The following is a 144,179-nucleotide window of genomic DNA, read 5'->3' on the forward strand; positions in this document are numbered from 1 at the left end:
CCTTGGAGTGCAGAGTTTTTCCATAGAGAACAGCAGGAGTTTAGCATTATATGAAAACAGGGTGCACTGAAACAAAGGAAATTCCCAAACAAAATACTTTGTTTAGTTACAATGCAGTTTGCATCGTGCAGTTCAAGAGCACACTTGTGTAAAATACCTCAAACACTGAAATCCATAGAAATCACAAGTATCAGGGGGTAGCCGTGTTAGTCTGTATCTACAAAAACAACAAGGAGTCTGGTGGCACCTTAAAGACTAACAGATTTATTTGGGCATAAGCTTTCGTGAGTAAAAACCTCACAAGCTCATGTTACATGAACAACTCTCACAATAGAAACATTCTCGATGACCATCAGCCAAACAACCTTAACTGTGCTTCTGTAACAAAGCTCACAATAACTACAAAGTGCAAACCCCCACCTTTTTCATTTGTCACATGTTTTTTTCTCAGAACCATTTGTAAATATGTAGTTATACAAAGGTTACAATAATGGAGCTCATAAAACCAAAGATACTTTAATAATTCAAACTAAGTATCACCTAGTCTCATCTGTCTCATGGTTCTCTATAGCAGTGGTTTTCAACGCCTAGGGATCCACAGACTATGTCTAAGATTTCCAAAGGGGTCTGCACCTCCATTCAAATTTTTTTAAGTGTCCACAAATGAAAACCACTGCTCTAAGGCATCCATCACTGCAGTACAGAAATACATCACGGGCAATCTTTTCTCACTGACCAAAATAATTCCAAATGATTGAAGTTAGTCTTCACTCATACATAGTAACTTTACACCTGCTCACAAAAAATATACATCACATCAAAACAGGAATTGTTCAGGTCATAATGAATTTTCAGACTTGATAAGGCAGAAAAAAAGAATATACTTACATACTCAATTATCCAAACATATAAAGGTATAAGATTCAGAGGTCCATTCCACTCCGAGTAAAGTCAAAGGGAAGACTATCATCGACTTCAATGGAAGTCTGAATCGGTCCCTAAAATATCATCACAAGTGCAGGGGTAGACCGGTGTCATAGAGAATATTTCTATTTAGTAGCCTGCTGTGTGAACTGGGGCATAAAGATTGGTGTCCGAGTTGTTCAGAGTTTGTGATTTCTATAATTTTTAATGTTTGCAGGTGACTGGGGTTTTGTTTTTTTGCGTTTAATGGTACATTTCCACATGAACTACACTTACTACCATGAACTGTAATTTAAAGGTTCGTTGTTTTGGAATTAGCAATAAATGTTGGCCGTATATTTTATCATGTCAATCTGATATAATACTGTACTAAGCTCTTATACAGTATTTTAAAATATCAAACTGCTGTGCAAGCATTGAATAATTACTCTTCCTAACAGCCCTGTGAGGTAGGTAAGAATTATTGTCCCCATTTTCTAAACTATGTATCCATATAAAGTATTTTTAAAAAGACACATTGTCTATGGTAGTTTTAGTGTCTTACAGATGGGGAAACTGAGGCATGGAGCTTGCCTAAAGCCAAATATCAAGTTAGTCATAGAGACCTGAGATTAGAACATAGGAGATCCCAATCATCAAATCAGCACAGCAGTGGTTAGAACCCAGGGCTCCTTGACCCCCATCCCTATGTACAATCCACTAGAGACAGTCTGGTCTTTCTCTGGTTATAAATGAAAGCAATGCAGGTGGGATATTTGAAGTGCATTGGCTAATTTTGTTATAAGTGTAGATATCTCCCTTTTAAGGAGAATGGCAATGAGATCGAATCATAATTGGAAGCATTTGCAGTCACCATGCTTCTGAGAGTGCTTTGTGAGAGGCAGACAGACACTCTAGCACATTCTTAACATCTCTCAAGCATCTGATACAACAGTACAATGAGTGCAACTGCTACAGGATTAAAAAGTGAAGAGAAAACAAAACAGGAGACCAGGAAAATCAGCAGACAATGACAACTAATGTTTTAGGAGTACCCTTCTTACTTGAACTCCTATCTAGGCTAAAAATCCCTTTTGAAGCAATACATGAAACCATGTGAAATTTACCTAGTTTGAACACAGAAATGAAAGTAGCCAAGCTATGTGTGAACAGATTTGGGGTCAATGAACCCTTTGTCAAAACTCAGTACAAAAGTCGAGACTGTCAGCCTTCTGACCCACATTTTTAATTTCACTTTCATTTAAAGAGTTAAACCAACCTTGTAACAGTTGATCACATGATATATCGTTGTGTCAGATGAATCCACCTGAATACATACAACATCCTCAGATCTTAACATGATCTGTTCGTTCTGAGTTCTATCAAACATGCAATGTAAAGCAATACTTACCCCATAGCTGCCACGTTTTGCACGGCTCCCTGTGTGACATTCTATCCAACCGTTCAATTAGATAATTAGCATATTTGAAAATAATGTGCATAGAATCATAAATGTCACCTTAAAAAAAGGGTGTGTGGATTTAGTATTGGCTAAGGCATCGACTTATTTGATAGCCCTTGTGAAGGAGCAGAGCAGCAGGGCAACCCACACATACAACTCCTGCCTGCATACATCCCACCTGAGTGCAAGGGCAGGGGAATATCTAAGAGCAACAAGGCTAAGTCTAAGAGACAGTGGGCCCTGCAGGTAATTTAAGGGTTTGGGGTCATTCCCCCTCCCCCTGCTGTTTCCTTTAGACCCTCCCACCCTCAGTATCTGTCTCAAGTCCTTCCTTCGTCTCTCTTCTTACAATTCTCTTCTTACAATTCTCCTATTACAGTAACTCCTCACTTAACGTTGTAGTTATGTTCCTGAAAAATGCAACTTTAAGCGAAACGATGTTAAGCAAATCCAATTTCCCCATAAGAATTAATGTAAATGAGGGGGTTAGGTTCCAGGGAAGTTTTTTTCACCAGACAAAATACTATATATATATATACACATACACATACACATACATACACACACACACACACACACAGAGTATAAGTTTTAAACAAACAATTTAATACTGGTACACAGTGATGATGATTGTGAAGCTTGGCTGAGGTGGAGGAGTCAGAGGTTGGGATATTTCCCTTACTGTTAAATGATGAACCAGCAATTGGCTGAGCCCTCAAGTGTTAACTCTCTCACTCTGCAAGGCAGCAGGAATGGAAGGAGATATGCGCATTTCCCTTAAGTACACTGCCTTGTTAGTAGATCAACTTGCTGAGACCTCAGCTGTTGCAAGCTCCCTCCGTCTTGAGCCCTGCTCTACGGAGATGGGGTAAGTGGGATGCAGGAGCAGGGGGGAGGGGGACACCCTGACATTAGCCCCCCTCTTCCTTCCCTCCCGGCACAGCAAGCGAGAGTCTCGGGGAGCAGCTCCAAGGCAGAGGGCAGGAGCTGCACATGGCGGTGGGGGGGAAGGACACAGCTGAACTGCAGGCAGCTGCTGCACAGGGAACTTAGGGGAGCGGGGAGCTGATAGTGGGAGCCGATAGGGGGCTGCCGGTCCACCCTGTTTCCAAGCCCCCACCAGCTAGATGCAACAGGCTGCTCTTCCTGCAAGCAGTGGACAAAGCAGGCGGCTGCCAAATGACATTAGAAGGGAGCATTACACAACTTTAAACGAGCATGTTCCCTAATTGATCAGCAACGTAACAACGTTAACCGGGACAACTTTAAGTGAGGAGTTACTGTATTTGCAGCTGGGGCGCAGGCTCTGCAGATGCACCATATGAAACAGCACCCTCTAATGGCTAGCAGGAGGAACTGGAACTCTGTCTTGACTACAGCCCAGCTGAAGGCATGAGAATTCAAACAGGCTGCAGGAATGTGTGACGGAGCTACCAAACACATGAGTGTCCGGTAGAGTGACCAGACAGCAATTGTGAAAAAATCGGGACAGAGGATGGGGGGGTAATAGGAGCCTATATAAGAAAGACCCAAAAATCGGGACATCTGGTCACCCTTGTGTCCGGTGAGATTCATGAAACCTGGCAGCCCTCTTATAGGGCACCACACATCATCAGCTGTAACTGGTGGAAAAGTCTGTAACCAACCTATCAGGTTTCACAGAGCTCTATCCCACTTCCAATGCTGGAGAGTAAATAAGCATGTATTTAGAGACTGATCCCTGCACAGACTGAGCACTTGAGGCCATTATCCTGCAACCTTTAATCATACATAGTTCCACTGGAATCCAAAGAACTACTTCAATGAGTAAGGTGAGCTGCATTTGGACCACAATGTTATAATTTCCATTCATTTTACATGAAAAGTATCTTTCATAAAGGGCAACTGGAAGTTTACCCTCTATTAGTTTATACTCTCAGAATATTGAGCTCACCTGCCCACTGAAACCTACTTTTCCCTTCCCATTAAGATCCAGTTTGTCTCCCACAACATATACATTAATATACAAAAAGGAGAAGTCCACAAGTCAATAGCATCTCTTTTGGTAGCATGTCCGTTTAACTAACTAAGACCTCTCTGTTGCTTTCCTTTTTTGTTTTCTGTCATATTTCACACAAATTTCACACTTTGTTTTATTAAGCAATTTTAAAAGTATTAGCAACAGCAGGTTTTTTGTGCAGAACATGTCACTACAGAAAAATTCTCTCCCTTAGCAACCGCAAGCAGGGGAAATATCTCTTAACAGCCTTTGTACAAGCTTGGTTTGTTTGTTTTGACCAATTTGCTAGCAGAAGTAAAATCATGATTATCTGTTTAGCAGCACAAATGAACATATTCGGTGCCAAATACTGGGGTGCTTACTTAGTTTTCACACAGTCCTGAGTATGTAGCTGCAGAATACTGATTCTGCCACCTTTGCTAAGCAGTACCTTACCCCACAAACAGCCCCATTGAAAACAATGGGCTATCAGTGAGTAAAATACTATTCAATGTCAGCAAGGGTGGCACGGTCTGGCTCTGAGCATGGACTTCAGAAATTAAGTTCTTCCTTAAAAAAAACACCAGATTTGTTCTGCTATCTCTACGTGTAATCTTTTTAGAGAAATAATCTCTCTAAAAGGGAGGGCAAGTCTAGCCGAAGGAGGGGGGTGGTGGAAAAAATGGATATTAGGACTACAGTCCTTCTGAACCAATTGGCCGGCTATCTGTATCTCACTCAGCAAAATCCCTGAGGCTCATAGCCCCTTCTGGAAGATCAGGGGAGATTTGGATAATTATGTCTTGCTCTAATGTGGAGGGGGTCCCAAAGAAGAGCTAAATTATGCCTTTATGCTTGATTTTCGGAGGTGCTGTGCACCCACAACTTCAATGGAAGTTGTAAGGCACTCAGCACATCTAAAAAAACTGACCTCTCTGAGAGCATAGAGCAAGGGGTGATGCATCAGATACACCAAACCAGGAGGCACCATGACTCTAAGACACCTCTGAGGCACAGTTCCTCTGGTGCTCCCGTCTTGCTCCAAAAGAGGGGATAAATCTGCAGCAGCCCTTTATAGATCACAGCATACTCTTCCTCCATCATGTCCATTCAGCTCTGCTGTCCTCTGGGTATGGCTCCACCCATCCTTGCCAGGCCTCCATCTACTCACTTGTGGCTGCAAGTATCAGCAGCCACACAGTCCCCATTCTCTCCCTACACCCAGAGACGTGCTGCATGCAGGTCTAAGGCAGCTCGGCAGGATACGGCCTTACTCCCCTATGTTGCCACATCAGATTCTGGCACAACCTAGCCTTGAAGGATACAACCAATTCCCATTATAAAGCCCCACATTTGTCCCCTGCAACTTTAGCATGGAAAACTGGCTTCGCCTGAACACTGTCAGATATAAACTGACATCAAAAGGGAATGAGTCTGTAAAGTATGACGGGACTTCAGCAAAAACGGGAATTCAGTTGGAGAGTTACGAACAGAGCTTTCAGGCAAAAGGCTTTCTAAAGTCAGAAATTTGCGTGAATGTATTTAGGCATGTACAAGGTTTTGACCCAGGTCCAACTCTAATATGCATTTGACTTGAAAGCAGAACGAGGATGACAAAAACTTTTTGTAACCTTCTAGAAAAATCATAATTTTTTTAATGTGTCTTAAACAGTAGTTATTCTAAGTTATGACTGCACTCTGAACAACTAGAAAAGGCAAGTATGTATTTGCTTCAATTTGATTGCCATTTAACATTACAATCAGGAATTTACTTTTTAATAAACACATACTTGAGCTGGTAACAGTAAAAGCATCATTCAAATATCATTTCCTGCTCTAAATTTTATCCATATTAACAGACTTAGCAAAGCATCAACCACAAACATGTTGGTGATAGAAATTTCCTAATGCAAGCAGTCTTTATAGATTTCTGCTATTTCAACGCAAGTCTCCGAGGACCATTTGAATCCATATTAATTTCCTTTCTGGCAGTTATGAGGCCGAGTATGAACTGCACTATTTCACTTTTAATCTGTCAGTAATTTAGTAATGTGTAAACTAATTATGCACAGATATTAATGTAATCGGTTTGGGGAGCTATAAAATCAATGTGTTTTTACAGACTGCATTAAGGAGAATTGCGTTATTATAATCATACGTCAATTGCTGATAATGTTATGGAATTAAAAAATGGATGTTACCCACATGTCAATACACATGTATTCATTCACCCAGCCACTCAATGATGCATTCTTAGAACTTTCTGAGTACAGCCTGTATGTCTCAGTAATATTAAAATTAATTCCTCCAAAAAGAACCATGCTGCTTCTATTTAAGGCTAACATTTAACTGACACCTCACATTTGCTATATGCAACTAGACATGAACTGGCTGGCAATAGCTTATCTGCAAATAGCCCCCAAATATGCAATAGATACAATGTATAAAAATACAAGAGTTTGACTGGACGCCCCAACTCTTTAACAACAAATTACTCATGAAATAGATCATAGCATCTCACAAACGGCCTTTTAAACTATTCCGCATTAGATTACCACCTTTGGGGGTAGTAAATATTGCCATGGACAAATCAGAGTGCATGTGGGGGCGTGCTAACTAGGGTTACCATATTTAAAAAATAAAAAAAGAGGACACTCCACGGGGCACTGGTCCCACCCCTTTCCCACCCCCAGTCCCACCCCAACTCCGCCCCTTCCCCAAAGTCCCCGCCCTAACTCCCTCTCCTCCCTCCAAGCCACGCGAAAAGGGCTGCCCGAGCGCTACCGACTTCACGGTTTGCAGGGCAGCCCCCAGACCCTGCGCCCCCGGCTGGTGCTTCCCCAGCGCAGCTGGAGCCCAGGAGGGGAAGCACCCAGCCGGGGGTGCAGGGTCTGGAGGCTGCCCGGCAAACCGTGAAGCTGGTAGCACTCGGGCTTCGGGCAGCCCCCATGCCTCCGGACCCTGCGCCCCCAGCCGGGCACTTCCCCTCCCGAGCTGCCCGAGCGCTACCAGCTTCAGGCAGCCCCCGTGCCTCTGGACCCTGCGCCACCAGAGCACGGGAGGGGAAGTGCCTGGCTGGGGGCGCAGGGTCCGGAGGCACGGGGGCTGCCCGAAGCTGGTAGCGCTCGGGCAGCTCGGCTCTTAAACAGAGCCGAAGAGTCAGGGGAGGAGCACAGCAGCCGCGGGAGGGGAAGTGCCCGGCCGGCGGTATTTTTCCTGGACATGTTCAGCTTTTTGGCAATTCCCTCCAGATGGGGGTTTGATTACCAAAAAGCCGGACATGTCCAGGAAAAAACGGACGTATGATAACCCTAGCAAAGAAAGGGCCCAGTTTTGTCCTGAGACACCTCAACTCACTGTGCAATCATTGGGAATTGCACCCATAAAATGGAGGGCAGAACTCTCCCATAAGTAGGAGCCTCCAAACACCCCTATAATCTCACCTATTTTACATTTCCAGTTATTCAGAATTGATACATTTCTCCCATGTTTTCCTCCTTAGACCCTTCCACAGTCCCAGAGACAAGTTCCTTGTAAACCTGCAGCCCCATTGGTTTAGCTAAAACAGCCCTGAGGAACCCCAGGAAATACGTGCAGTGCAGAGGCCTCTCCACCAGGCGCAGAACCAGCATAGCTGGGTTTCCAGGCACCTTCATCCCCACTCCCTCTTACCGGAGCATCTAATGGAAAGGGAACACTGAGTGAGTCCCCACACCTATAGGGCCCACGCCAGCAAAGGCTCGAGTTAGGGCAGCCCGGGACAGAGGAAGATTTGGTCCTACCACTGGGCTCTGCGCTGACAGAAGAATAAATCAGGATCTCAACATGTAACCTAAAGCTTCAAAATAAATTTTAAAAAAAGTCCTGGAAGGTTTAAAATATATATGAAGTATCTGATAAGAATTAATCCCTCCTCACCTGTGCTCCCTGACTGGGCTTAGGCAGCAGAAAGTGCTTGCCCTAGCCTCTTTTGTCAAATAGTTTATGTTGTTGATTGGAATTTATCAGGCCTTTGAAATGCAATTGCTTTTTGCTCTCACACCAATTACTTAAAACCACTCCTGAAATAATTCAGAACAACAAATACAGCCGTTGTTGCAACTTGCATTAGAAGCAATTAGAGCCATCTATCTGCATGCTTGTCAATGTCAAGAGAATTCCCCAAGATGGCCCAAGACATGCAATTTTCATGGAAGATTTAAAAAGAAAAAAAAAAAGGGGGGGGGGGCTCTAAAAAGCTCTATTTTTCCAGAACAACAATATCTGGAAAAAGAATTAACCGGCATCATCTTTGCCAAAAAGAGACGTTAGAACCTACTTAACTATAAGAAACACTGTAAGAGATCCTCTTAAAAGCGAATACATTGCAGTGATATCAGAGAATCTTGGAATACCACACAAACATTAAGTCAGACCACCATGGGTTGTTTATCATCAAGGTAAGCAGTCAGAACTGAATAAGCTGCTGCAGCAAAGGGCAGCTTTCCCTTTGCATCTGTGCTGAATCTAAGCCCCAACCTGGTTTTAGAAAGTAGGATGCTGATGGAAGTGCAGTAGTTTGCATGAGATATAAAACCAAGGTCCTGACCACTTACAGTCATTGATGACCCCACAGCACTTTTTATATACTGTTGGTGTCGTGCACAAATACTGGCTCAGGTAACTACATCTGTCTAGCTAAACTCCCCCTGCAGAGTCCAATGGATGTGCTATTCTTCTTCTTCACGTCTTACCCTATACTGTTAAGTATTACTATGCACTTCTGAACAGTTTCTATATTCCACACCAGATAGAGCTGTATTTCAACGATCAGCAAAGCAATTCCCTTATGTCCCTTACTTAATACAAAGGGATGTTGCTGTAAGACCTAATCAATTAATGCATGAACATTAGCTTTAGGATTTTAGATGAAAAAGGTGCCATATATTAGTAACTGCCAGTTTTCATAAGCCTTACAACAGCCCTCTGAGATAAGGAATGAGGCACATAACTGCTAAGAATGGCAGAGCTAGCAACAGAACCCAAGCCTCCTGGATGCCAGTCTTCTGCTCTAACCAGTAGACCACACTCATTTGTCACATTATCTATGAAAGGATTAGAAATAATATGCGTATGCAGAAATAACCAGTTTGGTTTATCTCTAGATACTTAAATATAGACTATTTGCCACCACATAGGCTTTAGGGGCTCATAATCCCTCCACCCCATTATTTATCAGTAGTTCATACTTTAACTTATGACATTGCTTAACGCTCACTTTTAGAGAAAGAGCATGCAGCAATTAAACTAGCCTGGATCTGTTCTTGCAATTAGACCCTGTTTTTGGCACTGTTTTAGGAGAGGAGTTTTAAAATGGACTCTAACCTTATGGAGTGCAATGAATCTGAACTTCGGACATTGACTACAGTAGCAGTAGAACAATGCATTGGCACTGATTTGTGGAGCAGCATTAGCACAGACTGAAAAAAACCACTCACACATTTATCCACTTTCCCAGGTAGGCACATCTGGAATGGGAAGGAAATGGTAACATATATAACATAAAATTAAGATGAGATGTTTATATACAATGCACAAAGCAAAACCCACACAATTACAGTCTAGTACTTAGTAGCCCCAAAACTTTATTATAAACTCCTATTTTGAATTTAAGTTCAATAAAAATAGATTTCTCTGCAAACTGAGCAGAGTCAGCGCATTTTCTTGACATCAACAGAATGTTCTCTCTTTTGAAAAAATATACCATACTGCCCTCAGTCCACCTTCTCATCGCCTGCCATCAGCGAGAGTTTGCATGCCAAACAAGGGCAGTATATGGCCTAGAATACAACACTAGGAAAGAGAACCCTATATAGTCACTGAGAGGCTCATTATCTTAATGCCTTCCCTGCTGCCCTGGTAGCCTGCTCTTCTAGCAAAAGTGCTCAAGCATCATAGTCAATCATAGATACAGGATGGTATTTGTGTGTCATTGTGAAAAGAGTGCTGGAGTACAGGAAGCGAGATGAAAAGAAGGCTAACAAACTCAGAGCTGTGTACTGCACAATAATAGTAAATTGTGTTCTATAAAAAGCACTGTACTCACTCATTAGGGAGAGTAGGAGCAAAACCCTGCCATCCAGCCCTGGGGAAGGCAGCAGGGAACCTCTCCCCTCCCCAAGCACTCCTGGGCAAGAGCCAGACCCTTCATGAGTGCTAGGTGGGGTTCAACCAAACACACACACCTGGGGGCATCCAATGCAGCTCACAGGGGGGCCACAGCCAGGCAGATGGCATGTGTGACCAAGCACGCCCCTCTCATGCATGCTCACTGGCATTGAGAAGCAGCTACTGGGGAAGGTTATGCTTCACCTTTCCATCACAGCAGCCCCGCATCCCCCCTGATGTGACACTGATGAGCAGCCAAAATACCTGCTTAAGAGAGGAGAAGCCAAGTACAGGGCTCTTTCCCACTATGTTGCAGAAATAGACACCTACGGCTTTTACCTTGTGGGACTGTTGCTCTTCTGATCTAAGCAAGCCAGCAGCACCAGCTTCCTCTTGGCAGGCGCCATTTTGGAATGGCAGTTCTGGGAGTGCCACTGATTTATAGCCTCCCCCAGCACCACCTGCTGGCAGAAATAGTGCACTACAGCCTCCCATTAAGATGAAGGGCAGACTGCAAATACTACTGTGTTTTTATTTCTGGTTTCCTCTCCCTTTTTGTCATGCTCACTGGGTGGTTTGTGTTGGCAACCCATTGTTCCCTTGCGTAATGTTTAAAACAAAATAAGACAAAACAGCTGTAGAATAAGTCATAATAGAGCTATGTGACTGCATCAAGCCAAAGAGCTGGCCTCATTAACACACTTAAAAAACTGATCCGCCTCCCAGAAGTCAGGTGCAGTAGGGAGAAGCCATGAAAAGGCCAGTCAGCTTTTGCCATTTAAGCATTTATTTCCTGATTACAGCAGGGAAACAATTTTAATCTTGGATACCATTGTGCATGGGGTACTGATTAGCAAATGCTCACATTTTAATAGCCGCCACTGTGACTCAGGTCAGGAGTCAGTCTAGGTCAGAGCCTTACAAGGACCAGCATACCTAGACATCAATGCAGGTCTTGGTAAGGGATGATTCAGTTCATTTTAAATGGAACTTTTAAGTAAAAACATACATATGTTTATTATATAACAACATCCTGGCTGGACTGTCTCCCTTTCTCACACTGTTCTAAGCTTCAACAACCTATATGCTTCCACAGTCCATGGTTCCAAATCTACAGCTTAAGTATGACCCTCGGGCAGGTAGAATGGCTCAGGAAACCTCTTCTTGGCCACTTCAGAACTCAGAGGGGAAAAAACTGAATTTACCCTTCAGGGAGAGATGCGTTCCACAGATCGCCAAACACAGAAACTTTATTCCTCCCTTTTACCCTATACTCTACAGGCTTGTTCAAAGAGACAACATGCACTGACATAACTGAAACCTAGACACTTCCCAAAAGAGGAAAGTTGACACAACGCATCTGCCAAAGGTCCACATAGAGAGGAACGTAACAAGGAAAGAAACTAACAGGAAGGTGCAAGCATGTGTAAATTGAAGGAGACGACTCCCTACTTCATCTTAAACATCCCCCCCCTTCTTCTGGCTCCTTATGCCAGTTTAAGCTCCCTTACACTTACATATCAGTAAATGGATGTAAGTGACCCAGTTTACACTACTTTACACATCATCTCTGAGGCTGTCCACCATCTTGAAAGAAAAGAAGAGCTTTCGTATAAACCTCTTTGCTAGCAGTTTGGTTTCATCTCCATGGAAAATGCATAATTAAAAAACTGACATGCTTGAAAAATGACGCTACTCAATAACTTATTCCAAGGAAAAACCCTCTCCCCCACCCCGACCCCCATCCCTCTAAAAACCCTGGGATGTAATGAGTGCTGAGGTTAAAACAAACTTCTTTATACCATACTTGCCGTGGTATGCATGGGCAGACCAGCTAATTAGGCAAGGATTGTGTCCCTTTATTTTTATAATTCCACTTTTAGGAGCAGAACATTTGATTTACTACATTTTTTTATAGCCTCAAGTACTAGTGCTCTTTAGGACACAGGGAACATCACAGCCCATTTAATTTACACAGGAGATGTTAGTACTATTTAATGGCATGTAAACATTTTAAAAGGTAAGCTCAAATAACAGGAGATTTTTTTTAATATACTTCAGCAAAAAGGCTCACAAATGGATTTTCGTTCTACTTTATTGGACCAATCTCTGTTAGCATCAGAAGCGAATTGAGTTTTAAAAGGTGTTAAGAGTTTTCAGTATGTTTTGTGACACTGTGCAGAATCAGAAAGTATACATAAAACAACCAAATGTGTGAATTAATTCCAGAACAAGTGTAACAACAAGCCCCAAAATCAAATGTAATTATCTGTATTTTGGGGTTATAATTACCATGGACTATATCAGAGGGGTAGCCGTGTTAGTCTGAATCTGTAAAAAGCAACAGAGGGTCCTGTGGCACCTTTAAGACTAACAGAAGTATTGGAGCATAAGCTTTCGTGGGTAAAAACCTCACTTCTTCAGAAAGCTTATGCTCCAATACTTCTGTTAGTCTTAAAGGTGCCACAGGACCCTCTGTTGCTTTTTTCATGGACTACATGTATTTCTTTCTTTTCTATGCCTTTCTGGCACCATTATTCCATACAAACATAACCAGAATCCACCCAAAGATACCTTATCAGTATTATTATTTGCATTGTAACTGCTCCTAGAAACCCTGAATGAGATTGGATCTCTATTGGGCTAGGGCAGGGGTTGACAATGTTTGGCACGCGGCTCACCAGAGTAAACACCCTAGCGGCCCGGGCCAGTTTATTTACCTGCTGACACGGCAGATTCGGCCGATCGCGGCCCCTACTGGTCGCTGTTTGCCGTCCCGGGCCAATGGGGACGGTGGGAAGCCGCAGCCAGCACATCCCTTGCCGCTTCCCACCGCCCCCATTGGCCCAGGACAGCGAACCACGGCCAGTGGGGGCCGCGATCAGCCGAACCTGCCGCATCAGCAGGTAAATAAACTGTCCCGGCCCGCCAAGGTGCTTACCCTGGTGAGCCATGTGCCAAACGTTGCCGACCCCTGGGCTAGGCACTATAGATAGGGCTCTACCAAATTCACGGCCTTGAAAAATGTATCATGGACCGTGAAATCTCGTCTCCCACCTGTGATATCTGGTCTTTTGTGTGCTTTTACCCTATACTATACAGATTTCATGGGGGAGACCAGCGTTTCTCAAACTGGGGGTCCTGACCTAAAAGGGAGTTACAGGGAGGAATCACAAGGTTATTTTGGGGAGGGACATGGTATTGCCAGGACACTTATCTATATCTCCTTGTCCTTACTGCCTAGAGGACACCTAGACTGTTGCCAATATTGAGGTAAATTTAAGGCAGGCCCAATCCCCAGACAGATTTTTACCCCAGATCCCTAAATGGCCCCCTCAAGGATTGAACTCACAACACTGGGTTGCCAACTTCTGAGCTGCTTTCAGAGTTGTGCAGCCGGAAAGCAGTGGTTGTTGGCCAGGCACCCAGCTCTGAAGGCAGTGCCCCACCATCAGCAGCAGCACAGAAGTATGTGTGGCAATACCATACCATACCATACCACCCTTACTTCTGTGCTGCTCCTGGCCGCAGCTCTGCCTTCAGAGTTGGGCTCCTGGCCAACAGCCGCCGCTCTCCGGCTACCCAACTCTGATGGCAGTGCCGCCGCCAGCAGCCGCGCAGAAGTAAGGGTAGCAGTACCGCAACCCCCCTACAATGACCCTGCGACCCCACCAAAAACTCCTTTTTTGGGTCAGGACTCCTACAATTACAACACAGTGAAATTTCAGATTTAAATATCTGAAATTATGAAATTTATTATTTTTAAAATCCTATGACCATGAAATTGACCAAAATGGACTGTAAATTAAATAGGGTCCTAACTATATGAACACAATCCCTGCCCTGGAGAGCTTACAAACTAGAAGAAGGAAGTATCGTTACCTCAGTTTTACAGAGGAGGAATTGATGCTTAGAAGACTGAAGAGATTTGCCTCAGGTGACCCAAGGAGTCTGTGGTATTTAACCTAGATCTCCTGAATCCTAGCCCAGTGCCTTAACTACAAGACTGTCCTTTCCCCTAGAAATGTGTATAAAAGAAAAAATCAGGTGTGAATTTAGTGCATATGCAGCCTGGCAGGTCCAGAGACTATATTTTCTCCCGTCCTGGCTATGCACTATAGGAGGCAGAGGTGATTAGAGTTCTAGTATCCTACCCTGACCTCTCCGGAGAAGGGAAAGAATCTCCATGTCCCTTTGCCTCCATGAAGGGTGAGAAGAAGATCCCTAGTTTTTTCAAGGAGGATGAGAGAGAAGTCCTGGCCCCAGACTCTCCCACCTAGAGAAGGGAGAAGATTGCTTGGTAGCCTTTGAAAAAGAAGTAAAAATTATGGGCATGGGAGCAGCAGGGCCTCCTTGGTGTGTGTGGTGGGCAGCAGAGGGAGTTTCAATTGTTGCCCTATTGTATTGCATGATGAGTTGTCTAATTGACTGTGGGGAAGTATTAAATAAAGAAAAATGTGATGATCCTCACGCTGACAAAAAGCAAAATAAAATAATTATGTTTAACACTTATTTGGTTTAAACAACATGCTTAAAAATCTGCTTAAGTGAAATGCTGTAACTACAATTGTTGAATATTATTTTTTTTGAGGTGATTAACTGCACTGGATTGCAGTGAATTATCTAGTTCTACTGATGCCTTGTACCATTTCAAATGAGAACTCTAAGACACTAATCTCTGTATTTCCCTCTCAATGCATTTAGTGAGCATACAAAGTCGCATTCATTTCCCAATATACAGTCAATTTAGATGAACTTTCATCATAAAAACATGGATATTTACTAATCTGAAACATATTTTTAAGAATAATTATTAGGACAATATTAGGACATTTCAGAATTGCAGGAGTAATCTGAATTTCTTCCTATCATATGTTATAAATACTAATATTAATCTCTTTTGCCCTTGGATTTAATTTTCCACAATTCATGGATTGTCTGTTCTTTCCTGCCTCTTCCATTTTTTAAGATTTGCATGTCCTGACAAACTATCTTTTCAGAGGTCTTAAGGTTGGCAGAGCAGAGCATTTAAATCTCTTTCACTCTGTATTCCCACTGAGCAATCATCACATATAAAGCATTATTCAACCAGAAAGTGCTGCATAATTGATAACTGAATATCTGCGATGTTCTCCTAGTGATAAAAAGTTGTTTAAACAGACTTAAAATGGCATCTGTCTCAGTCAGATGCACAGAATGAGGTGTTTGGGTCAACACAGAGGTGGGCCTTATATTTAAGGCAATATAATGCTGAACTGTATTTTCACACAATACGTGATTTTTGATTAGGAATGAGCAAGTGTTTTATTACTCATTTGCCCACACGCATCTCAATAATATTCTCAGACCTGCTGTGATCTTTGCTGAAATACAGTACTGCCGTGAGAAAAAATGACATTTACAGGAGCGACATTAGAGCCCTGGACAATGTATCTTATTGATGCTGTAAATTAATTCTGAAAAAAACATCTTCAGCCAGAGGTGACACTTCCAGGGTGGATGTCATTGTCCCATGGAGTTTCCTATTTATTTCATCTTCACATTCAGTAAGTACTATAAAAGGCAAGGGGTCAAACCATTAGTACATGTGACAGGTGTGGGTATATCTTGATGGTTAAGGTCCCCAAATCTCTATTGGGGTTTTATCCTACAGAACATCTGTATCTGAGTCTCAGAGAAGAAATTAAGAATTCCAGATAGCAACAGCAGGTTTAGTCCTCAGTTCAGACCTTTCAATTGCTCTGCATTATGAAGCAAATCCAGCTCCGTACTCCAAGGTGATGGGTGCACCTCAGCAGTGAAACTGCTGTTGATCCATTGCATAGAGTAGAGAGGCCAAGAGCAAGAAGAGATGCAGGCACCCTACACCCATTGTATCACGCCGAGCTTATCAGGCTCCTTCTATGAGAGTGTACAGGGGCTGGATGAGATGGAGCTGCTATGAGAATCATGCCATCTTCCACACTGCAGGCAGTACAAGACTACTTCATAAAGTGGGCAGAAGCAGCCTCTGTAGCTGTTCCATAGGCACGGGGACAAATGACTTCTCCCCATTCCCTTCACCCATGCAGAGTGCTGGTCTAGAAATTGGATTCTAGATTCCACGAACCTTACTCATGTTGAGTAAGTCATGCTTCACCATAAAAATAATCAAGGTGGAATCCAGGTTTATATGTTTTCAACGAGTCAATGACTTAAAAAGGGTCTACTCACATGCTTATGTGCTTTATTGGATGAGTGCCTTTATCTTCTCTGTTAGACCCTTATCCAACACTCACTGAAGTCAGTGGAAACACTCCCATTGTCTTCAATGGGCTTTGGATCAGGTCTTTGGTGTTTCTTGTTATTCGCCCAATTCCTGCTTTGCCAAAATTTTATAGAAAACATGGAATTTCCCCCAACTTTTTCATATTACAAAAATGTTTTGAAAGTATATAATAAAACGGTGTGATGTTCTACACTGACCACTTATATTGTGTAAAGATTATTTCTGATCTTATTCACAGTTTAAAAAAATGCTATAGTGGATAAAAAACTAACTTATCTTGAGATAAGGCATATTTAATAATTTTTAATAGATGGTATATCCACAAAATATTTGACAGCCTCACCAATGCTAACGGTTACAACGGTCACCCTTAAACCTTGTCAGCGGTCTTAGATCATGTGTTAGGTAGATAAATAAATTTACCTCAATATTGGCAACAGTCAAGGCGTCCTCTAGGCAGTAAGGACAAGGAGATACAGATAAGTGTCCTGGCCACACAGAAAAAAAAGACTAGACACAATGGATGTGATTTAATTAGGCCACAACTTTATTCACTTAAGTTATGTGGGAAATACCTGGCAATAAATACTCATAAGCCATCAATATTTCCTTCATCATTTAAGCCTATCTGGAAAAGCTGCCATCAGCACTTCCCCTTCCCAACCTGGTCCCAGCAGTCCCTTACTGGGACCTTGACACTGTCCCTTCATATGAGAGTTAAGGGGTAGGGCTGGGGGAAATGGGGGAATTTGTCTCCCTGGTGGACCAATGGTGGACCCCACCCTTCTTTCTCCAATTTCCTTAAGGAATACCTCCCCTCAGCCTCCTATCCAACTCCTTCCTCCCATTTATCCATGCACTATATCCCTTCTGTAATGTGCCCGTGTGGGCAGCTGCTAAACCTGTTACCTATTAAGTTGCAACATTTCTGACCTTACTCCTGTCCCTGTCCGCACAGGGTCCCTGACCAACTGTGGGGAAGGTGAAAAACCCACCCCACCTGGCCAATGTGATGTTGGAGAAAAAACTCCTTCCCGGCCCCAGTGGAATTGGATGACTAAGATAATGCATCCGAAGAAGTGGGCTGTAGTACACGAAAGCTTATGCTCTAATAAATGTGTTAGTCTCTAAGGTGCCACAAGTACTCCTGTTCTTTTTGTGCATACAGACTAACACGGCTGCTACTTTGAAACCTGTCATAATGAATACAGTTGATCGTAGAAACTTGCTCTACTCTGATCCCATGGATAGACGGGAGAGTGTTGCCAGCCTGATGTAGAAAGAGAGAGCTCATGGGAGGGCTTATAGGGTATAAATACCCTCTTCCCCCATCACATATTGGGCTAGCATTTCTCTATACCTGCTCCTGCCACTTGCCCCTCCCTCCGCTCTCTTCAGGTGACTTCCCGCTTCCCTCTCTTCAAAATTCCCTTAAGTGCAGCTTCTTAAAGAGCCAAGAGAGCTCCTTGTAACTAGTCAAGGACTCACTGCATCTAGATGCAGTGAGCACATTCTACAAATATTGAGGTAAGCTTATATATATTTAATCCAGGGTAACACTGGTAATTTTTTAAACATGGCCACTATACTGTATTTCAGGGGTCAGCAACCTACGGCACGCGTGCCAAAGGTGGCACACGAGCCAATTTTTAATGGCACGCTGCTGCCAGCTGAGATCCCGATTGCCGGCCCCGCTCAGCCCGCGGCCGGCCTGGGTGAAAGAAACTCTCCATCCACTGATCTAAAAGTACTTTACAAAGGAATTAAGCATCATTGGTCTGATTTTACAGACAGGGAAACTAAGGCACAGAGAGGAGCAGTGAATTCCCCAAGGTTACACAGCAAGCCAGTGGCAGAAGTGAGAATAGAATCCAGGTCTGCTTGGTCTTAGTCCAGTGCTCTAATTACTAGCCACACTGCTTCCTATGTAACATACATAATGTGTAAATATGCATGTTTACATATAGGATGTAAGCATGGGGGTGGGAATCCTTTACAATTACCAATAACTGTGCCACACTACTAAGCATGCTGGTGCTCTTGTTTTGATAATGTCTGTACTGCACAGACACACTGCTAAAGACTTGTAGTGTAAAACACATTTCATTACCAGTAGCTATGAGTGCATATCAGTTTATGGGGATGATTGTGCAGGCTGTGGTGAGTGGTATAAATATTTATGAGAGTGGAAAGGAAAACTCCCTCCTGAAGGTGTTGGAAAGGGGGTCTCTGTTTTAAAAAATGTTGAAATCCTTCCTCACCTTTTTTTACCTGACTCTAAATCATTGAACAGACTTCCAGTGTCTATATACCACATGGGATTTCTACCAGCAGCAAAAATTGAGCTTTTCAGTGTTCCCAAAGCATTCATTAAAAACTCGTTTATGCTAACCCAATGGAAAAGGGCTGATCACCTTTTTTTTAATATTTCGATGATGACTCATCATAGGCATGATGTGCAGGAAATGTTAACAACGGTTGTAGATAATGTTATCCAAATTTGCTAATTGGATACGATTGTCTTCATGCAAAATGTTCATGTAATTCACCAGAATACCATTCTGTACACTTCATATCAGATGTGAAAGTAAAAATGAGGATTTCAGTGAAAAGAGTTTTTCTGCACATCATCTTATCTGTTGGCTTGTTCTATGTTTTATATTTGTTACTAAGCTGGAAGGTTTGTAATAGTCATTCAACTCCGTCTTAACATTGAGCTGCTGTATGTGTTTACTCTGTATGTGTGTGTGTCAAAGGACATATTAAGAAGGGAAATTGTATAATTAAAGGGTGAAGCTCATGCAGGGTACCTGGGAGCAAACTCCAAAATACAGAAGTCTACTTGAGGGGTGGGGGGTTAACGTATGACGTGTCTTGCACTCGTTATATAGCATATGATGATACTCTGTATCCCACTAATAAAGGCAAAGTGCAAACAGTATGGGACAAATTCAGAAGTGATACATAAAGTGGTATAAATTAAACTCCTTAAACTCCCTGACACCTACTCGCATTGATTTTACCAACAAGTGAGCATGAGAGGGCTAACTTACATCTCCTTTCTCAAGAGATGTGTAATTTGCCCTAACTGAAATATGTATAGGATGAGATTTTCAAAAATGGGATTTAGAAGCACAAACTACCGAATTTCAGTAGGACTTGTGCTCTGAAATCAGTTTTGAAAATACCACCTTTAAAGTACTACTGCCACTCTTTTTGCAAGCGGTTTCTATTGGGTGCAGAGCAGATGTCCCATCTTTAATTCCATACACAGATGACATTCTAGCTGAGTATTTTTAAAGTAAATCAATCCTAAAAAAAAACAAAAAACGGGTTTTTTTGAGGGCCAACCCCATGTTCTTGGTAGAAGCAAAACTTTTACTAGCCTTTGGTAGGAGTTTAGCCTATAAAAAGAGCCTTTATTTGGTTCCATGCTGCACCTCAGATCCTGCAATACCAGGATAAGAAAATCATGTACCTGAAGTCAATATCGGTTAGGGGGGGATATTTGTAATTTTGGTTGATTATAACTCATTTTCAGAACACAAATTCCTTTTCTTTATGAGTGTAAATATAATGAAGGGCACATAAAAGTTTGGTTAAAGGGGCTCTATTAAAAGCAATAGTGACATTCACCATGAGAAATGAATAAAATGTATAATTTTAGAATCATAAAAACACATGGTTTCAGTATAGTGGTGTGTGGTGGTTCTCTCCTGTGTCTCAGAAGACTTGGTATTGATCTAACTATGAAGCTGTGACAATAAAACTGTACTCTATTGACTGCAGCTGCAAGGTCTCCAAATACTATTTATTGAGGCAAGCAGAACAGCAAAGCGAAAGCACTGCCCCAGTAATAAGTGGTAATTGCTGGGAAGTGAGGCATTGCACTCTCTATTGACCCTCGCATCCTGAAATTTCGATGGATTATATTTAACTCTATTAGGATTGGCATTATCAAATTACATAAACCACATTTATAGAACAACCAACCTCCACTGAGATCATTGATTTTTGATTACACTGATTGTCAGCACACTTCAGAAGTGGCTCCTGTTACTGGCGATATGATATTAGTGTTGATCAGTAGGGGAGAAGTGCAATTTCATAACAATCAGTTAATTAAATGGTACTTAAAATAAAATGTTACCACTCCTCGAACATCTTGATACAAGAACTCCTATAAGTTGGAATGTTTGTGGTTTTCAAATTATATACCTTATAAATCTGAATGTCCAGAATGTTCTGCACATAGCTTTCTGAAAGCCCTGAAATACCACCACTTTAAATTTAGCAAGGCAGATCTTCAACTGGTGTAGATCAGTGAAGCCAATGGAGCTATGCTGATTTCCAACAGGTGAGATCCTGGCCCAGAACCTTTAATTTTTCTGATCAAATATTATTATCCCTGAAGTGTCTTCTGATTAAAATGAACAGATATTCAGTGAAAGTGTAAAATAATGTCAGACAATTCTTAAAGTGTAACATTAAATATATTAATAGTCATCACAGTATCCTAATGAACAGTTCTAAAACCAGATTGTGAAATAGAAACAGCAGTTTTATCTTTAGAGATGAGAAAAGTTGCTGTTGATTGTATTCTAAAGCTACAAATAGAATAGCATTGGTGGTAACATCTCTGGATCCAAGTTTGCTTTATAGCAGGGAAGTATGTGTTCAAAACCATTTGATTCATTATAAAAAGAGTTCATTCCAGTTTATACGTCAGCCTCTGCTATAGAATTGTCCAAGATGGAGGTCCAAAAGCCTCATGCATGTTCAACCAAACTTCACTGAAAGCATCACTGCCTATACATTATCAATAAGAAATTGCATCAGGATCACCTCTGTACTGGGAGTAAGGGTCTGAAAGACCAGCTAAAATATATAGGACCATATTCTGGCTTCTTTTTATGGCTCAGGGGGTGCAAAGTGGATAGGAACTGCCCATAGCTGACCAGCTGAGAACTCTCCTCATAGTGCGGGGGAGCTCTCAGGTGTTGAGAACTAGCTCAGGTAGGAACTAGCAAGGGACAATTAAAACGTAAGAGTCCCAAAAGTATAACACATAAATGCAAGTAACTGAATAGTATCATTGAATCATAGAATATCAGGGTTGGAAGGGACCTCAGGAGGTCATCTAGTCCAACCTGCTGTTCAAGGCAGGCCCAATCCCCAGACAGATTTTTACCCCAGATCCCTAAATGGCCCCCTCAAGGATTGAACTCACAACACTGGGTTTAGCAGGCCAATGCTCAAACCACTGAACTATCTCCCTCCAAAAAAAGAAATCCTGGCAGCTTTGGTCTTGAGCTGTATCATAGAATCATATGATAGAAATGTACAATTGATTGCATACAAATGCTAGAAGTTTAAATGTTAAGATGGGTGAACTAGAGTTCCTGGAGGGAAATGAGGACATTGATATAATAGGCATCACATACATTTGGTGGAACGAGGATAATCAGTGGGACAGGGTAATACCAAGGGACAAAATATATAGGAATGACAGAGTAGGTTGCACTGGTGGAGGAGTGGCACTACGTGGAAGAAAGCACAAAGTCAAATAAAGTAAAAATCTTCAATGAGTCAAACTGTACCAGAGAATTTCTATGGATAGAAATTCCATGCTGAGTAATAAGAGTATCGGAATGGAAACATACCAGCCACCAGCTGATCAGGATGGTGACAATGACTATAAGATGCATCCGAAGAAGTGGGCTGTAGCCCATGAAAGCTTATGCTCAAATAAATTTGTTAGTCTCTAAGGTGCCACAAGTATATGCTCAAATAAATTTGTTAGTCTCTAAGGTGCCACAAGTACTCCTGTTCTTTTTGCGGATACAGACTAACACGGCTTCTACTCTGAAACCTATAAAATACTTAGGGAGATTAATGAGTCTACAAAGGAAGAAAATGCAATAGTAATGGGGGAGTTCAACTATTGCCTGGGTCTGTGTCACTTCAGGAAGGGAGGCAGAGATAAAATTTCTAGACACCGTAAATGACTGCTTCTTGGAGCAGCTTATCCTGTCCCCACAAAAGGAGAGAATAAACTCTTGATTTACGTATAAGTGGGCCACAGGATGAAGGATCTGGTCCAGGAAGTGAATGTAGCTGAACCACTTGGTAATGGCCGCCATAATATAATTAAATATATCATCATTGTAAGGGGGGAAAATGTCAAAGAAATTCACCACAGAGGCATTTAAGTCAAGTGTAACAGTATAATGAGGCAGGCCAAGGAAGAATGTGAAGAGCAACTAGCTAAAGACACAAAAACTAACAGCAATTGTTTTAAGTACATCAAAAGCAAGAAGCCTGCCAAAAAAATCAATGGGGTCACTGGACAATCAAGGTGCTAAAGGCACACTCCAGGAAGAAAAGGTTGTCACAGAGAAGCTAAATGAATTCTTTGAATTGGTCTTCACACCTGCTTCAGTTTCCCTCCTTCTGAGTCCTCAGAACCAGTCCAAAAAATCTTAGTGCAAATGCCCCCTGTGGGGATCATTTATTGTAGAAGTCCTGGGCACATAAAGCAAACAGAACATGTGCCATAGTCCAGAATTCTCCCAGCATACTCCAAACAGTACTTGCAACATACAGCCACCGCATCGCTCACTATGCCCTGGCTCCGCAGGGCAGCCCCTGTGTCAGTTCCCTTTGTCCCTCTGCCCAGACAGCCACCCCAGTCTTTTCAGCTAGAGTGAAACCCCGCTCTTCCCAACAGGAACCCCCAGATCCGCTCTGCTGGGACATCACCTTTACCAAGGGTTTACCACCTTTACTCACTTCCCTGGCCTGCTCATTCTTCCCTTGGATTCACCTCTCCAGTACAGAGACATCAGTGTATCATCCACTGTGATATTCCGCTGCCTTCAGCCTTCTCTGGCGCTTGCTTCTACCATGGGGTCAACAGGCATCTCCGTCTGCTGCAGTACCTCCTGCTGCCTTCAGACCTCTGGCCTGGGGAAGTCAGCCAGCAAACCCCTCTTGCTGCTCTCCTTGCCTTCAGACTTCTCCCAAGTCCCAAACATACAATCTCTAGCCAATTCCTCCCTACTTTCAGAGAGCCTACAGAGAGCTTTCTGCAGCTTTCCCCAGAGACGTCCCCCAGGCTCCTGACTTTTCCTGACTGACTCTCACCAAGACTGTCTCTGAGTCTCCCTGGTCCTTTTTAGCTCCCAGTTGCTGCCTCTTAACTGACCAAATGGGAGCACTGATCCTGGCACACGGCACTGGATCGACTGCATTCAGAGAGGCCAGCCACCCCATGATAGCTCACATATAAACGTTGTTTGGGTACCTGGATCACTTGGACTCTCCCAGTTTTGAGGGACAGCCCTGGTTTCCTGGCCGACTAAAGTCAGAGCTTTGATCCAGTTTTTCTAACACTGGTGGAGAGGCACCTGGCAAATGGATCACCTCTCCCTAGTTCTTCTCTGTGTTCTGGCTATCAGAGGGCCTAGCTATACCTATGACAGGGCAATATGCGCTGACTTCCTCTGTAAAGCTGTTTCCTCAGTGAACTGAACCATTTACCACACTCAGGATTATGAGCACAATCCAGGGTGGTTCACTATTCACCCTATAATTGCGAGGCCAATTCATAGAGGAAGCAGCCAGCAGAGAGTGAAGTGGCACATTCAAATCCCGCTCAGGCATATATAATAGCAAGCAGAACTTTCTGGATCATCATAAGAGTAGCAGCAAGAGAAATTTAGCCTTACCAAAGGCCTTGCCAAAAAAAGGTGGTGAGGTCTTCCAAAGTACAGGGTAGGAAACAAGTAGGGAGCATTGTGCTAGAGGGTAGCTGGCAGAGAAGAAAAAGGTAAGCTACCTTCCATGCCTGGAGAGGGAATATGGAAAAGGGGAGTCAGGTTGGGAATATGCCCGTGTGGGGAAAAAAACTCTAGGCATGTTTTAAATATTACCTGCCACCCTTCACCATCAGCAGTTAAATTCCCACTATCTAGGCTCCTCTCCACAGTGTTAGGCAGTGCATTAAAAAAATATATGGGCACTCCTCGGTACATGTGTAACCCACTGGCCAGTGTGTGTTACATATCCCCTATGTGCCTGATTCACAGAGGATATGTCAGGTATGGCACTTACCTGTAGAATTGTCTGGCTTGGCTCTAGAGATATCCGTTTCGGTCCCCAGCATGTAGGCCAGAACAGTTTTATTTTTCTTACAGTTTGTCTTCGGTAAATCAGTCCCTTTATTTCTCATGCTGAACTAGGCATCCATTTCTCACCCTATTCAGAAGATGATGGATTTGATTTCATTTTTAAACCTGTCCCTTGTTATGGCCACAGGAACAACTAATGAAAAAGCTACAAAAGGAAAAGTTAATGAAGGACTAAAAAGGTGGTGCTGAGAGAGGCTCACCACTTGTAAGAGTGAAGATTAAAAGTGCTCTCTCAAAAGCTCCTCCATTCATTTCCATTAGAGCTCAATGTGAGGATTAGTTTCCAATACTAATTATTCCAACTTGTAATCTTTCTTCCTTTTTCTTGGCATCAAATGAATGTGTTTGCGAAAATTACCAACACGTATTTTCCAGCACTCAGAAGTACCTGGCTAGGTAGGTATTTTAGTCCCAATTTACAGCTGCAGTTTATAAGTACAGTATCTGCCTAGTCAATGTTCTTCTTCCAAAATTAAAGATGTGTAAGAATGAACAGAATTAACACAGAAAGGGGCGAATATTCTGAGGTCATATTCAGAGCTCTCGGGAAGATCCTTAATACTGCAGACATTTGAGTGAAATATATTCTAAAAACCTGGATAGACTTGAATGACACTGCAATAGAGAGAACTTTTCCAATGGTCAATAAAGCGTTGGGTCATTGACATGGCAGAACATGGCCATGCTGTTAGAGGAGTGGGACAGGGACAGCCCTGAGCAAGGGCTGATTGAAAAATAGAAAACATTTCCCAAGAAATCATCATAATTTTACCAAAAAAACCACCCAACAACATTTAGAAAATTTTCACCAGCTCCGTGTCTGAACTCTGTTCATAAATCAGGCTCCCATGAGGTATTCATAACTAGCCCATTAGAAGTGGGGAAAGGCATTTTTTAAGCCATGCCATTTCTCAGTATGAACACGTCCAAGTGTCAATACCCCACCCTCTCCCAATATGAATACTAATGTCATGACATAGGCTATGATAAGAAATGTATGTAGCAGGGATAAGCAAGTTTGTCTAATGCAGTAAATTTTATGATGAATTTAACAAACCATTTAGTGATTGTGGTTTCAAAATGTGCAGTGAACAGCTGAGCAAAATGTTCAGAAAGCCATAGCATATAGAATTTCTGTTTGGTGATAAATGTCTCCCCATGTGTAGCAAATGTAGCTAGCTGGCTCTTTAATGCTGTAGTTAAAAAATAGGTTATAAGCAGTCACACTAATGACTACAGTGTTATAACAGTTATCTCCCCTCCTATATGTAGCTAATAATTAACGCTGAATGTCATACAGCAATAGGTCATAGTATGGCCTCTTGATTTTTGTTTCACTCACTCTTGACATTTCAGAACCATGATGCTCTAGCTCTAAAATGAGGCTGTTAAATTACAAGAACATTGTATATTAACAAGTGTGTGCATTTATAATTTATAACCAGAAAGACATTTGATACTGAATCTGTCTCTAAAAACCTTGGATACTTTTCAATTGCTATAACCCTATCAATCAAAAATTGAAATTAATTATGTGATGAACAGTGACAAATGGAATTATTCAAGACCTGTGTGAACCAAATATTAAGTACCATGGAACAAAAGGGATTAATTTTGTCATCAAGGCACTTGCACAAATTTCTGGCATTTTTTTAATAATCTCGCTCTCTGACAGAGAATGACTTCAACAATAAGTCAAAACTGAGGAAGTGATGACAACTCTATGGGAACAGAGTGTCTATGTGTCATTATATGACATTTTAGTATACTCTACCTGGTCTGGATTTATGTTGATTCTTTGTTTACAATAGCAGCAGCAGCCCCTATATAACCTATTTGCCTTTTCCATTTCAATACCTATTTGTCTGGGCTTTGTCATTTTAATGTGCATTAGGGTTGGTTGACATGTGGCATACGGCTCTTTTACTCAATGCAAATATCTTTCTAAAATAGGTGTAATATTCGCATTTATTCTACTCACATTACATTGACAGCCCATGTCAATAACGTTTCTGTACCAATACCAGTGGAGCTTGAGGAATAATTGCCCAGTGGTTAGGGCATTAGCCTAGTACTTAGAGGACTAGGTTCAATTCCCTGCTCCCAGAATTGGCCTTAGGGCTGTTGATGGGTGGTCAACCAGGCCACCAGCTTCTGGGACACCACATTGCACAGACATTTGGTTTTGCTCTGCTACTTGGGGGTGGGTTGGGAGCAGCCATGGTGCTGGTTTCCTGTCCAACGTGGCAGAACATGTAGGCTGGCCCTGCCTACCTTATCAGTACTGACTGGAGTCAGGACCAGGAAAAGGGCTCTCCACAGGCCAACATGTCTCCTTTTAAAACCATCTTTGTTGACCTAATGTGCAATTCACATATGGGGGAATCTGGGCTATACATGCCCTAGAAGGCTCCACATGACTGCTGGGTAGGGCCCATGATTGCAGGGTCTCTCTCTGCTGGACCTTTATTGCAGCTTTTATGTCAAGAGCCAAAAAACAGAACACTCATTAAAAGATCAGCAACTTCCTACTGCTCTTCCTCGGCGGTAAGACCAAGAATTTCCTCATCAAATGTCTCACTGCTAGGCTCAGGGTAGATCAAAGACTCCTGCCCATTGGGTGGGGCTAAGTGGTACACTGTTATTCCAGCCTGATGTGCAGAGTTTGGCCTTATCGTTCCTGTCTGTGGTTATCTTATGAGCTAGAGTTTGGGATGGTGGGGACCCAACAGAGATGTTATTTGGAGTTATCAGATATAATCAGAGAACATGACGGCCCTCTATAGGCAAAGATAATAGAGTTAGTTTGGAAACAGAAAGCACAGATTATAGTGCCCTGGACAGAGCAGCAAGCGATGGCATCTTGTGCCAACATTGCCAATTCAGCAGTGGCTGCTTGACATGCAGTGTGAGTGACTAGTGGGGAATGTGTCTCAAGGGAAAGAGAAGGGGAGGAGGAGGAGAGGGGAGATTTTCTCTTTAAAGAGACGTGGTTCACAAACAGGAAAAACGTACACTTTTACTTCTCCCCTTACCAGCTGCTCTGCGGCTTGATCCTGCTCTGTTTCTTATGTAGATACTTTATCAGGCATAAAGGAAACTGGAGGAATGCTAGGCAGTCCAGACTTCTCTGGGTGACAGGGGAACCTACACTATACCATGCCATGCCATGCAACTGACATCATAAATAAACATCCATTGGCTCTAGATAAAGCAGCCTGCACAGGAAGAGAGGAATGGCAAATTTGAACATCTTGACTGAAACAACTGCTTAGTCTAATCAGGTGATTTTATTTATATCAGAAATGGCTTCTCTAGTAAAATATTCCTACAACTTAACAACTGCACAAGAGAATGTATATGTGCAGAAATGTTTTAAAACTCTGCATTTCTTTTTGTAGGATCCTGAATGATGGCGTTGGCTATGAAATTCTATTCCAGAAAAAATCCTAACAGCTGCAGAAAAGCACACAACATATTGTACATGTCCTGAGTTGCAGTGGGAACCTCTTAATTTAAACTTATTTGCCCTATTCAAGTGATTCAGCATGTAATTAAAGTCTATCACATAATAAAAATTAGCTACAGATCACCATTTGTTACAAGGGTGACTCATCAAGGCTAAGCCTGCTTGATATTCTAGTTGGCAGCAAATGTTCAAGGGCAGAATCCAGATCAATATGAGCACAATTTTTTTCCAGCTTCCCTGTGGTAGGGTATGGTACACTTCAGCATCTTGCTCGTGCCAAGTGCAATGAAAGAAATTGTCATTCAAAATAAGAGCATTTACAAACTGATGTCTTAAAAAAATGCTGTTTTCTAAACTGCCAAATATTCCTTGCTTTTGAGGGTGAGGGTCCTCCATGTTCAGTAGACCACCGTGGCATGAATTGCCATTAATATGTCATTTCCCTTTCCTGTTATCACAATATAAAGGACCTTAGCTCTGACCTTTCTATCAAAACATCCTTTGTTTGGAATGAAAGCTATTCACTGTTAGACCCTTATCTATAGAGCTTAGCCAGCGGATCAAATCCAAAGAGCAGAATTCGTTTACTTTGTATTAAATGAGCTCAGTTAAGAAGTTTCAATTTTGGCAGAAAGGTGCATTAATCACAAGGAAAAGAACAGATCTCACTTTTCACAGCTTCTGGTTTACTTTCAATACAGTTACACAGTGAGGCTTTTGTTCCTTAAAAGTAGCACTGTATTTAAATACAGTAAATATAACAAAATTACCTTCTTAAAATTACACTACAGTTCCTACAGTACAGGATGTCCATAATGACCTCAGTGTTGCATGACTAACTTTACTGCTTCAAAAAGGTTCTAAATTAGTTTGGACAGATGGGTTTTATCCAGAGGAAATCAATGAGTTTTTGTGAGGCCTGACTTAATTTTTATGCAGCCAGCACTTTGAGATGAAATTAAAATATGTATGAAAAACATATTAAAGTTTCCCTTGGGTTCATAGTTGTTTGTACATTTACAAGGTGTTAAAGAGATGATTTAAAAACTAACTATATAAGGGATCAATGCAAGCAGACTATGATTTATGGCCCTTCATGACATTTTTGACACTTCTGGCTTCATGTCTTATGTGTTTTGAACCACTAATTATCTTTTAATTCATAAGGGTTTGGTGGTATTTTATAAGTGTAATATAATATATAGAGCTGTATCACATGGAAAGTCTTCGGGAAAAAAACACACTTTACAAGTTGTGCTGAGTAGGTAACAGTTGTAAATAAAAGATATGCCGAATCAGTTAAAAAACCACTGGAGCACAGTACCCCCCAATGGGGTGTTAGCTGCCTGCCAACTGAGCTGTTGGCAGCTAACTAACTGTTCAATAGATTGGCTTAACATCTGTGCAGTTTTTGATCAGTGCAGTTTGAACGAGTTTTTTTTTTTTTTTTTAAATAGTGAGCCAGGAAACAAAAAGTCTGGCTCTGTGGATTAGTCCTGTTTCTCTGCAGTAGTGCAGCTCAATATCTTTTTCCAGTTTCAGGCTTTAGCTGCCTGCTTGGCTATGATGAATTGGCACTACTGGAAACAGCATTTCCAGAAGAGGCCAGCAGGACACATCCGGGGAACCGGACACATCCCAGGAGCAGGGTCACAGAACAGCAGCTGTAGCCATGGCAGTTCTCAGGCTTTGATAATAGAGCACTGTGAAAAATTCTCAGCCCTTGTGAAAACTCCAAAGTTCGCTCCTCAAATTCCCTCCCCCGCTTCCTTTGTCACAAACACCCGGCAATGTTTCTCAAAGGAAAAGTGCGACAGCAAAATGGGAAAGCATTTCTTCAACAGATCTGCCGAAGAGGTGTCAAACTTAATTTGGCACAGGTTCGCAAGAGGATTTTTAAAACCTTTTTTCGAAGACCACTGCTCTGGTTAGTGGCAGAAATTCAAACATCCTTTCTTGACCAGATTTGTGGAGAACTAATAATTTCACACTGCTCTGTCGGAGGACTAGTGCATTTGGCTCTGTGTGAGTGCAAAGGTTTGCCTCCTCTGGTGCAATTTCATAATTGGGGCTAGACGGTGGGATTTTCACAAATGCCTTAGGGATTGTCTACCTAGCAAGTTAGTGTAGAGCAATCCAGCGTGCGAATCTACAGTGCACTAGTTTGCCAGGCACTAACTTGTCACACAGACAGCTCATTGAAGACTCATTGAATTGCCATGGGAGTCATGCTTCAAAATCTATTAGGTGCTTTTAAATATCCCACTTGTAGACAGGAAGGCTCAGATCCTTGCAGATATTTAGGTGCCCATCTCCCTTTGAAATCAATGGGAGTTAGACATCAGGATTTTGAGATCATGAGGGATGATGATGATGATGGGTAAGGCTTCTCTGGTTGTGTTTATTACTAAGGTGAGCGTAGTGTATCTCACAACACAGCCGGGACACCACAGAGTGCTCTCTATTGTGTATTCAGGGGACTCAGATTTTGCTTGTCCTATACCTCACCCTTCCCCGGTTGCTCTACGCTCCCTGCAATGTGTGTGATATATTATCAAAATCTAATCAAAATGAAAAGAAGAAAGAAAAACAGGTGTATGGTAAAATGACTTAGGAGCATAGCTGGGAAAAACATTTTGGACAAAACTTTTTTGGGGGCCCAAAATATGCAGATTTGGGTCAACCAAAACATATTTTATATTTGTGTCAGATTCACTGACTTGTTTTAGTTGAAAAAACAAACACACAATTAAAAATACTAGAAATGTTTGTTTTGACATTTACTAAATTAAACTTACATGTTACGTGACTCACCATTCTGGGGCCCCCTACCAACAAGACCCAGTGTTGTGGCACTTCTGCCTCCATTTCCCTACAACATCTTCAGCTAACACTTCTCAAGAGGTGATGGGACCCTCCAGCCAAGCTACTTTCAAGTGTTCAACCCCTTCTGGGTAACAGAGTTCCTTAGTACAAGTCTGAAAACAACATCAAAATGGAAGTCTTCAGCCCCAATGGGCTCAACCTTCACCACCACCACCCAGCTCCTGGGCTCCAATCAACCCAACCATTGGGTTACTCCTACTAAGGGCTCCTGGCTGGCCAGAGCCCTAAGCTAGTTCACAACCTGGTTTCCTGCTTCAACCCAGACCATCCTATCTATTTGCCTCTCCAGTCAGCCCTCAACTGCTGAGCTTTCCCCCTCCTAAATCCAACACTCAGCACAGGTATAGCAGGATGGGGATAGAGCTGACTGTCCACAGGCCTCCTGGCCCTTAATAGGGTGGCTTCCCTGTTACAGAAGCATCTTGATTTTTTAATTAATTTTTTTCCCTAAAATTATTTTCTTCCATTTTATAATAAAATCAAAAAGCCCTTAAAACTTGCAAATCAAACAAATGTTTTATTCAACCTAAAATCCCCGCCTCCCACACCCCCATTTTCTGGAATGACCATCTAACCAAAAAAATCAGTTATTCACACTGCTCTACCTAGGAACCTAAATCCTATTGGGTTTCAGTGAGATGTTGGCTTCTAGGTGAAGTAGATGCTTTTGAAAATTTTGCCCCATCTGAATTGTAATTTTGTGTGACAGTTCATTCCACGTATGTTGGTCACACCTGTGCTTTCTTCACTTTCTCACAAGCTGGTGATTCTTTCAGAACAACTAGATGTAAATTCACACAGAACAAACACAAAAGACAAGAAACTAGAGAGCAGCAGACATTGCATCACACTCTGAAACACTCAATCTGATCCCTTCTTGGGTACCCTGAAAAATGCAGGTTGGGTGTCCCTTCCGAAAACATGCACTGAAATTATTTACAGCAAAATAAAAGTATTCCCCTTTCCCCCCCTCCATAAGAATAGCAACAGACAAGCTTTCTCAGCATTCAGAGAATCTCAATCCAATGCTGTGAATGTGAGCTTTTTTTTTTTTTTTTTGTTAACTATAGGAGTCCTGAATTTAAATGTCCCCTAAAATGAGTTTGGTAATCTCATTTTAATCCCATCTAATGGAATTGTGGCAGTTGGCAGCCTCTGGTTAGTGAAAGCCTAAAAGGAAACTTGATTTGATTAAAGAACTGTTGAAAACATATGTTGAGGCACTTCTATGAACTCTGCCTTCATTGTCTAGCTGCTGATCTCCCATCCTCATTTTCCTATGCAATAAAGTTAAGATTCACCCCCTGTTTGGGGTGGAGGGTAGGGGCAATTTAGGGCCTATACACCACCTATGTCTCATTTAGGACCTATTTTGAGAAAGTGGAAGTTTTGTGATGCACAGGCCTTGAGCAGGCCCGCTTCACCGGCTTGCATTTTATCCTTGATGCACCCCATTAAAAGGTGTATTTAAATAAAAATGGAAAGATGTAAAAATAGCAAGCCCATTTTGAAAGCTAGGATGTCTCCTCTTAGCAAGCCCATTTTGAAAGCTAGGATGTCTCCTCTCTGCAAGAGTGCTGTCTCATTTTGCTAATTTGGGGCCTAATTCTGCACCATCAAAGTCATTGGGAGTAGAAGCAGACCCATACAAGTGCTCCCTGGAACTCTGTAGTTTAACATATATTTATATTTCACTCTCTTTACAGGTTCACGCTGGGTCCCTAACTCAAGGCACAGTGACAACAATGAGCAAGAGAAAAAATGCTCCAATTCTTCAGAATGGAGCGTAGTGAAGACCCTGAGTACCAGCCCACCATAGACTGCCTGCACAGGAGTGAAAGCAATACCCAAATCCCTCTGCCAGGGTGTGATGAAGATCCAGCCTACAGGCTCCAGGGCATGGGCACTGAAGAGGTAACTGAACACAGCTGAAATGAAGAGAACAGAAGTTCTAGTTTCCTCAAGTGGCCAGCACAAAGATTCTTAAAAATCAAACAAACAACTTAAAATATCCTTCTCTTTGAGGGGAAAGCATATCAAGCCGTTCAGTCAACAGAGTGATATGAATGGGTGAACATCCATAGGCACTTTCTAATTCTCTTTATGAATAAACTCCTTCATGGAATTAGAGAGGTTAGAGAGAGACCGAACCATCTGGACATGGATTTCAGCACAATACCACAACCTTCAGCACAATACCACAACCTTCAGTTCACTTCGGCCTCAGTTTGCAGGACACATGTTGTCAGGTGTTTTGTGGGTGGATGCTTGTTTGTTTTTATATAGTGTATTGGTAAACACTCTCCTACATTCTCCCTGCCCAATGCTAATGGCTACAGATCTGTGCCAATATCCCCACCCCAACCACTGTCTAATTCATATATAATATGAAAATACACACACACACAAACATTCTCTACATGGATACTAACTGAGAAAAGCCAAAAGTAAAATTACTATTATTTTTATATGCAAAATCTAACCTTCAACATACCATATGCAGCTACACTGGAAAAATCTTACCCCTACAGGGTTTTCTATTAAATAGATGAAATCTGCACTATGTATCAAGAAATCCACACACCCAACATCTTGGCAACAGTTATTTTTAGCAACATATACAGAGAGGAAAGTTCAATATCTCTAAATGAATAACATACCTGCATGTGTAATTTGGTTACCTTCTAGTAAAATGAATCATGCTACTGTTTATTAAAAAAAAAAAAATTGAGAGTAGATTTGAATTTCTATGCACAATAAGTATAATGTAAGCAACATAAAATGTTAGAAAACATTGCAATTAGATGCTAAATTACTTTACAGTACTTAAATGTATTAATCAAGCTGAGAAATAATTTACCCAAAACTCATTAATCTAAGTCAAATATAAGACATTCCTTAGTTAATACTCCCAATCCATGAAGCTTACATACAGAAGTCTTTCTTTCTTTCAGAATGTTTATACGCAGATCAAAGGGAAATAGCCACCACTTACTGCTGCCAGTATATTGGCAGTTCCAGTGAAAACATCCTGAAAACAAATTAATAATAAAAAGATTGATTATTACTAGAGGTGGATGAACCAGTTCATATAGCAAGAACTGACTTGTATCTTTCCCTGGTACTAAAACTGGCTCAAAAGAGTATCTTTTGTAAGGTTCAAAAATGGTTGGTTTTGATAAGTATTCAATCTATAGGATACTTTTAAGCAGAGCTGTGCGAAATTTTACGGGTTCACTAATAAAGGGTTATAAGAAAAAAAATTGTGTTCAATACATCTGGTAAATTCCACTCAACCCAAGTTTCATTTGGAATTTTAGGTTTAAAAAGAAAATAAAAACTGAAAGTGAAATTGAGCTGAGATCACCACATTTTGTTCAGTTTTACATCAGAGCCCTCAAAACTGTGAATTTTTCTTCCTTTCAGCATAAAACTATAAATCAACCCAGGTTTGTTCAAACATTTAATTAACCTTAAGGTCAATTCCTCAAGGTTAAATGTTATTGTCATGGGGAAAAAATGGGAATTTTGCCATTGACTTCAATGCAATCAAGCTTTAGCCCTTTGTGAATTATTTAAATGAAAATAGTTAATATAAGCTATTGGAATAATGTACGAGTATATTTGTAAATAATTATCCAGTGGAAAAAAATGCCAACATTCTCAGTCAGTATTATTTGTAATTAATTGTTCAAGCATCTCTATGGTCACAGGTTAAAAATATTTTTTTTTTTAAATCAGGCAAAATGAGAGATTTTGGCTGGGCGTGTGACCTTAACTTTGCTTATATTCTACTGAGAAGTGGTGGGGTGAAACTGCAGAAGTTCAAGTGGGGATGATCATTTATATTCCTTTGGTGTAGAAATTGGGCTGAAATACTTACATTATTTACACTTCTTGCTTTCAGTTGGGCCAGAAATTCAACAGCATATTTTGGGGGGCTATAGTTTTAACTTTTGTTATTGTTTGTTTTTCTGGCCTTTATGGCCAGATTTTCTTAGGTATTTAGATATCTAAAGATACAGATGTGCATGTACATAGCAGATAGTACAAGGGGGCATACTTTCAAAGGTATTTAAGTATTGTTGCGCTCAGTGTTGCAATGCCTAACTTATTTAGGAGCCTATATCATGTCAAAAGGGTTTTAGACACTTAGGAGCCTAAATTCAGACATCTCCTAAGCATCTAAAACTCTTTTGAACATGATATATAGGCTCCTAAATCAGTTAGATGTTGCAAAACTGATCTTTTAAATATCTTTAAAAATCTGGCCCAAGTGCCTACCTGCATATTTAGATACCTAAATACCTTTGAAAGTCCAACCCTTAATCCTTAGCAAAACCAAGAACTAACGAGGTAAATGAATACTTAAAAATCAATAAAATTTAACTCAACTTTTTCACCAGTTAATAAAGATTGCGAGAATATGTTGGTTCTGAGTACAATGGAAATAATTCAGTTGGTTCTTATTCAATTCCAAGTGGGTTGCCTGTCCATAATGCTTATCCAAACCAAATCACCATACTTTTTTGGTGTTTGTCCACAAATAGCATGTAATTACATTCACAGTCTTCAGATTTCTCCAATCCTTTGACATAAAGGGGCATAATAAATTTTATCACCAAGTGTAAGACAGTTTTTCAGCATAGTTTATAAGTATTTTATAGTTATTCTGATGCAGGGATGGAGGGTGAAGTAAAACAGTCACGAATGAGCAAAGTCTGAAGATGAGGGAATAAATGAAGAAAGCACTATCTTGAAGTAACCAAGCCAACAAGCAAATAAACACATTTTGAAAAGACATTTTGTTGTCTAGAATGGGACGTGATTAAGATGCATATGATAGTTTTTGTAGATAAGCCTATAGTGGGTGGTCTACTTAGAGTAATATATTCTTTCAAATCTCTTTGGAAGAGATTATTTGTTTGCAACCAAAAGACTTGGAAGTGATCAAGGACCCAATCCAACTCCTATTGAAATTAATTGGAGTCTTTCCATTAATATCAATGGGTGCTTGCTTTTGAGCCCTACCTGATTAAGTTTTTTTGTGACAGTCTTATCACATATTGAGTTATATTTGTCACAATATACTTTAGGTCACTTACTTAAATATCAAAAGTCACTGTGTATATTTGGGACTGATATGTTGCTTCTGGCCAGTGTTACCAACACCTACTGTCCTCCTTACCCGTCCTGGTCCCCAGCACAATCCACCGCTGTGATCTCACTATCCCCCCATCTCAAATGAGGGTTAAGGGTGGGGGCCGTGTGAATATTTGCAAAATTAGACCCTAAATACAAACATGATTGATACAATCAATAGAGTAGCCTCTGTGTTATGTATTTTGTTAATTAAATTCCTTTCCTGGGGGGGGGGGCATGGGAGGAATGGGCAAAGAACATTACATAGGCGTATCTAGGAAAATGGTCAGCAGTGAAATAGCAGTGTTGACTTTTAAACTGACATCTTTCAGTACCATTTAGCACCTGATTGAGACGAATGGCGCAGCTGTCTCCTTTCAGACTGGTTAGACTGTCACTGGACCAGAAAAATTGCACTGATTTTCACTGGCACCATGTTTTCAGTGTTATCTTTATATCCATTAGGCTAGAAACATTTTTAAAAAGTTAAGCTGAGATTCTGGAGCACAATTCTGCAGTAAAGAGTGGATTTATACATGGAGTCTTAAATATAGTTCAGCCATTCAGTTCCACCTGAACACCCCTTTGTGCTACATGACTGAGTGATATATGTATTTGGATGTTAAACTTTTAAGACTTGAATACTGGTAAAATGACCCTTTTATTGGTCAGATTCTCCCAAGACCTAGGCCAAGAAATACCTTTATATTACACAAGTCTTTTAACTGTTTAGAGACTACACTCAATGAGATTATTCAATTATCACCTCTCTCTCTCTTTAGAAGTGGCCAGGTGACTTAATTCCCCTTCCTGCCTATACTCTGAATACCTTAGGGCCTGATGCAAAGCCCACTGAATCCAATAGGAACCTGTCAATTGACTAATTGGGCATCGAGCCCCTGTCAATCCATCCACTCTCCAAATCCCATTAGAAGCATCTTCTGTGGACAGGTGGCTTTCTGCAGCAGTGGGAACAGAAAATCTTGCTGATCTTGTTGCCTTCACTACTATTGTGCCTTGTTAGGGTCAAGAAACCCCAGAGCACATTGGGATAGAAGAATAGGAGAGATAGAGCTAAAGGAGTTCTAAATACACACTCCTAGCCCTGGTCTTCTGTTGACAAAAGGATAATACTATGACTGTTTCCAACAGCTGGGAGTTCAGTGACCTGCGTTTTCTCAAATGGAACATTGCCCAAATAATGATATTTAGACTCCCCCCCCTTTCAAATAACACGAATGTTTGGTATTCCTCTTATTCAGAAAGTTTATTTTCTAATTCTCTCATACCTAGAATGAACTGCAGTTAGAAAGTGGCCAGCACCATTTTCAATGTTCATGATGAATTATGGCCACAGTTTTGAATAGAAATAGAATTTAACCTATATTGTTAACTTTTTATAAATGCCTGGCCATGGTTTACTATCTTTCTTTGTGCAAATACCTGCTGTGAGCAGGCATTTTACATGAACATTGAGAATAGAATACGTTCAGGATTTTTTTCTGTCCAATCTTACATGGGCCTCTATTTCTGTGCCTACAAATTGCATATGGAATCATTTTTCTGTCAATTATTTCTGCCTAAGTAACTGAACTGCTAAGTATCTTATTTACAAGCACAATCAAGGATTTAGATGTCCTACTCACCTAATTTTTGGAAGCAAACTACTATACACAAAAACAGAAGCGATTTTCTGATATTTGGGAAAATCTAAGGCATGAGAATATTGGTTGGTCTTTCATGCACACTTTCAGTATAAATCCACATAAATAAAATAGTTTAACTTGATTAACCAATTACCATTGAAATTCATTTTCTTTCAAAAACACTAAGGCATGTTTTTTTCAATACTATTGTAAAGCTACAGGCAAAAAGCTGGCCCGTGGGAGGGTAAATATCTTAGTAGAACCTCACTCATGGGACAAACTTATCTGATCCTGCTGATCCTGAACTCTTAATGGATCATAATTCAAAGCAATAGCTCTGATTTTTGGCATTATGGGATCCAGTTCAGATTATAAATGGTATACAAATCAACTAATACGGATGGTACCACAGTCCATAACTGCTAGATGAGGGTCATGATTTCTCTCTAGCCAATAGACTCCCATACATACTAAATTATTTCCTGGAACTCAGTACAAGCTATCTATCATAAATGTGATATTTTTATATCACTTAAAAGAAAGGTAAGTGAAAATATATATTTCCTGGCTAACACATCAACCCTTTCACCTTATAAATACATGAAAGGATGCAGCCTAGGATTCAGCAATTCCCTTGGCAGATTTCAAACTTGTATACAGAGCAAATTATACAGCGTGTGTATAACATTTTGGAATAGAGTAACATCCTCTTATTCACTTGGTAGTACATGAAAGAGTCTTGGTGGCATCTCCAGATAGCAAAGCTTGAGTGGTTTGTCATATAGCCAGACCCTTCCATTTTAACTTCAGGCTTAATCAGCTATTCTGTATCATTTTTCCTAGCCTCATATCTAATCATTCTTCACCACCTCACTTCTCTATCTACCTTCCATGAACCTTTTTGTGTCATAGGCTTGCAGGCTTGGTACATGCAACCACCTTTGCTAGCAGTTGGGATTGTCATCCTGTTTCTAATTTAATGATACAAGGGCAGCTACTTTTTGGAACCTATTTTATTTTTATTTTTTCTGAAAGAAGGGCCATGTACTGCCTTGAGTACTGGCAGTGTATATACAACACACTTAGGGCCACACATACTACACTAAATGACAGGTTAATAAAAATTAACATTGAGTATATCCCCAGTTATCCACATAAAGTGTATGCAATTCCCCAAATATTCCTTCTCTAAACTGAATTTTAAATTCACCCGCTCTTCTTACTGCTGTATTTGGTTAATCTATGTTAAATCAAACCACTGTAATGGTTCTTTGGTGAGATAAATGAAGGATACTAAAAGTTGTAATAATATGTAGGTTCTCCATAGCATGTTATAACTCCTGCACAAGACTGATGAAAAAGGGTTTGGATTCTGTTCTCCTTAACTAGAGGTTAAGCATCATTTACAAATGTTTTAAAGTTAACAATTCTGTGAGAAGATTTCAAATACCCTACTTCTCTGGCTATTTAAGTATTTTTAATGTTTTGTTACAAACAATGATATGAGACATTTAAGGACCGTTGTTGTGGCTGTCAGGGGAACCACCATGGGATGCCACCAAAGGCAGAATGAAAAGAAGGGAAGAAGTCAAATAAGGGAAAGAGGCGGTAGAGTCGTAGAAGGTGGCAAGGAGGCAGAACCATCAAAGGAGAGAGAGAAAGACAGACAGAGAGAGAGACACACACACTCCCCCCCTCCCCACACGCACCCACAGCAATACATATCCAAACTGCACATGTGAGGCTGCAATTCCATCACTGGATCCTGATAACATTTACAAAGCACTTGAACTTCACTCCTGGGATTTATGCTGTCACCAGAATCCATTGATGGAAATACAGAATTCTGTGTATTATTTGACACAATCAATAAAAAAAAATAAGAGCGAGAAAGTGAATTCATTCCATAATACCCCAGGGGTCTATTCTGTCACTGATAAGTGTGCACAGCATCCATTAACAGTGATAGAAGTTACACATGTATATCGACAGTAAAAATAGACCTCCACTATGCTTATAGGGTCACAACTCTATGGAAATGTGAGGAAGATATTTTTCTTCCAGCTGAAAGCTCAATTTTATCAGGGTAGATTGCTCCCAAATGACCTTGGTACTGAGTTAAATATTGCTCGCTGGTACTATTGAGAAAATATTTACAATGTTTAGTTGGAGGAATGTTTTCCTGTTTAGAAAAAAACATTAAAAATGAATGCTGCAGTGAACTGGTCAGAAGAGAGAGACTGCTGCTTCTATTTAGCTGTTGTAGTGTGTTGCTTGCACTGAGGCAGTCAGCAAAATCAACATCAAGTGGCAGATACAGAGAGCAGCTTGAAACCAGCCCTGGGAAAGGATGGCTTTCTTACCTGCATTATTTTTGTAAATTCTGGCACAACAAGGCTCAAGCTAGGTAGGAAGATCATAGTGTTTTTGTTTTTTAAGTAGATCAGTTATTTTGCTTCCGATGGATGTGCAGGTGTTTTGAGAAGTCAGAGGGAAAACTTCATTTTTTAAGAAACTATACATAAGTCAACTATTTGTCAACTAAATATAAGATAGATAATAGTGTGGAGTGATCATGAGGGACATAGTATCGGAGGAGATAGGATTCAGGTAGGTAGGACAATAATTTTAGAATGTCACTTTAAAATATACACTATGAGCATGCTTTAAAGTTATGGTAGGTCAAACGTAGGTTCGTGTTTTTGTTTGTTTGTTTAATATTTAGTAAAGGGAAAGGAAACCTTATCCACTAGATAGGTTCTTCCAATCCTGCAAGCTCTCGTTAAAATATTGATATAAATGTTTTGCTGCCCACTCTCCCTCCACATGCACGTGGTATGGAGGTCAACATGCAGAAGACATGCAGAGTTATTTCAGCTGCTCTGCATTACCCTACATGCTCTGCTAAGTATATCAACAATTTGGCCAGTGCAGTCATATAATCAAGAATGGGATGGGGGGGGGAGACAAAAAACAAAAACAAAAAATCAAGGATTTCTAACGTTATTTTCTCTTAACCTGTAAAACTCAAATGCCAAAGATATATAAACTTATTTTGAGTGCATCGTTTGGGTTCTTAAATATATTTAAAACTGTTCCAAGCTGCAGATGCATTTCAGCCTGGATTTTGGTGCCCACTTTATAACATACACATTAAAAAGAATGGTGAGTTTAATTTAAAAGTAGAACAATGTTCCATGTCATGTGTTTACACTGGGATTTTTATGGTGGAAGAGGGTGACAGTACAGACATCAGCAAATGACATGTAGCCTCTTTTTTTGGACTTTGACTGGATTGATTCTCTTCAAGTTTAGTAGATTTGCCACGATGATCTTTAGCTGGCCTGGATATGTTTCCCTGCTATTTTTAATATAAACGTAATATTTTTAATATAAATGTAATATTTTTAAATCCATCTCTAAACCAGATTTTGTCGTAAACAGCTGTGCTTGAATTGTAAAATCTCACCCTTGTGTCTGGTTCCACATCTGGTAACACCCAGCTAGCATTTATAAGTTACTTGGAGTAATTAAAAGAGCTTTGAAAGAACCCACAATATTATAGAGAGAATACACGATTAAAGATGTATTTTGATTTCCAACCAAATTCAGTGAGAATTTTATAAGGAGCTGGGCACTTCAGTTATTTCTAAAGGTGTTGATCAAAATAAGTACATGTTGAGGAAAGTAAAGGCAGGCTTGTAAATGGGTGGAGATTGGGTAACATTAAGCCACCATAATTACTAGTCAGCATTATGTCTCCACTTTGATGTCAACTATGTGCTTTCTTTTGTCTCTCAGAGAGGAAGAAACTTCAAAAGCTTTAATTTCAAGACAATAAAGGGCCCATATTAATGTATGTGCACACTTTAACTGCAAATGGAAAAAAGTTTTAGTCTAAGATATAAAGGGAGTTGGGTTTGTGCTAAATATGCTTTGTGTGTTATATATATTATAGACATATGTAATCTATATTATGTATATTTGTGTGTGAGATGAAATGATTAGTTCTGTCATGTTTCAACATATATATATATTCTCTATATAAAATTTCTTGACATGTTTAATACCAAATGGATTTCAAATGTGACAATATATTTAAAACATTTACATCATCAACAATTTTCTGGATGTAGAAAGTACATAAGGTCAAAGCTTGTACCAGTACAGTGAGGACTGATTGAGCCACATTATACTGTCATTCTAGCCATCATCCCTGTTGACTTTAATGTTTTGCACAGGTATAGCAAAGGGAAGAATTTGACCTGCTCTGATTTATTTCCAATTTAAAAACACATTGGCATAACAATTTGCTTTGGAATGAAAACCCTGTGGCTGAACACGAATATCAGTGCTGAGCTCCAAGGCCCCAATCCAAATCCCTTTGAAATGAATGGGAGCCCTTCCATTGACTTCAACAGCCTTTGGATTTGGCTCTAATGATTCTTTAATTCAAAAACTATATTGTATTGGTTCTTAGAGCTTCGATGTACACAGGTGCATCCAGAGAAGAAGGAATAGAAAAGGACACAACAAAGAATAATGTCAATGAGGGGGATGGGGATGGGAACTAACCTAGATCCATATACAGCCCTTGATTCACATCCACATGCAATTCCAGCAGACATCAAACTGTTGGAGCTGTGTACATGGATTAGAAGCAGTATATTGGTCCCTAGATATTATTCTGACTGGCACACTATAAATACAAGAGAGAGTTATATGTTACCAACTCTTCGGGGCTGCTCCTGCAAAGTGCTGTGTCCCCACTCACAGAAGGCTGATTGACACCTCAGACAATTTGAAAACATGCTATTTAGGATCAAGTCTTTGTATATAGTATTGTCTCTACTATAGTCTCTCTCTATTTTCCATCTTATATAGGAAAAAAAGATCTTTGCGTGTTCCTGCTGTGCACCACCACCTGAAGAAACAATCTTTTGTTTGCAATATCAGCACCACTAGTTTCTATGGGGCAGATGAACGCTTAAATTCAGAGATCCTTGTTTCATATAATTATCCGTCATACTATGAAAGAGGGAAAAGATATCAAGAGTATGCATGATAGAGCCAAACCATTTCTGAGCAGAATCCTCTTTCCAGGGTATTCGCTTCTAATCCACATTCTCAATGAAACTGTACAATGGCAATCTTGTGTTTCTTATGTCAGACTTTTCTGTTGCTCAAAGGGGTTCCATGTGCCTCTCGTTTTGTGGCAAGATAGTAATTTAGCCAACATTACTAGAAATAAGGAATAGCCTTAACATTAGAGAGATGCCATTTTATAGCAGTTATGAGAGGTCTAGGTACCCAACATGTCCTTACTTCTCCATTAACAGTATCCGTAACAGTCATATAATTCACTTTTGAGGAAAATCAAGATAAAACAGTATACTGCACACTGTAACAATGTAGAGCACAGTAAACATAGATCTTGGATATAGATAATGATAAAAATAAACCATTCAAATTATGCTCAAAAGCTAATAGTTTCAAACGTGAGTACCTAAAGTTAGGTATCCATAACCACATTAAGGTATCAAGTCAATTGGAGCTGTAGGTGTAGTCAAGTTTTTCATTTAGCTTTGTAAATATGGATTGAGGTGCCTAAGTTTGGACACAGTTTGAACATTTTGGACTGAATATTCAATTTTTGCCAGTCTAAGAATGAGCTATAAGGAAGACTTTGGAGTGTTATATTACAGGTAGTTATGTGACAATGGAACTAAGTTACGATATAAGATATTTGTGAAAATGTAGGGCTAAATCCTAATGTATCTTCTCAGGTTTGATATAGCATTCTGAGTCCTTTCTTGGACAAAACACTTATTGAATCCTGATAAAGGAATAATGGATCAGGCCCTTATTTTTTTAACTCATGGGGAGTTCTACCTGAAGGAGGACTCCTAGCAACTACAGGATTTGACCCTTAACATCTGAAGTCTAGTATGCATATTTGGGCTACAAATAGGTGCCAGGAATTACTCTTTGCCAGTGTTGCAATCATTGTAAAAGATACACTATTTTATCATCAGAACAAAATAGATCACAACTTTTTAGAAACTTTCTAATTGTGGCTCAGTTTGGTGCCAGCTGTTGTTTTAACACTATAAATGGGAGAAAACAACACTGGAATGGACATTTAATTCTGTCTCTCCAATAGCAAACATTAACCACTGGCCTGCAATTGGACCACCTGCAATGTGTTAATCATTAGAAAGGTCACTGTTACCGAACATTTTAAACTGTGAATAGCTTCAGATTAAATTAGGTGTAAAGAAAGTCATTTCCTTTCAGTGATAAACTAAAACACCTGCACCACAGCTCAAGTTTACCATGAGAGATATAAACTCCCTCTCTGAAGCTAACCATTCATGAAGGCACAAGAGCACAGTTTTGCGAGATAAGATCTTTCGAACCTCAATTATTTTGGTTTTGCCAAGTTCTGTGAGTATATACACAATTGTTTAGATGGACTGCAGGTTATTTTATGCTTTGTTAGGCACAAATTACAACCTTCATTTGTTCGTGCATTAAATATATTTCTCTCAGGTCTTGTTAATTTTCTTTTTTCTTTTCTTAAATAAAAAAGTTTGCTTACATTGCTTCATCTCCTCTCCATTATAATAAGAAACCCAGCACCTTTTACCCAAAGGGATGGTGAGCATATTGCAGATGCTTCTGCTACAGATATTTATTGGTCCACTATGAACTTAAAAACTTTTGGCATAACTTCATATTTACTTTACACTACTATGCCTTGTAGAAACACATTTTTAAGCAGAGATCTGAAATATAACCCATACAAATTCAATGTGTTGGTTTAACATAGTGATTATTTTTTAAACCTCGAAGTATTCATACGCAAAAAGTAAAATGAGTCTCATGATATAACTCAGGGATAAGTGCCTAGTATATGCATACTCATCTGGCATTTGTAATCAGGGATACTTCTTTTTTCTTCCAGATGAGTCACTCTTGAATGTGAATATCATTAGAATAGAATAGTGTCCTCCCTAACATCTCTGGGCGTTGTTGCTGCTGTATCTGGTGTCTTTCTCATCTGTTCCTACTGCGTGTTGAGACACTGAGGGAAGTATTCTTCTCCACTCTTGCAGTAGGGTTCAGAAGATTGGGGCTGCCATGAGATTATCCTTTCCCTTCTATTGGCTCAAAAAAAAAAAAAAAAAAAAGGAGATCAAGATGAAGAACCAAGGTTCTAGTTGTCCCCTATATTGGATTAGTCAGTAAAAGGTCTTTGCTCCTGCTATCCTAACCTTCAGAATGGTGAAGTGTCTTCAACCTTCCTCTGTCCTACTCCACAGAAAGTAAACAAGGCTGACAGCAAACTAGGGATAGTTTCTTCCTCTCCTCCCATCATTTAGGGAAGTGATAGCTATGTTCAAAGGAAAACTTTCTCCCAACTCAAACACCAAGAAAAGGGAAACATCAGGGGATCTCTTCCCTGTATAGAGACTGGAAGGCAGCAAAGCCACTTTTGCTGGCACGCAGACACACACACTCTCCATATTTGCACCAATGGCTGGAGAATCAGGCCCTCTTTGCATAAGGTTAAATGACCACAAAAGATGCAAGGCAGTGGAGAATCAGGGCCACACACACTAATTGTCTCCCCTAGAACTATTTTCATCTATTTAATGATGGGTAAAAGCATCTGGCTTAGTGTAAGTCACACATTGAAGAGGATGTAGGACGATTTAAGTTAGAGGAGGGGATGACTCACTTTAATATTCATATTCTTACATCCTTGTGATGGTTTCCTTTCTCATCACATACTTCTCGTCAGACCCCTCAGAGTGTGAGTTACACTAAAAGAGGCCATTATGATTAGACTCAGAGGACCAAGTTCAGAGGAAATGTGTATTTGGGGGAAGTTGAAAGTTAAATAGTTGAGAGTCCAAGTGAGTATGTCAAAGTTTAGAGTGGGTTTAAGATGGCATAACATATATATTGATATGGATGGAAGATAAAAATGACTCCAACTTAGTCTCTCTTTAGACTTGGTCACCTCTGAATTTGGCCCTCATTCCGTTCTATACTATGACTGAGGTACAAGTTTATTTTATAATGCAAAGGTCTCCAAGATTAATGGAGTATAAAATATCCAATATTAGAACACAGATCTCCTCTCCAAATTTTCCATCCCATGCCTACCTAATCCACCAATCCACAATGCTACCCAGGCAAGATCCTTAACTGTTCTGGCTCAATTTCGTCCTTGCAACAATAGCTGCACATTCAACAATGGCCTCAGTGTGTGAGCCCATGAAACCAGCGAAGAGTAGAGCAACTCAGGCAACAGTTTAACAGTGTGCCATCCTCCTGCTCTGATCCCTTTCTCCTGGTCTACATTAACACCCTTACAGCTGGCACAGTGGGTGCACTCACATTGGTGTCTGAGGTCTGACAGCTAGTCTGCACATTCATTATGAGATAAATTGTCTTCTCTGTGTACCTTCATAAAATGGCAGCAAACAGCAGGCAGAGAATTCAAGACACGTCTTCAATACCTGACTCAAAGTGTTTGCAAGTTTAAATTGTGCAGCACTCCTGACATTCAAAGTCATTTTAGACAGACATAAACAAAGTCTTAAAATCAAAGTTGACTGCATGCATCTCCCCAACACTGTATGCAGTAGATTGAGCAAAGAAACTAAAGATAAAATCCTATTTTGTACACATGAAAAACAACTTCAATGTTCATGACTTCATAATGTACAAACAAAATGTACTGAAAAAAAAAATCAGGGTGGTGGCCAGGGGTATTTTAATGGAAGTGGTATTTTGACCTTACCTACAGTATTATGGGAAACTACCACTACTGCTAAAATAAATGTAGTCGATGAAGAAAAATATACCAAAGGCTTTTAAAGACTGAATACGGCAGAGATTGGTGCTAATTAGCAAAGATAAATCTATTAGGAAAATATTCGCCATGAAGTTCTATGACTTTGGAACCTATGCCAGAATTAGCGGTGCTCTGCCAGTTTACACCAGATGAGGATCTGACTCCTAGCGTTAATTTCTTGTACGTTTTGTTTAAACCTGAAGTCAAGCTTGTTTGCTTTTTCATACTCAAACCTGTTATCATCAATCTTTTCTCTAAAGACAAATCTCAAAGTCTGCCTCCCAAGTGACTTCTTTCAATAGACTATAAAGCTGAGTATTGGCGTGCTAACAGAAATGGCTACATTAGTGTGGGAACCACCTAACCCTTTCCCAGTGTCATATCACACAGTGTGTTGGGGGTTCATGGACAGCTCTCTTTTGCTGAACTGAGCCCAGCATGTAGATAATAAATCGCTGAACCCCGATTTAGTAATACCATCCCTGTTTGTCTCTGGGCAGAGACTGTCGACATGAATGGCCACACATTTTGCAGATAATGGCCCAGGAAATATTGCACAGTGCAGCTGCTTTTGAGGAAGGCATGTTTGGAATATATTATACAGCCCAAGAACGAGAACACATGGTAACTGAATACTTAAAGGTAATCACAAATTATCATCATATATATTTGTATTTCTATTGTACACTTAATTATAAGAAAACTATTTCAATAACTTATTTTTAGAAGCAGACCAAATCCTGCAGTTGGAGGAATTTTGCCTAAGTAAGGACTCCAGGATCATCTGACCCTTGTATTTTTTAATTAAGATTTGAATTTACAAATGAAAACAAAATACAATAGTTAAAATACAAACAAATATGTAGGTACAAGGGGAAAACATTCCTAAATGCGAGAATTCCATCAAAGTAAAGTTTGTTAATTAACTGAGTTAACCCACTATTAATAGAGATGAGCTCAAATTCTGAGTCTGGCCATCCCCAAATATTGGGAAAATTTGGAACCATAATACAAATTATTTTCCATATATGAATAGTTATGGACATTATGCCTACATTCTAGTAAGCAAAGTCATAAGTGAAATCACCATTACTCAGTTAACAACTTGGAGCTAAAGCTGGATGGTAGCTAAACGAGGGAGAGTCATCGAAAATAAAAGCAAATCCTTGTGAAAGAAGGTTACAGGGGAAAGAGGAGAGTTGTTCATAGCACTTTGTGTTTAATATCTATGTAACTGACTTGGAAAATGTAGCAAGATACTTGATGTCAACATTTTGGATGACACATGAAAGTCTGAGATTCACTTCTTAGACGGCGTTGTCCCTCCTTGTTTTAGTAGTAAAATAGGCAGCTCAATACAATGGGGAGAGCACCTCTGAAAAATTAACTAGGTTAAATGGGAACAACAGCTCTTTAAGAAACATATTTAATTCTGTTTATTCAGAAGTAAGTTACAATGGCTGTGGCTTCAGTATATTACAGATTCATATTCTTTCTCCCTACATTGTTTAGGTTTTCCAAAGCCGAACTGACACACACTGTCTTCCAGAGAAGAAGTCTTCAACCACATGATGAATATGCTGACACACAGCGAGTGGAAAGGATAGAATTCCAGGGCTCCCTGTCACGCTGGAGAATACTTTAATATACTGGGGTATCAAATTATAATACATGCGCCACCCACAGTTCACAGAATCCTGGGTGTTAAAGATTTTCAGAATCAAACAGTGGAGGATTTGAAGATTGGGAGTAGGAGGTGAACTATGAAGGAATCTTATTTTCTGAAATAGTCCACAGAATTAAAAAGCTGGAGATCCATTGCTGTAATTGAATCTAGGCTGCCTGCAGAAAATCCACAACCGAGACAGTACGATAGCAGGGAAGATATGCAGAGAGTGGGTAAACAAACAATTGGAAGTATTGAATACTACTTGGACAGAAACAGTGTCTATTTGTGTCTTGTGCAATGAATCACACTGTCAGTGCTTAACATACACTCAACACAGTAAAAACAATGGGAAAGCTATGCTAATACATGTGGTGGAGCCAACAGAAAAACAATTGAATAGAAATTGTAGGAGACCTAGGTACAGTTGTGTACACCAGAGCACAGCCACTGAGGAGAAAGCTACCAGGTTTCTAGGATCTCTAAATAAATAAATGTAAAAAAAAGAAAATATTGGGTGAGGAGTGGTTGGGAAAGGGCAGGAAATGGGACAGGGGTTGTCCGCTGCACTAGGTATGCTAGTGCAGAGCATGTCCCTCCTGAAGCAAGGGGAAACTGGGAAGTAAAGCAAGAGTCTTAGGCTACATCTATACTACAGGGGGGAGTCGATTTAAGATACGCAAATTCAGCTACATGAATAGCGTAGCTGAATTCGACGTATCGCAGCCGACTTACCCCGCTGTGAGGACGGCGGCAAAATCGACCTCTGCGGCTTCCCGTCGACAACGCTTACTCCCACCTCCGCTGGTGGAGTAAGAGCGTCGATTCGGGGATCGATTGTCGCGTCCCGATGGGACGCGATAAATCAATCCCCGAGAGGTCGATTTCTACCCGCCAATTCAGGCGGGTAGTGTAGACCCAGCCTTAGTCCTTGGTCTGCTTTGCAGAAAGCACAACTATGTGCTGCTCCATGCATGGAGCTTGTTGGAAAGGCACAATTGACCACATATTGGCCAGTAGCTGTATATGTTAAAAGGGCAAAGACATACCAGCAGTACGCAGGGGTGAACTAGCATCTCTCTTCTTCTCTCTACAATTTAGTAGTTCCTATATTTTATATTTTTGGAATTTCTCCTTTATCTCTTTCAATATTTCCCATCAGGAAAAAACCTACTAATCCTTTGCATGAAAATAAAACTTCTCTCCATTTACTACAGTGTTTTCTTTCTGTTTTGTGGTTCCCGAGTCACTTTTCCACAGTTACTTTAAATATAATTTACAAAATGTAATAATGCCTTCTGTCAATACCTTCTATCAAGATTTTTCCTGGCACTAATTTAGTGCCCCCTGGAGCCCTGTTAAATCTCTTGAATGAGACGAACTCTATACTTTCACATAATGCTTTATTCTGTTTGAAACCACACTCCATGTTTTTCTTTACTTATGAGTTCTCTCACTCTCTCCATATTCTGTGTCTGGATTTTTTTTTTCTGCTAAAGAGCTTTTCACGTTTTTGGGCTTTAATGTGTAGCAGCCAATCCCAGGCATACACTAGGCCACTTCAGTTGGTGTCTGATTTTCAAAAACTAAGTATGTACACAAAGAAAACTTACTTGCAACTTATGTACAATCAGCACAACTGCATACATACAAATGTGTATTTCTAGATACATAACTGCTATTTTCTCATGCAATCGGAATGATGGCACATGCAGAGTTTGTAAAATGAGGTCCTTACTGTTAATGTGAATTCAATTTTTTTGTGTTGATGGTATGGAACCCAATCTTTATCGATATTAATCAGTGTAGCTTCATTGACTCTAATGGAACTACACCAATTTATATCCATTATTTTTTGTGATTTCCTTGAGATTCTTCCTCCTGTGTCTCCTCTTATTCTGCTGAGTGAGCTAGGAAGAGCTCCTGGATCTGACAGCTTATTGAGTGGATTGGTGAGCACACTCTACTTTGCCTGAAAGATTGCTCATTCTGCACCTTTGTATGGGTTGAGTAGTTCCTTACTCCGCATATAGCCCCACTGGACTATATGCCATTTAGGAAAAACCCAGCATTTGGCAGCTATGCAGATCTGCAGCACCACAAAGGCGCTTAAGGATGAATTCCTCCTAGATCTCCCTGGAAGTCAGGGGAAACATGTCCGCTGTTAAAGCCCCGGAGGGGTGCTGCTTATTCCCCAATACTTTATCTCCTACCTTCCATTCCTGGCCCAGAGGGAAATCTGAAAAGTGAGCAGTTCCTGCATTGCCACCTATACACAAAAGACCCAGATCTCCACCTAATGTAAATCAACATTATTCTATTGGCTTACGTGGAGCTACACCAGTTTATATTAATCAAAAACCTAATGCAGGCCCTGGGAGGTTAGGGAAGGCTCATGCCCTACTCTTCTCCAGGCATTCACTAAGTGCTAGTCACAATCTCACCCCTTCAGATCAACATGGCTACTCATGGAGTAAAGCATTACTCACTGTGAGTAAGCATGACAGCAACAGGCCCGTAGTTAGCAGTAATCAGTACAGAGTATATTTTCTGGTAAACACCAGTGCCAAGGAGTGCTTATCATGACTACACGCTCTTCAAACCAGCACCTTATGACACTAGCAGAACTAAATACACCTCTACCCCGATATAACGCTGTCCTCGGGAGCCAAAAAATCTTACCGAGTTATAGGCGAAACCGTGTTATATCAAACTTGCTTTGGCCTTCGATTGACAGACAGAGATCCCCAGCTCTCTGGTCCCCAGCTAGTTTTCAGAGCTCTCACAACCCCTACTCTAGGCTGAGAGGCCAGCATGGCGGCAGCTGTGACCACAGCAAGTCTGAGCTACACAGCGGCTACCCCTGGGTTGTTTGCTGCAATCTCGCTCTAGGCAGGGAACAGGGAAGTCCTGTTTTCCCACCCCTGGCGATCCCCCCACGCAAGAGCTCGGTCTCTGTCCTCTCTCCCCTCCCTGCTGGGTGAGGTGGCTTCTCGGTCCTGCCTTCCTGCTGAGGGCTGCGCCGCTGTCCGTAGCCTTGCTATGTGGGCAGAAGGGACCGTGCAGCCTGACTCCTCGATGGGGAGCTGGGCCCTGTGGGGTGGGGCGCAGCTCAGGCGGGGTGCTGCGCCAGCAGCTCCCACGTCTCTCCTGCTGTGCCCTTCTGCTGCACTCTGCCGCCGCCGCCCCAGATCGCCGGTAGATGCGGGAGCCAGGTGAGGCTGGCCCTGCGGGTGGCCGCTCCAGAAGCGTGTCCGACGTGGTGGCAAAATAACGAGCTCTGTGCAGGTAGAGACAGGTCTGCTCGCGTGTGCCAGCACCTTGATGCGGGGAGGCTGATGGGCTGTTACCTAGAGGACTCCACTCCCAGCCGTCTCGGGTTGGCCGGTGCATCCTGTACCTGCCTGCGCCTCTGATCGCTCACTGAGGGCGAGGAGGGTTGTTGGCTTGAGCACTGGGAGTTGTTAGCTGAACTGTGCTGCCAAGTAGCGCCGTTGAATTTCTCTTAGCTAACAGTGGTGCAGCCCTGCCCCCCACAGTGCTGCTTTACTGCGTTATATACGAATTCGTGTTATATCGGATATCATTATATCGGGGTAGAGGTGTATGTAAATTTAAAAACCTACCCAATGTGTGTAATAGCTCTATATTTATCTTAATGCTCTATGACCTTTTAAAAAAATATAGGTTGGATTAGTCACTCACTAATTCCAGCATAAATCAAGTTTCAGAGTAGCAGCTGTGTTAGTCTGTATCCGTAAAAAGAACAGGAGTACTTGTGGCACCTTAGAGACTAACAAATTTATTTGAGCATAAGATGTCTGCATAAGGGGGCTGTCTGTAAGCGAGAATTGGTCTGGTCTCAGATCTTGGGAGACAGACCAGTCCTAACCTGAAGCAAATACTCACCAGCAACCACACACCACGCAACAAAAACACTAACCCAGGAACCTATCCTTGCAACAAAGCCCAGTGCCAACTCTGTCCACATATCTATTCAAGTGACATCATCATAGGACCTAATCACATCAGCCACACCATCAAGGGCTCGTTCACCTGCACATCTACCAATGTGATATATACCATCATGTGCCAGCAATGCCTCTCTGCCACGTACATTGGCCAAACTGGACAGCCTCTAAGCAAAAGAATAAACGGACACAAATCTGACATCAGGAATCATAACACTCAAAAACCAGTAGGAGAACACTTCAACCTCTCTGGCCACTCAGACCTGAAGGTGGCAATTTTGCAACAGAAAGATTTCAAAAACAGACTTCAGCGAGAAACTGCTGAGCTTGAATTGATTTGCAAATTAGATACCATTAACTCTGGCTTGAATAGACACTGGGAATGGCTGAGTCATTACACTACTTGAATCTATTTCCTTATGATAACTATCTTTACTCCTCTTGTCAACTGTCGATAATTGACCATCTTGATTATCACTACAAAAGTTTTTTTCCTGCTGATAATAGGTCATCTTAATTAATTAGCCTCTTAGAGCTGGTATGGCATCTTCACTGTATGTTCCATTCTATGCATCCGATGAAGTGGGCTGTAGCCCACGAAAGCTTATGCTCAAATAAATTTGTTAGTCTCTAAGGTGCCACAGGCATAAATCAAGAGCAACTAGAATTAAGACAATGGAGATACATACACCAGTTTGTGCACCAGTGAGAAAGCAGAGCCAATCTCTCTCTTCTCTTAGAGCGCTAATCACTGTAAGTATTATGTGTAGGGTTAGTTGAAAATTTTTAGTAAAAAAAAAAAATATATATATATATATATAATATATTTATATTTGTATATATATAAATATTTAAATAAAAAATGCTTGTTCAAAATTACACTGAATAAAAACTGTTCAAATGACACTGGAAAATTTTGTATCATTCAAAAGATCCCTGAAATATTTCAAATTGAAAAAAAGAAAAATTCTAGTTGAACTATATAGAATATAAGTGAAAACTTTTCAGTTTAGGGGATTTATATTTTTACTTTCCAATTTCTCTCTGAGAAAACCTCCTAAAATTAGGAAACATTTTCATTTCTATAACACTTGAATTGAAAACGTTTTTTGTCTGGAATTAATTCAAAATAAAAGTTTTTGCTTTGAATCATGTGTTAAAATTCAGGGAATCCTGTGAAAAATTTCAAACAAAACAATTTCCCCTCCTCCCCATTGGAATTGTTTTGTGGAAAAGCGAGGCCAGTTTTTAACCACCCATAGCTGTGAGATCATCATAGAAGCATGGTCAGGGGACACCAGTCTGGTGATAATGAATGGACATAAACATTTTTTCAGTGGCTGAACTCTGAATACACCACAGATCCTTAGTAATAGTATATTTATTTTTCTGGACTATAAACAGGAGACATGGAATGTGAACTACTAACACTGAAACTTCTGTTAAATTAAGATTTTAATACTAGAGGTATTCAAAACACATATGCTTTGGTAATATCAGGCCATCAGTCATACCAACCACATGCCTCCTGAATATTTTCTTCAATATATACTTGGGAATAATAGTTTTAGGCTTCATCCTGCAGTCCCTACCCAAGACACTCATGATCTACTGATGCCAATAGAAATTTTGTTTGCAAGATTAGGCCAAAAATCTAGTTGAGGAGCAGCCTTAACTAAAAGATATTTATGACACCAAAAGGACAACTCACCTATGTACAAGATAGCATAGATTTAATCAATAACTCAGAATGAGTTGGGACACGAGAAGTAATATTTTTCTTATATTTGAAAATATTTTATGGAATATTTATACTAAATCACAGCCAGTAGCCTTAATATCAAGGGGTAGCTATTAGAAGAAATCGCTCAAAGTAAAAGGGGAAAAAAAAAATGTGAGTCCAGACTACAACCTACGGAGCAGACTATTTCTCTGCCATGGAGTAACTACCGTAGCTGACCCATGGAGGCCTACAGAACATTCAAGGCCAGCACCAATGTAAACTTATTTGGTTGTAAACATGGCTCTTAGTGAATCAAAAGAAGAATACAGAGTTCCAGCTTTATAGATTTCTGAAACAAACCACAGTATTCATGACATCTTTGTAAAAATACTTTTCTATTGCTGTGTTAACTGATGACCTCAAAAGGCAAAGCTCAGCTACATGGCAGGGGTAGGGGATGGAATGAGAAAAAAGTGCTGGCTTGATTGCTCAACAAAAAACCGTTTTCTAATGGCTGAATTACCATTTGGAAGCTGTGTTATTAATTTTATCGCCTTCAATATTTTTACAGCTGTAATAATTAAGAATTTCGCTAGTATTTTACATTGTAAAAACCAATCAACTCATACAGATCTAATTCTCTAAAGCAGTAAAATATATGCAAATTAGTTTTTAAGTGATTCCAAATGGGGGGGAGACAACTCTTATAGCCAAATCCATGAAATGTATATGCACAAAGTAGTAATGTACATATACAAGCAGAGAGCAAAAATTCTCAGCTTACATTACCGGAGAACTTTTTAACCAATAAATATCCAGCATGATTTATGTGATGGAGGAGAGATCTTCAAATAGACTTTGTTTCAAATTCCCGAATGTAAACAAAAATATATGGCCGGATTTGCCACTAAAAGGTGATAGAAATGCAAATGTAATATTATTATTTAAATGAACATGAATGTTCTGTATGCCCGGCGTCCTCCAATAGTATCTGCGCGAAGCCCTTGTGCCTCATGTCAGTGGGACTCTGCATGGGCACATGAACCATGCTTGTGCATCAATGGGAATTAGGTGCCTAACCTATGTAAGCACTTTTGCAATATCCCTTTAAGCACCTATCTGCAGTGTAGTTGCCTAAAGACATTTGTACATCTGATCTTCTGGGCCTGCTCCTTCAATGGGAATTGGATCAGTCAGTAGGAGTTGATAAAATGGGAGTAAAACATTTTGCTTGGTGGAGACTGCAGCCTGGAGTCCATGTTCGTGGATAGGACGACGTTGGAATGGACCATAGGACTTCCAGGCTTACATCTGACAAAAGGCTGCAAGGGATGAGGACTGTCGAATAACTGTTTAGTTATTGGTTTTAGTTAAGGTTTGCCAGGGCTCGAGTCGCATGTCTTTGCAAGCAGTGGAATGAGATTCAGACCGCCCCCCAACATCTTTGTCTTGTACCTGGGTCTGGGAACACCCAGCAGGTGCCCAAGGGCATGGGAAGAGTTTTGGCTTCACCCCAAGGGCATTAGGCAGCAGAAAGGATCTGGTGCAGGGACTGTAATTTGCTACTGGTATGGTCCAGGAACAAAATTCTAGTCCTTCTGGATCAAACTGATACATCAGCAAAAAAAAAAAATAACCTGAAACATATATTGGGGAGGGGGGAAGAAATCCAAGAGGCAATAGCGCAGAAAGAAACGTAACACACGTTAGACATCAGATTGCATTGCAGTATATAAGCAAAAAAAGGACCATGTAATTTTATGCTGCCTATTCAGAAGCACCAGACTAGAGACAGTGAGGGGTTTCTGTCAACATGCTCTGATACAACCATATGTGGAACTTTGTGTCCAGCACTGGCCACTTCCTCATCAAAAGCTAGTGATAAATTGAAGGGTATTCAGAGAAGAGCAACCAGAGATTAAGGGCTTGAGCGAGATTTATGAGAAAAGATCAAAAGAGCTAAAAATAGACTGGGGGAACAATGACTGGGCAGGGGATATGGGGCATGGTAGCAATCTATAAACATATCAACCATATAAATACAAAAATGGTGAAGAATTATCTAGTTCATGGGATACATCTAGGAGTTAGGGGATGAAATTAAGAAAAGCGGGAAATGTAGGTTGAATGTCAGTAAAAACCTCTTGACACTGAGATGCATTAAGTTGTCTCCTAAGGGAAGTGGGTCTCTAGAATAACTGCCCTAATGTTGAGCATGTTCTAAAAATAGATTAGACAAGACTTGTGAATGCATAATGAGAAAAATCCTGTATTTGCATGGAATGACCTGGATGTTCAAAGAGATCTGTTCATTTTTACCATCTACAATTCCCTTAATATAATTTTAATAGTCCTAGAACTGCTGTACTGCTGATCCAAATATACGAAGGAAAAAACTGGAATTCTTTATCCTCCTATATAAAAAGCATGGGTATATTAATTAATTTTTTTGATGGTTGAGGAAACTCCTCTTAATTATCAATATCATGGTAATCTGAGTATCTTTTGGTGACAGATTTTGTGACTGAACAGGTAAATTTTCAAAGTTAATATATAGAAGTTTTGAATTGCAACTTATAGAAGCTTTTAGAAAACTGTTTAGCCTTTTTAGTACATTCTGCTGAGTTAATCAAGTTGTATACAAGCCATGGAATTACTTCAACCTGCTCTCCAAAAAGATAAACTGATCACAATACCTACTCCTGTATTTTATTCATCAACACCATTCTGCATTTTCATTTAGGATAACGTAGTCTTACAGAAAAATGTTACTGTTTGGTAAAATAATGCCTTTTTAATGTTTTTTTACTTGGATAAACTATACGTTTTAAGCTTCTATCTCCTAATATTAATTTTTTTTAAATAAGTGGAATAAAATAACCTAGAAAGCTGTTACCTTGGATAATTTCAGCCAAAATCCATAACTTTCTCCTTATATTTGTATTACATAAATGAATTTGTATCCATTTATTTTAATAACATTGCCTATTAGTTAAAAGCTCATTCAAGCTGTCGAAACCTTCCACATTTCCCATAATTTTCTAGCCCTAAAACCACACCTGTTCTGAATTAATAATCATCCAAAAACTTCTTATATATGAGTTTTTATTGACTGAAGTCACATAGAAGCACAATGGAAAATTTTCTTAAGTTTTGCATTTTTAATTCAAATGCTTTTGTGAAGTCATTGGTGATAAAACTAAGACTACCACTGGAACACATTATCTCAAAGAATTGTGTGCTAACAGGAAATAAGATAAGCATTATCCAAGTGTGAGGAGAGGAACTACATAATGAGTTACACAGTTCTTCAACTCCACCACACCAATATCATTATGAATGAAAGTGCTATTTTCCTAATCAAACCTAGATTACTCAAAATCAGTTTGATTGAGCAGTTTAGGACTGATTGTGATTTAGTGGCATATTAAGTCACAGATTAGATATAGATATAAATATATGCAACTAGAACAGCCTGTAAGAGAAATGACTGAAAATATTTGCCAAACTGTGCTTTCCTGGGGTCCTATCCAACCCAAAAGGGCTGCTATGGCTGTTGGCCATGTGAAGCTCTGTAAACTTCCTGTGCTGTGAATTCCAAGCAAACAGGAGTCCACTTGCCAGCTGAACCTGCTCTTATGTGGCACAGGCCTATCTGGATGATTCAGGTGTTTTCATTGGGATATCCTAAGGGAATTCATTGTTGTGCAAGCACAACAACAGCCATTTTTTGGAGAAAATGCTTGGAAAGTGGGAAAACAAGCATGAGCTAAAAAAAGTCACAATTTTCTTTAGCAGGCCATGTGTTTTATTTGTGGTTCATGCTGCACATGGATGAATTTTTTGGAAAAAAACAAAAAGTCCCAATGTGTAGATTTACAGATTGCATTTAAAATGTTGCAGTCTGCCTATCAGAAATGTAAGTGGTTGATTTCTATTACTGTATTTTTTTAAAAAGAAAAATCTCTCACAATGTAGGATCAAAAAAGGCTAAAATAGGGAAAAAACAAGTTAAAAATTACTTGGACAAATTAGATGTTTTCAAGTCACCAGGGCCCAATGAAATGCATCCTAGAACACTCCAGGAGCTGACTGAGGAGATATCTGAGCCATTAGCGATTATCTTTGAAAAGTCATGGAAGACGGAAGAGATTCCAGAAGACTGGAAAAGGGCAAATATAGTGCCAATCTATAAAAAGGGGAAATAAGGACAACCCAGGGAATTACAGACCAGTCAGCTTAACTTCTGTACCCGGAAAGATAAGGGAGAAAATAATTAAGCAATCAATTTGCAAACATCTAGAAGATAAGGTGATAAATAACAGTCAGCATGGATTTGTCAAAAACTAATCATGTCAAACCAACCTGAAAACTTTCTTTGACAGGGTAAAAAGCCTTGTGGATGGCTGGGAAGCAGTAGATGTGATATATCTTCACTTTACTAAAGCTCTTTATACTATCTCGCAAGACCTTCTCATAAACAATCTAGGGAAATACAACCTAGATGAAGCTACTATAAGGTGGGAGCAAAACTGGTTGGAAAACCATTCCCAGAGTGTAGTTATCAATGGTTCACAGTCATGCTGTGAGGACATAACAAGTGGGGTCCCGCAGGGATCAGTTCTGGGTCCGGTTCTATTCAATATCTTCATAAATTATTTAGATAATGGCATACAGAGTACACTTATAAAGTTTGCGGACAATACATAGCTGGGAGGAGTTGCAAGTGCTTTGGAGGATAGGATTAAAATTCAAAATGATCTGGACAAACTGGAGAAATGGTCTGAAGTAACTAGGATGAAATTCAATAAGAACAAATGCAAAGTACTCCATTTATGAAGGAACAATCAGTTGCACACATACAAAATGGGAAATGACTACCTAGGAAAGAGTACTGCAGAAAGGGATCTGGGGGTCATAGTGGACCACAAGCTAAATATGAATCAACAGTGCAACGTTGTTGCAAAAAAAAGCAAACATCATTCTGGGATGTATTAGCAGTAGTGTTGTAAGCAAGACACGAGAAGTAATTCTTCCACTCTACTCCACTCTACTCCGCACTGATTAGGCCTCATCTGGGGTAGTGTGTCCAGTTCTGGGCACCACATTTCAGGAAGGATGTGAACAAATTCGGGAGAGTCCAGAGAAGAGCAACAAAAATGATTAAAGGTCTAGAAAACGTGACCCATGAGGGAAGATTGGGTTTGTTTAGTCTGGAAAAGAGAAGACTGAGAGGGGACACAATAACAGTTTTCAAGTATGTAAAAGGTTGTTACAAGAAGGAGGAAGAAAAATTGTTTTTCGTAACCTCTGAGGACAATACAAGAAGCAATGGGCTTAAATTGCAGCAGGGGCGGTTTAGGTTGGACATTAGGAAAAACTTCCTAACTGTCAGAGTGGTTAAGTCCTGGAATCAATTGCCTAGGGAGGTTGTGGAGTCTCCATCTTTGGAGATTTTTAAGAGCAGGTTGGACAAATCTGTCAGGGATGGTCTAGATAATACTTAGTCCTGAAATGAGTGCAGGGGACTGGACTAGATGACCTCTCGAGGTCCCTTCCAGTTCTATGATTATTTTTACATAATTTTAGAGAATCCATTAAAACAGAAACAGCCTGTATTTATTGACTTTAGTTGGTGTTTCCATACACTAATGCTTTTCTGGCTCAAATTCTTTAGTGGCATAACTTCACTGACTTCAGTGGAATCATGCAGCAGATTTTTTTTTTTTCCTGGACAAGAGTGTTTCCTGAAAACTTATGATTCTCTTACTATTCTTTTGAATTCAGTTGTTTGTGATCCTGCAAGTAATTTGAAATTAAAGTTAAAATATAGCACCATAAAACGTTCAATAAATACTTTACCACCTATGTGCTAATGACTTTGGTTCGAAAGTAGTTAATAATTTGTAATACCCTTTAGCCCAGATTTTATTTTCCCACATGGCCCTTGTTTATCTCATATAAGAGAAAGCCTGTAACCCTTCCTCAACCCCCTAGTTCACTGACTCAATAGGACTGTTTGCATGAGAAAGGACTTCTTATATAAGTAGAGTTTTCAAAAATAATGTACAGTATACATACAATAATGATAACAAGGAGTCTGGTGGCACCTTAAAGACTAACAGATTTATTTGGGCATAAGCTTTCGTGAGAAGAAGTGAGGTTTTTACTCACGAAAGCTTATGCCCAAATAAATCTGTTAGTCTTTAAGGTGCCACCAGACTCCTTGTTGTTTTTGTAGATACAGACTAACACGGCTACCCCCTGGTACTTGATACAATAATGATGCAGCTGTATTATGGGCCTGAACCTCCACCATTGTGGTCAATGGGATATTTTTAATTGACTTAAAAGGGTGTCCAATCAGGGCCTATGAATCTGAGATCAAGAATGAGCCATAGCAGAAGATAGTAAATATTGCCTATGATTTTTATAGTAACTATAAGAACTAAATTTGAAATATTTTAAAGTTAAATATTGTGGAGGCAAATAATGTTTCCTTGCAAACATATTCATCATTGCTTAACTTCTAAAACATTTTTTCTTTACATTAGTTTTACTTTACTCAAATATTGGTATTTTATAGTCTTTCAATATCACAATTACTACAGCTCAATTATGCTCTTGCATATGTCAGGTACACTACAGTCTAATTTAATCTTCATTACACATTGCCATATTGCAATTATACATGCTATCAGAGTGTTAACACATATTTAAACCTGTTATTCCTTTGTCACTGATTTACAAAGAGGTACCTGAAAAGAAGCAGATGTCATAATTACATGCTTATTCAGCTCATTTTATACTAAATCTCAAAGCAAATTGCAAATGAGCTAGGCATGTCCTGAAATTAATGTAGTGATAGTACACTAATGCTGTGATTCATTATGGTTTGTCAATGTGCTGCACTTCTGGAATGTGTGATAAAACTATATTAATACTACACAGTAATGAGATTAATGAATTTGTACATGGAGAAGAAGAATGATTCTCTTTGTTAGACTATTGAAAAAATAACAAAGGTAATTAAAAAGAATTACTCAAATCCCATACAACCTCATTTATATTAAATTAATTTGTCTGGTTTCATTTCTAATAATTGATCACTCTTTGCAAATTATAAAGCACTTCCAGGCCATATGAACTACTACTGTAGGAGTAGCGATCCAGAGTATTATAACTATCAAGGTGGTCCCTGTGGGTTCATATTAATTAAGGCTTAACAGTTTGGAAAATTGTAGCAATATTTTATGATTCATGTAATTAAACTCTAACGAAATGTCACAACTGCTAGTTATTTCTGTGCCTGTGATTAATATCTTATCCTTATTTCAAAGGAAGCATAAGTAATGAAATATTCTTAAAACTCACAGACAATCAAGGGAAAAATGTACTGGTTGTTTTTAGCATTCATAACTAATCACATTAGCATTTCAGTGCCTCTACTTCAATCACTAATGGTCAGCATCAGAGGATGCAAATCAGATTAATATTTGACACCATCTGGTTTTCAACCTAGGGTTTTGCACCTGTGTAACTCTTAACACTTATATCAGTTAAGTTCTTCCCAATTTGGACTATTAGATCAGAATCAGACTCTTACCTTCCAGCACTTATGAAATATACTTATAATAAAGGCTGTGCAAAGGCTAATACAGTGTGTGTAAAGCCATGCTGCTCCTAAAGAAAGGATTCCTGCAACCAAAATGATGAATGTTGAATTTAAGCATCTTACTGTGTCATAGTAGAAGAATGCTTTTGAAATAAATGGTTTCTCTTGAAGAGGAGGAAACTGGAAGGGTTTTTGGAACACCGTCTCATTAGATAATTAATGGCATGAAGGTGTTTTTTTTCCCCTTGGTAGGATTCTTGCTTACTAGTTACCAAAGTGGTTGGGATTTTTTTTGGTGGAGGACAGAATTTTGCTGGAAAATGCCAAATCATCTAATCCATAATGATTCATGGGAAAGGGTTGGTTTCAACAAACTTCTTGTTTCTAAAAAGATTAATAAAAAAAGTTTTGAAATAATTAAAAACATCCTATTTTGACATTTTCTAAATGAAAAATATATTTTTTTGGGGTCTAACTGGCATGTCATTTAAATTAATTTACAATAAAGCCTGAAATCAAAATGAGACATTAAAAAAATTATTGAAACAAAACATTTTGATTTACTTGATTGGATTTCTTTTCCTTTCTCCCAGATTTTTGATTTGCAAAAAAAACATATGTGATTTTTGACTTTTTCTCCTATTTGGGAAAAGAATATTTTAAAAATCTTGAAAATTCGGACAGGATGGAATAATGGTCTCCCTCCCAGCTTTACTAGTCACCAATTCAGACACACTCAGGGTTCTATAATCAGAGTATATTTTCAGGATAAATCTTAATGGACGATTACTAACCACTAAGTTTTGCTGTATGCTTTTTCTTTTGCTAATTATATTTAATAATATTTAGCAAGTATTATTTCTCAGGAGCTAAATACCTGTAGTATTTGGAGAAGTTTGCTATGCTATGTGAAGTGTACAACTGACAAAGTTGCATAGTACGTAAAAGAAAAACTGTAGGCATCAGATCGCAGAGTCAAATGAAAGCTGCCATTGCCAGTCAGGCAGTTAAACATTTACATTCTATAATTTGTGTCCACAGTTAATTGTGTTTGAAAACATAGATGCTAGTGTTCACAATAAGGTCAAAATGGGAACTACACAGGTAATCCTTGATTTTCCAAACTACATTTCTGGTTCCATATGCAAAATGCATACAGAAACTAAAATTTGATTTTATATAACTCCAGTTTTATAGCACTCTAAGGAAAAGGGCAACATTTGTGCTTTGGTCACCCAATATTGACTCCTTTTTCACTGAAATTTGCTACCATTTTGTGCTATGGTTTCTCTGTATACAGAATGCATATGGGTTGCATTTATCTGTAACTTTTGGAGATGGGTTTCCTGTGCTCGTATAATTATACACAGCCTCTTTCTTCGGTGGAAAGGGGTGTGTCTAGTCAATATCCCCTGTTCTCATGCAGTGACGGGCACCAGATAGATATATTGGTCTTGTAAAATAAGTGTCAAATAAAGTTATTTAAGGGGCTGATATAAAGCCCATTGAAGTCAATTTTAGTACCTGAACACCAGCATGTCATTTACTTACACTGGTGGAGCATAGACCACAGCGTTTACAATATCAGCACCTTCCTAGCCCTCTGCTGAGGAGAGGAGAGGGAAGAGATCTCTCCACTCAGCGATCCTTCTTGGTTTTGGCTGATAGCCTGACTCTGCCTCCAGCACTTCCTTCCTAGGCCGCCTTCTACTCTTTGTATTACTGGACTAAATAGTTCTTCAGTCCTCCCCAGACCATTCTAATCTGCTCACTAGACACAGTCATGTCTACCCCAGGGGGAATTAACTGGTGTTTGAGTGATCAGAGTGCTGGCTCAGCTGTTGGTTCCCAGCACTCTGTTACAGGCCCTGATTCAGAAAAACATTTAAGCATGTATTTATGTCCATTTATATTCAGGGAAGCAATTAAGCATTTGCTTTGTTGAATTGTGTCCATATTTTATACCAGCTAGTGTGTTTTCCCCACTGTGTTATGCTTTTATTCTTGACAGTTAAATTTAGCCTAGGGCTCAAAGGTACAGTAGATAACAATTCTAACCTAATCTAGTTATGACAGATTTAATATTAATGGGACTAAGATGAAAGTCAGTTTCCTGACAAATGATGATAAAGTGAAATCTTTAAGCAGTAATCAGAATCAACATGCCATATCACACCACCAGTCATTCAAAAACGACAAGCAGAGAGAACCTGCTGAGACCACATCCAACCACAAGCACAATCACATTTATGATTTAATTCCCATTTTCGCCTCAGAACAGATTAATAACTGCACTGAAAGAAAATGAAATCCTAAGTGTGTTTTCTCTTTAAAGTGTTATGATCTGAGAAGAAAATCCCAATTAAATCCTCAACCAGCTCTATGGTTTAGACATGTGACACCTGTAGCTTGCACAGCGGTTTGAATTGGCCCCATAAGGATTTTCATCATAAAGGAACTGACTTTGCGGCAGCTGCCACAAGCTGGATTAACATAGACCTTTCCCTTCTTGCAAAAGTTCTAGTAATGAAGATTTTCCATTACTTTAGCGACTGTACAGCCGTTTTGTCTTAGTAAAACATCATGCTGTGCCGATCAGTGATCAGAGCGCAACCCTGAGACAATGCTCCTGGCCAGTGTTTTTCCTGCTGCCGACACTACTACTGTGTTTGCTCCCCCCTCCACCCCTGAAAAAGTTTGCAGCTCATACTTCCTTCATCTGCCCAAGTTGCCCATTTAAACCGTTGGGGCACTGCAGCAATATTCTGTTTAAGCAGTGTTTAATTTGTAATGAAAGAGATACAGGGGCTCAAGTAAGTAGATGCTGGGGCTGAAGCAATTTTTTTTTTTTTTTACTTTCATAAATGACACAGGAAGCCCAGAGCTGCCAGGACTATAAACTGCCAAGCCTAGAGGTGCCAGGGCTAAGCCCTGGCACAAATTAAGCACTTGCATTTAAGGGATTTAGAAAAGTCCCTTTGGAACAAATTCCTTGGTTGTCGTTCTCAATGCCAGTGCCTAGGTATTTCAAGCACAGAAATTTTAGCAAAGTCATCCTTTGCTTTAGTTTATTATTAAAGTAATCTTTAATACAAATATATTGCAACTGAAACTGACAATGGTTGGGAAAGTTAATTACAGGAGATTTAGTAATATTATGTTGTTTCAGTTGTTCGCCCTCTATATTTCTCCTACAATTGGTTTGATCTTTTATGCCAGGCCTATGCTACCTTTTAAGCAGTCTCATTATAAACAGTGTTCCATCATGTAACATTTACAATGGCAAATTCAGGACAACTGCTCCTCTGTCTGCTACATGTGTTAAATAAATGGTTGTTTTTCCTATTTAAATAAGGCGGGTGGGGGGGATTAGAATGTTAATTAGAATGCCTGTTTGGATTACTTACTATATTCTCCTTCCAGTTCATTTGGTTGGCAACAAGATTGGGAAATCGTTGGCAGTGGATGGGTTAAATACATTATGTTAACACATGGGTTTCTGTATCCCTGTTACAAGGTTCAACAAGGGAATACAATTAGATCAAAATCTATGATCTTTTGACAAAGTCAAATAAAGGTCACAATAAGCCACCATAATATGTGATAACATCCTAAAGCTCCTCTTTATAAATCACTGTCCTATTGATGACATTAAGTTACTTTCTGCCTCTTTAAGCTTAACATGTTTTAGGATCTTATAACATGCAAGTCTGTTATTAAAGATTCTGCTGAATTATTCAGGGTTAAATCAAGATGTGAAGACACCTTTCTTGAGACAGAAAATTGGCAAAAACACTCCAAGATGCCTTACAGCAAAGAAAAAAAAAAAAAAATCTTGCTGCAGCTGTTAAATTTACCATGAAATTGATTCTATAAAAATTGTTACCTCACATGGTCACATGAGGTCCATGCCTGCTATGCATGTACCATATTTCCTGGTATCAAGCAGTTAATTTAATAGAATTATGGAAATGTACGGCTGGAAGGGACCTTGAGAAGTTATCAAGTCCAGTCCCCTGAGCTGTGGCAGGTAGGTAAACCTAGACCACCTCTGACAGATGTATGTCCAACCTGTTTTTAAAAACCTCCAATGATAGGGATTCTATAACCTTCCTTGGAGGCCTATTCCAGAGCTTAACTACTCTCAGGCTATGTCTACACTACCGCTGTAAGTCGACCCACACTATGCAACTCCAGCTACGTGAATAATGTAGCTGGAGTCAATGTACCTTAGGTCTACACCGCAGGGGGTTGACGGGAGAACCTCTCCCGTTGACTTCCCTTACTCTTCTTGTTGGGAGTAGAGTACAGGGGTAAACTGGAGAGAGATCCGCTGTCAATTTGGCAGGTCTTCAGAAGACCTGCTAAATCGACTGCGCGTGGATCGATCTCAGTGTTGATCCCAGCAGTAGTGTTGATGTAGCCTTACAGTTAGAAAGTTTTTCCTAATATCTAACATATTTCCCTTGCTGGAGATTATACCCATTACTTCTTGTCCTACCTTCAGTGGACATGGAAACTAATTGATCACTATCCTTTTTATAGCAGCCCTTAACACATTTGAAGACTGTTATCAGGTCCCCAATCACTCTTCTTTTCTCAAGATGAACATGCCCAATTCTTTTTCAACTTTCTTCATAGGTCAACCTTACTTAATTTTTGTTGCTTTCCTCTGGACTCTTTCCAGTTTGGGCATGTCTCCACTAAAGTGGATTGTCCAGAACTGGACACAGTACTACATCTGAGGCCTCACCAGTGCCAATTAGAGTGGGACAATTCCTCCCGCGTGTTACACGGGACATTCCTGTTAATACAGCCCAGAATAATATTAGTCTTTTTAACAGCTGTATCACATTGTTGACTCATTGACTTTGTGATCCACTATAACCCCCAGATTCTTTTCAACAGTATTGCCACCTAGCCAATTATTCCCCATTTTGTAGTTGTGCATCTGATTTTTTTCTTCTTAAGTGGAGTACTTTGCACTTGTCTTTATTGACTTTATTTTGTTAAATTCAGACCAATTTGTCAAGGATATTATGAATTCTAATCCTCTTTTCCAAAGTGCTTGTAACTCCTCCCAGTGTGGTGTCACCTGCATATTTAATAAGCATACTCTCCACTCCATTATCCAAGTCATTAATGAAAATACTGACTAGCACTGGACCCAAGACTGATTGCTGCAGGACTGCATTAAATATGCCCCCCCAGTTTAACAAAGAACCATTGATAACTACTCTGAGTATAGGCTTTCAACCAGTTGTGCAACCACCTTATAGTAATTTCATCTAGACGCATTTTTCCAGTTTGCTTATGGGAATGTCATGTTCCACTTAGAAGTTTCCTGAAATGTCAACGTCAGCTTCTAATGCACTTACTGACTTAGGATCAGATTGTGAGCTTCTTAGTTACATTGGTAGCAGTCACTCAACCTGGGTACTCTCATTGACTTTAGATGAATATTGGAGTGAGTAACTGCTCACCAGTATGAGTAAGTTAGTGTCAATCTAGCCTTTATTAACTTCACTGGGACTGTTCCTCAAACATGGCACAACTCAACATGAATAATGGTTTCCGACCACAATCATGCAACAGATTTTCATTAACATAGCTTTCTATCTGCAGTTTATATATATTTTTACAGCGAGTAATAGTCTGAAATAATAATACATCTCTATGTCTGGCTGGGTTTCAGAAATACCACTTCATAAGTTTACTAAAGAGGCACACATAACTGGGCAAAAATGATCAGTTGTTCACTGGAGATTTATTTATTTATTTTTGCAAGCTTAGTGGGATATTATAGACAATTCAAGACTGTAGTCTTGACAGTGGGATTGTTCACTAAGGAGTGAGAACTTAATTGAGCACAGTACTGACCAATTTATGTTGCCTGATGCATTGAAGAAGGTTAAAAAAAACCCAACACAACACAATGGGCTGTTTTCTACATCACAAACATAGTGATCATGCCCCTTAAGAGCAGATCGCACACTGACTATACTGTGCAGTGCACACACACACACACACACACACACAAAATGTTTTAAATGAAATGAATTTTAATAGGTAACACACTGGCAGTCCCGCAAACAAAAATTTTCTATTCACCTGCAGAGCTTTGTCAAGCAGATTTGCCATTGAGTTTCAGCCCTATTCATGGTGGGATACCAATAGTGCTGGACTGTTACTTAGACCAATAACCATCACCTAAGAACTTAATATAGGCCAGACGGCTGCTACTTTCAGTCATTACCAGCCATATTCAAACTTGTACCTAGGAGGTGAAAGACAACACTTTTAGATTAAAACAAAGACAATGGACTGGCAGGGAACATCAGCCAGGAGAAGAATGCTAGATTAAGCACATTTAGACAAATACCCAATTCTTTTTAACTTTATTCACTACTTCTTATTTTAAAACCCCTAGGTGAACATTGCTTGACAGGCCCTTACTGGTGTGGTATCATCCACTGCAGTAATGTTGTCCATAAACTATCATCCGTGGAACAAAGCCAAGCATAACATCTGCTTGGTAGTGTACCTGCTGAAGATGTTTCTTTATAGCTATGGGGTGAAATTCTGACTCTATTGAAGTCAATGGGAATTTTGCCATGATTTGGCCAATATTTCACTCATAGGCTGTTGCCAGTAGGACTTATATGAATGTAAATGAGAGAAGATTTTGTACTTTGTCCTTGTACTGGTCATCCTTTCTCTTATTGCAAAGAAAAACTGTGATCCAAGCATCAGAGCCAACATCCCCCCCCCCAAAAAAAAACAAAAACAAAACTCTGCTTACATCAGACTACAGTCACATGGGGAGCTTTGTAGCTGGCTAATGGTATTGGTGTGCAGGCACAGTTGAAAGCCAGGGGAAAAGAATACAATAGCCATTGTTTTGGTGGCCTGATCAGCAAAGTAACTCATGCATCATATGCCTTTTCAAATTATTTTCTTTGTTTAAAAGAGAAGGAAGCAGGACGCTCATTTATCACTTTGTCACTTTTGAGAGGCTGACAAACATGCCCCAGATTCCCCAGTCTTGATATATGCTATTCAATAACCTAGCAAACTCATCTGCACTAAGGTAGCTATCACAGGTTCACCATAATTCACAGTTTGGAATTGCCTCATGAGATAGTATTTACCTGTTTCTGAAATTTCGATACAGACACCATAATAAACTGACTGCCCACAGAGTGCAGTTATAGAAGATTAGATAAAACCAGAACTAAACAAATAAACGGCACTAGTGAACAATCCAGAGTTGTTCTCCTGAGACCTGTGCTGTGTATTACATGCTTTTCAGTCACTTTTTTTGAAACCATTTTGCTTGTTTCTAACTAATATTAATATTGAGACCATGGAGGTATGTGTGGTGATGCATCAATGCAACAGCACCCCTTGTGGCCAAGTGTGGTGCAGCCCCTGGGCTCACATAGCCTAGTGGGGCTATCCATCTATTCCTGATGGCCAGGCATCTGAAAAACCTTTCTTCACTCAAGTCCATCAAGGGATTGGTAGGGGAACCCACGACCGCCTTCTCTACTGGGTTCCAGCTCAGGGCCCTCAAGCTACATAAGCAAGACTCTGACAGTGCCTTGAGCTCCTTCCTACCTTCTCCGGGTCTCTGCAGGATCTCCAGCCTGTCGGTCAGTTCGTCCCTTTCTGAGCTGTTGTCTCTGGGCAGCTCTTTAGTAGTTTGCTGGCAGGAGTTCCTTTCTCCAGTCTGCTCACTTCTCTGGTAGCCACCCCACCCTTCTGCTTCCCAGCGCTTTTATCCTCCCAGCTGCTGTGAGGCCGCCAATCAGCAGTGAACAGCCATGCCTGTGTTAACCCTTTGGTTGCTGGGCCAGTGTGTAGTACATATACCCCATGACAAGGTGTTTCATTACCATACCTTCTCTGAGTCCTTTCATAACTTATGTTGTGACCCTTTCACTAGTCAGTTTGTTGTGTGTAAACGAATACATTTTGCTTACCTTTGCATTATTCAAATTATCTATCTTGGCCTTTGATATGTTTAGATTTTTTTTTAAACTATCTACATTTCAAGTGTTTGTACAATAAAGTAAATAAAACAAAATAAACCAACGGGAAAAAAAAATAGAAAATATCCTTCAGTTATGTAATCAGCCCACAAAGAAGCTATTAACAACCTCCTCTAGTCTTTCCCATCCCCCTTTATATAGTCATTTTCTTTTCAAAGCACACTGGCCTTATTTGGGAAAGACGACCTACTTGCCATATGCTGTTAGAGCGACAGTATGCTTTATTCTAACTGTGTCTGTGTAGTGATGTGCCCATTCTATCTCAACTCCTTCACTTTGCTGTGCCACTTGGTCTTTCTCTGCTTGCTTACAAAAAGAATCCAAAACACCAAAAAGTTGTGCATGAGACACGCAACATCTGAACCAGTTCAGTGAGTGGCTGACACTGTGTACATCAGCCTTACATCACGGCTGGAAGCTGAAGCTTCTCAGGTGCTTTGAACTACTGCAGGATACACCAGCATACTACCTTTCCCATACTGCTAAATAGGAGGGATTCCTGGCTAGATGAAAAGAGAATCTCATGGGGGCCAATTATGGGAAAGATTGAGCTCCACTAAACCAAAGCACACTTCATAAGGTTCTTTTCCCCCTTGGCTTTCATTCAGCTGACCAAAATGTTGTGGCTCATCCATTGTTTCATTGGGCACTCTGATTTCAGAATTGTGAATCGAGAATGCTATGGCTCAGATCCTCAGCTAGTGTACAGCAGCATAGCTATACAAAAGGCAATGGAGTTATGCTGAATTATGCCAGCTAAGGTTCTGGTCCTATGAGTATAAGTGTTCTTATAGAGTCATAGATTAGGGTTGGAAGAGATCTCAAGAGGTCACCTAGTCCAATCCCCTGCTCAACGCAGGACCAACACCAACTAAATTATCCCAGCCAAGGCTTTGTCAAGCCAGGCCTTAAAAACCTCTAAGGATGGAGATTCCACCACCTCCCTAGGTAACCCATTCCAGTGCTTCACCACCCTCCTAGTGAAATAGTGTTTCCTAATATCCAACCTAGACCTCCCCCACTGCAACTTGAGACCATTGCTCCTTGTTCTGTCATCTGCCACCACTGAAAACAGCCTAGCTCCATCCTCTTTGGAACCCTCCTTCAGGTAGTTGAAGGCTGCTATCAAATCCCCCCTCACTCTTCTCTTCTGCAGACTAAATAACCCCAGTTCCCTCAGCCTCTCCTCGGAAGTCATGTGCCCCAGCCCCCTAATCATTTTCATTGCTCTCCGCTGGACTATCTCCAATTTGTCCACATCGTTCTGAAGTGGGGGGACCAAAACTGGTCACAATACTCCATGGCCTGACTAATGCCAAATAGAGAGGAATAATCACTTCCCTTGATCTGCTAGCAATGCTCCTACTAATTCAGCCCAATATGCTGTTGGCCTTCTTGGCAACAAGGGCACACTGCTGACTCATATCCAGCTTCTCATCCACTGTAATCCCCAGGTCCTTATCTAACTTATATCTCGCCACTGCAGGGCTTCAGCATTTGGCCTCAATTTTCAAGGCTTTTTTTAAAAAACGTATTAAGGCAAAGTTACAATAAAACGTTAACATACTACATTGTACGTTGAATATTAACCTGATCATGAATAAGTAAAGAATCTGGCTAACGATGGCCTCTTTTTTCATGAGTAGACCCCTAGCGTGGACACTGACATCTCTTCTACATTCCACCCTGCAGCAAAAGAGGAAGGAAATGAGGCCTCTATACTAAAGATGCACCCTGTGGTCTCATAAGGAAAGGACTTATTCTTTTTACTAGGGTGACATTGATCTCCCCAGCTGTATACCTGTAGTCATAGCATTAGCTCATTACAATAACCATATGACAAAATGTCCTGGGGGAGATCTTGAAAGGCTCTACTGGTAGTTAGATGCCCAAACCCCATTGACTTTCAATATTTTTTTTCTCCTGGCTCCAGAAATTATACTTGCAAAATGGACCATGAGCAGAGTGAAAGAATGTCATCCTCACCCGAATGACCCTGCTTTATAGACATGTGGAGACAGGACAAATTGACTGGAGAAAACTTTTAATCCAGCCTTTCATAAATAAATCTGAGAGAAAATTATTGCACTAAAATTTGGAAAATAATTCTTATTTAAACACAAGCCTAATTACAAATGAACATCGGCTATAGGCTATCAGCTAATGCTGTTTATTACATTCAGTATAACAGGGAATCCCTGGGGTTAGTTTCTGAAATAAAGATTTAATTTGAGGGTAAAGCACAACAACAAAAATGTAGCTAATTGTAAACAATAGTATTCCAAGCCCAGCTGACTCCATCAATATAAAAACAGAAATTAACCTCATCCTTCCATTACTGTAAACATATTAAATGCTATTTATTGTGATTACTTGTGTGTGGCCTGTTACAGCCTAAATAGGAACATTTTCGTGACTAAAAGATATAAACATCAGATAACGCTAACATCATTATTCCAGTCTGAAAGATATAAAACCTAAATATTAATTTTAATAGAAAGGTTAGCAAATTAGGAAACCACACACACTAAAATCATTGCAATAACAACCAACGCTGGTAAAATGCACATATTCCAAGAAGATTAAAAAATACAGGTGGGATCCAGCAGTAGTTTATATGATATCCTGACACATGTCATAAACAGAGGTTTTATACAGAAAAAAAATGCAGATTTTTAACCAAAAGCAGAACAAGGAAGAAGCAATGAAAATGAAGAAATAGGAAGAAAACAGCGTTTATAATGAAGGGGTGGGAATGGGAATGAAGCCTGTAAAATTGTGTCTGCGGGCATCATTCCCAAGGATACCGCATGGCATTGGGAGCAACCCAAGGGCAGCACACTGCTCTTCAGAAGAAATATTGAGAGTAACGGATCTTCACAATGATGTTTTGATAGTATCCAGAAAGGTAAAAAGAGTGAGAAGAGATAAAAAGGGAGTCAGTGGATGCAAAATCCTGGCTTTGTTTATACCTCTAATAGCTGGACAAAAGTTGACCTCTAATAGCTGGACAAAAGAAAGGATAAGGGATCTGTACTAGTGGCTAAGAAAAGACTGGCCTTGGCTCAAAGAGGTGCAGGACTATGCGTTGGAGCTATAAATGGATTCTAGTCCTACAGGCACCTATTATTTTACTTAGGTTGTAAACTGTTCAGGACAGGGCTATTTTTTTATAATGTATTAGTAAAGTGCCAACACAGCAAACCCCTGGTCTGTGATTGGGGCACTGTGACACTAGCACACTACAAATAAAAATAGCCTGTTGCTCTTAACACATGGATTTGTTGTAAGTGGGAGAAGGAAGAACTCAGCAGGTAAATGAAAAAGAGAGAAACCTTCACAGCAGCCAGGGACCTCCCAACATGGAGGCTTCCCTTGGGGATGTCCCATGGGACACCCACAGCAATGGCTGTCATGTGAGAAGTCCTCTACAGAAGGGAAGTCACCAGGGAACTAGACTGACTAACTTTATGATTGATTTGCTGGATGGACTGACTTGTATCACAAGAGCCGGGCCCAGTTTCAGATGATAATCACCAAGGGGACATTTGCTTTTTCATAGAGATAACTTTACTGTTTTGTAGTTCAATTTAAGGAAAAACCTTGATTTGCTAGACTGCTTGTTCCACCCTGCTCTGTATCCATACTGTGCCTAATTTCTGTCCTACTTTCATTTTAATTCCTCTCAGTGATGATTCTGAACATACAGTGATATTAAATGTCCATGATCAGACACTATTGGTCACCTTCAAGGTGCAGTCCCCTTTCTTCTTCACTGTTTCATTTGAACTTGGTATTATTATACTGAGCATTGCTTTGAATAATCAGCTGGTGGCCTACAGAGACTGGGAAGAGAAAGGTCAGATATTTTATGTGACAGCCTGCAAAGGGAAGTGAGTCATCTACACAATATAAACAATGATAACTCAGTTAAATATGACTGAGATGTTAAAGATAAGGTGTGTTTATAAATGAATAAACTTCCTGATCACAGTGATACATTACAGTAAAATGAGAAAAGGAAAGTTAAATGGATTTTTACAGTCTGCAATAGCCATTCAATTAGGTATAATACTGGATCACTCTACAGATGTACCATCTGCATACATAACATGATTCCTCCTTTCCCCGTGGACATTTTTTTTTAAAAATAGAAAAGCATCAGTGGCCTATGGCAAGCAACAGAACCCACTGTGAGCAGCAGAATTATTCTGCATGCAATATTTGAGTTGCACATATGTAAGTATAATTACATAACGACTGCAGTAAGAAGTGGACATTCCTTAGGGAGGGTTACCATAAAGGTATGTAACGTATGCTTAAAAATTGTTTCTCATGGTCACATCTGACTTTCATTTTAGAGCCAGGCAGGGATACAAATCTTTACTTACTATTTCTAGCTGCCCTATCTCTATTTGTCAGAGAACAGATCTTGCAGGTAAAGAATTCTCCCCTGTCAAGCCGCATAAGAGAAATTGTGGAATCAAATCTTCTCCTTTTCTCATTAAATGCAGAAGACAAATCCCTGGTTTCCCTCTACTCTAGCACATAAAACCCATTTGGAAGAAGGGCTGATGGATAGTAGTTCTTGTGGAGGTGGAGGACCCATGGGGACAGGAGATCTGAGTTGCCATAGCAGTGGTAGCGTGCCAATCTGCCCCATCATTGCCTGGCTCTCCTCCAGCCAGAACTGCTCCCTTGCTGTTGCTGAGTGGGGATCTCAAACACAAAGAACAGCTCTTTTCCTCCAGACTATTCTCTCCTTTGGCTAACTATACCCTGCAAGATCTAGCAGAACCCACAACAGCACAACTATTCTTGCTGAGGATCTTCAAAGGCTTGGGGGAAAACATATGAGCACTGTAACGGTCTTTCTTCCTGATCTCTTCGGTGATCTCATTGGTTCGTTTCCACACTGCACAGCAGTGAAGAATATTTGATCAATGGTTAGGACACCTCCCAGTGTTCCCTGTATGAAAGCTTCAACTCGACTAGGTGATTAGGAATGTTGGACTCTGGTATGAAAGCACCGCAGGATAACGAGCTCAGATAATAATCAGAAATATTCAGAATACTACAGCTCAGAGGACTGGAGTTGAAATTAAATATCAGAGTCAGCGCAATGCAAAAAATTCACAACCAGCCAGTATGTATCTTGCATAGTAGTTTAAACACATGTGTTCTTAATATTCAGGATAGGGAGTCAGATATGAACTGGATAAATCCACTGTAATTTGAACCAAAATCTTTGTTGTGCACCTTCAACTTCATAATCTAGACAGCCAAAGGTTTCAGCTGCAGTCAATTGAATCTCAACAGCAAACATTTCAATTTACTTCACTAGTTATTTACAAGTGACTGGTAATTATTTGTGTTATCACTGGAGCTGAAAAGTATTTTATCAGTAGTCCCATTTTGCAGCATTTTGTATGGTGCTTTTAACTGTCATAAACCAGTACAACAGTCTGCCAACATGGAATAATTAATAATTATTATGCGAGTGATTGATTTACTTTGAAAAACATGAAAGGCCACTAAACCTGGAGTTTCCTGCCTCACATAATGTGCATAAAGAAAATGAGCATCAGTAATCACTGTCAACAATTCCTTGTAACTAAGAATTGAGTCATTTATCTGTCTGCATGTATAAATTATCATCATTTCCCATTTCACAGTAAGACCTAATGACAATTTATGTTGGAAAAAATAATAAGATATGGGGATTTCATAGAATTTACTACTTTATCTGTTTTTGAGAATTATACCTGAGAACACATGCAGACCTTGACTGAGCAACCAACTTAAGCATGTGCAATACTTAAGCACATGTCCAACTTAAGTACCTGAATAGGGCAATTTACTTCAAAAGAACTAACCATATGCTTAAAATTAAGGTCAAGTTTAAGTACCTTGACAAACTGGAGGCCTAGATACAATTAAAAAAAGAACAGGAGTACTTGTGGCACCTTAGAGACTAACAAATTTAGATACAATTAACCATATTTGGCTTTTAGTTATACCCATGTGAATTCAGGTTCAAACTGCCATAACAGAGAGCAGAATTTGACCCGGTGCATTTGTTTCTTAATAAGAAGCTCTTTTAGCTGCATATTTTTCATCCTATTCCTTCATTTTCTATCCACTGCCATCTTGTCCAATTTTAATAGTCGAGAGTTGTTTAGTCAAAAAAGTTCCCAATCTTTTTTGCATGCAGTGTTCGTATACCCGTGTTGGTGCCAGGATATTAGAGAGACAAGCTGGGTGAGGTAATATCTTTTATTGGACCAACTTCTCTCACCAACAGAAGTTGGTCCAATAAAAGATGTTACCCTCACCTTGTCTTTCGACTTTTTTTGGTCAGAAAATGCCAATTTGTCAAAATCAAACCATTTGAACAAATTTTTCCACTCAACATTTTTGGGAAAATGATTTGGAAATTGTTGAAATGAAATGTTTCAACATTTTCTAAACAAAAATTCAGTTTTCCAGTTCAAAACAACTTCTCTTTTAGAAATTTATGTTAATTATAGTAAAAGAATACTAAAGAAAAAATAAAAAAGGGTCAAAAATGAAACAAAATTTTTAAAAATTAACAAAAAACATTTAAATTGACCTAGACTGATTTCCTCACTCCTTCCCCACACTTTTCAGTTTGCAAACATTGTGAATTTTCCTCGGGATAGGAAAACATTTTTGATCTCAAAAATTTTCATGGAATGGGGAAGCCATTTCCAGCCATCTCTTGTTAATAGCAATTAGCTGCAAGTAAAGAAAGACCTATTTGTCAGATTCAAGGACACTTACTGTTTGTGGACACACAAAATGGTATCTTTAGCACCTATGATCCTTAATTACATATGATCTACTTTCCACATCATGTCCTAGTATCGCATGTGATGGCTGTGCCAGGATATTGTACCAGTGTGTGTCATGAGGCTGCAACTCCAAAGCAAATCAGGATGTTAGAGCATTATTCTTTCATGGCTCTGTTTCACATCAGATGAACAAAGCTGAGTGCCTCTGACCTAAGAACATTATTAATAAGGCTAAAGAGTGAGATCAACAGATAGGGAGCCAGCCTCCAGGACACAGTCTTAGGCCAAGAATGGAGGGGGAAGGGCCTGGAACAGATGGTCTTTATGGAAGAGTTCTTCAGAATTTTGAGATTAAAATAAGAGTCCTATAGAAATTACTCTAAAAATCAATTAGAGACCCAAGGTGGGTGAGGTAATACCTTTTATTGGTCCAACTTCTGTTCGTGAGTGAGACAAGCTTTCAAGTTTATACAGAGCTCTTCATGCTTGAAAAAGCTTGTCTCTTTCACCAACGGAAGTTGCTCCAATAAAAGATATTACCTCACTCACCTTATCTCTCTAATATCATGGGACTGACATGGCTACAAACACCACTGCATATATCTAAAAATCTATAGGATTTAATACAGATTATGATGCGTTCTGTATTTTTTAAGACATCCTATTGTATTCTACAGTAGGGATTCCTTCCTCTATTAAATTGTGTTGGATAACGTGCAAAGACATGCAAAATAATTATCTCCTTACTTTCCACTTGCACTGGCCAGCATATAAGGTAGTGGATTGTCCCACTTCCTGCCCCCTCCCCACTTGCTTGTATAGTGAAAATTATCAGGGTGCAGCCCATATGTTCCCACTGATACCCACCATCTGGGCAAGGCAAATGCAGCCATGGAGGGGAGTGCAGTGGGGGAGAGGGGCTTTATCCCCTTATTGCCTTATGCAGCTGCATAGGGACAGCCACATTCTAGGCCATTCTAGAAACTATTTGAATAGCTCCGAAGCTTTAACTAATTTCCATCCTCTTTTGATTTCTCCAACCCCTTCACTATGCTGAGCTTGGACTAAAGGTATATTTGTCAATTATTTTTTAAATATAATTTATAAGTGTTTAATCAAGAACAACAATTTTAAAACTATTCCAAAGGACTGGGGGGAATGGGAAAGAACACACACAGACAAGCTTTGTCCCAGACTGTTCACTGGAAGTACATCCAACAAAATGTTAATAATTATGTTAAAAAGCTAATTTAAGAAATCCAATTGTTTGAAATGGGTTTTGAAAGGGCACACAACCGAGAAAGCTCTGATTTCACCATTAGAAGAAGGATGGGGGAAATCCAATCTTAACCTATTTTTGTTCTCCTGAAAAGATGATTTATAGAAGTTACATTGAAAATCACAATTTCAAAGCAGACATTAGTGCAAAGCATGTTCTAAGTTATGAAACACTATTAAACTGTTCTGATAATTCAGTCTAAAAAACTTGGCAGTATTACTGGGAAGGCTGGTTGTTTTTCAACATGTCCATGGCAGAAAAGCCTCTGTCCTAGGTTGGTATTGATTGTGAAACAATCTTACACATGATAAATGGGAGCACATTTAGGAGAGGATTCAGTCATAAGAGCTCACAAATCAATCAGCTTGTCAACAGGCAGGCTAAATTCAATTTTTATTTTTAGTAAACTCTTATTTGGTGGTAGAGCATTGTTTCCTCTGAAATTGCTTTGCAAAGGGGAAAAACACGGCAAAGATAATCTTTCATAAACATGTTAGAAGCTGAGGTTTTTCATATAGGACTGAGATGAAGAAAATCAGATTGCACTCAGTATAGTGCAAACTCTTCTATCTCCTAGTAGTTGATCAAAAGCATTAGGTCAGGTAGTGCCCTCTATTTGCAGCAGAGCTCCTATGGATATCAGTGTTATAAGTCTCTTAGGATGAGTCATGACAATGCTAATTTGTAACAGAGCCTGGTCTAATTGGCACATCATATTCCAAAGCAGGCATGTGACATGTACAAGAGATGCTATAACGGTCTCCTACACATTTCATAGTTTTGATGAGCACGTTCCATTCGGTTGTGCTTGTTCACATGTGGAGTTGCAGTAAAAAGATGAAGTCAGAAAAAAAGCTCACACATTTTAACCCAATTGGAGCTAGATTCACAAAGAAACTGAGATTCAGAAAACCTGAGTTCAGTGCTGAAGCTCCCTGTAAAATGAATGGGGAGAGAGAGGTGCCGCAGAATGGAATCCACAAAGGCTAGCATGCCTCTGGTAGTCTATGGAAGATACCAAACCATACCCATTTCTTGGAGATAGGTACCTAAATCTGGGCTGCAAGGAGGCCCCTCCCTATGCTTGGGAGTCTCAGCTGAAAACCCTCTTTTGGCATTAGGCACCTCCATTCTTTTAGTAAGAAGCTGAGGAGAAAGTGGGTGGAAATGGTGCTAGTGCCGATGCCCAACTTATAGCTTTTAGCCCAGTGTTTAGAGCACTCAGCTGGCGAGATAGAACATCCCTGTTCAAATCCCTTCTCCCCCACAGGTAATGGGGGGGATTTCCATTGGTGATCTTCGAGATCTCAGGTGGAGGGCTATAACCACTGGGATAAAAGTTATAAGGTGGGAATCACCACCTCCTCAGGTTTTGTATAAGCTTGCCTATTGGGGCCCAGTAGGCAAAGTCTGAACCCTGTTACCAGATTGGCCCAGCAGGAGTTCGGTAGAGGAATGCCCATCTTCCCCCCCATTTGTGCATCACATGGGGCTCAGATATCTAGATGCCTGGCACAAGGTGGCACTGCACATGCTCAGGGGCAGAAACAAGCACCCAGGGTACTTTTACTGCAAAAATGTGGGTGCTGAGCAAATTTAGGAGCCTACAGGTTTCAGGGGCTGCCGAGTGTGAGCTTTGTGTATCCCAGTGGGGCCCGATTGTGAGATTTAGGCACCTAAAATGACAGTTAGGCACCTAAGGCCTTTTGTGGATCTAGCCCTTGGAATTCTGAAGTTTCAAGATAAAACCAAATTAACGTAAGAGACTTATAGTCAGGGCCGGCTCTGGCTTTTTTGCCGCCCTAGGCAAAAAAGCCACCCGCCATGCCCACCCACCCCCCGCATCAGCGCGGCAGGGGAGGGCAGAGAGCCCGTCAAGAGCGCCGGGAAGAGGGTGGCGAGCCCGGCCGGGGCCGCTCTCCCCAACTGGCCAGAGCACTGGGGGGCAGGTGGCGAGCCTGGCTGGGGCCCCACTTCGCCGCCCCCCTCCAGGCGCTGCCCCAAGCACATGCTTGGTGGGCTGGTGCCTGGAGCCGGCCCTGCTTATAGTATATATATTTTAGTGATTAATGCTAAGAGATTTGTTAACATTCAAAATGGCAACATGCTGGTCCTGGGGAAATGGAGAGCTTTCCTTTAAATAACAAACGATACTAAAGCAGAACTAGTGTCAAGCCACCCGGTCTCTCCTCACTCATCAAGCTGCTACTGAATGATTGATTTTGCTGTGATGTAGGCAGAGTTGGATATAGCCAGTGGCTGCATCCTTTATACCAGATTCTTCTTCTTAAGTCCCTGATCCAACTCTCATTAAAGTCAATGGGAGTCTTTCCTTTGACTTTTATGCAAGTTGGATTGGCCTTTAACCTTGGTGAGTAGCAGCTGTGATGAGGGAAAACATTCCTCTTCAATGGTGAAGTAAGGTAATTCAGAGCCTAGATTATAGTAAGGGGGCTCCTCTAGGATGAGTTTCAAGTGGGGATTGGGGTGGGTGGGATTCATGCCACACATCCTGCCTATGCCCCCTATATGTGCTTCAGTCAGGGGGAACTTGTGGAGCAAGAGCTTTCTATGTCCGGTAGCAAGATATTTTAGCTGTGCTTATCTCTGGGAGACAATTCTTCAATTTATAATAAAAAGAAGAACAGGAGTACTTGTGGCACCTTAGAGACTAACAAATTTATTAGAGCATAAGCTTTCGTGGACTACAGCCCACTTCTTCGGATGCATATAGAATGGAACATATTGAGGAGATATATATACACAATTAATTGGCCTCTCAGAGTTGGTAAGACAATTCCCACCTGTTTATGCTCTCTGTATGTGTGTATATATATCTCCTCAATACATGTTCCATTCTATATGCATCCGAAGAAGTGGGCTGTAGTCCACGAAAGCTTATGCTCTAACAAATTTGTTAGTCTCTAAGGTGCCACAAGTACTCCTGTTCTTCTTTTTGCGGATACAGACTAACACGGCTGCTACTCTGAAACCTGTCAATCTATAATGTGTGTGAACTGTCATGTGTTTCTCCCAAGCAGTGCCTCCTATATTTTTAGATGTATGTGATAGCCTGAACTGTACCACATTTGGATAGTTCTGTTTTTCCTCCCATCTTGTATTTTTCCTACCCCTACTTGTAAGCTATTGCTAGCTCACGATAACCATTACTTTCCACATTCAGTGACAAGAATAGATTTGGAGCAGATGTCCCCTGTAAGCTGCAAGTGGAGTAAATGTCTCACATTAAGCCCTAAATTTCGGGTGTGGGGTGGGCAGGATTGAAAGAAGGATTATTTGATTGTGGTAGTAGAAGAGGGCACAGGCAAGCTAATGCTCCCAGAAGAAAAGATGGATAATAGAAACAAATAATTAAAAAACTGTTATGATGGCTAACTTCACCTCATATAATCTGTTTTTATGTCTACCCTCGTTCCACATCCTTTGTCTGTTTTGTCTATGTAAACAGAGGCTAGGCCTCGTCTTCTATGTCTGTAGATACATGACATTTTTTCAGTGATGCTGTAATATAAATCAATTATAATCTGTGTGGGTTCTTATGATGGCCCCCCATTACCATACTATCTCAGTGCTAACCTAATCACAGAAGCCTGGTTTTCTGCACATATTCTGTACATTATCTGTGTCTTCCTAAACAGGATGTGGCTATATCTAACAGATAAAAGTGCCGTGACCAGCCTGTTTTACAGCATATACTCTAATAGCTCTATTTTAATTATTCATATCAAAGTATAGTTCACATATTGACTGAAGGAACGCAAATCTACCAAGTTATTTCCCAAACTCATATGTTCCTGAATGGGAGATTTGTATCTGATTTAGTTAACAGTTGTGTGATAACACTTGCATTGTAGATCACTCCTTGCTTACTATACTGCTAAGAAAGCTAAAAAACAAACAGACAGAGTCCCTTTGTGGACCAGCCGTACTCTGACACAGATGTGGTCCAAATCAACATTAGGAGCGTAGGATCACTCAATGGACCTTTTTTTCAGCGAAACTAGAACTAATAATCATTTATCTTACGTATTGCACATCAGGAACAAGGATGATGTGCAATGATTTCAGTTTTATTGTGTGGAGAGCTGGATTCAGAATGACAATATGAATCATCTTTGTCCTTGAATGTCCATCACAACTCCTCAGTTATTGTTATTTTATTATGCTAGTCACGAGCCTAGACCAAAAACTCAGCTCTGAATATCCTCCATCGCTGCAGTCAGAATCTCAAACTGGATTTAGGATTTTATGGCTGGGTTTAGAGTTGTAATGGAATGTACCAGAACTCTAGCTCCAAAAATCCCTGATCTATGGGTATTTCAAATTCTGATCTAATTTATGCCTTGTCTACCTCAGCATTATAAGGGATATAGGTTAGGAGAGGACAGATAAGTTGGAACCCACTCTTTCACATAACCCTTGTTTAGAAGAAATAGCAATGAGCAAATGCTGTTTCTTTTATTGTAGGTCAGTTCTTTTCTGTTCTATGCTGCACCTATCACCATGGTATCTGAGCTTCAGTTGTTCCCGAGTCTTAAAAGTCATTCTCTCAGTCAGCCTGGGGAAATTTAACCTCTTGAAGAAATCTCCAAGGTAAACAAATAATGTCATTAAATGTCTTCCAGACAGTCCAAACCCCTCCCTATTTCTCTTCTCTCTTAAAACAAGCTTACAGGAACCTCCCAACAAACAAAGCACTCAGGGGAAATATTGTGTTCTTTTACTTGTGCAGTATAGGAAGGAGACAGGAGTATCTCATTTCACTGTTGTGTTTTAATGAGAAAAACTACCCCTTTGGTTTTTATCCTTCAAACTCAGAGCACATGAGCAGCATATTGGAACCCAATAATACTTCACTGAATGGCCAGTAAAAACCTGCTAGTTCCATTTATTTTAAAATAATAAAAATTACCAGACCCATGTGTCAAGCTGAGCAATCTGCTACGTGTCGACACTGGTAAATGACATTACTTGAACAATCATTAATTCTTATATGACTTGGAAATATATATTAAAACTAATATCAATCAGTAAGTTATTTGTTGTATTTTATTGGATTTTAAACACAGGTCATTTGTTTTCATTTCCTTTTTTATCATTTATATGATATATATAGAGCGAGCGCTTTCCCCTTTTTACTGTACGAGACTGAAGTATCATATTCTCTGTTGAAAGCACTATTAAATTACTTTTAGGAAACAAAGAATATTATATGTTTCTACTGATCTTTTTTAACCAGAAAAAAGCTACACATCTGGTATATTTTAGTTGTGGGATATGGAATCTCTCTGTCCTTCCCAAACATTGTCTACTGTAAAGCAAACTGAACTATAAGAACAATTCTTTTCTCACAGAAACATGAACCCTATGGAGAATGCTTGGCACATGTATTAAAATGGAAGTGAAAAAAGTCATTATTGGAACAAAGGGATGTTTTTTAGACAGCAGGAACTGGTGTTAGATTGAAAGTGCAATACATCGACAGCTTCATTGAGTGGGATATTCAGTTCAGCATTATGATGGAAATCAGTACTGGACCCCAAATCAGGAGTGATATGCAACAAAGTTTAGATAACACATTGTAAGTGGTAATGAATCAGTAAGTGGATGTAAGTGCTTCTAATAGATCCTAAATGCAGTATAAGGGAATCCAAATTTCAAATTTAAATGATACATTTCACATTATAAAGAAAGCTTAGATGTACCTCTATAGATTTTCTACACTGAAAACAACATAGTCTTCTTGGTGACAAATACAAATTCAGACAAAGGGCAACATTATTTTCATAACTAGTGTTAAAACAAAATCAACCAGACTTGCTGTACAGGTGAGCAGGCATTGCCAAATTGTAGCCTCTGACTACAGCATTACTTATAGAGCATCTAAGCCATGTCTGCAGGCGGAGCCCTTGATTCCATTATTGAGTCAGACTCAAGGTTTTGGATCTCATCTTCAAAGTCCTCCTTGGATTGGCCCAAGTTACCCAAGGGATTGCCCATTCTCCACAATCATGATGTATTTATCTATCTCTGTGTTTTATACTGCCATCCACCAGGTAGCATCTGAGCACTTGCCACATAAAATCAGTAGCAATAGCAACATCCCTCCCACAACAGCTACGTTCCATCTTAATGGAGCATTCAGTCCATGAGTGCAGGACACAAAACTTGATAAGTTTTTGGCATGGGCAATAGGAAACAGTCTAGCCAACTGTGCAGTTGTGCACTTCACATACAGCCCTCACTGATTCAAGGAGAATCCAGTTATTTATCTCAAAGACAAAAAACTCAGACTTCGTGTTACAGTTTACAAAACAGAGCCTGCCCAACTGAAACAGAAAGCTGTGACAAATAAAGTACAACCAGGAAATTGTACAATAAATACAACCATAGAAACGATACTAGGTGTTAACAATCAACAGTGCCATACAATATAGAGGGAAACTTAAAAAAATACCACAAGATAAGCCAAAGCCCTAACCTATTCCCTATGGGCTGGAAGGGGGTGAATGAGTGAGGAAGAAAGGGTATGGTTTGAATAGGGGTAGGAAAAGAGCTTTGAGTTGTATCATGGGCCCTCTTAAACCATCACCAGAGTGATGGATGACAAGCATAGCCCCCTTTTATGCACTGCAAGACTATGATTGGCCTAGTAGACGAACAAAGTGAAAAAAATGTATTAGAGAACTGGAGCAAGAAAACAAATCTTCTATTTCTATTGGACAGTTTGTGCCCTTCCTCCCCACTCATTTTATGATGCATGCCTCCAATTGCAAAGTACTATAAAAAGCTTCCTGAAATTCTTGGCACTGCCACAAATTTGATTCCACAGTGGCTTCCAATGATTAACAAAATGCGAGGGAGTGCAAGACAAACAAAGGTGAACAGGGAAAAGAAACTAGAGTATCGTAAAAAAGTGCACATAAACTACATTCCATTTACCAATAGAGCTAAATGCTCATTAAAAAGAAAAAAGAGCATACTGTTTGAAAATGAATCCATCCAATTGTGTGCCAAAACCAGATGAATCGGTGTGGATTGTTTTGAGATAGTACTTTATATTTATGAATAAATTTGAACTGCACAATTATATCCTAAGTTGCAGAGACAGAAACACAAAATTTCAAATCCAAGTGTTTCACTTACATCTCACTGCATTTCTGGTTGACCAACAGTAAATTTGATCTTCTGCAGACAGTATTGTAAGAATGTAACTAAAAGGCTGAACATTACGTAACTTGACTACATTATAATTTTTGTTCCTCCAAGCAATTCTTTAAAATGTATATTTAACTAATTTATCCTACACTTTGTGCCCCTGTGGCCCTGGAAGGTGAAGCAACATCACTCATAAGAAAAAGTAACATTAACTGTTTATCAAAGCATCCATGAAACAGAAAAGCAATAAGAGCGTTCCGGCATACACTCAATTACTATTGAAATGAACATCACAAAAATTATTCAGTGTCAAAAATCTAATTTTGTATGATATTTCTATATATTTTGGCTGTTAATTTTTTTCAGTCTTAGTGAATTAATATTCTTTGAATACCCCTCTAGCTACCGCGGAAAAATGGAGCAACACACTTATTTAGTGCTGCTACCGAAAGCCATTAGACAAATTTCCTTTACAGCAAACCATTGATGAATGAAATGTCCCATGCTAATGTAAGAATAATCAATTTAGAATGCTTATGACAATTAACAAAGCTGGAGATAAGCCTTGAAAGCACCATGCTTTGTCAGCCTTGATTTGGATTAAACTTGCACTAATGGGATCATTTTTCTTCCAAAAGGTATTCTTTTTAGGCAGATCTATCAATTAATATGAATTATACATGGATAAAAGGACTAATGTCATTAATTAGACAAATTAATTTTTATGATGCAGTGAATAGACTAACACTAGATTGTATGAGATACCATCCACACGGTTCACATGTATTTGAAATAAATGAATAGTTTACATTTGCATGGGTATTACAGATTCAATCATTATTAATCAGTGACACCATGTTAGACAGCTTCATATAATCTGTTTAAGTTTCTTATGGTTACTAGGTATATCCAGTTCACACTTTTGGGAGCAAAAGTTTTAGATTGACATGCATTTTAACTAGTCATAATACTATAAAAGCTGGAGAGGTGCAAGGAGAAGGTTCTATATCCTTTATAGTTCAGTGCATTAGGAGTGAGGATAAAGGGGAAAAAATAGTAACACTTATAGCTCTAGTTCTTCACACATCAGTTTCAGTTCCAGAATTGCATGCGCACAGTAACTTAGAGTTGACTTGTATGAATATTGATCCAACATTTTATGTATTTTATACCACCTGTAAACCATCTTCTACTGTCAGTCTCTGCCCTTAAAGCCAAACACACATGTTTCAGAAGACATTAAAAACCTTGACAAGTTACTAATACAAATTTAAAGTCCTTTGAGTCTCTCAGAATCTCTGAAAGTACACTAATTTTTGAACAAAGTGTTTATATGGCAAATACAGTACCTCAGCTATTATTTAAAATCACTTAAACAACATTTAAAATCATTGCTTAATGGTATCTCATACATAGCAGAAATAATTAAAATAATAATAATAATAAAGCCATTTCCACTGAAACGTGTTAAGGATTATTAACCACTTTTTAAAGCTATTTTAAAACTTCTCTTGCTTTAGTTTTAATTGATTGAGCCAACGATTTAAAGAAAATATACTTTTTAGGCACATTCAGTTCTTGAAAATTGCTTTTTGCTACGTAACTTTTTACCCACAAGTTAAATGTTAGCCATAGCCCAACAGGGGAAAAGAAATTGTTCCCTATCACCATATTTGGCTTTCAGAGAAACAGAATATCAACCCACAGAGAAGAAGATTTTCAAACAACCAATCCACTTATGATAAGATGCCAATCTTGAGAGAACATGTCCTCTAGATGAGCTACAGGGAAATTCGGAACAAAACACACAATCTGAGAGCCTAGCTCAAAAGACTAAACATTAATATTAAAGGCATCTCCTTGGGCCTAACAGCCAGTAAAGAGCATGTTGCATGCTTTCTACGAAGTTTAAAACCACAGTGTGAGCAGTTGATAGGGATTTTGCTCACTACAACTTTCTGTAGTGGTTCTATAAAGTTCCATAACCATATGCTATGTACACATTATACAAATGCAAAAATACATTTGAATATTTTAAACATCACACTTTTGGTTTGATACAAAGCCCTTTGAAGTCAATGGGCTTTGGATCAGGTCCTTTACCTTTCAGTCCAGGACCTCAGCTAATGAACATTGACACTGCTCAATTGAATCAATGGAGCTCTCTTTCCCTCTCTTTGAGTGCGCATACTGACAAATGCCATTTATTACATTAGGAAGAATGTGTACATATGTGTATGGTAATCCCAAATGTATAGAGAAACACAAGCAGTCATTTGAAATGAATACCTGATGATGCAATAAACCATCTATTCAAAGCAAGGATGTATAAGGTTTTCTAGTGTCTACCAAAACCTCAGTATATAGGGTTCTGTCCACCAATACTCTTGTGACTTTTTTTTTTAATTTATCTGACAAACAGCAAAACCTACCAAATGTCCAGGTTTTAGAGTCTGCTTTTACTTGCATAGAAGGGGACAAATATTTCTCACCTGACTCTCGTGTGTACTATCATATTAATTTAGATAGAATATATGGACCAAAAGGTGTTAACATAACCCAGTCACTGTGCAACATTAAACAGTGTTATACTTGGTCCAGAGTTGGTATACAGAAACTTCAGCCTGATTAGTATCCTGGGAAACACATTGTTAAATATACGTTTAACCTTTTATTAAAGATAAAAAAGAAGGAAAAATAGTTAAAACATTTGAAATGTAAGGTATTAAGTAAGGCTTTCATTTTAACAAACATCCCTTGTTCCCTTTCCCTTCAGCTGCAGAGTGTTTTTAGAAGAAAACTCTCCTCTTCTGGCCATATCTTAGATTGTATCAATGATGGTAATAACAGCCCTTTTATGGAGAAGAGAAAAAGTAAGGTTGAGATGAACTGGAGCTGTTGGTGTTGCTGTAGTTGTTACAGTTTGATCCCATTTCATCCCAAGTGTTGTTCACCTGTAACCAATAGAGGTGCCAATGTTATCTGAGTCCCTGTCTCTGGCCCTGTCTGGTCAGCACATCTCTCAGGATTAGAATGCAGAAGGCCTGGAGTCCCATGAGATGATGGGGATGGCAGCCATGATGGTGAAGCTCACTTCAGTAGCCTCTGTGTCCCTATTTTCCTCTCAAAGACTCTTTCTTTAATGACCCAAAAAGGGAGTGGTGGGTGGAATAACCCATCTCATCATTATTTTGTCCACCAATTAGGCCTAATTTTGGTTCATTAATCTCCAGACCCAAATTTCCTTGTTTACCAACCATCATCTCAACACGGTTTTTCAGTTATATCAGTAGGCTTTTGTGTTTGAAGTAATTCAGTTTTTCCATCTGGTTGTCCTGCACCTGTTAGTGTGGCATCTTATGAACTGAACTTCAACTGTAAAAATGAGTCACCTCAAAATTAGAATACACTTGTAGGCCCAACTATCACAATAGTACTCCCATTGACTTCAAGAGAACTGTATATCTGAATAAGAGGAGCAGGATTTGCACAGTATGCTGTTTTACCAAAACTCCAAGTCTCGGCAATTCTGTACCCTACATTCACTTGTGATTATGTACTAGGAAATATTAATTTAGATAACTTCCCCTCGAGGGATTGCCTAGGAGAAAGTAGGCCTCATGCCAGTCATTCTTAAGCTTTGCTATACTGTGCCCCACATTACAACAGAAAAACGTTGAGTCCCATAGTTTTGGGACATGCTCACTATCTAATCATAAAGAAAGAGAGGATGAGGTGGACACAATCTTCCTAGGCCTGGACATGGCTCCCAGATAGAGAACTCAGTCACTATAGCCCAGATTTTTAAAGGTATTTAGACATTGCTGTACTCAGCATTGCAACACCTAACTGATTTAGGAGCCAAAATCTCATTGACAGTTGTTGGGATTTAAGCTCCAAAGTATGAGATTTAAGCTCCTAAATCAGTTAGGTGTTGCAATACTAAGCACAGCAATGCCTAAATACCTTTAAAAATCTGGGCTATAGTGACTGAACAAAGAAATATAATGGTAATGGCCTACATATCTTTAAAAATCCGGGCCCATAACTGAATCTACCAAAACCCAAATTTGGGACTAAGACCCAAAATGAGGGACACAAAAGAGTTATGCAGATTGGAAATTTCAGTGTTGTGGGATTGATTCCTTTTGTATCATTAACATCCATTTAATCATACCTTATTTCTCACATAAACAGTTTTCAACAACAAGAGTTAAAGAACAACAAATTTGCACAGAAAGTAACTAACTTTGTGACTAAACTGAGTGACACCCGTCATTATGAGTTACAGCAAGAGGTGTGGCATCTCCCACATACTCATTATACTCATCTAAATATCTGATTCTTGATAATAGCAGAACTTATCAATGCCTATTTGGGGTTTGCTTTGTACAAGGTGTAAGGGTTGGACTTACATTTGGATTTGCTTTATTGAACTAAGGAACCATACAGATAACTTCTACATGATTTTTACAGAAATGTGTGCTCTCAGTCACTATATACTGTACATCATGATTTCTAATTTAAGTCATTTTATTATGTATTTATATTACAGTTGCACAAAGAGGTCCAAAACTAGATGGGATACCCTCAGTGCTTGACCCTATACACAAAAGAGACAGTTTCTTCCCTGAAGATCTTATCTTCAAAATTATGTTACTGTAAAATATACCTAGATGACTATCTAGCAACATATCATTAAATACACCCTGGCCAAAAAAAATAAAAAAAATAAAAAACATGCAAGAATGGAGTACAAGCATATTAAATCTCCAGCAAGTTACTGGAGACATACTGCAAAGGGCTATATACTGTAACTCAGGGGTTCTCAACCTTTTTCTTTCTAAGGCCCCCTCCAACATGGTATAGAAGTTCCACGGCCCCACACACAGGCTTCACCTTCAGCCCCGGGTGGTGGAGCTTGGGGCCCCGTGTTGCAGTTCCACGGGGTGGGGCTTTGGCTTTCTGCCCTGGGCCATAGCGAATCTAATGCCAGCCATGTTTGGTGGACCCCCTGAATCCTGCTCACGATGCCCCAGGGGCCACCGGACAGTTGGTTGAGAACCGCTGCTATAACTACCCCCCCCCACACACACACAGACAGTGAGACAATGTTCTGAAATTGTAGTCTACCTTTGAACTCTTATTCTAATATTTATTGTCCTGGTTAATATTTGTTGAAGTTAATACAATATTTGTTTGTTCAAAACTATTGTTTTCACATCAGACCCTGAGAAATCTTATATGTATACACAGAAACATAAAAGTCTATATTAATTAGCAACTATAGAATGGAATTTTCTCTCTACAAAACACACAATAAGCACATTATAACAACTTACTTATTAGGTGAACCCTCATAAACATACAAAATGCTCCAGTATATGATTAATTATAACTAATATATGGGAGGTATGGACAGGTCTGAACAGATGTTGAAAACAAATGAGGATACACAGAACACCACAGCATGGCATAAAAATCTAAGTTTATATGGTACAGCTGGCTATATATAATGCCTTTTTAATTTATAAAGCTACAGCATCTGGTCCTCTACTCTCATGCTTTGAGTTTTCAGAGAGCAATGATTTTAATTTTCATTTTTTTTAGTTATAAAGAAGCTGCCAAGTTCACAGATATTTTTGCAGAAAACTCCTAATAAGAAAGAATCTGGTAAAAATCAAGAAAGTGCTCAAAAACGTTAAATTAAACACTGAAGGGTGTCACTGTTGCTTTTTTCCCAGCCAGTGCCGGCTGCACAAAGTTCTTTGAAAGAATGTTTAGAGTAAAATTCCTCAGATCTTGATCTTTTATGGCAAAGGTTGTAAAATAAGTTAAGTTACACTTGGAGTAGCAAGGTGTATAAAGAAACCAACTGTTATTAGGGATAGAAAGTGATTAGTAATATGACCTTGTTTCTTAATATCTGCCCCCTTTGTCATCCAGAACCCATAATCAGAGCCGGCTCCAGGCACCAGCTCAGCAAGCAGGTGCTTGGGGCGACCAAGAAGAAGGGGCGGCACGTCCAGCTCTTTGGTGGCAATTCGGCGGCGGGTCCCAGGGTCCCTCTCGGAGGGAAGGATCTGCTGCCGAATTGCCTCCGAAGAAGAAAGCGGCACGGTGGAGCTGCTGCTGATTGCGATCGCGGCTTCCCCCCGCCACTTGGGGCGGCAAAAACCCTGGAGCCGGCCCTGCCCATAATCACCAAAATACTGCATTTTAACATTGTTAGCATCATTTGAAAATTACAGGGCGATCACTTAGTGCAATTGATCAGAAATACCCAGGGTTTTCAATACCGCAATGTTGAGTACCCCATAAAAGAATATTTAGATGCATTTCAAGGATGGACTGAGGACAATCATCTTTCTGGAAGTGCTATTCCCACTCTGAAACTTTTAACAGTTAAACATGGGAAAAGATGGGGTCCACCTAACAAAGAATGGGAAGAGCATCTTCACACACAACCTAGTGAGGAGGGCTTTAAGTTAGGTTCAAAGGGGGCAGGTTACAAAAAAGGAGTAGATATAAAAAAAGCAGACATTAAAAGAGGACATCATGCTGGTTAGGAGGGTTAAATAATTACAATAGGATCATAGAAGCTATTTAGAAGTTATATGAGGGATAACTGTGGGGGAATCTGCTCAGCCTCTTAGATATCTCTACACAAATGCAAAGAGTATAGGGAATAAACAGGACGAACTAGAAATATTAGAACAAAAGCTAAATTATTACTTCATTCACATCACAGAGACTTTGTGGGATAAATTTCATGACTGGAATACTGGTATAGAGGGCTACAGCTTGTCCAGGAAGGACGGAAAGGCTGAGGAGGCATTGCTGGATACATCAAAAACATATGCACTTGTTATAAGGTTCAGAAGGAGGTGAGAGGCAGACCAACTTAAGGCGGGGGGACCAGGGTCAATGTCATGGAAGGGGTCTACAACAGACCACCAAATCAGGAGGTGGTGGTGGATGAGGCTTTTTTAGAAGAAATAGCAGAAATATCAAAAACACATGGCTTGATACTAATGGGGGATTTAAACTGCTCAGACATCTGTTGGAAAAGTAATACTTCAACACTCAAAATTTCCCGTAAGTTCTTGGAATGCACTGGAGACAGCTTTTTGTTTCAGAAGGTGGAGAAAGTAAGCAGGGGGACAGCCATTTTAGACGTGACTGACCAAAAGGGAGAAATTGGTTGTGAATCTGTAGGTGGAAGGCAATGTGAGTGACAGTTTTCATGATTCTAGAGAAAGGTAGGAGTGAGAGCAGCAAAATAAGGACAGTGGACTTCCAAAAAGTAGACTTGAACAAACTCAGAGAACTGGTAGGTAAGGTCCCATGGGAAAAAAATAAGGGATATAGGAATTCAGGAGAGCTGGCAGCTTCTCAAAGAGACAATATTTAAATGTACCATGGCAAATGATCCAGATGCAGAGAAAAGACTGGGAAAAATTAATAGGCCAATATAGCTGCATCAGAAGTTCTTTAATGACTTGAAAAGGAAAAAGAAATCCTATAAAAAGTGGAAACATGGGCTAAATACTAAATATAAAAGAATAGCACAAGCATGTACAGACAAAATCGGAAGGGCTAAAGCACAAAGTGAGTTACACGGAGCAGGGGACATAAAAGGCACTAAGAGAGGTTGTATAAATATATTAGGAGCAAAGGAAAGTGTAGCTCCTCTACTTAGCAGAACAGGGAGCTAATTACTGATGATATGAAGAAGCTGAGGTATTTAATGCCTATTTTGCTTCAGTCTTTACAAAAAGATTGATGGTCAGCAGATATTTACACAATCAATATTAATAATAAGGCAGAAGGAATGGAAGGCAAAATAGGAAAAGAACAGGTTAAAGAATATTTAGATAAGATAGATGTATTCAAATCATCCGGGCCTGATGAAATTCATCCTTGGGTACTTAAGGAACTAGCTGAGGCAATCTTGGAACCATTAGCAATTACCTTTGGGAACTTGTGGAGGATGGATGAGATCCCAGAGGACAGGAGAAGCACCTATCTTTTAAAAAGGGAACAAAGAGGACTTGGGGAATTATATTTCAGCCTAACTTGATACCTGGGAAGATACTGGAATAAAATTATTAAGCAATCAATCTGTAAGCACCTAAGCAATAATAGGGTTGTAAGTAACAGCCAGCATGGATTTGTCAGAAACAAATAAGGCCCAACCAACCTAATTTTCTTCTTTGAACACAGTTACTGGTCTAGTGGATGGGGAAAAGCTGTAGACATGATATGCCTTGATTTTATTTAGACTTTTGACACAGTCTCACATGAAATTCTCATAAGCAAACTAGGGATACATGGTCTCAATGAAATTATTTGTTGCAAAACTGGATGAAAGACCATAATCAAAGAATAGTTATCAATGGTTCACTGTTAAACAGGAGAATTTATTCAGTGGAATCCTGCAGGGGTCTGTCCTGAGTCCACTACTATTCAATATTTTCATTAATGACTTGGAAAATGGAGTGGAGAGTATGCTTGTAACATTTTGCAGATGACACCAAGGTGGAAGGGATTGCTAGCATTTGGAGGACAGGATTAGCATTCAGACAAACTATACATATTGGAAAATTGTTCTGAATTCAACAAGATTAAATTCAATAAAGACAAGTACTTCACAAAAGGAAAAAATCAAATGCACAAATACAAAATAGGAAATAATTGGCTAGACAGTAGCACTGCTGAAAAGATCTGGAAGTTATAACGGATCATAATGAGTCAACAACGTGATGCAATTGCTAAAGAGACTAATATTCTGGGGCGTATTAACAGGAGTGTCATATGTAAGATACAGAAGGTTATTGTTCTTCTCTATTCGGCATTGTGAGACCTCAGCTGGAGTATAATGTCCAATTCTGGGTGCCACCACACTAAGGCTACGTCCTCACTACGGGGCGGGGGGATCGATTTAAGATACGCAAATTCAGCTACGCAAATACCGTAGCTGAATTCGACGTATCGGAGCCGACTTACCCCGCTGTGAGGACGGCGGCAAATCGACCTCTGCAGCTCCCCAGTGGATGGTGCTTACTCCTACCTCCGCTGGTGGAGTACAAGAATCGATTCGGGGATCAATTGTCGCGTCCCGACGAGACGCGATAATTCGATCCCCAAGAGATCGATTTCTACCTGCCGATTCAGGCGGGTAGTGTAGACGTAGCCTAAGAAAGATATGGACAAACTGAAGCGAATCCAGAGGAGAGCAACACAAATGATGAAAGGTTCAGAAAATCTGACCTAAGAACAACGGTTAAAAAAACTGGCCATGTTTAGCCTTGAAAAAGACAACTGAGGGGGGACCTGATAACAATCTTCAGATATGTTAAGAGATACTATGATCACCTGTCCTACCTTCAGTTGACATGGCGAACAAGCAGTAATGGGCTTTATCTGTAGCAAAGGAATTTTAGGTTAGATATTAGCAAAAAAAATCCAACTATATGGATAGTTAACACTGAAATAAGCTTCCAAGGGTGGTTGTAAAATCCCCATTATTGGAGTGTTTTAATAACAAGTTAAACCAACACCTATCTAGATATATTTAGTCCTGCCTCTCAAGGTCCTTTCCAGTCCTACCTTTCTATAATTCTATGATATAGCAATTGTGTTTCATATCCACCTTCCACAACCATTCATACTGCATAAATCAAATGAATGAATATTTAGAATGCAAACACAAAAGGCATATTTTTGGTTTGTTTTTTTCTGAAGAGTCAGGAAAAAATACAGGTACGTGTAGCAATGAATAGAATCTAAAGAAAGTTGTGCTGTGGCACAGATGTTCCCAGGTCCCAGCTGACAAGCTACCCCTGGCCTAATTTGGGGCTAACTTAGCATGTGGGGCGTGCAAACAATCATATTGAGCAAGGCAGATAACTGTTTTTCACCATATATCAATTTTTCAAAAATGCGCTTATACCTGCTGTGCAATCATAGAATAGGTTTCAGAGTAGCAGCCGTGTTAGTCTGTATCCGCAAAAAGAACAGAAGTACTTGTGGCACCTTAGAGACTAACAAATTTATTTGAGCATAAGCTTTCGTGGGCTACAGCCCACTTCTTCAGATGCACAGAATGGAACATATATTGAGGAGATATATATACACACATACAGAGAGCATGAAAAGGTGGGAGTTGTCTTACCAACTCTGAGAGGCCAATTAAGAAAGAGAAAAAAAAACTTTTGAAGTGATAATCAAGATAGCCCAGTACAGACAGTTTGATGAGAAGTGTGAGAATACTTACAAGGGGAGATAGATTCAATGTTTGTAATGGCTCACCCATTCCCAGTCCCTATTCAAGCCTAAGTTGATGATATGCAAACTAGATACAAATTCCAGCTCAGCAGTTTATCGTTGGAGTCCATTTCTGAAGGTTTTCTGTTGCAAAATTGCCACCCGCAGATCTGTCATTGAATGACCAGACAGGTTAAAGTGTTCTCCTACTGGTTTTTGAATGTTATGATTCTTGATGTCAGATTTGTGTCCATTAATTCCAGGGTGGACCGACGGCACTCCCTCAGCTCCCCACTCCCCTAAATCCCATGTGCAGCAGCTGCCCAGCAGACTATCAATTGCCAGTACTGATAGTTCAGCTGTCCCTCCTCCCACTGCCATGTGCTGCTCCTGCCTTCGAGCTGCTCCTGGGAACCTCCTGCTTGCTGTGCAGGGGAGGGAGGAAGAGAAGGGCTAATTTCAGGGTGTCCCCCTCCCCCCTACTCCTGCCCCCCATGTATCCCTTCTCCATATAGACCAGGGTGGGGACAGGACAGGACTCAGGACAGAGAGAGCTTGCTGGCCACAACTGCTGTCTCAACTTTCTGATCTTTTTAAAGCAATGTACTTAGAGTGGGGTCAGAGTACTTAAAGGGGCAATGCGCATCTCTCTCTCCTCCACACACAGTGTGTCTCTCTGTCTGCCACGGCGTCCCCTCTCCCTCCATTTGTGCTGCCTTGTAGAGTGTGAGGCTACATTAACAACGCGTTAACCCTTGAGGGCTCAGCCGAGTGCTTGTTCATCATTTAGCAGTAAGGCATTCCCTAGGAAATATCCAACCCTCTTCCACCCTCTGACTTCACCACCTCAACCAAGTTTCACAATCATCATTGCTGTGCACAGTATTAAATTGTTTGTTTAAAACTTATACTGTGTGTATGTATATTTTATACACACACACAATATAAGTTTTATAACTATATATAAATAGTTTTTTGTCTGGTGAAAAAAATTTCCCTTGAATCTACCCCTGCCCCATTTATATTAATTCTTATGGGGAAACTGGATTCGCTTACCATAGTTTTGCTTAAAGTCACATTTTTCAGGAAAAATAACTACAATGTTAAGAGAGGAGTTACTGTTTGCGATGACTCTGTAACATCTGCACTTCACAAATCTTACTGGCTGAATTTGGTATAATATGTTTGAAATCACAGTGAAACCAAAATCCGGGTCCCTCTGGAGTCTTTCCATTAACTTCAATCAGTGATGGCCCTCAAATGGAAGAAATCCCATTACCTTCAGGGGACCAGGTTGTGTTAAACATTCTGCTATCCTACAAGGCCCAAATAAAGCACTAGCCTTTTGGTTCACCACTCCCAATCCAGCAGAAGCATATTCCCTTATACACATAAGACACAGTGAACAGGTCAATCTTGACTTCAGGAGAAAAAAGTATCATACAAATACTTGACTAAGTCAACATGAACAGTCCAGATAATCTGACAGATGAACAGTGCTTGCTTGCTATCCACTGCTCTACAGATATGAAGTCATGATTTGGACAAAAAGACTCAAGTGAAAGACTTAATGCATGTGGCATTGTGTGCCAAGTCTTTTCATGCATTTCAGATATTGACTTTTTAAAGCACTTTTTGAAGCTAAGAATATTTGCTAAATTGTAATCTTTGTACGGTGGATTTTAAAAGCATTCCCTGTAACAGATGTGGTCCAAAGGCAGAACATTAACTAAGATTTGGTGGGTCAGGTAAAAATGGAACCTGGACCTAACCCTGACCATGTCATTTATCTTCTCATTAATTTATGGATGTTATTTAAATTCTCATGCTTTCATTTTTTAAATAAAATACCCAATATACAAAAATTCCTGAAGTTTTAAGAAAAATTTGGGATGAAATCCTGGTCCTATTGAAGTCAATGGGAGTTTTGTCACTGACTCCCAGGTTGCCATGGATTCCTGGATGGTGTCAAAATATGGCCTAGAAGTATGTTCATTTGAGAACAGAGCTTCTCCCCTAGTTTTAATGTTGGGAATACTGTAACATTATTAAATCTAGATCTACTATTGTTTAAAAAAAAGTAACTTGAATATAGTGGGATTAAAAATGGGAAATTCACCCAATTATGATTGGCATGTTAGGATAAAATCTGCAAAGACTGTATCCACAAAGACTTTATGCCTCTCTGCTCCAAGGACAACTCCAAGTAGGATACTGAGCAATTATAAGGTATGTTTTCAATACAATCTGATACTGTATACAGTCTGACAGTCCAGTCCTGCACTATTGATCAGGCAACTCAAGCTTAAAATAGTACTAACTACTCCTAATATTACACCTGCTTCCTCTCATTGGGTTTATGTTGTCTGGACAGGGATCTGCTTTTAATGGATTATGAAGTATGATTTGAGAATGGAGTGTTATTAATTTCTAACCAAATGCCATGATATATTGTTCTTGTATCTCTTTTGTAAAGTTGACAAGTATGGAGTGTTTATATATGTATAATTTTTATATGCTAACTCATAATTTAAGAATCTATTTTCCAACCAAATTAAAATATCGTGTTACTTTCAGTATTCTAAAGAATACACCTCTACCCTGATATAATGCTGTCCTCGGGAGCCAAAAAAATTCTTACTGCGTTATAGGTGAAACCGCATTATAATCGAACTTGCTTTGATCTGCCGGAGTGCGCAGCCCCGCCCACTCGGAGCTCTGTTTTACTGTGTTATATCCAAATTCATGTTATATTGGGTCACGTTATATTGGGGTAGAGGTGTATTTACAATTTTTTTCAGTTTATTGTACTGCTATATTACAGAAAATGTCATACCATCCAACAAAATAAGCATACACACTTTTTTCAGAATTCCTTGGGTTTTATTATAGTTCAGTCAAATATTTCATTTTTTACTGAGAAACTAAAACCACAATCTGCTGTTACATTTTATTACCACTTTATTATCTTGAACAGTTCTACCACAGTGTCAAATCAGCAAGTTTCAGCAAATGAAGTACACAATATTTTAGTATAATTTGATATGATTGACAGAATCTTTAATACAAAAATTTTATTTAACAATGAGTTACAAAGAGTAATATATTCATAAACAACCTAGAGTGTAATGTGTATCTGCCGTATAAATTATTTATAAAGTCTTTACGATGCAATACATAAACTATCATTGAACATGCATTTACTTGTACCCTGGAGAGATAGTGGTTGCACTTTTAAGGCAAATCCAGAATTTCATAGTGTATGTGACCCTCTGAATTCCTAGCATCCTACAGAACACACCCACACTTTTCTAGGAAACACAGCTAACTCTGCTAAGACTTTATCCAGGGCCTTGTAAACATAGTAGGTTAAGACTTAAGGTAGTGTCATAAATATAATCCAATATAACTCAAAAATACTGGAAAATGTGTATATTAGAAAGTATGCAGTGAAACGTAATACAATCAGTTACATAAAAAACTAATGTATGGCCCTGACATAAGTTTATAATTTATTGTTGGTCCGCTTCTATCAATGTACAGTTGCTTTAAAGCACTAATATTTCTCCACGGTCCCCTGCTTCTGTATGTATTGCTGTTGATGTATCTTTACTATTAGAGGATGCTTTTTCCCCCTTCACAATTTAAGTGGGATTTTCACACTTGTATTTTACAGCACGGTTTTCAGCCAAGTTGTTTATTTTAGTAAAAATGTCATTCTCTTGCTTTATTCCCTCAGTACTGAGAAGGGCTTCTTACATTGTTTCTGGGCACTGTTTTAGGAAATTAAGAATTTGTTACACCATGAATCAGACCAGTAAGAAGGCACAAAAAGGGCACTGTTTCTCAGTAAAAGTAAGTTTGTTTCTGGTCAATATTTCTTCAGTTGCAGATTTACAGTATGTTACCCGCTTGTATTTACATAATATACAGTAATTGCTGAGAGGCATGTGAAAAATATACTATTAGTATTATTTACATCCAGAAATCCAACTTAAACCAAAATATATCATCAATTTTTCATAAAATAACCTTATTGCTTCAGTTTCAAATATGGGAAAGAGTAGGGCATTGAGCTGAAATGGTTCTAGCATGCAGTAAAAGCTTAATCCAACGGTCTTTCCACATGTAAGAATCCCACTGACATATTAAAGTCAGCACTTTTCATACAGCAGGGCTACAAGTTCAGGCACTAATTAGGCCTCTGGACAAAACCTAGGAAACACTGGTAGATGAATATTGTGCAATCTAAAGATTTTAGCTATAGCAATAGCAAAGCTAAATACCACCAAACCTAAGCACACAGTCTTGGACTTTTTCCACAAAAGTAGTTCCACTGCCGTACTCATATATTTAAGAAAAAGTTACATGTATGATTGAGGGTTAGTAAGGTGGGACATGATTTTGAATTAACATAGGTTAGGCTTTTGAATTTGGTGCCCATATAGGGTTGAACTCTCTCTGATGGGACAGATCCCTCCCCACTTATTTAAAAAAAAAAAAAAAAAAGTGTCTAAAATAATTTCTTGGCAATTTCCATTTGAATTAATGTTGGTGCTTATGTATTAATCGGTCACCACCACACACAAATTGTTGTGCAGTCTTTTGCTTTTTTGATTTCCTTTTCATCTTGTGTATTTTAATTCTATGTGCAGCACTTTGGCAAGATGAGAATTTTTTCTTTAAAAAAACAACACTCCTCCACTCCTGCCTGTTTCTGGCAAGTCTGTCAACGGTTCACCAGCTGTGCCCCAGGTTTTTCAGCTCAGCTTCCACAGCTCTCCTCCATCTTGTTTTCAGGCGGCCTCGTCTTATTGCTACTCTGGTGATGGACTCAGTTTCCATCCGAAGCACGTGGCCAGTCCATCTCCACCACCTCCTGGCAATGATGGTGCTCATATCCTCTTGGCTGCACTGTGTCAATAGATCTTGGTTTGAGCACCTAGTCAAGACTGAGATGACACTCAAAGGAAGAGCACTTCCAAAGAACTCCATGATATTCTCTACTACCAAGGCCATCTGTCTATGTGGTGTGGCAACATGCACTATAGAAGTGAAAGTTCTTACATTAATGTATTACATAATTGGCCCATGTAGACACTGCTGGTGCACACTAAAGGTGCCCAACTGTGCTTTAATGTTAAATCTAGATAGATAACTCAAGCTTTTTGTGAGGCACCACCACAAAAAAGAATTTTTTTAATTATACCCTGCCAAAGTTATAGTAATAAAGGTTATTAGCATGCCTAATTTTGAGCCAAATGTTTGTTATCCTAGTTAATGGCACTGGATGAATTTAAGTGTTCAGAGCAGGCTGAAAGAAAGTTAGTTTAAGTCTTCCTAAAAAGAAAATCAATTAAGGATGACATGCTTCATGCAGTACATTTTGTAATTTGAAGTTACTTTGTGCAATTATTTCTATTTTTTTTATATAGAAGTAAGTTTCTCAGCCCTCATATTTACAAAAGATCATATTAGCTTATGGGTATTTAAGTTTGTTTTTCCAGGAGAATTGAGCTTAATTGTTCCAGACACTGTCACATGCAAGAAAACTTAAATATAACATCTTCAAATTTTAACTTAAAAATGTTACTTTCTGTAATATAAAGGGTAAATTTTTCAAAAGGGACTTCTGAAACATGTCTGCAATATTTACAGGTGTACCTGTTTCTGCAAACAAAACTGCAAACGAAGAGCAGAAAATGTTTTTGCACGGCCAATACAGGGTTTCGGGGAGGGGAACAGGCTTACATTGATTTTTGAATTCATCCATGTTATTTCAGTGCCATAGACATGGCAGAAGAGGATCCTGCACAGATGGTTTTCCGGGAGAAAAACGAACAGGACATGACTTCAGTATCTGTTAATGCTTGTGGACATGCGATTCTTACAATGGCATTGGAGGGGTTCTCTGCCCTATCCTGGGAATACAAGATCATAACCCGGCTCACATGAATACGTTGACTAAAAGGCCAACAAAAGGATAACAATTATTTGTGGCCTAAATCTCACTATGGGCCATTGCTGTCTACAAGAAAATCCTTGCTTTCCAATAGCAGCGGGATTGTGAAGTGGCAAATTCTGCCCTATTTATTTAATCCACTTGGCAAGCACTGGATGGTGTAGCCAAATTGCATCACCCACTTGAATCTAGAGAGGATAGCCAAAAAAAACAAACAACAAACAAACAAACAAACAAAAAACACCACACCACACCCTTAGATTTAGCACATTCGAGCTGAAAAGCAGTGTATTGGAGTAGGCAAGTCTCAGAACTGCCATTTTTGAAAGTTAGGTTTTAATCCTAAAGTTGAGTGATCTGTGAAGCTGCTGTGCTTGGATAAGGTGTGGTGTGGAGGGGAGGGGTTTATGTGGTATTACCTTCAAAGGCTGGGGTATGGGGCCTTAATAAAAATGAAGTCAGCCAGGCAGCATATGAGTGGCATTGGGCCTCACACTCACATTTAGAAATTCATGAAAGCCTGAAAGGCAGCAGAGAACATGGACAACTCATTTGGTATGGGTCATTGTGCACAGAATAAACCTTTGGTGTCCACTGCCCCTGTGGAGGTGAGGAGGGAAAAGATATTCAGTTAAGGGAGAACCAGTGGTTGCTGTGTTCCTCTTGTCTGGAGAGCTTCAGCTTGGTGCCAAGGGACACATTTCAGGGAGCTCCCTGACCAGGAAAGTGTTCTGTCACTACTTGCACTGTAACCTTGGGTGCCTTTATGCTGTGCAGCTATGGCTCAGAACCCTGACAACACCACATGATCTCACCCTGGCTCCTAACAGCTTAGTTACTCCTTGCAGTGGGACACCAGCAGCTCTTCCAGCCCCAACTCTCCCCACATCAGTCCTTCAGAATTTTTAGCCACCAGGCACTTGGACCATTCCCCTCTGCTTCATCAACCCTGAAGACACAAAATCAGCCCCCTCCACTCCTGACACCAACTTACTTCGGCACATACCCACCACACAGTTTTTACCTCCAAGCAGCTCTCTGTTGTGCAAACAAAAAGTTTATTTATAGAAAAAACAAAAAAAGGTTCAGAGATGAAATTGTAGGGGAGAGTAAACCTGTACAAGTTACACTGTAAATGAACAAAGATGCAACCTCAGGCTTTACACTTTTATAGGAGATAAAAATCTCTTTTCTAATACAAGTTACCTGTCGCCTTTTAACAGTTTCCTGGGACACCCTGTAGCCGAAAGGGGAAATCCAGAGTGTCAGACTGCTTCCTGCATAGAAGCTGACCTTCAGTTTCTGGATTAAGAAGCCTACTTTTAAAGTGCTTTACCTTCCCCACTTATTCAGAGTGCAGAAATCTCCTCTTAGCTTGAGAGCTGGAATCTCCCAGTCTCTTTCCATTAGCTTTAGTGGTCTGCCATTGTCTCTTCCTAGCTAGCAGATGGGTTGTTACTTGGAGCTGGTTTTATGTAAATACTTGGCTTGGTAGATGCCCTTCCCTCCTGTTGGGTGTAGTTGAAATTATAGTACAGGTTATGAGCAAAGTTTTCTATATACATATGTGTAGACTAGAGTTGTGAATTGATGCATCTCATCGTGACCACCCAGTTCAGAACATTACAAGTTTTCATAAGAGACCATACCTGATACACTTGTATAGTACAATACAGTATGCCATCAGTTGAAGCAACTGCTCATTTGGAGGGTGGAGGGTGTTAAACCTTCTGTTCTCTGCTGGGATGGTGGTACCTGAACCCGACTGTCAGAGGGTTTAGAGACTGCTAGAAGAGCTCTGGCAGAGTCATAGCCTCAGCAGCATGCCATATGGAGAGGGCAAATTTGCGGGTGTCATAACTGGAGCTCATTGCAGGCTGACTAGGAGGGATTATGAATGTTTACAGTCTTGCCAAGTGGCTCCAGTTTCATAAGCAGGTAAGTCCAGGAGCAGCAGAGTAAACAACAGCATTGCCACAGTGACTAGTCATTGCCATTTTTATTACCACGAGGGTGCCTTGCCAAACATTAATGATAGTATTTCTGCAACTCATCTCTACCCCCACAGGCCAGGAGCAAACATAGCATGAGCAAACAGTCCCTTTGTCCTCTTCCTGCCTACCTGGTCCAATCCTGCCAAGGTACCAGGTGTGGCCAAATTCTTTAAGATCATGCACATGTTTAATTCAAGTTTCTTGTACATGTTACAAGATGATTAATACAGCCATGTAGTGTTATTAATAAGAGCTTACAACATGGTTAACACATTTCCCCCTCTTGCTATCTAACGTTAACTGAACATATTGGAGGTTAACGATGTGTCAAAAAAAAAAAAAAAAAAAAGCTATGTTCAGTTTTCTTGTCAGCATTTTGTAGACATACTGTAGAATATGAATTTCTACACCTCTGAAGAAGTGTAGAAGTATTCAGTGCAAGAGTGGAATGGTGGCAACATTTTCATCATATGTTGCAAATATTCAGTCTAGAATGACTCTACTGTGTGAATAGTTAAGTGATTTACAAGACTTCGTTAGATTAAGTTGTGTTCTTACCATATAGTTAGCTTTAAACGTGTATGGCAATCACACCAGAGTGCTATTACATCTAATGGTGCAGACAAGAGCAAGGGAGAATCACATGAATAGTTTCAAATGATGGGGCTGTGACCCTTTTAGGTGTGTCACACTGACTCATAGTAGCAACCTACTGCAATATTCAGGGCATTGCATGGGTCAGGTTTTACATTTTATTTTTTTCCCTCTGCATCACAATGCTGTGGTTCTACAGTCTTTCTTCCTTAGGGTGAACAATAAATTGAAGATGGCACAATTGAAAGTATTTCAATCATTAGCATTGGCATCTTTGTATAATCAAGGTAAAGAGTAAGAGAACGTATTCAGTGACGTGAGTGATTGACAGGAATAATCTTATTCCATATATGAAAAAATATTTTAGTTTACAAATGGAAATGCCAACAAATTCCATCCTTCCCTTAAAAACACCAGTTTCCAGATGATACAGTACCTCATCTTATTATCAGTGTCAATAATTCCATTTGGCAGTAGACAGCTAATTCTTTTCATGTGCTAATGATTAATCAGACAAGCCTATTTACTAATGTATCAGAATGCATTAGAAACATATGCTAATGGGGGACAGAACATCAATTCAAATATAAATGAACTACACTTACATTGGTTACCTATTGACTCGTGTCAGAATGAAGTAGAGAATGTAATATACTTGTAAACCATTACAATGAATGAAAATAGAATTTCAAACTGTTAATTTTATTGACTTCTCTGTAAGCCTAAAGCCATGGTATATTAGACTTTTATAATACAGATGTTATAAGAGGCCCATCATAATACCCATAGGACTCATATTTACTGTGTTAAACTCCTGTAATAATGTTTGATTGAAACTATTTTGAAATGGAAAGAGGTAACAACATTATCAATTGCCCATAAAAGAACATATTTGTTTGTATTGCAGGATTCTAGGTCCCAATCCTGCAAAGTCCTTAAATATGTGCTTATTTAACAATTTAAACATATGAGTAAACAGAAGTGCATTGCTGGATTAGGGCCGCTGGTCACGGACATTCACAGGAGCGTAGCCATAAGACAGTACTTCAGGAATCACTCAACGGCTGAAAAGCTGATTGGCTGGTACTTTACTACCATCTAGATATGGTATTTATAGAACGGATATCAACTTCCAAAGTAATAGATTGTACCTAAGTACTAGTAAGGTACTGTTTTGGGAGTATATAGTTAAATGCAGACAAGCGATTCAAAGTAGAAACATGAAAAGGTACTACACTTAACCTGGCATTTCAGGCTAGTGTCATGACATTTAGGACAAATTATTAGGGTTGTTGATTAATCACAGTTAACTCACGCAATTATTTAAAAAACTTAATCGTGATTAATAGCAGTTTTAATTGCTGTGTCAAACAATAGACTACCAATCCAAAAATATTTAATTTTAATGTTTTCTGAATTTTCATATATTGATTTCAATTACAACACAGAATACAAAGTGTATATTATTTTTTATGACATATTTGCACTGTAAAAACAACAAAAATACTAGGTTTTCAAATCACCTCATACAAGCACTGTAGTGCAATCTTTGTCATAAAAAAAGTACAGTTGTAAGTTTCACTGTTACATAACTGCACTCAAAAACAATATAAAACTTCAGAGCCTACAAGTTCACTCAGTCCTACTTCTTGTTTAGCCAATCACTCATACACGTTTGTTTACATTTACAGGAGATAATGCTGCCTGCTTCTTGTTTATAATCTCACCTGAAAGGGAGAACAGGCATTTGCAAGGCACCTTGCAATGCCGGCTACAAAAGTATTTATGTGCCAGATATGCTAAACATTCGTATGCCCCTTCGTTCTTTGGCCATCATTCCAGAGGACATGCTTTCATGCTGATGATGCTCATTAAAAAAATAATGTGTTAATTAACCTTGGGACTGAATTCCTTGGGGGAGAATTGTATATCCCCAGCTCTGTTTTACCTGCAATTCTACCATATATTTCATGTTATAGCAGTCTTGGATGATGACCCAGCACATGTTCATTTTAAGAACACTTTCACTGCAGATTTGACAAAACACAAAGAAAGTAGAATCTTAAATTGGTAAAGATAGCTACAGCACTCCACCCAAGGTTTAAGAATCTGAAGTGCCATCCAAAATCAGAGGGATGAGGCATGGAGCATGTGTTCAGAAGTCTTAAGAGAGCAACACACCGATGCAGAAACTACCGAACCCGAACCAAAAAAAAGAAAATCATGGTGTCATCTGACTCAGATGACCATGTCCCCTGGAATGGTGGTTGGAGCATGAAGGAACATATGAATCTTTAACACATCTGGCATGAAAATATCTCGGGACATCGGCTACAACAGTGCCATGAAAACACCTGTTCTCACTTTCAGGTGACATTGTAAACAAGAAGCTGGCAGCATTATCTCCTCCAAATGTAAACAAACTTGTTTGTTTAAGTGATTGGCTGAACAAGAAGTAGGACTGAGTGGTTTTGAGTGCAGGTTTTTTGCACATAATTCTACATTTGTAAGTTCAACTTTCACGATAAAGAGATTGCATTACAGTACTCATATTAGGTAATTGAAAAATACTATTTCTTTTGTTTTTTTACAGTACAAATACTTGTAATCAAAAATATAAAGTGAGCACTGTACACTTTGTATTCTGTATTGTAATTGAAATCAATATATCTGAAAATGTAGAAAACATCAAAAATATTTAAATAAATGGTATTCTATTATTAACAGTGCAATTAAATCACAATTATTGTTGTTGCTTGACAGACAGTCCCACAAAATAAATATTTATTCTGACTATTCTGTAGTCATATTACAATATACAGAAATAAATTGCACTTTAAGATGCAAACACTCCCATGTTATGTCAACCTACTATGGCACAACGAAAGAGAACAAACAGATACTTATTTCATGACTGACACAGTAACACTTCTCCTGCAGTTAGTAGCCTTTACTACTACTATATTCTTACACTCCACTATGTTGTATAGATCACTATTGAAGTTTCCATGTGAGAATGGAAAGAAGTAGGAAAGTTAGTACTTCAACTTGGGACTAGTTGGGAAAAAAAAAAATCAAAAAGCTCAAGGTGGTGTCCTGGGACCATCTAAACAGCTTCAGAACAGCTTCAGGATTTTAAGATACAGTGTCAGGACAAGCCTCTCTGTATAGTATATTAACTCAGATTCACATGTAAAAATTCTAGATCTACACGTAAAATTCCTCCACTATTACATGTTTAGCACCAAGACTGAATATACATCAATATTCATGTGTGCACACACAGATTGATCCTTTCCCCACTTACCCCAATTTACACATACAATTGTAAGTGGGCTTTTGCAGACCTTGTATGGGGACCTAAGCTACTGTTTAAAAATGAAGGGACTCTTCTAAAAGGCAGTTATTGAAATGTTCCATTGTTACCCAGTGTGTTGATATCATCTTATTAACCCATATATTGTCATCGTGATATGTTTTAGCCAGTCAAATATGACAACTGAAATATCAATAGCAGAAGTAATGGTCTGCAGGCTTGGGACACATAAAACCTGTTTTGGAAGGTAGAAACACTGAAAATACAACACGAATGCAAGAGCAAAAAAAAAAAAAAGGGGGCGGGGGAAGAGGATGATATTCACTGTTCACTCAAAGCAAGTACAGGTTTGAAACGCTGAATGAACATTGCCTGAGTTTCCAGTTTGTAATAAGATAGGAAGAAAGACTATTTTTGTCTGGTTTGTTTCATTGCATACTGTTTGCACAGGTTTAGTCACAACAATTATATGAGCAGATTTAAACAGCAAAATACAGAAGACTTTTCTCCCTCATTGTGTAAAGCACTGACTCTGAATATTAGCCATCTGGAACTTGCTTTCCTGGGCCAACCAGTAAAAGGTTTCAAAGGTTAGCATATCAAGACCAGAAGTATGACTTTTACAGGGCAGTAAATCAGTGCAACAACATAGAAATTTTGCTATCCAAGAAGGGGGTAACAGCAGTAATAAAATGGATTTTTCAGTCAGAGTTAGGGCTAGTCTACACGTGAAAGATAACTCAAATTAAGGGAGAGTGTAAACTTAAAGCACAATAGCTATTCCTAAATAACTACATGTGCAGACACTTATTCAAAATTGATTAATCTAAACTGGAAAAAGGCATCCTACAGAAGAGTGAACTCACCGCTGGAGTAACAGGCTCTTTCCTCTCAAGTGCTTCTGCCAACATGCACTCTCATCCTGCAGTGGTCTCTTCTCACAGTTCAGCCCTCCAGTCTGATCACATTTTAGTCCCACTCCTTCTGCGGTAACAGAGAGTCCAACAAATAGGTCTTCAGCACTGACTTGGGACTCTAGGGTCCTTGCACCCTCTTGGCTCAGGACTTCAAGTGTCCTCACCCCCTTATGTCAGGGAGTTTCACATCCCCTGGTAGGGGAACACAGGCCCTCCCAGTCCTGTAGGTCCCAGCCCATGATCCTGTAGGGAGCAAACAAGGTCTCTTGGCTCTTTCTAGTGTGGCCTTTTCTCAGGCCTTTTTCCTCACAAACATCTCTAGGCTTACCCTTCTCTCAGAACAGGACTTACAGGGCTGCCCCCCTGAAATCCCCCAATAGATCCCAAACCAAACACACACTTAAAACCCACCTTCTGCCTTCCTGACACTTGAAGTTTTTTCCTCTTAATTGGATACCTCTCTGGAAACCCAGTCTTGCCTTATTATGAGGGCTCATCATTGAAGCCTACAGCTCCACACTGGCTGCTCCCTGTCTCTCCTCCCCTCTTGCCAGACACTTTTCTACTGAGGAGAGGATTCCAGGACCAACCCACCCATGAGCTTCCTCCTTGGCTCTTCCCATCTTTGTATGCGCTAATCCCATCCTGTGATTGCAGAGTATCTCCCTGCAGGCTCTTTGCAAACTGTGCTTCCCCTCTGTATAGTCACCACCTAGCTCCTTCCCCTCAGCTGAGCTTCATGACTAATTAAGCCTGGAATACCTCAGGTGCAGCCAGATGCATTAATTGGCCTCAGACCCACATAACCTATTCCTTGCCTGGGTGGGGTACACCCCCCATCACATACCCTGATTCTGGTATAAGGGTGTCCATACATGGATTTATTCAGGAAAACTATTCCTGAAAACTATTCCAGAATAACAGTACAGGTGTTTTTAGTTTTATTTTGGTTGAGGAAGACTCATGAGGAATTTTGTTGAGTAAAATTATGAAGTGTGCCCACTGTTGTTAAATACATGCATAACACTCTGAAATTATCCTCTTCAACTTCTGTGAAAACTGAACTTGTATGCACATAAACACACCAATACACATACATATATACAGAGGGATATGTGGAAGTACCTAAACACTTCTAATCCAACCTGACTCCTTCTCAGACACTTTCAATATATTTCCAGATGCCCTCAAATTCTGTTTAATTTATGTGGACGAAACCATAAACCCAAAAAACCCTTGAGTTCTCCATTTCCTACCCCACTTTATATACTTGAAATAGTATCTGCAATGACAGGATGGTGATTAAAAAAAGAGAGAATTAAAATCCGCTTTATTCATGGGCACAGATAAACATGGAAACTGCTCCACTTTATTCCCCATACATAATCTGTTGGATACTGTTCAAAGATACACGGAGGATAAGCTGACCTTTGTTAATAATGTAACAATTTCTAAAGGGCAGTTTTAATCATGGGTAAAAATTTCAGAATTTGACAATCTTTTCCAGTCCCACTGGTAAAGGCTCTTCTTCAAGAATGTCTAATGCTGTTGCTTAGTTAGTGTTCAATAAAAAACAGTCTATAATGCAATGCACTCTCTTTATGTGATGTTTAGATATGAGATTGATCTCAGAGGACACCCTGGAGTTCTGAAAGTAGGATTATTGGATTTTGTGGCTTTCTCAGATGTCAAAGATCTTTAAACAGTGTCTTGCAAAGTTGCTACATCCCACCTGTCTGTGAACTGCTTATGAACTCATCAGAGAGGGTAGTCTCCATGTTAATTAGGCTTTAAGGGGGAGATACAGCTTCCCACACCATCAAATTAAATGCAGGAACTAAATTCACTTTCATAAGGTGCAAAATTATTTGGTTTTTGATCAGTAGGCCTTTTAAAAAGAAATGGTTAACATGAGATAGAATTCAGAGCAGCACAATTAGAGTTGTTAGCACAGATTGTGAAACTGTACATTTCTACCTGTCTCCTGGAACTGCTTTGGACACTTGTTGAGTTAAAGAAAACAAAAAAAATATTGGTACGTGTACATTTAAGATGAATACACAAGTTTGATGCATATAGCATGCCGATAAGGGGATATACAGTGTCCCACATATGTGCCCTGCACTGTCATGTAAATTATTAGAAATGCACAACCATTCTAAGTGTGAAATTTTGATCTTATGGAAGACGTCAGATCCTTAGGAGTAGAGACTGATACACTCTATTCAACCACATGATTCCCCAAGCTGAGCAGAGAATGGCAATTCTATTTCATGGAGGATTTCAAAATCTGGTTTAGTTCCTATTTGGAACAAAAACCAACATTTCAAAATTCTCAGTAAAACAGAATTAACTATTCTCTAACGTGAGCCCTTAGGTCATGGTGGGCTATATCCCGGAGGCCCTGGAGCCTGGTTGGCCAAGAAGCCATGGAGCCTGGAATCCAGGACTGCCAGGGCTTCCAGGCTCTCAGCTCCCTGTCAGCCTGCCAGGTGGGCTGCTGAGGAGCTGGGCGAGTAAGCTGGCAGGAGACCTACGTGGTTTCTGGAGGAACTTTATCAAATTTGACATGTTCCCTCAGAACATGTGAGCTTCTGCCTTCCAGCTGGAGTAGTATCCTTTAACTCACTCTTCATCGCACTCTTCCATTAGTGTCCCAGCATCTGGGGTGTGTGCATGTGTTTCTTTCATTCCCTACCCCACTTACATACCGCCATAAGGATTTAAATGGCGTGGAGTGGCCTTGTAGGGGACTATCTGCATTGTGACAAATTTTCATTTTAAAAGCCTCAATCTGATCTACTTTCATAATGGGGCTTGTATTCCTTTGTTTCCCTTCGGATTGTCTGTGTCACAATTCCACAGGTATCCATAGTATTCATCTGAGCTTGAATGCTGGGTATGTATTAGATATATATTACTGGCATCTAGACAGACTTTGCTTAACTCTGTATTTTACCACATATTTTGCCCATATTTTACTACTTAAGGGAAGGCACCTGTTGTCACATGACATGGTCAGTGGACATAGTCAAGTGCTTGATCCAAAGCCCTTTGAAGCCAGTGAGGGTCTTTTCATTGACCTCAGTGAGCTTTGGATCAAGTTCCAAATTCATAACTGACATTGCTTTTTATTTTGCAGCCTACAAATATGCACAGGAATGTATTGCCCTTCCCTCTGAAAAACCCACACAATAGCTACAGGGATAGTTATCAAAATACAAATGCTGCTGCTGAAAAATGAAACGTAATACACATAACCTGTAATTATTTTACCATAATTAATGTCAATTCTCTTCCAAAGCAATTACAATTTCATAGAAATAAGTACACACTGGGCTAATAACACTAGTTTTACTGACCATGTATATAAACTAGACTAATACTTTTTATTCATTTATTGATACATCTAAGTAAAGTATGTAAATTTAAAAAAGGATTATAAACTATTTAACGGAAGAAATTTTTATTTTATTTTAAAATGTTGACTGAAGAAACAAGATTATATCATGATTTTATATTATACATTTTGTTGGTAGTTACGTGGAAAATGTATACTTTTCTCACTTTAGCTACTTTATACCTTTTCATTAGTTTTCCCTCCCTTTATAGGTTGTCTCCCCCCCTCTGTGCAGCATTGGGAAAGTCTGCAAGATGTCATGAAGCCAAGTTTCCATAAGAAACCTGAAGTATGTACGATTTGGGCTTTGTGAATATTAGAATTTGGTTATTCAAGCACCTGTTTGGTCCTGATGTAACATGCATAAGTTCTGGTAGTAGTGGGCCCTAAAGAGACACCCTGCAACTTTTCTTGAGACAGGCCCTCTGCTAGTGTAAATCAATGTAGTTGCATTGAAGTCAATGAACCCAGTGGAGGAAGACTGGTCCCATGGGTAGGGAGCTATCCTGTGACTTAGGCGGCTGATGTTCAAGTCACAGCTCCTTCATAGGCTTCCTGTGTGACTTTGGGTACGTCACGTAGGGCAACGTTTTAAAAGTGCCTCTAGGAGCATATCCCCATCTTTAGATGCCTGAATATCTTTACAAATCTGACTCTAAGTGCCTATGGACCAGATTTTCAAGGTATGTAGGCACTGTGCTACTCAACATTGCAACAGCTAGCTAACCTAGGCGCCTAATGCTCATTTTACTTAGGAACTTGGTAGCCTAAGTCCCATTGACTTTCAATGAGGCTTAGTCTTCTAAGTCAGTTAGGAGTTGCAATGCTGAATAATGCAATGCCTAAATACCTTTAAAAATCTGGGCTTTAGGCCTTTATTTTCCTTTATTTTAAATGTGCCTCAGTTTCCCATTTGTAAAATGAGGTCTATAATTCTTAGCACAGGGATGTTGTGTGAGGATAAATAAATGAAAGGCTATGAGGTACTGAGACATTTTACTAATGGGGCCACCTTAATTAGACGTGGTCTAGTGAGAGTTTGCCATTTGCTTCAATGGGAGCAGATCTGGCCCTTTAATTTGCATACTACAGCCAATATACTACCTCTCATTTCCTCTATTATTAAGGGACATGTGATAATTTAGTGTCCAGCATTATCCCCCATTGTATAGCCTAAACAATCTTAAAACTGTGCTTTATTTGTTCACGTTGCACCATGTAACCATTAGTCAATATTCTAACAGAGGAATAAAGACAGCATTGTCAAAAGGATATCTAAATAAGTCGAATAACTATTATTACTTTGTGCCATTTGCTAAATGCTTTGCTCTCTTATTAGAGTTAAGGATACTGAAAATGGTAGGAGACAGAATACTCTTAGAAACTATGAAGAAGGTACAACAGGCAACGTTTGGAGTTCTATATGTCTAAGAACATCCCATATTGGGTAATGGACTGATTCATCAATTGTATGTGCCAGGCTTCCAGTTAGAGTCAGGGTGAAAAGGAAAGTTGTTATGTAGTGTTGATACGTCAGCATTAATGGTCAGAATACCATACCACAAAAGCAAATTGCAGTTCAGCACGACTGGCAACCATCCATCAAACAGGTCGAAAATTGAATGAATTTGCAACAAAATTATTCCCTGGTCAAAAGAGGGTAGCATTCCTATGGGTTGTGGTAAGACGCTTCAGCAGAGTGCCTGCTTGCAGTATACCAGAGCTGAGGCCTTCAGTTCCTGCTTCTACCACTCCCTGAGCTTTCATAAACACTTAACATTTCATAAAAGTTACAGTTTTACACATGATTTCTAAGCTGCCAAAAATGTACAGGGTGCATCGCCCCTCCTGTTCTAACATGTTTTATAAACATAACAAGCAGTAACAGCCAACCCAGATGTTTTCACAACTTATTTTTTCTCATAATTTAAAATCTGTTCAACCTGATGTTTTGTGCTCCATGCAAGTTTCAGCTGTAAAAAAGGAAACTGAAATATTATGTATGTGGTGCTATACTGTTACACCTAATTTCTTCTCAAGTTCACACTAAACTGAAATTTCTCTTGGAAGCTTAAAAAAAGGCAGCAGAGAAAGTGAGGAAAAATGTCAAGACTTGTAAATAAACAGCTGGCTTGCAACATATGTATTTTCCTCTATATTTTTCAGGTGCCACAATCTATAATCTGCCAGCCCTGTAGCATGCAGCATAATTTAACTGTAATTGATAATGTAAGGGCAGATGGAGAGAAGTGTCAGCTCCTGCACACATCCTCTGGGGATGCTGCAGAAATCAAAGCAGATGGTCCAATTGCTTCTTATTTATGTGTTGCTGCTAGCTCCTCTGCTTGCAGGATAATGGATCATTATTGCCTGCTGTGCACAAACACCAATATGCTTTTAAATCTGGTTCTCAAAGCTTATGAAAAAGCACTATATTTCATATTAATTTGTGAAGCTGCACTTAACAAGGACCACATTTTAATTTATGGTTTGCAGAAGAAAAAAGTTCACCCATGGATTCTTTTTTCATAAAATAAGCAACAGTCAACTGAGATTTGTAGCAAAACTGATTATACGTGTTTAGAGACTATCCAGCAGTCAATTATAGTGTATCTTTCAAATAATAATGTGGTTTTATTTATTGACTGATGTTTATTAGGCCCATCAATGGAAGCAAATCTCATCTAAACTCATAACTTAAAATATACATAAAATAAGCTATATTGAGGTCCAGGAAGCAATTGTGATTTGTCTGCACTAAAAACACATATTAAGCTTATTATAGAGCAGGGACTGCATGCTACCGATGACAATGGTTAGGACATCTGCTGTCATACTCTGCCTTGAACTGAGACTTCCCACTCCAACTATAAGTTAATCAAATCTCCAAGAATTAAAAAAAAAACATACTTTAAATTTGGAAATAATTACAGAGTATGGAAATCAGTGTCACTCTCTTATGGTACGTTTAAGTGGATATAAACCATCATGCTTCAGGTCATGACCAGTAACCAGCATCTGAGTGTTACTAAGAAACTTCCCCTGTGGGCAAGTTATTCCACAATTGTCCATTTTAGAGTTTCTCACACCTTCCTCTGAAGCACATGGTATTGGCCACATAGCGAGAGAAGATTTTGAAATGGACTGTTGATCTTTTCCAGTCTGACACGTCCTATGTTCCTTGTTTGAGCAGTTCTAGTATACATCATACATTTTTAGCAATTAACGTTAAGAAGGTTTTCTTTACTTTAGTGCTCAAACAAAAAGATTGCCTTTTGTGATGTTCTTTAGAAGAGTGTGTCCTGTGCTAGCCTCTCCAACCAAGAAGAACTAGTGTAATTCCACTTCCTGTGGCTGGGAATATTCACACTGTATATGTGCGTTGTGTTTACCACAGATTCCAAGTTCATTGGGAGCTCCCTAAGTGATGTCAGCCTGGGTCTTAGAAATGGTCATGAACAGAGACGTGATATTTACTCTTTCCCACAATACAAAAAACAGGGGTCACCCAATGAAATTAATAGGCAGCAGGTTTAATACAAACGAGAGGAAGTACTTTTTCCACACAATGCACAATTAACCCGTGGAATTCATTGCCATGGGATATTGTGATGGCCAAAATTATAAGTGTGTTGAAAAAAAAAATGAACTAGATAAGTTCATGGAGGATAGGAACACCAATGGCTATTAGCCAAGATGGTCAGGAATGCTCAGGGCAACCCTGAATCTCAGACTGCCAAAGGGGAAAACAGGGGTGGGTCTCTCTAGCTGCTGTGTTCTCTACACTCCCCTGAAGCTCTGGCACAGGCCATTGTCAGAGGCAGGATTCTGTGCTAGGTGGACCATTGGTCTGACCCAGTATGGCAGTTTTTATGTTCTTATGGTCAAATGGAGGAGCATGAATAGAGACAGAGGTTCTGCTGTTAGGAAAATATATCAGCAATTTTCCTTCTGCGTGCAGGAGCTGCAGAAGAAACCACAAAACAGCTTCACTGCCACAGAGTGGTCTCGGAGGAGAATTCCTTCTCACTGCCCCAGAAGAACCCTCAATGCACAACCCAGCTATCAGGCTAGACATGTGAGTCAAAGGGCTTGAGTCCAAGATTTTCAGATAGGAACCTAAAACTTGGCTCCTAAATCCATTTGCTCAGCTCTTTTTAAAATCAGGGAGGTTCCTAGGAATGGATTTAGGACTCTAACTTTAGAGTCTTAATTTAAAAACGTTGGCGTAAACATGTCATTTAAAAATGCCATCATTCTTTTAACATTACCAAATACTGTGGCTACTGTGTTTTATCAACTACATCTTTCTGAATTCCTGGGTTTGATTTGTCATGCTTATTGACACTCTTGAGTTATACTAAACAGCACAGTGCAAAGAAAAGAACACCATAGATGTGGCTGACATTGGCAGATTTGATTTATCACCTTACAAGAAATTCAAAATGTTATGGCTTCTTAGACAGCTCTCTACTTTATTTTATATATATATATATATATGCGCAAAAACGAGATCAGGTGACATCAAAGTATTGATATTTTTCCTTCAGTGACAGTTACATATCCATCACTTAAAGTAACAATGTTCTTTTTCTCCACTTGGACCAACTTGGACCTTTGCTTCTGTGATGGAGTTGGGACTAACCCCTGTGGCGCCTCCCGCTGGTTGTTCTGTGAATTAGCTCAGTCCATGGGGAGCACCCTCTCCTGGTGGTGTCCTGTCCGTCTCCCACCCTCCGTTGGTGCCTGGACTCACATTGCTCCTTTCTGCTCACGGTGTACCCTTCAGGACACTGTCCTCCGGCAGTGCCCCCAGTCCGTTCTCACCCCCTTCCAGCAGGGGTTAACAGCAGTCCTCTACCTGCCACAGTGGCAATCCACACCCCAAAGTCTAACCCCTTCCATCAGGGGTAGGGTGTAGTCCAATATGGCCACTTCCCACAGCCAGGTGCAATATAAGGGCGACCCAGGCCCACCTGCTACTCTGGGTCCCGACACAGGGACCCTCTAGCAGCAGCCTCCCTGCCCTCCTTCTCGCCCCTTGCTTGCTGTCCACTCTCCCCAGATCGCTTCCCCTCTGACCCTTTGTACCCTTTAGGTCCTTCCCTCAGGGCCTGCAGCCTGGCAGGTAGAGGGCTGGAATTCCCTGTGACTCCCCGATGCTGGTCTCCTAGCTCAGGAGACAGACCTTCCCTGTTGGAGGTCTGAGAGAGACTACCTGTGCCTCTCCTAGGCAGCCTTTATGTAGGGCTGAGCCTGGCCCTGATTGACCGCCACTTGCTCAGCCCTCATTAGCTCTCCCACAGGCCTTACCTGATTAGGCTGCCTCTTGGCACAGCCACTCTGGGGGTGAAGAACCTGCTCCATAGGGGTGGAGCAGCCGCCCCACCACAGCTTCCAGTACAGAATTGTGTCTATATATGGTTCTATAAACATTTATTAAAATGATGTGAGTGGGAAGGCCCACAAGTAATTTAGGTGCTTGGAATGGAAGTGTACATGCAGTGAATTGGAATACTATTTAAGTGCCTGAACATACATACATATATATACTCATTGAAACCAATGGGAGTATTTCTATTGACTTCATTGTACTGTGGATCAGACACTATGATGCCACTACCAAAGCAGTCTGGCCCCAATCCAGCAATGCTCTTATGCATGCACTTAATTTTAATCACATCCCACTGAAATAAAGGCCTTAGCCCTGGGGTTTTCCTGGAAGCCATTCAGTAGGGATTATTGTTACATGTATCTGCCCTAGACACAAGGTGGGGCAGTGGAGTGGAAGTAGTAGGGAGTGCCTATGTGCTCATCTCTTCTGCAGTATGCCCAGAAGCCTATTTCCACCCTCCCAAGGATCATCCTGGAATTGGAGAGAATGGGGTTAGGCCCCCTGCAGGGCACAAAGCAGGAATGGACAGGAGGGGGAAATGTAGTTGAAAGCTCAATGTAGTGAATGGTGAATTTGTCCCGATGTAGTTAATGCACCATAAAATTTATTACCCTGAACTAGTTTTGTAAACCTTTTCATACAAAAAACAATAGTCCCACACCACTAGGTCTGATCATCCTTACTTAAAATTGATCTGAAGAAATTGCATGTTCATATCCATTTATTTATATATTTTATTTTTTAAAAGGCAACATTTTGAAAGTATATAATTGTAGCAAATGTTTTCTTTTGCTTATTTTCAAGAAAATCTGAGATGAGAAAAAAATACATCAATTAAATTGTTAGGATGAATATCATAGAATCATAGAATATCAGGGTTGGAAGGGACCTCAAGAGGTCATCTAGTCCAACCCCCTGCTCAAAGCAGGACCAATTCCCAACTAAATCATCCCAGCCAGGGCTTTGTCAAGCCGGGCCTTAAAAACCTCCAAGGAAGGAGACTCCACCACCTCCCTAGGTAACGCATTCCAGTGCTTCACCACCCTTCTAGTGAAATAGTGTTTCCTAATATACAACCTGGACCTCCCCCACTGCAACTTGAGACCATTGCTCCTTGTTCTGTCATCTGCCACCACTGAGAACAGCCGAGCTCCATCCTCTTTGGAACCCCACTTCAGGTAGTTGAAGGCTGCTATCAAATCCCCCCTCACTCTTCTCTTCTGGAGACTAAACAATCCCAGTTCCCTCAGCCTCTCCTCATAAGTCATGTGCTCCAGCTAGATGTCTAACCTATTGCAGCTAATGCTGAGTTTAGTCAATGCAATTTTTTTTTTTTTGGAAAAATTATGATGTTTCATCATAACCTTGTAAGGATTAAATATCAGTTATTGTAATTACTGAGCAAACGACTTAAGGAGTAGGTCTCTTTCCAAGTATGGGGACTAAGAATGAACCAATTAAATTCAGGTTAATCCACCACTTATTTTACACTCAAGGTGAATCAGTGAATGATTAACAGATCCCCAAGAAAATATTCAGTGTTGTATGCAGCATTCAATTAATCATTTATCTGATCAGGTGATTTGATGCTCTGATGACTAGAGCAGATATTGAGCCAATGTTTTGTTTACACCAATCCACACAGATACTGTAGTTGTAGTGACTTGGTTCTAAGTATGAAGATGGCTTTGTTGTAGATAAATGCATGCATATTGTGTGCCCAATTTCTTTTTAACATTGGGCTTCGACGTGGTTAGCGCATTTCTACAATCTCTCTTGGTCACCAGCACACACAAAAAAGAGAACAAATTTTCCCATCAGCATAGGTAGCGTCTTCACTAAGCGCTACAGTGGTGCAGCTGCAGCACTGTAACAGTAGACAAGCCCTTAGTGTCAGAGGAAATAACGTGTAAATTTTTAATGGAGGAATATTAACCGTTGGAACAATTTACTAAGGGTCATGGTAGTTTCTCCATCTCTTGCAATTTAAAAATCCAGATTGGCCATTTTTCTAAAAGATCTACTCTAGGAATTATTGGCAAAGTTCTATAGCCCGTGCTATACAAGAAGTTGGACTACATGATCCCTTCTTGCCATGAAATCTATGACCCAGTCCTGAAGTCTTTGTTTAGGCAAAGCTGCCATTGACTTTGACAGAAATTTTGCATGAGCAAGGACTTCAGGATTGGGCCCAGGCAGAATCAGTTCCATAATACCAGCAAGATAATAAGTGTCTAAGACATTGAACCTAACTATATTGAATCAAGTCTTATCAGCCAGGGGTGACTCCAGGCAGCAGCCTACTAAGCATGTGCTTGGGGCGGCACCTGGAGGGGGGCGGCGCTCACCCGGGGACAGCGGAGCTGCAGCGGGCTCGCTGCCCTCCTCCCGGTGCTCCGGCCGGTCAGGGAGAGCGGGGCCCCGGCCAGGCTTGCCGCCCTTTCCCCCGGCGCTCCAGCTGGCCGGGAAGAGCAGGGCCGCCCTCCTCCGGCGCTCTGGCCGGCCGGGAAGAACGGGGCCGCAGCCGGGCTCGCCACCCTCCCCGCGGTGCTCTGGCCAGCCTGGGAGAGCAGGGCCGCGGCCAGGGGCCGCGGGGCCTCCCCTACCACGCTCCCCGCCGGGGGCGGGGGGACGCTTTTTTGCCTGGGGCGGCAAAAAAGCCAGAGCCGGCCCTGTTATCAGCTAAAAAGTTGTGCTGGGTTAAAAGTAGTTTCTGACATATCAGATGAATCTCACAGGTTGATTCAGAGGCCTTTTTAAGCATCAAGGAGAGGGCAGGTTAAGAATCACCTGCTTCTATTTGCTTAGAATATTTGTATTCAAATCCTTAATCCTAATTATATCTTTCAGATATAAACATGTTATAACAGTATTCAGAAATAAAGCTGATGACTCTTTGTCTCAGTTAAAGGGGGTCTCTCATGACAGATTCCAATTCAAAATCCATTGAAGTTTCTCCGTGGATTTCAATGGCCTTTGGATAAAGCTCTGTATCCTTACTCAGAGATTGTCCCACTGACTGTGAGTTTGCTTGAGTAAAGCTCTCTAATTTGGCCTCTGGCATAAGGAAAAGGCATCAGCAAAATCTGCCTTTTGTGGCAGGTCAGATTATTGTCCTCTCATGATCTTAGGTTTGAAATGCATTGGCAGAGGTACATGCCCAATGTTTTTAAATTAATGTTTGTTTTAGTACAATCAATTTTAATCTATTTTTCCATATGTATTTCCAGATTATAAATGTTCTCATTATAAGAGGAGCACCTCATCAGCTAACATGTCACTTATCTTCACTCCTCACAATTCTTACACTAAAAATTGTGATTTCTCCCCACTTCTCAGCAAAGATTTAATAGCACAGGCCTGTAGTGAAGAGCTTATTATAATTCTTTTGGAGTCATAACAGCCTACAAAACATTCACCGGTATAAAAAAGACCCCCTGAACTACCCAGTCAAGTAAATACACTGCACACTATTGCAATTTGTGCATTATATTTCCTCTTTCTTAATTGTTCACTTACTAATTCACAATCATTTTCAATTCCAGCAGGTCTTCTAAGGAGCGTCTATTGATGCCCACACTTTATTTTTCAGTTATGCCTTACTATGTAGTTCATTCAAACTCCAGTTCACGTTCTGCCAAAAGAATCTATGCCACTTAAATGAACCTCCTGGCTCCTAGTCCAGTTCTTTAGCAAGAAGGCCATTTGTTACTTGCAAGTAACAATATTTTCATTACAGCCACACTCTGACATTAGTTCTGTAGATTGGATATAAAAATTAACAATATAAATATTGATGGTGTTAGTGCAGTAGATTGGATATAAATACTGGCATCTTCCAACTGGTGGCCAGATGTTAGAACTGACTCAGACAGTTAGCAAAAGTTCCCTTCCCCATCCCCATTTAATGCCTGGACTCACATTGTGTATAACAGCAATCTCCTTTGGCTGTGTAAGAATTGTTGTAATGGGCCCCAGTGTTCATTACAGTGGGCCCGTGAAATTCACCCAAGGGTAGAGTGTTAGTACAAGGCATGTGAACCACCTTAAACCTTCAAAGCAATGCTTAAATGGGACTTTAGGGGTGACTAGGCTTGTGCTGATCCTTAACATACAGTTGCATTTCATCCAGTGTGAATATGTGTTACAGTATTGGAGGAGTATGAAGCACTCAGCTTTGTGGGAAAAGGACAATGTTCCCTTCTTGTGTCTCATGCTAACACGTAGGTTCTGCATGGTGTCCTGAATGACTCAAATGAAGTTGTCCTTATTAATTCACAAGTCTAAAACCTCACTTATTTTATTGTAGGCTCCTTGCTTGCTTACACTATCTTAAAGCTAACAGAGCTCAAAGTTGTCCCAAAATATGCATATTGTATATTTTGTGTAAGCTAATATAGAAATCAAAAAAGAGAGCTCATTTAGCCTTGATTTTCAGTGAAAATTGAGGATTGAATTCTGCTTTCAGTTATACCAGTTAAAATCAGAAACAATTTTAGAGTCTGCCATGGAGGCATTCCTGAATTAATCTGGCATTACAGAGCAGAGTCAGGCCCCGAGAAATTAAATCTTAATGCAGTAGTACTACTAAAACCCCTTTTTTAAGCCTCATTAACTGCCAGTACATTACAGTCCCTGAGCTGGAACAGTACTCTTGTGGGGCACATGAAATTAAAACTGACACTATACACATGGGGGAACAAAACAAAAAAAGTTTTACGAGAATAAAAAGCTTCTGATTCAGAATTAGGCAACATATTAGCAAATGTATTTTTGGAGTTACAGCCAGAGAACTAAACACATCATACATCAGAGGGGGATTATTTTCACATACTTTGATAATGTAATAGGATTTCTGGCAGCTTATGTGTTGATGGCATTCGTACTCATTGGAATATGTCATTAGCCACCTTTTCTCTGAAAATATACTTCTGCCTTAAGTCAAAGGGTAAATTCTTTTCTGGCCAAAAGCAACAATTAATCATATGCTTCATTATGGAATGAATTTTACATTGAATAGTATTTGGCATAGATGGAGAACATGATATGATTCCATTTAGTTAGATTTTAACAGTGTGTATCATCACTATTCAAGTATTAATTGGTAAGTAGCTACTTACTAGTACTGTGTAGTATGCACAGTAATTCCTTGGACTATAGAAATTATATTTTGGTGTATTACATAAAATATAAAGCAAATGCTAAGATTTAGGCTCAAAGATTTTTTTATTGGTATTTCATTATCTTAATAATGTATTGCTCCTCTCTTTCCAACATAGATGACATTTAGGGCAATATTCTATATTATATGCATAAGGCTGTTAAGTTTCCCCCCTTATAACAGACCCATACTTTATTACAAATACATATTACATTTGAATGACAGAATATATTTGAGTGGGGGGATTATTCTAACATCTATACCAATTTTGGTATAGAAAACTGCAATAACTTTTCATAATCCGCCGTACAGACTGTAATAATTTGGGCCTCAATCTTGCATAGACTTAATCATAAGGATAACTTTACATGAGCAGTCCCATCAAAATTAATAAGACTAATAATCTGTATAAAGTTAAGCACATGAATAAATCTTTGCAGGAAGGGATGCTTAGAACGAAAATTCCATTTGTCACATCAAAAAATGTTACAATATTTCTGTAAAGCTGTTGTTTCACATACTTTGAAAAACAGTAAAGCTCCTTATATTGCCACAAGGAAGCATTTATTCATTAATTGGTGTTAAAGTAAACCGATCTTTGTCGGTGATTAAAGACTGTCTTCACATCTTTCTGGTTAACAAAAAGTTATACTCTTGATTGACTCAAAGGCTCTGTACTAATATCTTAACAATCCCCTAGAATTTCTTCCCCAGTCACATTCCTGCAATAACATAAATTAATGACAATCCAATCATTCCTAAACAGTTTGGAAAAATGTCCTTAAAACTACATTAGTTAAACCCACTCGAGATTTCTACAGCCTCTTCTTTTTACACCTGCTCTGATGAACCTATGTGGGAACTCTCCTTGTCCAATACGTAGATAGAGCACGTGCTTTGATATGGGTAGGCCCCTGCCTATTTCCTTTTGTGGACCATTCCTGTCTACCTTGATATGGATTATGTACACCAATCCTCCAAAACATGCTGAAAGGCATTTCTGCTCAGCAAGGGTAACAAAACACATGTATGGTCTGAAGGCTCAGCCATTCTGGAGAGAGGAAGAGCCAAAAAAGGAAGAACATTTTCAAAGAGTGAACAAAAAGAAAGTGTTGGAGATGCTACTGGTTTATTGTTGATGTTTTCCCCCAAACTTCCGAGGAAAATTTCACACTAGGATGAGACTCTGGCATGTGAGATTTCAGGGGGATTGGTTTCTTTTTTAGGGGCACATGAAAATAGGATGCAGGCTGAAATTCAACCTTCTAATGTGAAGGTAACAGCTAATGGCTAATACCACTCCACGATGCACATAATGTTTTTCTATTTAAACACTTGTATAATTTTCCCACCTTGGAATAATTCTGAGTACTGTTTCTTAGCTAGATGACTGGAGTCTCTTCATACCATTCTGGAAACTCCTCTTTTTAAATTTATTTTCTGCTTCTAAGTATTTAATCCTGTACTAAATTATCCTAGTTCATTTTTTTGGCTGACATGTTGACCTCCAACTACTTGGTTTTGTGATGTGTTTTACTAGACAGATATAATCTTTGAGTTATTCAACACCTTATTAAAATCTATTGTGCTTTGAGAACATGGCCTTTAATTCTCTACATTTTATTTTATGATGTTTGTTGTGATTTAACATGGTCAATTTGTTTTTACTTATTCCACAGTGCTGTCACTTTAAGAAAATTAAGCACAAGTACTGGCATTCAGCCCTCTATAGCTACTACAGGAGATGAAATCAGGGGCTGTTTTTCACATAAACTTCATTTTCTTCCTAAGAGGAATGAGTTGTGCTATTCTTTTGCACTAGAACTAATGGCCATTATGCAAATAATTTTAGCAACTTTAAATACTGTCAAGACATCCAGCATCCTGCTGGGTTGGCAGCCGATGCACTATTTGATTTTTTTTTTCTTAAAGTGCTGAACTCCGAAGTTGTTAAGATTTAGATCACCTAAACACTGCCAGCAATTCATGTGCACATTGGGAGAAAAACTGCTCTGTCCTCTGACAAAGAAAATCTACAGTGGATACTATTAAGTACGTAAGATTTTCCAGAAGCCACCACACCACAGTATCTGAGAGTGCTCATTTTTCTGCTGTTTAAAGGAATAGGGAAATACTGCGGTATCTCACATACCACTGTGTCATAAATAATGATTAATGCTGACTTTTCTGGACTTGATCCTGCACAATGCAGATTAGGATTTTCGACCCTGTTAATTCTCAGTGTTTTTGCATGTCTCGTGTTTTTGCATGTCTCGTGGTTTTCAACACTTTCTTTTTTAAACTTCTTGCGATCTTGCAAGAATTTTCTGGAAGCTCAGGAGTTGTGTCTGAGCTAGAACTAGTGTTGTAGTTCTGGCTTCAGCCACTGGAAGCTGTGCTTAGCATTCTGAGGCTGGGTCTACACTACCCGCCTGAATCGGCGGGTAGAAATCGACCTCTCGGGGATCGATTTATCGCATCCCAACGGGACGCGACAATCAATCCCCGAATCGACGCTCTTACTCCACCAGCGGAGGTGGGAGTAAGCACCGTCGATGGGAAGCCGCAGAGGTCAATTTTGCCGCCGTCCCTACAGCGGGGTAAGTTGGCTGCGATACGTCGAATTCAGCTACGCTATTCGCGTAGCTGAATTTGCGTATCTTAAATCGACCCCCCCCCCCGTAGTGTAGATGTAGCCTGAGTTGCATGTGTCAAGACTGCCATTCCAGGTGTAAACAGCAGAGGCTCTCATGAATTTAGGCATCAATGGAGGTTTGTGCTCATGAAGTAGAAAGTGAGGAGCAGGACAAGGTGCACAGTAGAAGCAAATCTCTATCAATGGAAGTGACATTGTGTGGTCACAAAGATCTTCCTCTCTAATAGCAGGGATAACAGTTATGTCCCCTTTTCTTAGGCGTAAGAGCTTCATTCGCATGCATAGATTCACAGAAAAAACTCATCTGCTCAGACACACGCATGTTCCCTTTACATCCCCCTCTTTTTTACCTTATGTTTTCTGAAGTAGTGGAATATGTGCACAAAGGTCTTGATACCTACTTCCACTCAGTGCTGAGGACTATGCCTAATGCTTAATCTTAGGCTTGGTCTACATCACTGAGGGACATGAGTGCCATAGCTATGCCAGCCTAACTTGGCAATGGAATGGAATGTTTCTCACCACTCAAGGAGGTAAAATTACCTACAATGATGGAAACCCCCCTTCTATCATTGTAGGAAGTGTCTACACTGCAGTGCTACAGCACTATAGCTGTGCCACTGTAGCATCAGGACTGTTCTTAGGCCAGTGCCTAGCTCTTGTTGAGACATGTGCCGCAATACAACAAGATAGCCCTGCATACATCACTCACAGGGACATGGAGACTCAGGGCCTAGATGATAAATGAACATGCAATTACTCATGTTGAGAATGTGCTAGATGTAATAGAGATTCAGAAAGATAAACTATATTTGTTTAGAAAATTAAAGTAACAAAACATACATGAAAAATAGCAGCTAATTGCTCTGATTCAGCTCATCTTCCTTTCTCCCCACTGCACTTCCAATTCCAGAATGATTTTGAATATTCTCATGAACTGCTCGAGTTCTATATTGATGTTTTATACCATGTGAAATGCAGTATTACAGCATGAATTTAATCACTAAGTATACAGTGACAGATTATTTTCTTCTTTTGTGATATGAACAGTATGTTTTCTTTTCATGTGTTTACAGTATTTTCCTCACCATCTTTGGCTTATATACAGTTGAGAAAAGTGAATTCCCAGGTAAACAAGCTGCAGAATCGAAAGAGTGACATGCATTGAGCATGCCACTCCAATTATAATATGTATCTTTATAGCCTTATGTGCTTTCAATTACAAAGAATCATTCACAAAATCACAGTTTCTTATTATGTACAGAATCTCTGAATAATAGATTAAAAATTAGGTTAAAGATAGACCATAAAGCGGATTTAGTACAATGAGTCCAACTGAGAATATGCTTTTGTTTCTTGGAAACAGTATAATAGGAAATTTTAGGATGAAAGGAGGGCAAGAAGTCTGCGCATAGTCCATTCCTCCCACCCATTTGCAGTAAACAGATGTACAATATTGCACAATATTTTTCTTCCATACACTCGTGTAACTCTTCTGAAACTATATTTGTTATTATTACTGCTACCATCAGGTGTTTATTCCAAATATTGACTATAGTTCTGTGTCTGTAAAATGATTCTTCAGTTTAATTATTTCTCCCCTACCCTTTATTAGCATAAACTGATACTATGTGCACTTGTCATCTTAATTAGAGCTAGAAATAATTTCTCAGTCTTACTCTAAGATGAGAGGTCCTGGTTGACCCCCATTTCCATAATATTCTCCTTGTATGTTAAAGTGACTAGAATTAAATGCCAAATATAACTGCACAGAAAGTATTTTGGAAAGTGATGAGGGACAAGGCTTTTAAAAATAGGCATTAAGACTTAAGCTATTAAATAAGTGACCTGAAATTTCCAAAATATTGAACAATGAGCAGTTCCCACTGAAATCAGTCAGTCCTTAGCACTTCTGAAAGTCAGCCACTTATTTAGGAACCTAAATATGGACTTAGGAACTTCGCTAGAGGATCTGATTTTTCAGGATCTTGCTTATAAATATTACAGAATGTGCAAACTGTCCTAAAAGAGCATGAGTTTTTTTCATAGTCAGCTTTAAGATGTAATGCCCAGTCAGCTTGACAGCTTTAGAAAACACTGCTGGCAACTTAAATATCTCCCCCCAATAAACTTAGTCATAAAACTACTTCCCGACAATAGATTATAAGAAAGCAGCATCCTTACTTTCACAAGTCTAACTCTGAATTGTTCACAAACTGATCAAAAAGACAATCAACTCTCTAACCCTTATATTTCTGTGATAGTATCTGCAGATGTTTTTTTCATTTTTCTAACTTCAAAGATCAAATTCCGATAAAGCTGAGGCTATATTTTGGCATGCTGCTAGTCTAGTAACAAGGCTTTGGTGAAATGAATGAAAATAATTAAATGTTTCCTGATTTTTGTTAAATTAATGACTTTGTCAGTGGAAGAACTATTTTCCCTCACTGCACTATTCACAAGATAAGCTGGAGGTCACAAGACCACAGAACAAGGAGCCAAATTGATCACATTACAATTTGGCTCAAAGGGAGAAGAACATGAGAGGATGTGCATAGAAGGAATGTGGTAGACACAGGAAAGAATCATGCATTAGTGGTAGCTAAATTGAGAATAAAAATAAGAAAAAAAGAGAACCAAACATCAGAGACACTCACGTTATAATGTAAACAAGATAAAATAGACAACACAACAAATGTTTAAAATTGTGCTTGCAAGCAGATTCCAGGTGCTTGAAGATGAAGACGATGGAAAAGTGTAAAGCAAATGGAAATGTGTAAAAGGAAATTTTCACCACAATCTGTGAAGACACACAACAAATAGTTGTCTGAAGATACATGACAGAAAATAGAAAAAAAATGTAAAATTAAACAAACTAAATCAAACAACAAGAAGAAAACAGAAACAGTGACTCTAGGAGGAATATGCCACAAAGAACAAAGAGGTCAAAAAGAGTGCAAGGAAAGATACATGACATTTTATGGAGAAAATAGCAACAGATGCACAGATCGCTACAGCACAAAATGTCCATTCCAAGTAAAAGAATTACACACATTATCCTAGACAGACTAAAGAAAGCAGTAGATTCAAAGCTATGACAAGAACATGAAGAATTCAGAAAGGAGAAATGCATAGATCAAATAATAACTTTACGTACACCATAGAATGATCAACAGAATGGCAGTTACTCCTCTACATGAATTTCATAGATTTTCAAAAAAGCCTGTGGATAGCACAGACTTATGGAAATTGCTATTCCACTATGGAAGCCCCCCAAAATATGTGAATATCACTTTGCACCTCTACGAAATGCTAAGTAATAGATAACATTCAAGGTAACTACTGGCATCAGAGGAGGATGTCTTATGTCACCCATAATCCATGACTGGGTAATGAGAAACACCACAAAAAGTAGGGGTATACAATAAACTTTCATAGAGAAGCTAGAAGACCTCAACTTTTCAATATCCTTAGAAATATGCAAGCTAAAACAGATCCTCTCCAGACCTATGCACAGTTAGTATGGCTGAAAATAAACACCAAGAAAACTAAAAGTATGAGAATCAACACACAAGAAGAAACACCAATAACACTTTCTGGGACTGACACAGAAGAGGTTTGACACTTCACATTTCTTGGCACGGACAAGTAACCCTTTCCTGGGTGGCCTGCTCCTCATGAAGTTAATGGGAGTTTTTCTGTTCAAACCAGGGCCTCAAATAGGCAAAAGCATACCAACATTCAACAGTGGATGGTTGTTTTGAACTTTTAATGTGTTTCTCAGCATTACCATCACTTTTGAGCTCAGTCCAATTTTTGGCACTGAAAAATAAACATAATTGAATCTCTGTCATTCTTTGCTGTCTGTACACCAGACACTAAAAGCCTTTTTTCAGCTACACACCTTCAGCCAATAATTGATTGAAGAGGCATCTCGATGGTTGAGGATGGAATACTGTACAGTGGGAAAACTGATAGACATGCTCTAGAGCAGAGTTTGCCTATGAGGATATGACTTAGGTGGGCAAGGACCAGTTATGTATGCTGGAAAAGGCTGTGTAGCACACAGAAATACATACTGAAATAGAGATACCAAAGAGACTACTTAAGCTCTGACTGCAGCCCAGACCTTAACACACTATATTGAAGGTGTGCAGTCTAAGGTACCAGGGTGTGCACTGTGCCCACACAGTCAATGGGATAATTGTGGTGGCCTAGTGTACACAGGTGTGCCCAGAAATTTGGTGGGAAGATGGTGGGGAGAATGGGGATGTGGTATTTCCTGATCATCTTCTGGCAGCAAAGCTAGGATAGATGACCTTCCTCCATGAGGACACCCAGTTCCCTCCTCCAGTTGTAATTCCACTCCAAGGGGGAAATCAGAAAAGCCAACTGAATGGGGATGATCCATTCATTATCTTGTTCTTTTTGGGGGTTATTACTTGATACATTTTAAGTCGCCCCTGGGTCATGAGACCGGTTCATGGCCATGGAAAAAGATGTCTGAGATAGCAGCTCCCCTGGAAACTTCAAGGTGAGATGCCAAGTGAGTTGCTTAGGAAAAAGATAATCTCAGAGAGATCATGCCCTGGGCATGACTATGGGGGGAGGAAGTATGTAAGAGGCTGGCACTATTTTCATGAACCATCCCTCTGTTAACAGGTGATGGTCTTACTGGGAAAGGGTTAGATGGATCATTACCCCCCATATGAATGAGTGCCATGAGAGTTGGTCTCTAAAGAGAAAGGTTCTAGGCTGTGGCCTGAGCATACCTGAGCTCAGGGGCAATGCTCCCCCTGCAAAAGTATGTACTGAACACACTTGGTTATTGACAAAGCAAAGACCCACGACAGGTGTGGTTTGGGTTCTATACAGTAACTGTATTTTTTTTAGAGCAGATTGGGAGAAGCACCGGCTGACGTTGCTGTTATAGTTATGTTAACAGTAGTGGTGTTTATTGATCTTGGGTTAGATATTGTGCTGCCTGAGGATTTAGGTCTCATAACTTGGAGACTAATTATTAATTCTATTTGAATTCAATGTAACTTACTAAAACTGACTTTGAAACTTTAATTTTTAATGGTATATTCACCTGGACATGGTCTTACAAATATTTAGTACCAGGCATGCTGCCATAAAGTAGTCACATTGGGCTTACTCTCATAAATAAAATTACTCATGTAACTACATGCTGCAGGACTAGACTTTTGTCTGTAATTTTTTAAATTTCTAAGTCACAGATTTAATTTCCTTTCCAAAAACTCAGCTATTCTTTTGCAGAGCTCTTAGCATATAATAGTTCATGTAATGCCTAGACTTTGAACATGTACATTGGTTGCACTAATTAGGATCATTCATGAAAGAATTCTTTGTTTTACACACAGGTCTGGATAATACGATTCTGAGCTGTATTTACTCTTATTGCCCATGGGTTGGATGTGTGACATACTTTATACAGCTGTAAAAGATTTTTATACCAGTTTTGTTATGAATTTATGATAAAGGCTGCAATGTGTTGCTGCTTTTGTGTTTATGATTAGCTTAAATAAGCTTATTGATTTCATTTGTGAGAGGGTTGCCACCCCCTTTGGTTTTATTCAAAATATTTAACATCAGTCTAAAATGATATCCCATGTGAAGGTATTGTTTTCACACTGTGGCCAGAATATGCTACCACAGCTTGTTAAAGATGAAGGCTGAGATTAAATACACCCTACTTGGCAAAGGGCACATTTCAAACAATTGCTTCTGACCTTTGCCACACAACACTCATTCACAACTGCCGCTCATCACTTCCTCCTACATCTATCCTGGGGGACTTAAAAGAGCACTGGCATGTTCCATGCAACACTGACTGTGAACTAGTGCCCTGAGTGCTAACACGGTGTGATCACTTGCTGTCACTCCAACCCCTGACACTTTCTCTTTCATGACAAATTAGTAATAATAATTGCACACCACTGTTCTAGCCTCATCCAAGTCTTCTCACCAGAGTCTTTTTAATATAATTAGCAGTAAGCGAGACACTGAGCTAATAGGCATTAAAGAAAGAGTTGCAAAAATGACATTTAATTCAGTCTGTCATCAGGATATTTCCAATCGGAGATGGACCCAAGCCACAACGTCGGCATGCGGAGCTGAACTTTCACCAAGGCTGGGTGTGTTCAGTATGGAGGCTTTAAAGGGTCAGCCCTTAGAAGCATCCCGCTTCAGTTCATATTAGTCTCTGTCAGCTCAATGTGCTGCACTAGTCAATCACATTAAAGTGAGGGATGAATCAGGCTGAGTCGTCAAATACCGATAGCTGTGACTGTGGCCATCTAAGGGCCCAATCCTGCAAACTCATCATGAGTAGTAACTTACACAAGTATTCCCATTGACATCAATAAACAAGGATTGGTGTGCAGTTTGAGTCCTAAGAGTGAATCCTTTTAGTATCCCCTACTCCCCATTATAAATGTATAAGTAGAAGAAATACAGTAAAAGTATTGGCTTATACCTGTTAAATATTGCTAGGTATTTCCACATTATTAGACCATGTTTTGTGTCCCTTTACATTATACTTAATTGGAAATACCTTATTCTCTTGGTAGTGTCACAATTTTGGGGGGCAGATGCACATCAAATATAACTGAGAAACCAAAGGTAGATAGTAGATGAAGGTAGATAGCAATTCTCCTGAACAAGAAACTCTTATTGTCACCTACACACCTAAAAGTGAAACACAAGAGGATTTCTATACTAGATAGTATGGCCAAGTAAATGGAGCACAGGATTGGGACTCAGTAGACATGGTTCTATGCCCCTCTCTGCTACTAACTCTGCTGGCTAACTTTAGGCACATGTCTATGCCTCAATTTTCCCATCTGTAAAATGGAGATAATTGTACTGAGCTCCTTTGTAAAACAAACACTGAGCTCTATTGATGAAAAATGCTATATAGAGCATTATTATAGAGGGGAGTGCTAGATAGAAGGGATCAGAGAAAGCAAAAAGGAGTTTTGAAATTACTCCACTATACATTTCCAGTATCCTGAGCTGGCTGCACATAAATGGTAATACATTTCCATGTGCAATATTATAAATCATGGGCGTAACGTATTCAATGCATCCATCCCCCTCAAAGTTAGTGAGAATTTTAAAGCCTGTTGGGTTTGAAAAACTAAAGAACACTCAAAGGCATGAACAAGTCTAATATTAGGGTTAGAAGTCAATTGGACTCCTCATGTGCCTAAGTACCTTGCTGAATTGGGGCCAAATGAACATAGTAGATGGTAGCAAGAGGGTTGGAGGATGTTATTTACTTATTTATTTTGGTTATAGGGTGAAATCCTGGCCCCACTGAAATCAAAGAGAGTTCTGCTATTGATTTCAGTGGGACCAGCACTTCACCCACAGAGTTAAAATGTGAGCTAGACATTTGTAAGCTAATACACCAGTTAAGAGTGTAACCACATACATCAGAATAAGTATAGACAGTGCTATAAAACCACCAAACTAATTGGTACATCTCTAGCAGATTATGATAGCTCCATTTATCATTTTACATCTGTTTCTGCTTCAGCAGAGCTCAGTACGTCTTACAGTAAAGTCTGATCAGTTTAATTTTGGGGTATATTGTTTTCAGCTCTACTAATTGCCAAACTGACTCCAGCAAATTGAAGAAGCAGCATTTTTAGCTTTGTTTTACTCATTCCTTTCATTTACTTAGTTATACTTATTTTACAGCTTTGTTCAAATCTGTATCTGTGGTGAGTTTACAACACACAGCACTTGTCTGAACCATTTAAAGCCAGACTGTTCTCTCGTACACAGTAAAGCTTTCCGCATTATGCATGTTGTGTTTTATTTCACTGTTTGGAGAACCTTTTATGAAATCAGCAGCTAGTCGGAAGGAAATCATTTGCATACTTGGCTCCATACACCTGGAATTCCTTAATTTTAGGGATTAGCAAAATGAGTCTAATAAAAAGCATAAGGCCTAGTTAATCAGCTCTGTAAACTCCCTTCATTAGCTGTTACTTGCTCCCTACACAAGTGCACATTTCATGAAATTTACATTGTGCAGGTCAGTTATTACTATTTTATGAACTGATTTCTAATTTTATGTGACACAGTTTGTGTTTTTAGTGTTCCTAAAAGTTAAATACCTTTTTTTTTTAAGTTGTGAGTTATATATACCCTTATGCGGCCTCATGCATGACACTTTCCCTACATTAAGTCTATAATACCCTAGGTTTACTGAGGGTGACAATACAATATGCTGTAATTAATATAAACAAATACATTTTATTTGAGCTGATATGGAAAATTATTGCATTAAAGTGTAGAAAGTGGGTTAGCATTAGGGAATTTCTCAACAAATCATTTTCCTCACTCAAAAATGCCAATTTGTCAAAACCAAAATTGTTTACAAACAATGTCTGATTTGACAAAACAATTTTTTAAAAAAACTGGTAAAATATTTCAAGATTGCCAGGATGTCCCATTTTGACATTGTTGAACTGGAAGGCACGAGGTTTATCAAGTTGAAATGACTTTTCATTTAGAAATTTTAGCAAAATTTACACACACACAAAAAGATAAAAATGTTGAAATCAAAACATTTCAAAATTATACAAATGAAATGTTTCAGTTGACACAAACAAAAAAATAGCCAGATTTTTTGTTCATGAAAGTTTGAGATTCTGACTTTTCATCTCGATTTGTGACAGGATTTTTTTTTTAAATGTTGAAAATTATTTTGGGACTAGAAAACAGTTTCCCATCCAGCTGTAGTTATAGGGCTCTTTCCAGTACTCTCCATTATAGGTCACCCTTTAAACCCAATGGACAAAAGTTTCCTAAGTATTCTATGAAATCCACTAATCATAATCACTTTGCCTATTTATCCTACACGTAGGAGTGTAGTTAACATATTCATTGTATTTCATAAGTTGTAAGAAAGAAAATACTGGTATGAGCAGATCTGCTTTATACTTTCAAGGCTTGAGCCAAACCCCAGTGAAGCAAATGGGAATCTTTTTCCATTGGCTGCAATAGGCTGTGGATCAGGTCCTTAATAAGGAATATCCTTGAAGTCATAATCTCGTCTATGAGTAAAAAGTTGAGATTTAACTGTACCCACTGTACGTTTATTATGCTCATGCAAAAAAACCCTCAAACACACAAAAAAACAGAAGAACAAACCTCTCTCCTGTTACTGTTCCCTCCTTTTCTAGCAACAGATTTTAAAATTTTATTAAGATGATGATAAAAAAAATTGTGAACAGAGTTTGAGCATAGAAGTTTCTGGTTATCAGGGAATAACATACAGATTATCGAGGGTGCAAAGTTTGGCTTAAGATCAGGTGGCATGAGGAATACATAATCTGCAATATCCCCGATTGGGGGTAAAAGGTTGATGGGTCAAAGTACAGACATTGAGATATGAGGGTATGAAGTTCATAAAGTGATTGTGTTTGGGTGTGGAATATAATGAGTGGATATGATGATGAGGATGGATTGACCCTCATTTGGTGAGATTTAATGTTTAGGGAGTTTATGGTTCCAGTTCATATGATCCAACGGAGAAGGTCACTTGGTCCCTTTCTCACAGTGGGAGAAAGATGTCACTCTGGCTCACACCTCCTGGTACTGTTGGTGGCCGGTGATGTGCTCAATGTAGATGTCCCTGGACCATCGGATGGCATCTGAGACCATGTACTGCATATCCTTCTAGTTTAAAAAAGTGTCCTGCCCCACTTCTTATCTTTCCCCTCCTGGGAAGCAGGATTCCTTAAGCTGTGGAACTTGATTCCTGCCTTCAGGGGTCAGCCTGCCCCTGGATCCTTTGTGCAGCAGCTGCAAGAGCAGCTAATTTGAATTTTTAATTACAGGATCCTGCCTCAGCCCATTCACTTATATTTGGCCAATGAATAAGCTGAGAGAGAGAGAGAGAGAGAGATGTATTTACAGAGGGTGACCTTTAAAAGGTAAGTCAATTTTATACTCCAGTATTAACTTTACTGAGTTGTCTTGACTTGACGTTATCTTGGCAAGTAGCTAGCAAGTCAGCCAGATTTCTACCTTAATGTACCTCCAGATCAGTGCAAAACAGCCTTACCAGACCAGAGAATATGGCCCCAGCTATTTGCATCAGACTGCTGACCCAAGACACGATGCAGAGTTAACAGGTTGTCGTAGACAGCATAGCATTGCCATGAGACCATACCCTTGCTTGTGGGGGCAGACACAAATGAGAGAGGGTTCAAGATTCTGGAAAGGTACAGGAGCCACACATAAGTGGTAGAGCTGAGGTTCAAGGCCAGCATCTAAGTGGACACAGTCCCAAGGCTGTCAGGGAGAAAATGTCCACTAGCAATTTTTCAGGTGAGCAATGAAAAGATTTAATAAGTGAAGTTAGCTACAATCTCATGGTTAGGGTGTAGGATATGGTCTTTATGGCTTCTGGGGACAATGCAAAAAGAAGCAGTGTGATTACAATGTGCTCAAAAGGTCACGGGGGTGGTCCAGTAAAGGGATCATGGCTACACTTACCACTTATTACCTCTGCTTGTTTTTCTTTCCTTCTGGTGGCTGTTTACTTCTCAGTGGACTGCCTAAGCTAGGTGGAATGGTGTCGGAGCTGGATCTGGAATACTGGAAGGAGCTGGTGTATGTACATATTCCAATGCCAACCTGACAATAGTCTCCTCCTCTGCAGATACTAGAGTTCTTTGTGCAGATTTTATGCCTTTCCAGTGGACTAGCTCCCCTCATAGTCCAGATATACCTGCAAAAGTGGGATATAGAAGCAAGTCTGAGGAGATGGACACTCTTGCTTTGCTTCAGACAACTCGGCAACAAGCAGTGACGATGACTGGACTGGAACCTTAGTGTTACAACATCAGTTAGGTTTGTGGAATTAGCCCATATGGCAAAGAGTGGTGCAGCATTTCATGGTAAGCATCATGCACACTGGGGCGGGAAGATATTGACAATGGGGCTTTTAAGATGAGATTGTTGGTATGTGGACCTATCAGCATGGTTTGCTGGTACTGGATGAAGGTCCGGGGATATTCATTTGCCCTATGGCTAATCATTGTTAGGGTGCCCAGAATAGGGGTAGGGAATGGATCACTTCATTACCTTCTCTGTTCATTCTCTCTGGGGCACATGGCATTGGCCACTGTCGGAAGACAGGATACTGGACTAGATGGACCTTTGGTCTGACACACTATGGCCATTCTTATGTTTTTATGACTCCCTTGTAGGAGTGCTTCATCTTGGGTGGTTATTATAGCTTGTTCTTTGTAGAACTCCTAAGTATTGTGCCCTCTTCTGCTGAACTCTGGGCTGCAGGTCTTTCCATTTTCTTCATGTCCTCCCAGCCTTGTTATATTGCCTTTGACTATGTGTCTTGACAATTGGAGTTATGGGGCTGCAGAAGTGTTTCAGGACTGAGGACCCACCAGCACATTATAGTGAGGGAGGTTTACCTCAAGTTTGCTTGTTTACCATCGCCTGCTCTGTCCCATATCCCAGGTTTTGCCCTGGTCTTCTTGCCCCTATAAAAGAATATTGACACTGTAAATGACCAGCATGAGTATTTGTTCTGTACCTCCTCAGGACGCCTAAAATGACCACATCATGTATCCAACCAACTAACAGTTAAAGCTGAAATCACTAACATTTGCAGATAATTGTGTGCAATTAGCAGTTATTTAAAATACCAAAAAATGAATAATGTTTAATAAATAATATTTCTAGAAATGGAAATCTGCTCATGGGTGTTCCGATATCAAAACTGGAGACTACATTCCTCAGATAAATTATTTGTTGTGAAGTTTTCACTCTGTTCTAACAATAATACTTACCTAACTCACAAGGGTCTTGTGATGATTAATTAATAGTACTGTGAAGATAGAAAGTGCTATGTAAGTGCTAAGTATTGTTACTGTATAGAAGTAGCCAATTTTTCATGTGAACCATAAAACTATTAAATGATTTTCAGCGCATGTTGTATATTACATGTGTGCAATCTTCATGGAGTTCAAGTTTTGCCAACTTGTCAGACCAGTTTTGGGATTCACCAAACTACATTTAGTTCACAGAACTTTTTTTTCTCTACAACTTAAACCATAGACAGTTTTAAGTTTATAACCAACACACATATTTTAATAGTTAAAGAAGAGCCTGTGCTGTATATAGTATAAGGAAGAGGAGAACAACCTCAGAAGCTGGACTGTCAGTAGTTGGTGCTTTGTATACTGTATGTACAGTAGTTTTATTAAAATTATGTCAGCTTAGGTACAAGTGATCATGATTTGATCACACGTATAATGTGTAAGTAGAATAAAGTCCAGGCCAGTAATACATATATTTGGAGATCTAAAAGGGCCAATTTCACAAAGCTGAAAACAAGTATATGCCAAATCAGCTGGGAGGAAGAATTTAATCAGAAAAATGTGAATAATAATTGGGAATTGTTTAAGAACACTTTCCTGGAAGCCCCTAAATCCATAATCCCACAACTGAGGAAGGCCATATTGGTTAAAAACTGATCTGCTTCAGAGGAGAAGAGAAGGCAGCCTTAATTAAAAAAAAAATCACAAAATGGAAGAAAGGGAAAGTTGATAGAAATGAATATCAATCAGAAACTAGGAATCATAGACAATTGATAAAGGAAGAAAAGAGACATAAGCAGAAATCTATATCCAATAGAGTTAAGAACAATGAGAAGGCATTTTAAAGTATATTCAGAACAAAAAGAATCCTACTAATGATATTGGCCCCAAAAGGCAGATGCGTTCAATAAATATTTCTGTATCTGGGGGGAAAATAGATGATGTAGGATTATATGTGATGATGATAACACTCTGTACCACTAGTATCTTGGGAGGATGTTACACAGCAGCTACTAAAGTCAAACATTTTTAAAACAGAAGGTCCAGATAACTTGCATCCAAAATCATTAATCATTTCAATAAGTCTTAGAACACTGGGGAAATTCCAGAAGACTGGAAGAAAGTTAATGTTGTGCGAATATTTAAAAAGGGTAAATGGGATGGCCTGGGTAAATAGGCCTGTCAGTCTAACATAGATCCCAGGCAAGAGAATGGAGTGGTTGATATGGTATTCGATTAATAAAGAATTAAAGGAGGGTGATATAAGTAATGCTAATCAACAAGGGTCTATGGACAATAGATCCTATTAAACTAACTTGATATTTTTATGAGATTACAAGTTTGCTTGATAAAGGTAATAGTTTTGATGTAATATGCTTAGACTTGTGTAAGGCATTTGTCTTGGTACCACACAATATTTTGATTAAAAAAATTGAATGATATTAAATTAACATGACATCATTAAATGAATTAAAAGCAGGTTAACTGATAGGTCTCAAAATATAATTGTAAATGGAGAATCATCACTGAGCAGGTGTGTTTCTAGTAGAGTTCTGCAGGGATTGATACTTGGCCCCATGCTATTTACATATTTTTATCAATGACCTGGAAAAAACATAAAATCATCACTGTTAAAGTTTGCAGATGACACAAAAATTGGGGGAGCGGTAAATAATTAAGAGGACAGGTCACTGATAGAGAGTGATCTGGATTGCTTGGTAACCTAGGCACAAGCAAACAATATGGTTTCTAGTACAGCTAAATGTAAACATATACACCTAGGAACAAAGAATGTATTCAACAGATATAGGATGGGGGATGCTATCCTAGGAAGATGAGACTCTGAAAAATATCTGGATGTGGTGGTGGATAATCAATTGGAAATGAGGTCCCAGTGCAACACTGTGGCCAAAAGGGCTAATTGATCCTTGGATGCATCAACGGGGGGACCTCGAGAAGGAGGAGAGAGGTTATTTTACCTCTCTATTTGGCACTGGTGTGACCACTGCTGGAATACTGTGTTCAGTTCTGGTGTCCACAATTCAAGAAGGATGTTGATAAACTGGAGAGGGTCCAAAGAAGAGCCACGAGAATGATTAAAGGGTTAGAAAACCTGCCTTATCATGATAGATAAGCAGCTCAAATGATTCAGCTTAACAAACAGAAGGTTAAAGGGTGACTTGATTTCAGCCTATAAATATCTACACTGGGAAAAATATTTAATAATAGGTTCTTTAATCTTGCAGAGAAAGGTAGTTGAAACTAGACAAATTCAGACTGAAAACAGTGAAGGTAATTAATCACTGGATTCTTGGTACTGGCAATTTTTAAATCAAGATCAGATGTTTTCTGAAAGATCTGCTCTAGAAATTATTTTGGGGAAGTTCTATGGCCTGTGTTATTCAGGACATTAGACTAGATGATCACAATGAACCCTTCTGGCCTTGGAATCTCTCAATTTATTAATCTATATTATACACATTTAAGATTAAATGGACAAGTGACAATTATTTCCCCCCCTCTAATTTTAACATTTCAGAGACCAATCCTACGAACATTAGGTTAGAGCTTATCCCGAGGTGAAGTCCATACCTCTATAGCAGGCCAGTGCAAGGCCCTCGCATCGCTTAGTATTCAAAATTCAAAACAGAGTTTAAGCAATGGGCTGCATATGCTACAAAGCCCAATGTGCACTAGCTTCTGTAATATCTGATTCCATGACAGTGACTGAAGAGTGGATGTCTTTAGAATTAAAATGTGTGAATCCTTGATTGTTTGGGGTCTGATTTAGCAATTAGTGTTTTACTTATATTTATTTCACTTTATTTATTTTTTCTTTTGCTACTTCACTCACTTGTTACTTCACACATTATGTTCTTCAGTTATTAAATGGGCGTATCATTTATTTCAGGCTTATTAGTTATCCAGCCATGCAGTGTTTTATTTCATTCGAGAACATCAAATATACATTGAAAACAAATTAACAGCATGATTTAACACTAATTAATCCCACAGAATATTATGATGTAGATGATACATGTTGCTGTCATCTTCTAAAAGGAAGCCAGAAGAAAGGTTCTCACAATAAAAGAATTCACAGCTTAGCCTACTAAAATTCTTTTCCAGAAAGTCTTTTCTTTTTCTTTAATTCACATTTCATTCAGCACCTCAGGAAAATAACAATATTCCTTCCAAAGTCCTTCCTCATTTGAGAGCATTTCCTTCCCTTCAGGCTAAATTCCATTGAAGAACATTCAGCTCATGTTTTAAAAACTGAAGGAGATATCCCTTTTCCAGGGTATTTAAGAGAAAAGAACTGCAGCTCTTGCGAGCCTGTAGTTAGCTCCACGTGGAGATCATCTACATGGTATTTCTTACCACTGTGGATCTGCTTGGCTCGAATTTGGTTAGTGCAAATGCATATTCCATTTTCATAATGATAAAAATCAGACTAAAGCTACCAATCAATAAAAGCAAGAAAAAGTGATGCTGATGCAACTCTTGAATGTAAAAATGTTACTGAATTTTCAGAAAGCATCAAGATACTAGATCTATTTCTGCGTACAAGATTTCTTTGGTATTTGAAATAAGTAGAGTACACACTACAGAGAAGAAATAGCTCTTAAAAATCCCTGGCAACTGAAGACATACCATTTAGTGGCTAACTGACGCAATGAAATTTCTCTCAACTAATATCTAACTTTTTTTAATGTAACCAAATTAATGGATTTATTTTTAAAGCTACTCTGTGAGATGAATAAACTGCTTTATGCTGCCACAAAGTAGACTGCATAGAGATTTTACATCTGGTCCATATACTCTGAAGAATATAATTATTTTTTAAATGATGATAGTGACCATGTAGCATGTTGAAATAAGCACACTGAACTTCATCGTGAACACTTGTTTTTAATGTTTGTAGCCAATATTAACATGCACTAGAACAAAAAATATGTTTATTACACAGGAAAAATCATACATCATCTTCTGTCCTTCATGTACGCTCACTCACTTCCCTAGACATCTTTCTAGGTATCCAACTCCTGCTATTAGACAGTAGGGGATGTCACTCACCAAGTTGGTGCCTCCTTCTGGCCATCTTGGGAATTAGCTCCACAGGTCGATACGTCGTCTCCCAGCGGTGCCTCATCCACTGTCATATCTGCTATCTGACCCTTGTTACTCCAGGGCCATGGCGTCCTCTTCATGACACCGCCCTCCAGCTGTGTCACCATCTGTGCTACTCCAGTCCGGGGTTTAGTACGGCAGTTCAACTGTCCAGCCACTTCCCCAGTGACAAGTGTTGGGGGGCGACCTGGATGTGCCCACTACTTCGGGTCCTGACCCAGAGTCTCTCTGAACCGCAGTCACTGCATGCCTTTGCTTTGACTACCGCTGCATTTCTATCGGCCACTTCCCCACAGCCACAGCACCCTGCTGAGACCCAGGAGCCTGTCTGGAGCACCTTCTCTACACCCCAGGTCCCTGCCTGTACTGCTCTGTCAAAGGTGCTCCAGAGTTGCAGCCACTACGGAGACAGTCTTCTCAACTCACGCTCCTGGCAGCCACTGACCTAGCTCCGTCCTATGGCTCTTCTTATATGAGTCAGCTGGACCTGAATTGGCTACTCCTCACAGCTGCTCTCCCATTGGCTGCTTCCTGTGCACCCTTCCTAGGGCTCTATTAACCCCTTACATGCCACTGTGGGGTGGACACCCCATCACATGCATATTCTTCAGCACTGCAGGATACCCATTTGCAAGTCACCCATATCTCTCCACTTTAAATGTTGCATTTCAAAAGCTTTTCTGGCAGAATCCCTCAGCATGGTCCAGGGGCCATTGCCTTCTAACACCAATGTACTTTTCAGACCCTCTAGCTATACTGGGCAAACGCTATAACAATATAAAACTATACTAATGTAAAATTACTACTTTTTTCTCACGTTCCTTTTTCTCTCTGTGTTATAGAGCTCAGTGAAAACATATCTCCCTATACACTGCCTTAACTTCCTTAGAGAACAAAGGTCAGTTGTTAAAATATAATGAAAATGGAAGAAAATAGGCATAAAGTTAATGGTCATAGCCATATTAACAAAAGCAGAGTTAGAGTATAGCATGTTGCTGCTAGTAATCCTCCTTGCAGTACTGATGTTCTGCCTAGAGTCATTATATTGTTGTCAGCTAAAAAAAGTGCTTTCTAAAGAAGAGCATATTGCCAATGCTGGTTGCCAACCTTAGAACGATTGATAATACCAAATAGCACAAAGTGTCCATTATCAGTTCCATCTCTGGTGAACAGCCCATTAAAAACAGATGTGCACATAAAAGAACTGGAGAATTTTGTAGCAAAAATTCAGTGTATCAAAAAAGTACGTTATAAGCCAACCACTGCCATTTAATTTCAATGAAAGAAGAGTGAAAAAAGTTGCTAGGGACCCCAACTTATGAATGGGAAGGGAAAGTTGTGCGCTTGGCTTGAGCACTGAAAACTGTTGTTAAGGAGGATTACTGAAGACAGGGAGGATTATTCAAGATTTAAGAGATCTTCCTGGAAAATCTAGCTGCTGCTCATGAGTTGGCAAACAGACTTAAAAATTTGATTTACAGCATTCTTGTTTATATACTGCTGCACCCACAACTGCAATTTGCCCTACAGTACATGCCATGGGCTTTACTTTGGACAGGAATTATTGGACAGAGGAAATTAAAATCATTAGTATAATTAGGAAACATTTCCCCACAGTTATTGCAGCATTATGGTCTCCATGCCCATCAAATGGCAGACAAAGCTATATGGGAAAAGATAGACAACTGGAGGATGCTTCAGAATCCCTTGGACAAGAGCTTCACATTCATGTCCTCGTGGATCTGTAAGCAACACCATTTTGCATCATACAAGATTCCACTTTGTAGGAGAGTGTAAAGAAGCGGTTAGTGGAAGTGCACTCAGCTTGCTTCAAGTGAGTGAGCTCATTCATCATCAGAGAGCTCCCTTATCAAACACCTTTAGTCTCTTTTCTCTTCCACATCTTATTTAATATCGAGATGAAGCCACTCTGGAGATGAGGAGACATCATGGACTTAATACACCCAGCTCAGAATCTCCTTTACATCTAATGCAATCACAACCTCTTCCAGCAATCCCAATGCCTGGCTAAGGGCAGCTCCTGGAAGAAGTGTAGTGGCTGAAACTGAACCAAATCAAGGAGCAGGTATAGCTGGTGGGGAAGAGTGAAATCTTTTGAAGAAATTGGTACCACCATAATACCACCCACTGTTGAAAGAATCTCTCCTCAGATCATCGAGTTAGTTCAAGGCCTTAAGTCCTTCTGGACTCTTCACTACTTCTTGTTGCTCAAATTGTCACAGATGTTATAAATATTTAAGCAGGTCAACAATTGGGACACAAATTCTCAAGACATTTTTCTCAAAAATGTTGTTACTTTATTCTGATTTATACAGTCCTTTTCCATCTCTGGCTGGTCACCCTGTTCTGACAGTTATGGACTCAGTCTCCCTTATCCACTTACTGCAGCTGATTGTATCTAGAAATGAAAATGTCAACCTTGAAAAGAGCTTCAACTGGTCTAGCATGTGATTCACCTTCTTAATAAAACACCTCACCCACAGTGCTTCACCCCAGTGCAGCATTCACTTCAATGGCTCTCCACAGACAAACTCAAATTCTTGATCCTAGTGTTCAAAGCCCATAGAATTTACCCAAGCTATTTGGAAGACTGTCCCTCTCTCTTTCAGAGCTGTGAACCACATGGCTGAGTTGAACGAAAGCAGGTGACAGAGCTCTTGAAGTGGCAGTTGCAAGACTTTACAATTCATGTCTGCAAGACGAGCATAGTTACCACATAGCTCACTGTGTTCAGAACTGAATGTAAAACTCCCCCTTTGATTTAGCTTTCCAACAAAAACAAGAAATAAAAGAGAATTTAAGAGGAAAAATGAAGAAGTGAATAATAATAAAACCCAGCTGTTTGGGGGGAAATGGAGGAATCTAGACCAGAGCTCTTTCTGCTAATTATAACTTGGTTTATAAGTGTGTTGAGTGTTTAAATACCCTGATGATATGGGATACAATTGCACAATTAGACATTGACACAATTTTTCATCTCACATCAGCCTTCTCTGTTCTACACAGCTCTAAACCAAGCACCATCAAGAAATGCAGCTTTAATCCATATTTCAAAGAACTAAGAGATACTAATCGTTGACCTGAGACGAGTCACGCATCACTGGAAGGATGTTCTCGGTAAACAACATGCTGGAGGTCAAGTTAGTGTCCCTTTCCACATCCTTTGATTTCTGCCCATCTCCAGTATGCAGGCCCAGTAAACCTCATTAAACAG

This window comes from Trachemys scripta, chromosome 13 (assembly GCF_013100865.1).
Source record: "Trachemys scripta elegans isolate TJP31775 chromosome 13, CAS_Tse_1.0, whole genome shotgun sequence".
NCBI classification, from domain to species: domain Eukaryota; kingdom Metazoa; phylum Chordata; order Testudines; family Emydidae; genus Trachemys; species Trachemys scripta.